Raw genomic sequence first — 138,009 nt, 5'->3', positions numbered from 1 at the left:
TGCAGCATGAGATACACTATTAGCTATTAAAATAGAGCAATTCATAATAAGGTTTTTTTTTTTTTAGGAATTAAAAATAAATAAATGCTGTTGGCATTGCAGTACAAATGATTAGCTTATTTTTACTGTGTACAGAAAAAGATAAAACTATAAACAGACAGTAAGAATGAAATCAACAAATACAGCAATAGCTATGATAAAATACAAATTCCTTATTGATATGTGTGCATAAGCAATTTCTAAGTACACCTTCTATATAAACAATGAAATGCAAACTCAAGAAACCATTTATATTATAGATAAAACCTTTGTCATTTCTTATTTATTCTCTCAAAAATACAACAATATTTCCTTCACACTTACATTTAAAAAAAAAAAAGATTTTACTACTGTTAAATTACTGGCTAGGTCTGAGTCACAGTTGTGTATTGATCACTATGTGCAGAATACAGTCCAGAAACTTTATCCTGTTAAAAAGACAGAGAGGTACAGTATCAGTTACTCTGCTATATAAATAACTCAAATGTACAATAGGCATGGCAGAGGAATCAATTGACCCCCAGTCTCTTATCCCCTTTGCCATGTGAATGTGTCTCTGGTGTTGCGTGATCAAACAAGCTGCTCGAAAGACACTTTAGTCGGGTGCAGAGTCCAGGCACATGGGGTACTGTAAGGCAAGGAACCTGGCTGGTATGTGCAGAACAAGCAGATCTTTAGAGAGGTTGAAATCTGTGGTTATAAGTCACCTTGTTTCATTGCTTTAGCAGTTTTAAAGTGCGAGGCAGAACACCACAAAAACTTAGGAACACACTGCTCCTTCAGGACACTTTTTTAAAATGGCCACAATGATTCCACATACACCCTTTTGCTGAAACCTGTTCGCTTCCTTCATTTCTCATCTTTAATGCATGCCTCTACTCTAGTCCTGCCCTTGGTTTATGTGATATAGTGAAATAAACCTGAAATACAGTAGGTAAGTAACCCTGCAGCCCTCTCTTCTCTCTGTTTTCACTTAGTGAATGAGTATCTGTTCATGATGCAAGCACAGAGCATCCAGTTCCGGAAGAACGTGCGGACGATTGGAGCCCAGGTTTACGAGCAGGTGGTACGAGGAGCCTACAGCAATGGCACAGGTGGGTCAGCTACAGACACAGTGCAGTAGAACTGTACGGGGAAGGAAATAAGATTCCCACTGCATAGCAGTTTGATCCACTCCTGTTTTTTTTTTTTTTTTACAATTTAGTAAGTTTAATAAGACCCATCTGAGCTTGGCATTGCACATACACACTGGCTAATCAAGCTTGTATTAAAACCTGGAATGGGTGAAACTGCTATACAATAGGAGTCTTATATCCATCCCTACTGTATATCTGCACAGAGCATTCCCCTTTCTTATGTATACTCACAAACTTACTTAAGAAGCTCCCATAAATGCTTTCCCTATTAACAATAACACTGACATTTTAAAATGAAAACTGGAAACTCAATTTGAACAGAACGCCATTTTCTTTTGTTTGCTTCTCCTTACAAATCATACAGTCAAAACATTATTTACTGTGTGCTTGTAACATTGATATCACCAGGCAACTACAGATTTTAATATCTAGTATGTCATATCTAAAAATAAATCGGGATTGCTGTGTCATTATAATGATTGCAAAGGAACAAGAAGTTAACAAACATGCTGAAAAGAGCTGACTAAATTAATAGTAAAAAACAGATGTCCCTGCTAGTCTGTTAAATATTTTTTGTATGCACCAAACAAGGAAGTTATCAATGTTATAGTATAAAGTGTTTCAGGGTGTGACCCAAAAAAAAAACTTTTAACTTCCCATTGTTGTATGGAGCCACAATAAACAAAGATAAGAGAGCAGAGGCAATACTACTAAAACTAATGATCTGTCAGAAAGTAAGCAAGGTTAGCAAGGCTTAGAAGGACACACCCCTCCAAAATGGTCTTCTTTTCTGAGAAAACTGCCCTTCTTAGCAAATATGTAATGCAATATAACAACATGTAACAGTGGATATTCATCTGAATGTTGTCTAAACCTCTAGTTTCTTTTAAGTACTGTGCTGAAAGTGAATGGACTTTGGAGGAGTGTTCTGTGGGTTTATAGTATCTTTAAGGTGATATGAATGCAGGGGTGAATTCCGGTGTGTGCCTTGGCTGGTGCATAAGTACAAGAATGCAGTTGCCCGAGATCACAAGTACAGCAAGCACACGTGACCAGAGGACAGGTCCAGAGGAGCTTAGACAGTTAAACACTCTGACATGGTTGATATTGGATCTCAAGGTCATTCGGTGACCAAGCCCTACAGGTACCACCTCTAGTTTACAGAAAACGCAGTGCTTAATGGTTCAACCTGAAGTGCAAGCAAAGCCAGTGTGGTCGATGAGAGACCTCTCCCCCCTCAGGGAGTATGTCATGGTGACAGATTACAAACACCTTCAATGTATGCCTCTAGGGGAAAGTGTTATTTTTTGAGTTTCACTGCAAGGCAAGTTATTTGTTAGCGTAAGGGGTTACTTCACTTGTTTATATTCCTAATGTGTGGAGTCCACATGATATTTCCAGTGAAATAGCTTCCCAATCCTGTCCAAACTGCTGTTCGGTCTTTAGCATTCCTGGTGGGTGCTGTGGATGTGTCTTAGTTTATTGAAGAGCAGTATAACTGCTTGTAAGAATACTGTTGAGCGCAGCTTTTATATATGTCTACCACAGTATTTTTTTGTAAGTTAAGCATGCTGTACAATTACCTTAGTTTACTGTGCTTTGCCATGTTTTTTTTTTTTAAATATGCTGCACCATACCTCGCTGGGCTTCACAATGCTTACGTATGCTTTACCATGCTTTCACAATGCATTAGTTGCACTTTGCTATATTTTATTATGGGAAACTTTTATAAGGGAGAATGGATTTTCTTGAGTACCTGCTGTGCACATACTGTATTAAACACTATTGCGGAATGTATCACAGATTAAGAACTGGGTCGTTGTCATACATTATTCTGTTTTGTTTCAGTTAATTTGTGATTTACAGTGCCTATAGAAAATCTACACCCCTTTTCACCATTTTCACCTTTTGTTGCCTTATAGCCTGGAATTAAAATGCATTAAAATAGTTTTTTCATTTATCTACACATCCTACCCCACAACTTCCAAGTGAAAAAAATGTTCTAGAAATTTGTAGAAAGGGAATTAAAAATAAAAACTGAAATAGCTTAGTAAGGATAGGCCCCCCCCCCCCACCCCCATCTTGTAATAGCAATCCTAAATGAGCTCAGGTGTAACCAATCGCCTTCAAAATCACACACCAAGTTAAGTGGCCTCCACCTGTGTTAAATTGTAGTGATTCACATGATTTCAGGATAAATTGAGCCGTTCCTGTAGGTTCCCTCTGCTGGGTAGTGCATTTCAAAGCAAAGACTCAACCATGAGCACCAGGGCGCTTTCAAAAGAACTCCGGGACAAAGTTGTTGAAAGGCACAGATCGGGATGGGTATAAAAAAAATGTCACAGGCCTTGATTATCCCCTGGAGCATGGTCAAGATGATTATTAAGAAGTGGAAGGTGTATGGCACCACCAAGACCCTGCCTAGATCAGGCCATCCCTCCAAATTGGATGACCAAACAAGGAGACTGATCAGAGAGGCTACCAAGAGGCCAATGGCAACTTTGCAAGAGCTACAGGTCAAAGTGTGCATGTGACAACAGTATCTCAAGCACTCCACAAATCTGGCCTGTATGGTAAGGTGGCAAGAAGGAAGCCATTACTCAAGAAAGCCCACCTTGAATCCCGTTTGAAGTATTCAAAAAAAGAGATTCTGTAGACATGTGGCAAAAAGTTTTTTGGCCTTACGAAACTAAAATGGAACTTTTTGGCATAAATGCAAAGCGTTATGTTTGGCGTAAACCCAACACAGCGCATCACCATAAGAACACCATCCCTATTGTGAAGCATGGTGGTGGCAGCATCATGTTATGGGGATGTTTCTCATTGGCAGGGACTGGGGCACTTGTCAGGATAGCAGGAAAAATGAATGGAGCAAAGTACAGAGAGGTCCTTGTGGAAAACCTGCTGCCCTCTGCAAGAAAGCTGAAACTGGAACGGGAGTTCACCTTTCAGCATGACAACGACCCAACGCACACAGCCAAAGCTGCACTGGAGTGGCTAAGGAACAAAAAGGTAAATGTCCTTGAGTGGCCCAGTCAGAGCACCTACCTAAATCCAGTCGAACATTTGTGGCATGACTTGAAGATTGCTGTCCATCAACGCTCCCCAAGGAACTTGACAGAGCTTAAACAATTTTGTAAAGAAGAATGGTCAAATATTGCCAAATCTAGTTGTGCAGTTGGTAGAGACCTATCCCAACAGACTCACAGCTGTAATTGCTGCCAAAGGTGCTTCCAGCAAGTATTAACTCAGTGGTGGTAGAGACTTATCCAGTTATGATCTTTCAGTTTTGTATTTTTAATATATAATTTTTTTCTCAATAAAAACTTTTTTCCCCTTAACAAAGTGCAGTATGGTGTGTAGATAAGTGGGAAAAAAAATCCTAATTTAAATGCATGAAACACTGAGGCACAGACGCAACAAAATGTGAATAAAGTTCAAGGGGGTGTAGACTTTCTATAGGTACTGTACGTGTACCATTTTTTGTTAGTTTGATATATTATTAACCCGGATGACTTTTTCTTTCTGTCACAGATTATCCTTTTGAGTTTAACCTCAGCGAGCCCTATGTCCAAACCACCACATTCCTACCTGAAGGCTTTACTTACCTGCCCAATGAAACCTGTCCTGAGAGACTTCCCTCAATGAGTGAGTATGACCAGGAGCCCCTCCCATCCACTTCACTGGCCACTGGCTTGTAATCAGTCCAGTAGTTTATTGGACTGAGAGTAAGAGTAAGAGTTAGAGGCAGTCCTCAAGCTGATAACTTAAGACCAGCACACTGTACTTCCAGTTTCTGTACAAACAGGTGGTGTGGGGAGCCTACAGCAATGGCACAGGTGGGTTATCTACAGACACAGCACATTTGTACTGTACAAATAAGACCGATTGCATAGCGGTTTGATCCATTCCTGGTTTTACTTTGAGTTTAATAGAACACAGCTGAGCTTGCTACATACGCACTGTGGCAAATCAGGCTTGCATTAAAACCTGCTATGCAATAGGAGTCTTGTATCCACCGCTGCTGTACTGTATGTCTGCACAGGGTATTCCCTATAAGGAAAAATAAAGTACTCACAAAAACACTTGGAATGCTCCAATTGGATCTCCCTGATTGGTTCAGCAACAAAAAAAGGTTTTAACGTTGCACAACTATTTGTTTGAGCTGAACCTTGTACTGTTTTCACACATGCTAGACAGTTGCTACCCAAGTGTTACCAGGGTATTTAGTGTTAATGCACTGGCTCTTCCTGTTGCTTTCTCGAGTCATGCTGTCCTAGTCATTTTGACGGTGGTACACTTCATATATAAACACAGTGAAATACCCACAGGTCATTTGTTTATACAGTGTGTTTATATACACTAACTATAAACAGTTTCTAAACTGATAGGTAGCTCACAAAACTCTTGCACTGTCTAATCCCCAACTGGTTTTCAATGCGAGTTTATTTTACACGCCATGCCTAGTACTTACACCCCTTCTGCCTTTGTCTGCCCCCCTTCTCTGTCTTTCCTAGAGGGGCCAGTGGACATCAATATGAGTGAGATTTCGATGGGGGAAGTCGAGCAGTCATTGATGGGGGACTCTGGTATCATGCTGGGGGGGCATTGGAAACCCCAGGACTGTGTTCCCCGTTGGAAGGTAAGCTAGTCAATGCTAATGTCTGGAGGAATGGACACACAAACACGCACACACACACACACACACACACACACACACACACACACATGTTTGCATTCTATATTTGTGGGGATTTCTCATTGACTCTCACTATAATTTTATTTACTATTTCTCACTCCAATCAGACAAAACTCCACACAGGGTGAAAGTTGAAAACAAACTAAATATTTTGGCAATTTAAAAAAAAAACACATTTTTAAAAAAAAAAAATTTTAAGGCATATTTAATTCTTAAAAAGGTGTTTTACAAAGTGGGGACCATTATTTATGACTGCATTCCATAATGATTTAACTGAATGTCTAGTTTGAATTCTACAGGCTGTTAAAAATAGACAGTGGTCAGTGATTATGCATTACATTACACCTCTGAGATGTGCATCAAAAGTGTATGTATTGGGACTAAAACTAGTTTCTGTTTACTGTAGATTTTCAGTCAATATATATATGAATATATATTCAGTTTAACTACATTGTGTATTACCTGTATTTTATTGTCTTTTGTGCATCATTCTTGATGTTGCTTGTCTACATATGTAAAAGGTAGCATTAGTTTTATCGGTAAGGACACCGGCATTCTTCCTGTCTGCAAATGTTTTCACCAAGTCACTCAATGAATTAGACAGACATGCTGTTGCTGCAGAAAGGCTAAAAAAAAAACAGAAAGGGGAAACATACCTGATATCTGAGTGGTATTAATGAGGTACTGTAAAAAAAGAAAATCATGTGATACCTTTATTGTAAAGTGAAGGTCAATATGAATAGCTTGCACTTGTCAAAGAACTCCAGTTTCATTGTTATCTGCAAGAGATAATTGTGCAGTTACAGCATGTGCTCAGCAAGGGGCTGTATAATCTATTATAGGCTGTTGCAGAAACAGCATTATAGGCATTTCTAAACAGCAGGGGATCTTAGCACCTCTTTATATAATATAAACAGTCCCCTGGGGTTTATAAATTTGAGGACTGTGTTATTTTTCTGCTATCTAAATATTTTAAGTAGACCCCCATGTCTTAAGAGCTGAGAGCATGTGTACTGTATCATCAAAGAATTACCTCCCACATTTACCAACTTTGTTTTCTTGTTAAAATGAAATTCAGTACTATATAGATTAACTGTGTCACTGTATTATACTTTATCATCCCTGTAGTAATAATGACACTTTTGAGGCCACTGTAGGACTTGAGACAAGCCCAGTTGCAATGAGTTATGACACAGTATGTATAATTACATACAAAGTGTGTATAATTACAGGCACCTGTGAACGCTGATGAAGCCTAACGGGTGAAATATGTTTGTGACTGAGAACTGCAAACTGTTTTTAATTTAAAATAACAAAAATAATTTCTAATTTTTGAGTGCAGACCTTTTTTGGGTTTCTTTATAGTTTATATTATAGCAGATGATCTTCACAAGACACACAAGCCCACTCTGATAGTGTGTTCTGTGTCAAAGTGCGGAGTTTACTCGATTTGCAAGTTCATCTCTGAGGACACAGTGTCCATTGAGTCATGCTGCATGTGATTTCCTAGACTGGTATAAGTGGATTAAACTTCAGTTGCATTCAGAGGAGTTACATCAGGCAGCAGATCCCTCATCTTAAACAGTGGATCTAATGAAGGCAGTCAAATAGGCTGTCACTCATTTGAAATCTGAATCGAGAGGTTTAGCATGTTTGGAGAGAAAGACAGCTTGCCTAGACTCGGCCAGGCTGGAAATAATATAATAATATTAACTACTTTACTCAGCTGCTATAAATAAACTAAAGCAACTATCATGATCTAATTGATAGCTATAAATGTGTCAGGGCAGAATTTAAGACTCCTGTTGTGTAGTAGTTTTAGCCATTCCAGCTTGTAATGCAATTTTAATAAGGAAATGTTGAGCTTTATTAGAAACACCATGCATCTTTTGTACATGCGTCTTGAAGTTCGGGCTCTGGAAAAGACTGGAATGGTTGTACGGTGCCCTGCCAGTGAGGTTTTACTAGAGCAGACTGACCCCAGCTGCGTTGTTGACACCACCTCCCCTGTCATTCCCTGATGCAGGTGGCAATCCTGGTGCCATTCCGGAATCGACACGAACACCTTCCTGTGCTCTTCCGACATCTCATCCCAGCGCTCCAGAGACAGCGGCTGCACTTTGCCTTCTACGTCATCGAGCAGGTGGGAACTGGGTTTGAAACAGGGAGGGATTCCAGAGCAATAGGGACCCCAGTCGTTTAGTAAACCATGGTATCATTGCTGACTATCATTGTTTCATAGGCATGGTATACCAGTGACTGGAGTAGAAAATGGTTTGTCTTCTGTTTCGTATACCAAGCAACGATTAACCATTGACCAGAGCAGGGTTGTTAAGAGCTCGTGCTTGAACTGTTGGAAAAACATGCAACACGTGTTAAACCTTGTATAGAAGTGTAGGTCTCAGGTCTGGCCAGAATGGCCTAGTTGAAGGCTCCCCCTGCAGGCTCAGAGTGGTAGTGAGGCTGGCTGTGTGTTTTCAGGCTGGGACTCATACCTTTAACCGAGCCATGCTGTTCAACGTGGGCTTTCTGGAAGCCATGAAGGATCTGGACTGGGACTGTGTCATCTTCCACGACGTGGATCACATCCTGGAGAACGACCGGAACTACTACGGCTGCGGGGACATGCCACGACACTTCGCAGTCAAGCTCAACAAGTACTCCTACCTGTGAGTCCATGTGCTACAATTCGGGTCAAGAGTCCTTGCTCAAGAGCTGACAGAAAACCAGTTTTAAAACATTACACAGAATAAGAATGAAGTATACATTTTGCTTTGGAATAATATGCATTTCCATGTCAACATTAAAAGTAAATAATACTAATGTGGATAACATAGGAATGTGTTGACTGTATTTAATAATAATAATAATAATAATAATAATAATAATAATAATAATAATAATGTATTTCTCTCCTTGTTAGGCTGCCGTATGAAGAGTTTTTTGGGGGAGTCAGTGGGTTGACGGTGGAGCAGTATCGGAAGGTCAATGGCTTTCCCAATGCATTCTGGGGTTGGGGTGGAGAGGATGATGACCTCTGGAACAGGTTAGCAAGTGTTTGCACATCACACCCCTCATTCTTTGGAAGAGCACTCAGAGAGGGTGGTCTGGCTCAGGCGCATATCTGATTTTGGAGCGGCTGATATTTCCAGAACTTTATTAACCTTTCCAAATGCTTTAGATTGAGCCATGTGTGTTTAGTTCAGAAGTGCCACTGAGGCCCTTTTACAGGTGAACCTAGTTCAGAAAAGTTTCCATGAATCCCATCAGTTGAAAACGGCTGTTGTGTGTCAGTGTGTTTATCCTGTACTATTGTATCTTAATTACATATAAAAACAGATGGCATCAGTAATGGTGCTGTGTTGTCCTGCAGGGTGCAGAACGCCGGGTACAACGTGAGCCGACCGCAAGAGGATATCGGCAGATACATGTCCATCCCTCACCATCACAGAGGGGAGGTGCAGTTCCTGGGCAGGTGAGGTTCGCTCACATTGCCACCCTCAAACACTACTAAACACACCAGGGTGGGCTGTAAGAGAAAACGGCCTGTGCTTTGTGCTGGTTTTAACTACTATTCTCTTTTAATTTATATTTTATTCTAGTAGTTTTGCCATTCTTGAGTCAACCAGAGGGTCTGTAAAAGTGATCAGTGCTATCCAGTGCATTGTCTAATAGATCCAGGGGAGGCTCAGGAAGACGCATAGATCGCTTAAACTTCTAATCAAGAATAATCACACAGACTCTGCTTATTTATAGTTTAACGATTCAGAGTATATATAGTTACTCCTTCGGTTTATTAGAGCTTAAGTGGATCTAGTGATCACAGATCGAGTTTGAATCCTAGGCCCTAGACAGTCCAGACAGTCAGATGCCTGCACAAACTTTATCATTAATACTGTGAAGCAATATGGTTACAACACATACTGAAACACTCAAAACTAACCTAAAGTATACAATATAACAGCCTCTCTAACGCTAAATATAACAATCCTATCCTTTATAGCCCTATTCTTCAATGTAGGCAAGATATAAGTTTAAGGTTATGCTTACTCTCTTTTTCAGAGAAGTATGTCTTGAAATATAAAACAGGACAAAGAAAGGACAGTCGTCCAAACCAGAGGCTCTGAATACAGCACCAGCAGCCAGCTTCGCAGCAGGGTCTTGAAAGAGATGGACCAGCTAAGTCTGTGTTACCAAACTCGACTGATTAATAAACTGCAATTTTGCCCCCGAGATTTGTCGGACTGTTTCCCTGCTTCGTGCGTCAGAAGGTTTAATTAAACCTAAACCATCTGTTTTTTTAGTCAGCCCTTATTTCTAAAATGCATATACTCTCTAATGCTACACTACTCCTTAAAACTGATTAATATGTAGTACCAAGATTTTCTTTATTTTTCTAACCCCAGGATATAGGAGGTCATTTCCAAAAGCATTTAGTGCACACTGTTTTTCATATCAGTGGGTTCCCACGCCTCATTATCATTTCCATCATCAGTGGGGAACCCCCCAAAAATTCAGTTGGATTTATTGAAGGGCCATATACTTCTGCAGCATAGGCCTTCCATTGGAAAGGAGCTAGCACCTAGTACAAGAGAAGGGGTTTTAGGATCACTTGTGACGCTTACTATCAAGGGATTTCTCTTAAGTACCTTCTGTTCAATGCATACCAGCTGTGCACTTGGTGGCACATTCAACACAACAGACAGACACATTTGGGGAATATCACTATGGTGTGGTTTTGATGTATGTGGTGGCCATGAGGGTTAGTATAGGGAGACGGGTTTCTGTAGCAGGTGTGTGCGTGGGTGTCTAGGAAGCTGTGTATATCTGTCAGCTCTGAGCACTGTGTCTTCCCTGCAGGTACACACTGCTGCGACGTTCCAAGGAGAGGCAGAGCCTGGACGGACTCAACAACCTGAAGTATCTCCCTCAGGTGACGAGGAAGCCCTTGTACACCAACATTACCATCAACTTGACACCAGAGCTGGCTCCTGTCAGCGACTACTGAGCAAGACGCGCAATGAACAATGTGTCCACTAGCACAAACACAAACGCACAGACACAGGCACCCCGGCAACAAAGAACATTCAAATCACATAGACACACAGGACAGCTTACGCTGTTCCCCAACTGTTCCAAACTCCACGTACTTGCATGCAGTCCAAGCACACACACTCCACACGAAAACGCACACAGAGTTTCCGTATTCATTTCAGCTCATACACGCTGTTTACATTCACATGGATGGTGGCAGCAGGTTTGCACAGTTGTAGTTCCATCTCTTGTGGGACTGATAAGCTTACTAGACCACCGTCTTCAAGACGTTTCACTGTACTGTGTAGGAGAGGAAGCATTTAATAAGATCAAAAAATCACGTCCACAGATTGGCCTAGGCAGCTGGTTCTGCTCTAGATCTGTAGATTTAAAATAATAAAAAGAAAAGTCTTGCTTACATTAAATAGAAACAGTCCATTTTGAAGGGGGAATTCAATGGCCTGTTAAACATCTTCAAGTAGGAATGCGTGTAGAGAGAGATCTGGAATGGCAACAGATTTAAAGAGTCCCTCTTTTATAAGATGTTAGTTCTCTATCAAAAAGAGCTACAGTGAAAGTAAACAACATCCTACATAAGCCCCTTTCACAAGCGATAACTGAGCTCCAGTTTTGCGAGGCACCCTGTGTCTGTATTTGGTGTAATTGGTCTGCCAGTCTCCCTTACTCTGCACAGAACAACCCTGCTGAGAATTAGAACACGCCGTGGAGTAGAGATACAAGTCTACCTCCAAATTGTGACAAGCCCAGCTTTGACGCACTCTAAGATTGACTGAATGGCCTATCTGTTAGCCAGCTGGATATCTCTCAGTATCCATTAACAGAGCTATTGCCACGCTTATCATTCAAGTGTGATGTAACTCACTCCTGCAGTTGTGACTAACTCTGTAACAGAGTTGCTATACGCTATATGACTACTTGAATTTAGCTGTTTAACAAAACGATTACACTATGTAACACAATTTTTGTTCCTGGGTAGTAAGTGTTATTTCCTAATTGCTTATGCCTCAGAAGTATAGAAAATGGCTATTATTCCCCACAAACTTTGCTTTTGTGACCAGGACAGTGATATTTCAAAATATCACTATTTCCAATGGGAAAATGGGCAAATGTGTGTCTTTTCAGTATTTACAGTATAATCGTAAATCTCAAAAAACTGCTCACTTCTAAATCTTTTGCAGTCATTTTTGTATTACTTTAGTACAAATACATGTTAATTTGGATTCATATTTTGTTTTTTTCTGACTTTATGTGAACGAAAAGACACACATTTGCCCGTTTTACCATTGGAAATAGTGATATTTTGAAATATCACTGCCCTAGTCACAAAAGCAAAGTTTGTGGGGAATACTAGCCATTTTCTATACTTTTGAGGCATAAGCAATTAGGAAATAACACTTACTACCCAGGAACAAAAAAAAAAAAAATTGTTACACTGTGTTATTTGAACTGACAAGAACAAGGTCAGATATTCTTTGAAATGATGTTGGTCTTTAAATGAACGTGATATTTAACACAGCCCCAACCTCAGAGCTGTGAATCTCGTTCAGCTTCTCACCTCGATATATTTGCATATCAGTTAAAGGCTGGCCTGGAAAGTACATATCAACGCCACCTCAGAAGAGAGTGATATTCGCATCATGTTGTTTGGAGCTGGGAGCAGGGGCATCTCGGTGCCATCATCTGGAGGGAGATTGATTCCACTCGGACGCAGTGAAATATCACCAGGAAGATCTCTCTCCAGTGTGCCAAACCTGAGCCTCCCCCTTTCCTCACCCTCTTCATCCAGATTATAGTACTTACGCTATTAGGAATAACTTAAAGTTTAAGTAACTACATGTCAGATATAATGCCCTCTATGGCTGCTGTGGTGTTATAGTTTGTTCCTTGATGATGTACTTATATCAGATTGGCCACTGACAATCTCATATAAAAGCAATCTGATAGTGACTCTTCTTGCATTTTTAAACACTAAGGAAGAAAACTCTGGTTCACATCTGTGTTTATTGAGCGTTTTTTTGGTTCCCTGACAAGGCTCAAAACACTTCAAGCTTTATTTTGTCTCGTATCAATGACCCTACATTTCAGATGTGGGCATGTGTGGGGCAGTTCCTGTCCAGCTTGCATGTAATTTGAAGGGAGAGAGGAGAGACTAAAGAAAGCAGGGCGTTCTGTCAGCTTCAGGCACACGGAAAGGATTAAATGGTTCTCCACAGACAACCACTGGGAGTCAATGAACACTTTCAATGTGTAGCTAAGACTCTTTGAACGTTTATGGCCCCCATGACTTGATTAACTACTGTGTTATCGTATTGCCAATGGCTTGTCATCAGAATAAATCACTGGAAAAGGCAGCCCCCAAAGAGGACTTCTGCAGTGCTAATAGGCAGCTATTGCTTCTTAAGGGGTAACATTGATTTGCTTCAAATGTAATGCAATGGGGGGGACAGGTGACTAAAATTGCAATGGAACTTGGTAATAGTGCGCCAGTGTTTAAAGGTTTTAGAATGATACTGTGAATTTTTTTAACTAGCTACAATGGGGAGAAAAAAAAAAGTGAGTTTGGGTACTGTGGACCTGGAACTGCACATTTATAACTTGGTGCTATATAGAGCCCAATATACAGCAGTTACGTCCCATATACAATGCACAAAAAAGTGACTTATCATTCTAATACCTTTTGATTTTGACAATTGGCTCAAATAATGGCATTGAATCTTTAAAAAATAAAAACATACAAAAAAAAGTGTTATCTTTTAAAAACCTTGATTTTGGGATGTTTACAGTTAAAAAGAATCAGCTGTTTTATTTTTTGTGGCTTTTTTGTTTGTGTACATTTGTTTTTTGATGACACTGTACGGATGAGGCTGGCCTCTGTATGTGTTGTGATAGATATTATTTAGCCATCCTTGTAAAGCTACAATGGGTTTGTGAGCTGAGATGGGCATGTTGCCTCCAGCGCTCAGTCCTGGGCACTGGGCAGAGGTACTGGTCTGGTGCTAGTCCTGTAAGGTCATTCCAGTTCAATTCTGTCCCAGGACTGGAGACTATTTTGTATGACGGCACTTTATTGCCTGACTAAAATGAGTTTTGTTGGGTCTCAGCACTGATCTTAGGACAGGGACCATGGAGTAGAAGTGCCCATCCCAGAATGGTACCAGTTTTGGTAATTTAAGCCTATAAGGGCCATGGGGAATAATCATACTAATCTGGATGAGGGGACAATATCTACCTTGTTGTCCCTGAAAGATTGGACGCTTTCCATATTAATTATATTTTTATTCAAAAGTTTTATGTATTGTTTTTTTTTTTTTTTAATTTTTTAATAAAAAATTAATAAATAAATTATTATATACGGTACATAATGTGTTGTGCACTGAATGTCTGGAGCCAGGTGCATTTTCATTCTTATGAAGCACTACATTTTGGGGAAACTATTTTTTTCTTAAACAATAACTGTGTCCTTCCTGGAGTCGCATTATTTTATTAGACACAGTGATTACTTAACGTGTGCAAAGTCTGCTGTGAGAATTCTTTCCATTTGCTGTAAACTTTTCCTCATCAAATTCTAAGACACGGTTTATGGTTCCTTAGATGTGTTGTAGTTGAGGTCTGGAATGGCAACATATTTGAAGTGTCTTTTCTATAAGACCTGTGCCTGTTAGTTACCTGTCCAAAAGAGACACAGCGAAAGTGGTTAAACCACATCCAGCAGAGTTAGGTTATAATTATATGTATATAAGAAATTAAGGTTACATGTTTTGTTTTTTAAAGTGAAGAAAAGATTCTTGCACAATAAAACAAGAGAATCAGACTGATCCACACACTGCACTTCACCTGCTCAGTGATCAGGATGTTCGTGCCTGATGTTAAGCTTCATTCATATTCATTGAAAGCTCCACAGAGCTTCTCTAAATATTTGTACTGTTGGTCAAGCACAGGGATTGTTACAAAAATAAAGGCACTGATCAGAACACACATGACTAATGTGTGTAGATGTGTGTGTAATGTATGCAGAAGGTGAAACCTTCCAACCTAATGAGCTTCTGCAAAACTTGAAGATCACAAATCTCGTGTTCTCATTGTACAAGACACTTCTGTTATCAGTGCTCGCCTGTTATCTTTATTGCTCCCTCCTTCACTTCTACTTCATATATACAGGAAGACATGGCTTTCGTCACAAAGTGCGTCTCCTCCCAGGCACTTCCATTACCAAAAATTGGAGAACAAGCAGTGGATAGGACAGCAACAGTACAACTTGAAACCACCCTGCTTAGTATAAGAGTTTGCAAGTATGATCCTCAAGCAACAGGGCCTTTTGAATCTTGGGACTGTGCTGTTTAAGATGGTATGCCAGCATTATAAACCGGAGCTGCTTTGCCAGTGTGATTAGCTTTGTGCCATTACCTGATAATAGTTTGACGTACGTAATGTGGTTGTGAAAAGAGCCTGAAATCATGGGATGAATGCTGCCCAACTTGTTCTCGTGCACACATGTTGAAACACGGAAATTACTTTTACAGTAAATGGTAACTTTAAGGAAATTGAAATGTAAAACATGACACCAAAAACCCCCAGTTTAAATAATCCCTCTGTGTCATGTTATCATTAACAGCTAGGAGGTGCAGCTCATTTCTTATTCTCTGATCAAAGGAGTCCGAGAATTTCAAATTCTTAATTCCGTCACACAGTAAAAAAACAAACGTGTTGCCATCCACTCCTGCCGGTATTTCGTCATATCTTACGCCATTCCAAATCACTCATCTCCTCACGAGGCATCATGCAGGACTCTTAGCCAAGTCTTTTCCTCTCCCACTCACATTTCCTGTCTCCTTTTGGATCCCTCTTTGTTGCTTGAGATATCTTGCAATCTCTCCCTTCCTCTTTCCTCATCCCTCATCATGTGTTTTCACAAAGCTTTGGATTCTCAGGTGCTGCAGTTCATTATTAATATAGAATATGTAAATAAATGGTAATTCTGTTGGCATGATGCCCCAATGTTGCCTTTGAACACCATTAATCTTTTCATGTAATCCTACCCGTTAAGTCAGCTATCATCCAGCAAAACCTAAATTCATTGAAATGTTACTCTAGAAACAGCAGGTGTTATTTAAAGTATGGATGTCTCCTACAACAACCTCTGCTTTGCCCACTGTACGTATACAGTACCGTGACCCAGTCATTTCACATACTGTTACTTAGACATCTTGACATTTTCCTGCGTGACAGCTGTCTATAATTGCTCCTGCTAATTAGAAACACTCGTAATCCCTCTGACGAAGCAGGAGCCTGCTCGCGGGGCCTGGGGTGGCATCTCCTAACCCTCACTGGGTTTGAAACGTGCTTTATTAATTGCAACAGATCGCTGCACCTGGTTTACCGTACTGCGCTCGCAGCTGCAGTGCAGCCTAATTAAAAAGTGTCAGAGTATCTCTTTCAAGTAAAGCCCTACAGGCGGATTCGCTGAGATCCCTCTCACGACAACCCCCTGTGTGTTCTCTCTGCTTTTCAATAATGCATGCTTACTTGCTCGCTTTGTCATTCCTCTCTCCTTACACAACTCGTAAACGACGGTTACTTGCAAACATACATTTTAACGCTTTGCTAATGCCCTAAGGATGTGCTTGCGCCTCAGTCGACTGTTACTAAATAACTTAGGTGAACTATTATTAAATAAATAGCAACGACACTAATTAACATTGCAAACCTGCGTCTGCTTCTCTCTGTGACCTTTGCTGGCTGAGGAAGCTAATCATTATGCAGGTTCTGTAGTGACTCATTTTCTCTGTGTACCTGGCTGACCTCTTGTGGCCATACATTGAAACTACATCATCGTGTTTTTATTTTCTTTAAGCCCATTTATAAAAGTAGGTATTTATGAAATCCATCTTGCTCAAAGTCATTTTCGAAAGAAAGCATGCTTCAGACTTTAATAGAATCATGAACGTGGTATAAAGAATTTATTATTACTTTGTGCCATACGTACCGTTTGGAAATCACTCTTATTTACCAGCAATAACAGTATTTGGTACTGGGGCCAGACTCTCTGAGCTATGTACTCCTTAGCATGCTTTAGCGAAGATGCACCCAACAAAGTTATCAAATCACAAGTAAACAACGCAGACATTTAACTGGGGGCCTTGTTAGTAGGCTGATGCTGTTTCATATTCATTTTAGAAATGTAAACAGTGTTTTTGTCATTTCAGACATAAATCGTGCTAATGGCAATTTGGCTGTTGGTAAATAGCTTTGAGGATCCAGCCCATAATTTCTAGTTACCCTTGGTAACCTCTACATTGCTGCATTAAAACGAATAATGACAAACTGTTTGCAATAGGATTATCTAATCAAGCACACCATAGAGAAAAGAACGAAGTTCAACTGTTTTTAAAAATATATATATATTTTTTTTGGTTTATCTCTGAAGGAACGTAAGAGCAGGGTTGGTGATATAGTTTTCTACCTCCAAGCCTTCAAAGTGAAACAAATGTATTGGAAACTACACAATGTTAAAGAGGATAATTTTAGCAAGGCTTCTACTTCCCAAGTTTTTGTCTAAAGCTAGGAAAGAAAGAGACGAGAAGAGAGAGAGAAAATGTTTTTTTTTTTTTTTTTTTTTACAAACTCATGTTATTCACATGAAACAGAAACAAGTACAAAAACTTTAGCACCATTTGAAACAGTAAAATCGATCAGAAATGACTTGCCAGAATAAACCCGTAGCAGCTTATTAGTTTCTGTTATCTTTGTTCTTTTTAAAAAATATTACTAATATATCACATTGCAGTCTTTTTTTCATATAAGTTAAGAATGGCAGTTAATAAAAAAAAAAAAAAATGCCCCTTTGATATAAAACGTTGCTGAACCCCCTACCCCCTAATTCCGAACCTAAGGGTCACCCCTTTTTTCTGCGTCCCCCGTTTTGTCCAGACAGTCTTTAAGACCACCCTTCAGCTCAGCTATCTGTTGAGAGTGGGTGGAAAGTGTTCCATTCACCTGGGCCAGGTAATCATTGGAATGACTCTCCAGCTCTCCTCGGATTCTCTCCAGGTCTCCTGCCAGGTCTCCCAGGCTGCCACACAGCCCTTCCACCTGTGAGATCCTCCCATCTACCTGGGTGATCTCTTGCTGGGCTCCCAGAGCAGCGCTTTTGCACCCCTTCAGCTCCCCAGTCAGCCTGTGTTTCAGGCTCTGCAGCTCACCCTTCAGCTGCTGGAGCCGGCGCTCGCTGAAGCCAAGTTGAGACCCCTGCCGCCCCACCAGCTGCTGGATTCCCTGGACCTGGTCTGCCATCTTCAGCTCGTGCTGTTGCCAGGTGGAGTTGGCATGGCTCACCTCCTGGGCGTAGACACTGATGGATTCTTGCAGTCCTTTGAGGGAGCGGTTGACTGTGCTGACGTTGATCTTCAGCAGAGTGATCTCTCCCTGGACTGAACCTTCCTCCTCCTGGGCCAGCCTTGCCAGGATCTCCTGCAGCGTGCCGTTCAGCCTCCTCAGGAGGTCCGCGTGGGAATCCAGCTGACCCGATACTTTCTTGTCTGTCTCACAGCACTCCTCCATCTCCCTGTGGAGCTTCTGAACCTCTCCAGCAGCATGCGGGCAGGCTGAGGAGCACAGGGTCTCCAGGTCGGTCAACCTGCTTTGCACCCCCTCAAGACCTCCCTCAGCCTGCTTCTTTAGGGCCTCCAGCTCTGTCTCCAGAGCAGGAACAGCCTGACCTTCCAGGCCAGCTGGAGCGGTGGTGTTGCCGAGTTCCTCCACTGCTACAAAAAGCCGTTCCTCCAACATCCTCAGCTTCTCGTCCAGAAGAGTCTTAAAGCCATCCACCTCAGAGGCCACATATCCCTTCATCTTCTCTGTGTCCGCCTTCTCTGTGGCATTCAGTCTGGCTTCTATCTCATCCAGCCGCCCATCGAAGAAGGTCTCCACTTGGGCCGCCTGTCCGACTATGCTGGATTGCTGAACTCTCTGGGATTCATCCAAGCTCTTCAGGCCTTCCTCCAGCAGCAAGACTCTTTGGGAAAGACTGGACACTTGGGTGCAGCAGCTCTCTGTCAGCGTCAGGCCCTGGATCTGAGCCTGCAAGTTACCCAGTTCTTTTCTGAGACCCGTCTCCCGGCCGTCTAGGGACTGCTCCATGTGGTGCTGTCCGTTCAGGTGCTCCTGCTGGCACTGGCGCTGGACCTCCCCAATGCGGGCCTCACACTGACTCTCCAGCCCAGACAGGCGTGCCTCAAAGCCGTCCAGGATCTCTGAGCGCACCCCTGCCAGCTTGGTGTCCACGAGTTCCTCCAGAAGTGTCTGGGAGGTTATGGGAGAAGGTCTTCCGGCTGCAGCCTCTATCAGGTGCTTGAGCTGCCCGTCGTGGCTGACCACCATCCCCTGAAGCTCATCAAGCATCTGGCTCTTGGTTTTCAGCTCATCTTTCACCTCTGTCACCTTCCCTGCCAGCTCCCCGAAGCCTAGGAAGCCTTCCCCTCCCTCCAGCCCCTCAGGGGTGCCGTCAGGGATCACTCCAAAGCCCACGCTGGAGTCGGAGCCCCGGGGCGGGGTGCCGAGCAGAGAGCCCAGCATCTTGTTGGTGTCCTCGCGCAGGGAGAGGCGCAGGCTGTCCTCCAGGCCGGTCACCATCCCATTGAGAGATTCGTAAGATTGGGACAGGCGGCGCAACTCCTCCTCCACATGGTCCAGACGCTCACCCAACACCTCCTGAAACTTTCGAGCTGTGACGGGACAGAGAGGAGACAAAAGAAACATAGTCAGCAAGTATTAACGCAGTCAGTGGACTTGAAACGGGCTAGGTTCAGTGGAAGAGGCAATATACACTGCATGGCAGTAGAAGTTTTATTTTACAATATGTATGTCTATAATTATTTAAAGGCTGGGTAACTGTGGTAAAGAACTCCCCCCCCCCCCCCCCCCCCCCCATTTGTTGTGGTTTGACCCATTTCAAAGAAATCAGTGTTCCTGGGAATATAAGACCTTAGCTTGCATTCTTCAGTTTTTAGTATTGACACACACACTGACAGACTCACATGTGCACAAGCAGATAAATGTTTTTTAAAATTTTTCATTTTAACATAGAGCTTAATTAATTACAAATCTGCACATTTTCTTGAGTTTTACGACTGATTTCAACTCACCATAATATGACTTCTTTTGCCCAGGAGACATGTGTCCACCGGGGATGGATTTCTGCTCCGGGTGGCCAATAGGAAACGGTTTGTGCTGCTCAGGCTGTCCAATAGGAAAGGGTCTGTGTTGTTCCGGGTGGCCAATAGGAAATGGTTTACGTTGCTCAGGATGTCCAATAGGAAAGGGTCTGTGTTGTTCTGGGTGTCCCTGTGGATGTCCTCTAGGGTACCCCTTGAAGCCTGGGGGTGTCATTGAGCCCTTAAACTGGGGCATCAGATCAGGGAGGGAGGTGGGCCCATCACTGCAGCCCTCCCCAGAGAAACCTGGGCAGCAGCGCCACTCCAGTTCAGTCACCGTCTTGTAACCCACTTTGTATTTGGGCTTGTAGAAGGTGCGATACCTATGGGAAGAGATTATTTCCATTATTATTATTATTATTATTATTTATTATTATTTTTATTATTATTATTATTGAACTAACCACACATATAAGATTGATAAATCTTTGACAATCATATCTTGTATGTAGTAATTCCAGTTTGATTCACAACGGGGCAGTGTTAGTTTGACTATAAATCGTGACTGCAGTTGCTCAAAACCAGATAACTATAAATGCAAACTGTAGTTCTTTGTCTTTAACTGGACAATGTATATAAATGTATAGTTATAGTTTACTATTCACCAACGTATAAAGACATGGTTGTTCCACACTGGAGGAGAGAGAGAGAGAGAGAGAGAGAGAGAGAGAGAGAGAGAGAGAGAGAGAGAGAGAGAGAGAGAGAGAGAGAGAGAGAGAGTACTCACATGACAGTTGGGCACTTCTGCCCCCAGGTGCACTTGTTGTACTCTGCCTTGACGTAGGTGGACGTGCCGTCCTGCATTGTGCACGAGACGTTCTTCTGAACGACATAGGCACAGAAGTTTCTATGGAAACAAGTAAGACAGAATGTCAAGCTCTTTGCCAATCAGAATCCAAAAAGCTGGAGCAATCAATAATAGAGACACAACAAACAGGGTGCTTTTTGATAGAAAGTTACAAGTAAATAGGGAGGAAATATGCAATGGAAAGTGCCAACATTATGGAGTACATATCTCATATTCCACAAATTAGCACACTTAGTGTTAGCAAAGACATTTAATAATAATAATAATAATAATAATAATAATAATAATAATAATAATAATAATAATAATAATAATTCAGAATTCATTCTTCTAAGCTACAGACACTGCAGCTCAGAACATGTTCTTTGTTTGTTTGGTTCAACTGGCTGGATAGGCGAACCAAACAAACACTGGGAACTCAAGAGCCACAGGAGGAGGCTGGAACCAACCACCTTGTACAGCAGCTGCAACCTCACCCATGAACCTGTAAAGCATGCCACACTGCCCCCTAGTGGGAAAAGGAGGTCTTAAAGTGTGAGCTCCAGTCTGCTGCTGGAGCGTCTTGGAGGGGTCAGTAGATTGAAGTAAGCTATTGGATCATCAGGTGCACATCTGGGGAAATGTACCGTAGCTAAATATATACATATATCATTCACATATTTCCAGAGCTTCCAGCTAAGGGCTCCAGATGTTATTAAAATAATTCAGCTTCCTTTGTCTGCCAATTTATTTTTTCGATGCCGCTCGCGTGACTTTCCTTCACTCTGAAGGATGAGACTGGCTCTGTTGAAGCGTTTATTTCTTGGCCACCGGGGAGCAGTGTGTGGTTACTAAAACATAAAAATCCTGAATCCTGAATTAAAGTCCCTAGTTTCATGTGTAGGGCACGCAGAGGTCACAACCCTCGGATAATTCATGAATGTTGTTTATTTATCAACCATAACTTCAAATAATTCAGTAATAAATGACGATGAGATGCACCTTTAAGTCCAATTTTGGTTTATACATTTACCACACACCAAGATCCTCAAAGCTGTTTTGCCCACAATGGCAACTGGCATAATAAGAAACACTTCAGTAATGATGTACAGTAGCAATAGGGGAACTAGAGCCATTCAAATCTTATTTTATTTGACTTTTTAAACTAAGTAGTTTGTTTCCATGCCTTTATAACAAATACACATATGCTCCCATGGCTAAATAAATGTTTGAGGACCATTGACATATACCATTCAGAATTTGGTAGTTAAAATACACTACTGGCCAGCAAATATGGGGCAGTATTGAAGGACAAGGTGTCCCAATACTTGTTGGAGGATAGTGTATGTAAAATATCAAGATATTGTATGTAAAACATCACACTATTCTGACTTCAAAACAGCACATTGCTTAAATATTTAAAAACAAATCACCATTACAAGCAAACAAAAAAGAAAGAAAAAAAGACATTGAATTATAATTAAACAGTAATGCAACCTGTCTGTTAAGAACAACTCCATGGAAATCTATAGACAGAAAGGACAGAATCCCTCCATTTATAAAAGGGAGTTTTGAAAACTAATATGAGACACTTGGACTGTGTGCTCTCAGAAGGTTTCATTCCAGCGAAGGATTTCTGAAAACATTCTGAATGAATGAACTTGCAGGCTTTCAAAATATTTGTATATCTTTTTGGCAAGTGTGGTCTCACTGTAAATATTTTCGGGATAGCGTTGCAGTTGATGAATCCCTTCCTGGCATCCCTGGTGTAAAAGAGAATTCCTGTTGAGATTCACAAGTGCCGCTTTGTTTGACAAATATTATTGTACCGGTAACTTTATTAAATTCAAAATGTGAACACTTGAACAATTCAAAAGTGGGATTCTTTCCCTGGTAGTTGCGAGAGACCAGATGACCTTCCTTTGAAGTCCCGCTGGGAGGGTTATGAAAGTTCAATAAGGGACATGTGTCATTCAAACGGGCTTTTCTTAAACAGCTCTACTTTCAACATCTGGAACAGTTAAAAGAGTCGTAACCAAGCCTTTAAAAAAACATTTATTTGACCTCTTTATCGTTATCACTTCATTTTCTGTTTCAATTGAGTCGACCCCATTTATTCTGCCATAACCCTATAGATTCACTCCATGTGCAGCAGGAATTAGCATCCCACCTGACATGTAGCACAGAGAGTTTCATGTTTCAAGTGGGGTCCTAATACCTGTTGCGCAGTGAGTGTATGTACAATGAGGTGACAAGTTGAAAAACTGACAGTCAAGTGAACATAAAAACTAAACAGACCAATGATAAGGTATTTGGGAGAAAGGAATTATGACAGTGAAAGGTAAGACTGTTTTTAAAGCATGTTGTTACTGTTAGTGGAGCTGATGAAATGATCGCAGAAGCCCCCTGTCTCTCTGTCTATCTGTCTGTCTGTCTGTTTGTCTATACTCCACAGGGCAGGGGAGTGCGAGAGAGTGTCTGCGAGAGGTTATGGACTGAGTACTGGAGACTGAAGAATTCTGTCTGTCTGTCTGTCTGTCTGTTTGTCTATACTCCACAGGGCAGGGGAGTGCGAGAGAGTGTCTGCGAGAGGTTATGGACTGAGTACTGGAGACTGAAGAATTCTGTCTGACTGTCAGTCTGTCCACAGGGCAGGTACAGCACAGGATGCAGAGGCCAGTGCCTTTGAGAGATTAATGACTGAGAGTCTACTCTACCCATAGGTGTAAAACTTCTTTACAAAGTTCCCTGTCTCACTAAAGTCTATGTATTAGGCTATTAGTCATTTCAATGACAATGGGCTAACCAGTACCTCACCATATAGTGTAGTATCTTTTTATCTGAACAATTGTACCATTAGTATTTTACATACTTTACAGTGCATAATGCTTTACCAGGCTGTTACCAGACTCTGCATTGCACTACGCTTTATTTTCTGTATGGCTTTACCATTGCATTGAATTGAATGGAAAGGCAAGGGACAGACCTGAACCACAGACCTGTTCAAAGACAAACGACTTAATGAATTAAAGATGAGAGGTAAGTACACGTCTTATTCTGATGTCAGTGCTATTAACTCATCAGCCGCTAGGAGGAGATTCATTACATCATGCAATGCTGCTACAGTACAGCGCTTCAACATAAACCGTAAGGATTTTCACTGCCCCTGTATTAACCTTGAAGTGATTTCCATTTAGTAATGCGTTGTGCGTTCTTCCTTCACAAGACACTTGTGAAAACAAGCCATCGTGAAAGCAACTGCATCAGCAGCTGTTTTGATATTTGCTGTCTTCACACTAGTTTGACTGGGTTTTGCTTGCTGCTGTTTGCAATGCCTGGAGGATCAGCGTCGGCAGATGCAGAAAAGCCTCCCTGAAATGTGCAGTCACATCTGGAGGTGTTAACATCACCACTAATCCTCAGCAGTTTCAATCAGCTGCTAATGAGGACCCAAGGAAATTATATGAGGACCACTGGCAGACCAGAGCAATGGTGCAGAACATTGCAGTGTAAATACAGCAGTCAAAAATGTAGCTGCCTAGGAACCACAGTGATCCTGGTCCATTTTTGAAAATTATGACAGGGAGCTGGAGAACAGGGAAGTGCATGAATTGTCAGCAATGGTTTCAATAAAGAAGGTTCATATAAGCACAAAGCACGTCATTATCTGTAGACTTACATTTTGTAGCATGAAGTTTACCATGGTGTATTAAATTGAAGCGCAGTGCCATGTACCATACACAGAAAATGTTTTCATTATATTTGACTTGCTTACCCAGATCAGCTGAGCGCAGCTGAGCTCAAAGCTTCAGATTGCATGCTTGGTATAAAATATACCAGAACAGGTTTGGTATTCATTTTCAAGTAGGATGATGATGAGAAAAAGAGTGGGTTCTGCATTGGTAATTCAAAAATCAATCAATTAGTGAGGAAAAGCATAACCAACTTAAGGACTTGTGGACAGTGATGTCTTCTGTGCCTTCATTGATTGTTTTTGCAAGATGCATCATCTATATATTTACCAGTTTCCCAAGGTCTTACCTTCTCTGTTATTTACTATGCTCCCCTTCTCTATAATATAGCCATGACTTAGGCACTCTGAGTAAAACTGAACAAACTAGTAGTGGAACATTTAAACTAGGGACTTGCTCAAGGTCTCAATCCTTTACTACTGCAATAAACTGTACACTGACTCTCATTGAAGTTGATTTTCTTAGGGGAAACCATTTTTAAAATAATTCAACACATTCTCCCGCTCGCTCCCTTACCTTAGCCGAGACTGAACTCGAGTCTCCAGAGACGAATACAAAGTTTCAAACCCCTGCACAACTCAGCCCAGACCTGGTGATCAAACTCAGACTGTAGGGCAGCCCCAGAATCAGCACAGGAACTGAAGCAGTGGCAGAGGAAAGGAAAGCCTTGCTCTCGGCGCTGTGCTGTTTTAGGTGCCTCTAATGCTTTTTCCGCGATAGAAAATATGCTGTTCGTTTCTAAACTATTGCTACAACTCTAAATTTTCTTATGTCTTAAAATACTTCACTAAATACAGTTCCCTAAAAGGGAATTTTGCAGTTTCTCTTGCTAATACAATGCATTTATCATGTATTACCATGCTTAATTATTTTGTTTTGCAATACTTTGCCATACTTACATGTGGCTGACAGAAGTTCCCTGTGCTTTACTACAGTATGCTTTGTTGTATCTTGCTATGCTTTTTCTATGGTATGTCACAGCTCATCTTTATAACTCATTCATATCTGTCCAGAGGTGTTGGGACCCTGTGCACCCAAATCATTTATCAGCACTTTCAGATTTCCATGTAAATCCATGCTTTCAATCGGTGACAACTGTATTCAATACAGAAGGGTTTTCTGTGAACGAGCAGTTCTCAGCGGATTCTCTTGTGGTTAAATAAATGAATTGACAGAAAAAGAACCTGCAGCAGTGCTAGAAATAAACAGCCCAGGGGGAAAGACTGCTTCACTGAAAATGTTCTTCATATCCCTTTTAATAGTTTACTCACATACAGCGTGCTTAATGATAGGAGAAGCTCAGTGCCTGATCAATTGCAAATACTCCTGTGGTAAGTAACATCAGGCCCTATTCTATATATATATATTAACTTGATATGACTAAACTAAAGTTTGATATTCAATTACCTAGTTGTTTAAAAGCCAACTAAAAATTACAGCTTTGTGAACATCACTCACAGCTTTGTGAATATCAATTTGTATTCTATTTATATTTAAAAAACAACAGAGGCTGAAGTGTTAAAGCTTTTTGAACTTTCTGATGAAAAATGTATACAGTTAAAAGTTAAAAATGCTTTCAATTACTCTCCTATCCCATCGTATAATACATCTGCCTCATCTCTCATTTAAGTTAGACTGTGCATCATCTCTAATTAACTTGATTGTGAGGGACCAGGCTCTGCCTCACACAGATCTAAGCTGTCCCTGATGAAAACAGTTCTGTTCAAACTGAACCTGACCTCAGCAGTAACCCCAGGAACAGGCTGCACTCACAGTAGCTGTAGAAGCTGTAGGGGAGCCTGCAGCTGCATCATACCCACCTCTCCAAGGAGCACATTGGCAGGGTAGAGGGTGAGCCGCATTGAGGAGTAGGATGCATGTGTGGGTGCGTGTCCACAGACCACTGAACAAAACACGAAAGGTAGAAGGGGGTACTCACTTATGTCGGCTCATGGGTTTGCCTGGGTTGTAATGTGGGCTGGATCCTGAAGTGTACAGGTTGTACCTGTAAGGGCTGCCATAGAAGGTTCCCTTGGCATCAGCAAGAGCAAAGAAAACCCCAAGCAGAAGGGGATGGAGAACCATCTGAGGATGTTTCAGTTTCATCTCTGCACTACAGGTTTGGTCCAAAAAGCCAAAATAAAACAGAAGAAAGGAAACAGCTCACAGTTCAAGGTCCTTCCTTTGCTGTGCGCTGGGCAACCAAAATCCAAAGTTATTTTTATTTTCAAAGTTTTGAAGCCCCGCTGCTTGAGATCTCAAAGGACTGTGAGGGAAAGTTGAGGCTGGAGCATCCGTGTGACCTCTTTCTTCCAAGCTCCTGAGCTCATTGATGGGTGTGAGCGAAGGAGAGTGAAGGAGAAGATAAAGAGGCAGAGGGAGGAAAAGAGAGACAGAGAGAGATATCCAGTGAGAGAGCTATAACTAGGTTTTGCCAATTCCAACCTGCTAACATGGCTTTCTAACCCAACTCTGAGTCTCTCTGAGTACAAGCACACTGGTGTCTCTTGAAGGGGCTGGCAGTATCGAAGCCGCACATTTGCATGCCCCGCCCACACACACACACACACACACACACACACACACACACACACACACACACACACACACACACACACACACAAGAAAAAACACTCCAGCCAGTCAGATGCAAGGAAAATATTCCAAATAGCCAACCCCCGGCCAGCTAGCTTTCAGTCTCCACTCCCCTCTCTCTTTCTAGCAATCTAACATCAAAGAAATAAACCCTGCATGGTGAATCAAAGTGGGCCACTGAAGCAAAGACAATGCAGGGCTACAAGTCTCATTTCAGCTTGTCCCTTCCCCCATACAGTAGCTGTGTATCTCTGTACACTAGCCTTTAGACCGTTATCTCTAACAGCTGAGTTGGATTGGAAGGTGGCTTAATTTTAATATAATCTTTAAATATGTATGTCATTCAAGAGAAGATACAAATTTCAATGTGACATCACAATACTGCCATGCTCACACGAGTTCAATTATTACGTCATAGCAGAATTCCAAATCTTCGTACTTCTCCATGCCCATGCAAACTTTGGTACAAAGCGTCTGCTATCACTTGAGCGGGTTGAAGTTATCAACCTCCATTCACCCCAATGCTAATCCACTGTAGCTGTGAATTTAACTGCAACCCCATGGCCTGAACATCTGTAGATAAAGGCATTCACCTGCTTATCTCCTATGTTCTGTGTTTTATACCATGGTGCAAAAATTTGACACTTCAATAATCCCCACTGTTCTCTCTAGCAAGCCATTCTCATTCTGCGAGATTGCTAACAGGTGCTCAGTTCTGTGCAAACAGTTTGAAGAGTGAAGCATCTTTATATTGCGTCTCCTTTTAGATATTTACTGCCCTTTTTTCCCCTCATCTAATTCAGATCAGTTCTTGCTGCATTTATTAAACAGTTCACCTGATTTGTCAGAAGTCATTAGTAATGTGCTGGTAGCTTTCTGAATGATTTTTATTGTAGATTTTTGTAATACCTTTTTGACATATGTTTTTCTCTAAAACAGTCATGCATTAATGATGGGTCAATTCACCAGAACTGTGAATAGACTCAGTTCTCTGATGCTGTCAAGCAACTCAGATATAGTGCAATCCACAACACTAGCCATAGCAAACAGCCAAAGGGATTCACTATGATGTACATAACAACTGAAGTATGGGGAAATACTTAGAGTATGTACTATATGTATTAGTAAGTAGAAGTATCTAGTTTTTTTTTTTTTTTTACATGCAGCCTGTGACATGTATAAAGGCATGTATGCATGAAATGCACTGCATGTAAAAGTGACGGTTCATGCAAAAAGAGTCTTTCCTCACAATCGATAGCACACGCCTTCTTTCTCCAGCGCTATGCATGCAGTCTTGCAGGAGCTTCACACCAAGTGTTTCCTATTCACATATTCCTGCTTTGCAAGTCACATTCAGCTTTTGTAGTGAACCTGCTGGGAGGTGCATTCCTCATAATAGCTTTCCTTGTTCAGTCATTGCTATTTAAACACTGCCGCTCTTCACTGTGAGATTGTTGTCTTTGAATCCATTCACAAGAGCACTTGCTTTACTCATTCACTGATTAATCGCATTTCCTATAAGAAGTGTTTATTCTGGATTGTGTGACTTTAAATATTGCCACAATATCAGGTCCAAGTCAACAATTCTGTGGTTTCTTTTATTCACTCACCTTGCATTTTTTATTGAAACATGGTACAGATGTAAAACCTGTGGTAATTGATGAATCTCACCAAAATCCCACAAGGGAGGGAAACTTGTTTTAAATGGTCAAAGAGTGTGGGTAATAGTGTATGAAATGAAACACTGTAAGGCACTAGAACTGTAATACACTATCAAACAGAAATATGAGGCACCATAGGTGTCATCCTAAGTACCTACCTACTAGGTCTACATACTGCATAGTAGAAGCCCATAAATAGTCTTTACCAGCTGCTAACCACAGTCTTTAATTGAGAACCGCTCGCCTTGCACACATGTGTTTGGTGCCCTTATTGTAGCCACACTTTACAATTAACACACTTCACTCAATAAACTTTCACAGCTTGCAGTGAGAGCACCGCGGTACACAATATGTGTCTTCGTCTTGGCTGAATCCAAAGTTAAACAACAGGAGAGCTGTCCCTATGTACAGTGAGGGAGCAGCACTGCAGCTGTCCCCCTGCTTGTTGGCAGTTTATCCTCAACACAAAAGGCTAAACCTTAGCCACTGACCTTTAACGGTGCCTCTGACGCTGAATCTTCATTCTCAGCAACGCTAAACGATTTGCAGTAAAGAACCACTGTTTTATCGACATATTAAGTTACTGAAACCCTTGGGATCCGATCCCAGTTAAAAAAACTAAAAACAGCTAAGCTTAACTGTCATACTGCACTGCGACTGTGGGTAGCAGAAATAGCCATGTGTGTTGTTTTAGTACTTAAAATTTCACTTCACATCAATAAGAAAACAGACATAAAACTCCATGAACTTGGAATACGTATAAAAGCTCTAGAGGGGATAACACCCTAACAGCTTAGGTATAGCACCAGGGAATATGTCGTGAATGGTGCTTTATATTATAACATTCTTATAACAGGCTATAGCAAGTGTTCATATCATATGTGTGTTGCCAATGAGGCTTTCTAATATCTAATCAGAATACATGATTATAGCTTGCATATCACCACTCATGACAGTTCCCTAAACTAAGTGTTAAATATGTTTTTGATTGAATTCTTCATGAATTAACAAGTTGATGTTTGTTATTGAGGGATGTCACTCTGCACTGTTCTTCTATAGTATTAACACTCGACTTTCAATAAGACACCAGGTTATTTCAATCAGACCATTAGGCTGCTCAAGCAGACATACCACTAAGGACCAAGGCGGGGTGAGAGAGATGCACTGAAAGGAGAGGCCAGCCACCTCCCCTGCCCTCTCCGTGGTGCAGAACAAACAGCAGGCTGATCAAAGGCTCTGTCTTTGTCACCACACTGTGACTAGCTGTGCAGCCCCATCCAGCACAGACACCCCTGCTGTCCGTCTAACTCCGCACACACTGAGCGTGCCTGGCAGAGACCACAGGGAAGTATTCATGGCAGAATGTGATCTGTAGGACCAAAGCATGTAAATAACATGAGTTGGATTAAGGAGCAACACTAATGCATCACATGACTATGACAGGCCCGTGAGGCGCCATCAGACAGAACCCAAGATGCATTGGCAGCACGCCCTGCACTCATGTGTGTCAACTTTCTAGCTTTGCTCTGATGGTGTCAAGGTGCTGCCTACCAGATTTCTGCACAGCAGGTGTTGAGAGGTTTGTAAAGTTTTGATTTGATTAGTAGTTAGAGTGTTGGGCTAAGGTATGAAAACTAGTAGTGTGCTGTAATCTCATTTGCGCCATGAAAAGAAACCCCTGCCGACACAAGCTCAAAAAACAATAGCATTTACCAAGGTTAAGGTTATTGCAGCGGTGAAATGTTTTACATTTCATGACTATAGAAGGTACAGCTCTCATCTTAAATTCTGCAGCTGGTGACACTTTTACTAGTCTGTCCCCAACTCAGTTGCTGTACATTAAGGCCCTTCCCGGACGCTTGATTGATGTGGTATTTTGCAGCTAAGGATGCTGTTCAGAGAATTCCTGGCACTTTGAGAGAGAGACAGATCTAAAGCATTCACCTTGCTTTAATGTGAGATTTGAAAGTGCTAAATGCATCCTGTTATATACATGTGTTGCCCTATCTTCTGTGTTGTATCTACCATGTGGACAAAAAGACAAGTAGGCAAACAGATATGTACAGTAGGTAGGTGTTGAAAGGACCTCAGTGTTACTGTAAGTCCTGTAGGGGGCAGCACTGAAGACTGAGGCCCTAATTCATTATGATTATATGTTCCTGGATCCAACTCAAGTTACAGTTTATTTAATTTCAGGTTTTTTTTTTCCCCAAAGCTATTTAGTAAAGGGCTCTGACATAATCCATCCAGCTCATTAGTGAACCAGAGAGCAGATCTATTCAGGACTGCCAGCCAGGTTTTATTTTTTTTCGAGGGAAAGTCAGACAGAACGAGCTTTGTTAATTCAGCAATTGGCCTGTATTGGAAAACATGGCATGCACCACTTTAGAAAAAAAAAAAAAAATCACACCGAGGCCAGTCTAACTCTCCCGGGGAACTGCTAAAAAGAAAAGTACATACACGTCACCCTCCCTTCGCTTTCCCCTGTGAGGGTCCCCAGACCTGAACAGAGCCAGTGTAAGCTGGCATGACCTGGGACTTCCACAAAAAAAACATGAAGTCCCTCTCAACCGACCGAAACTCTGTAAGAACAGCTCTGATAACCCTTTATTTTGCATGGCATAAATGAGTATTTATCTGATATGCAAAGTCTTTTGAAAGTCAAAAGATTTGCAATTTGGAAATGTAACACAATGAAAAAGACAGGATTACAGTATTATTCCAAACTGCCTGTGTTGCATTTCTGCAGATTCTACCGATTATCTGTTAACATACTTGTTCATAAAGAGACATGCTGATAACAAAAGGGCTTGGGATCAACACAGGAATAGCTTTTGCTCTATTTATATTTGAGAGTAGTGATTCCCCTTCTATCGGATCAGTACTTTCTGTCTACAGTGCATCTGGTTTTCATTACCCCCTCCCTCGGTGAGTGCCAGAGAGCCCTCAGTACAATATCCCTCTTCATTGAACACAAGCTCCTAACTTACGGTTTACATCATTTCCGAAATACTGTTGGTCTAACAGGCAGCTGCAAGCTATCGGGCATTGCTTTCATTTTCATTGCACACAATCTCTTTTCTATTCTCCCCTTTTTAAAGGTTTTACACAATGCAGCTTGGCACACAGCAAGTGGGTATGTTACACTGTGAGTGTGTTTATGTGTGAGTGCGTGTGTTTGTTAAAGGGTTATGGTTTGGGGGGGGCGGTTGTGGTTTTAAAAGGGCCTCTTTGAGAAAATTAAAGCCGTTCTGTGCAGGAAAAAAAGAAAAATTTGTAAGCCTTTTTAAAATATATTTTAGCTTACATTACCTACACTAAAATAAGCTTGGATATTTTTTTTAAAGCAAATTGGGCCAGACAATTACACCTAAGTGATTACATTTTGTAGGAAAATAAGTATAAAATACAGTTTTGATACTCCATATTTTCTTTATGAAATACACAAATATACCAAATGAATGCTAACACGAATGATGTCCCCCTTTATTGTTCATATATCCAGAGACATCTGTACAGTAGCTACAGGCATTTATACAGGTAAAGTTTGCAGTTGTATTTCTTATACAATACTTTTACCTTACAGACTACGAAATTTCCATATTAGCATAAAAGCAACATGCTATTTGTCCATGCAGAAGTTTGGCCATTGATGAGTGCACACGTTCTGAATGCTGAACTAATTTTGGGATGTGCACGAACCCAAAGCCTGAATGCCAAACCCCAACCAGATGATTGCTGTCCTTTTTTAAATCAGACAGTTCTACCTGAGCAATACAGTAAAGTATTTGAATGGCATATTTTACATAAACTATATGTCATATCATTGACATATAATATTACCCTAAAATATATCTTATGGCTAGACATATGGGATTTGGATTATATAACAAAAGGTGATATTATACTTTACTTACTTGTTAGAAACGGCAATGTCATCCTAGGCATCCTCTGGTGGCAGTTACATCTGCATTAATGGTGCACTTGTAATACCTTTGACAATGTGTAGTAAGACCCAGCCTTGTTATCTAATACCTGGCTTGTTATTACAGAAGGTAACAACCGCTGTGTCAAATTAAACCAGTTACTGGTTTGAGACCAGTAGGCCTTGAGACCTTCTCAAGATGATCTTCTCGTTTTTATACTTTAATTAAGGCTTCATACTAGTGGGAGCACAAGTATTCTTCCCACGGGCCAAAATATGTTAATTAGGTTGTCAATGAAGACTGCAAGTCTCACGTTTTAAGAAACTGAAAACATGATTTAGCCTTCAAAGATATGATATGTGTTTCTGGATTCAGCAACATTAGCTGAAGACACAAGTGACGAAAGTGGAATGAGAGTCTATACAACACCCCCAGTGCATCCCGCTCTTTGACCCAACAGAAGGGTGCAGAACGGAGCTAGTAGGGAGAGGTTCTGTTTTTTCAGGGAGAGCATGTTTTCCTCAGGTCTGGTGGAGTGGCATTTGCTCTGGGTTTAAGGTGTCAGGGTGAAGTGTGAACAATTTGAATGAGACCAGAATACAGGGCATTGAATTAGAGCTTCACCATTCTATGTAATAATGGAAACTTCCACTGGCAGCAGCCTGGTCAGCCCCCACACCCCCTATGGGGAAATCAATGATGTCAGCTTCTAAGTTTAGCTGCAGTACTGTGCATGATGTCAAATGCTCCAGCAAACATGCGCCCCTGAGTATACAGATCATCCATTTCCAATACAAACATCGACACACAAATCAGGGCTTATGTTTGAATCTCCTGCCAGACTCTTTCACAAAGACCTTTTGAAAAGTTACTTCTTTACTCTGCTATGGTGGTTAGCACAGGAAAGCTATAGTACGAAACAGATACAATAACACTACTGCTCTCTGTAAGGTACTCATGTTGGTGGGGCGCATGTTTGTCACCTCTGTCCAGCAAGCTAGTTTTGGGGAAGGCAGTACTGAGAGAGGCTGTACATTTTTCAGGAGATGTACGGAGCAGAAACTGCCCATAGGAAAAAGCATCAACTACCCTTATAATATTGCTGAAAGTGTAGCTCTTGCACTGAGAATGTCAATGACAAAGCATGTTAAAATCAGCTTTTCGACTGATTTTTAAATTTAGATTTCATGTCTTATAATAAGTTTATAAGTGCACTTTCTCTTGCACCCTTTGTATGACAGGCCTGGCTCACAGGCCTTACGCAGAAAAGTGTGCAAGAAATACACTCTGAACTTGATTAGAGGTAGCCAGTGAACACTACGGATTGTTATGATGATTATATTCAGTATGACAGAGACACTTCTAGCACAACCCAAGTGCATGTTAAGATCATAGTTAGCACTAGGTTGTTCCAGTGCCAGATGGTTAGAACCCCCAGCACATTAGAATTATATCTGCATTATCTATGGTTCAGAAGTAGGTAATTTACTGTAAAAGCACAGTAGGTGATCTAAATATAGTTGACCTGTGTATTATCAATCCATTTATTTTATATAGCGTCTTTCATGGCAAGCCATCCCATTGAATTAACCATTGTTACAAAATGGAATCAAAATGAATTGTATGCTGCACTACATTTATATAACAGTCTGAGTTTTAACTTTTTGATGCTCAGTATTCATATTTGTTATGTACTGACTATGAAACTGCTTCAAAGTGGAACTGTTTATTTAAGTGGTTAACAGGTAATAATAATTCTTTCTTCAATCCATCGACATCCTCATACTGATCTAATGCAATTTCAACGTGCACCTCTCAGCTGTCATTTGAAGGGATGTTTTCACACTGGTGTTGCTTCCCAGGTCTTTCTCTTTCTCTGTGGACCAGCTTTGGTCCTCACATCCTCTCTGAAATTCTGTCCAGGGGACTTCTTTACAGCTCCAGCCCTGCCACAATGTGGGTCTTTGTTTCTCAACCAAGTCCCCTTTCCTTAACCAGCTCACATCCCTTTACCTCTTTCATTCTCTTCTTCTCTCCCCCAGCCTCTTCTCTTTCCAAATGCTCTCTCGCTCCTCTCTGCTCCTCTCTTCAATTCCCCCCTTCTGATTCTCTATCTTCTTTTTCATTCACTGCAAGTAAGCAGATCTCAAGCAGTGGTAATGTGAGGTGAAGTTAGGTGGAAGAAAGTAATGATTACATATCATTACTGGAGCCACATAATGATTGCAAATATCATAAAAGGTGCATAAAGCTGCATGTGCTCAACTAGGCAGCCAGCCCCACTGTTCACACTAAGGGCCACCGCAGCTCTGCAGCCCTGCAGTGTGGCTGATTTTCTTTGATGCCACCCTAAAGCCAGAATAAAGCAGTCATAACCACTAACCTTTGGCAGCTCTCTGTGCTGGCCTGTCTTCACAGAGTAGTCTATATAAAGAGTTCTCAGTCCAAAGCACTAGGCCACAGTCCCAGCGCTAATCAAACACAAACAGTCAGCCACTCACTCCATCCACAGCAACCAGCAAGGTCTTGGAGCGAACTACTTGGGTATCTGGAATTTTGCAGTCACGCCAAGCCAGGCCCTTCCCACCTTTACTCTTATACTAAGAAAAGCAGGCTCTTCTATATAATGCAAACAAACAAACAAAAAAACAATATTAAAGGATGGGCTAGAATGTTCTGAAAAAACTAAATTTTAGGAAAATTTTTAGGAAGCATAGTAAATGTATAGTGAATCATGGTAAAACATGGGAACTGCATAATGTATAGTGAATCATGGTAAAACATGGGAACTGCATACTGAAGCATAGTAAAGAGTTGGTAAGCATGGTATGGCCTAGTAAAGCAACACAAAGGCGGTAATCATTCAAAATGAGCATTAAACCACTTCAAGGTTTGACGGACAGGGCACTAACCAGTTTTGCAAAAATGTGTAATTAAAACTATTTATTGAAACTATTTATAATGTTATATATATTAAAAAAAAAAAAAAAAAAAAAAACATTTTTTTTTTTCCTAAAGCTGAAATCTATGATTATTTGCAGATGTTGAACCTTAAATCAGCATTCATTTTGTATTTTCAAGCGAGTGAAATATTGCTCCACCAATGCCAGTTTTTCATTTTGTTTGCTTCTTGGTTTTGCTTGTTAAAGATGTTTTGTGACTGTGTAGTGGACTGTGAAGAGAATTGTCTTGTTAGAATCAGTCTGCTATTATTATCATTATTATTTGTTTTAATTCTTTTAATTACTTGTTTTGTGCTTGGTTTTCAACCTAGAGATTAAAGACCAGCCTCAAAGCCTTCAGACAACAACCTGTAAAGCCTGGTCCTCCACAACAGGGAAAACATCACGGCTTGTTTCTCTGAAAATCAATAACTCACATTAACTGTAACCAGTATGGTGAGCATGCAGCTCTTTTATAGGCCCTGGGGCCATCGCTCATAAATGCCCCATTCCAAACAGTAAGCATGTTTTATTCAGGGTAACAAATCCTCACACTGGATTTGTTCGGATGTCAGGTAATTTGTCTTATTTCTGGTGTACACTATGTCCCTACTGTCCCAGAAGCATGAGGTGCTGAAAGCAAAGTGTGCTTGTGACGCGACCATATTGGATAAACTACCAGGCACACTATACAGTCTGTTCAGTCTGACTGGAGCAACCTGTGAAGCAAACTTTGTTTTTGGTCATTTCCATCCTTCAGATAGCTGTGTAATCAGTGAAGAAATTTAGGATAACTAAGTAGACAAAGTCTGAAGTACAGTGCACTTATAATGTGTCTTAAAGTGTTGATAATAATATATGGCTCATATGAGGAAAACAATTTATTGTCTAAAATCCAGGCTAAATCATAATAAATATAGTATAATACCATAGCTAATACTGACATTTTTCCTGGACTCTTTGAAGTGGTCATGAAACAGAATATTATGAAATGTTTCCTACCATTCACGAATGACCAATGCTGGAATGCCAATATTATAACACTATTATAAATCCTTCTCAGACAATTCTAATACATCATATTTTGGTAAAGAAAATATGGCCTAAAATCTGCTAGTATGGGAAAGGAAAATATAATGGTAAGACAATGGTAAGATAATACTGTTAGCTTTAATGTTTTTTTCAGTGCAGCTTGGTACATTTCCAGAGTGGTCCTTCAGTTAAAACTCCCTTTAACCAGCTAAACTGGGCAGCACCTGATAGGGTTATTGCCATATTAATCCATCTTGAACGAAGCAAGGAGAATGAGGCACAAGCATTCTTAAAGGACAGTCAAAGGATCAGCACTGAACAGATTGATAGTCTAGTGAAGCGGAACACTATTTATAAGATAGCGACAATGGAAACAATGAGGCTGTGACCCAACGAATGCATAAGGAGCAAAAGGCACATTGTTGGTTCAGAGTGGTATGCAGATGGAGGTAGGTGGGTGGCGTGGGCACTTTAAGAACTGTCTCCCTGCCTCCCGTACTGACCCCAAAATGAACCACCACGCTTTGTAATCTCATGCTGATAATAGAAAAAGCTGCACTATGAACAGCATCAAATTTTAGCCAATTAAACTTTTTTTGTGTTAAAACTTAATTTAGTTTTATGATTTTTTTTTTGTATTAATTAATACATTTAAACAGACACTGGGGTGCACTTGTACCCCCATTGAAATGTTATACCAGGTGTGGAAGCTCTATTGAGCAGATAATGGAGTGACAGAGATTAGCACAGACCACCATACTGATAACATGGAAAGCTGCACTTCTGCTAATGCAGGCACGCATTGTGGACTCAAGAGCTGCACTGTACAAAATGGGAAAATCAATCAAATAAACTTTCCCATTGTGGAACTTTGTTTTTTATTTTAAACCTCTCAGATCATCTCAGTCAGATTCTGAATCGAATGCCTGTAATCTCTCAAACTGGGGCTAATTGAACTCCAGCAGTGTCTTCATTTAAAATGCAGCTTGGGTCTCTAATAAAAATTTAACCTTTCCTGGGCTCTGATCATTCTTGTAGTTATTTAAGAAAGAATGTTGCACCTACCAAAAAAAAAAAAACAAGAAAAAAAAAACTAGTCCACAGCACCAGCTAACCTTAACCCTAATCTAAATCCCTCACATTGTTGAAATTATTAACAGATGTCTAACACACAAATATTGTGAACAACTTGACATCTAATCCCATCCTGACTTGATGCTCTTAACATGCTTAGTAGACTTTTCACTGCCTGGCTAAATATAACGCCATCTCTCTAGCTCTGCTGCTGTAAAAATATTTGTTTAAGAATTTTACAGCCATATAATATAAATGATTCATATAATCTTTGAGAAAAAAAAAATTGGTGGTGCTAAAGGCCAATAAAATACACACGATTCAGCTAAAATTCACTTCATAATATATCTTGTCTAAGGCTATGCTGAGGTTAGAGGATTGAGGCTTGTCTTTGCAATGACATGAATAAGGAAAGGAGGTACTGGATTAACGGAGATATCTGCCATATTCGCAATTTCACTGAACTTGTTAAGAGCATGAAGTATGCATTAAGCTATGAAAGGGCCATGAAATGAATCTGTGCTCATGTGAAATGTTTTGTGGACTGGTGAGCTGGTCATATTATATAAAAAAGATATGCCATCCCGCACACGCCGCCCCCATCATTTTTTTTTTTTATTTTTTATTTATTTTTTTTTTATATTTTTTCCCCCCCCGGGCCTACCTCGCCTTCTAACCAATCCCCTAAAGCAAAAAAAAATAGAGTCTAAAAATATATTAAATAAAAAAACATGAAATAAAATAAAAAAATATATAAAATAAAAACAAAAGATAAAAAATACTCATCCCCCCCCCCACGCCCTATACATAATCATAATATAGTCAAGTAAATAACATATATATTTTTTTTTTTTTTCTTTTATTTATTTTTTTTTTTTTTTTTTTTCTTTTTTTTATATATATATATATATATATACACAACAAAACTTAGTCAAGTAGACAACTGTCCCAGGTCAGTGAGTTATGGATGAAATATATTCTATACTATATTATAAATGCAGTATAGAATATTTTCTTCTTTTGAGATAAACAGGCTGTATACAATAGAAATGTCAACGTGATCATATTTTGCATGCCATGGTGTAGCAGCCCTATCATTTGGGTTTAATTTGGACTTTGAATCGATTGCTTATACCATGTGCATATTTTTATTCTGGTCTTACTACAGTATGCACTTTTACTCCCAAAAGCCCTGGAGAGCATCACAGTGCAGTGGGGTCTTATTCAGCACTGAATAGCAAAGGATTCCTTCATATTTTTGCTAGCGGGAAGCACTCAGCACAGCACAAGTCAAGATTAAGCCTCACACTGTACACAGAGACTGCATGTGGTCTGCTAGCATATTTTACAGCACTGTATATATTTTATGTGATTTTGTGATGACTCTTATCCCTCATGCTTCTGTGTTGATACTGTGTTTATTTAAGATGCTAAATTTGTCAGGTCCTCACTACAGGGGTTTTCTATGAATGGAAAATGCCACACAGGCTATAAAACAGATCTCATTAGTAAACAGGGATGATGAAGGGATGCCTATGTTTGCTGTTCCCCAGCATTCTCTAAATATTTACCATTAGCGTTGAGGGTCTACATTCGGACCCCATACGTTAAGCTTTTGATGCTTCCCTTAACAAAGGTTCCTAGCAGCAGTGTCTTTACCGGCTGTGTGTCTGTTTGTTCTGTAAACTGGGGAAGGTGATAACCTGCTTCCGCTCAGCTGTTCCATCCCAGAGACCATGTTTGTTTGGCTAGGAAGAGAAGAGCCCTTAAGTGGAAGTCACATAAAAGTCTTTGGGTTCTTTGACACGTATTTGAAGACATGTCACATTATGGTCTTCTTTGATTGAATGCTGCCTTTTATAGACTAGCAGTCTTCCGCCGAGATCACAATTACTACAATATAATATAAAGGTTGAAGAGCATTTGAACACTATGCAATTATTTGGAAAGCATAACATGATAAAAACTACAGTAAAGCACAGTGAAGACCCGATAAAGTATAGGCAAGCATGGTAGAGAATCGAAAACTTTGTGAAATGTATGAAGCTGCAAAATGACCTTACAAATTTACCATTTGACATGGTCGACTTTTATATGGGTGTGGGTGCAGCATATGAAAACAAGGTGAGGGAATGACATAAAGAGTGGCAGAGAGACTGTGGAGAGAGACGTGTGGGGTAAAGGGGGGGAGAGAGCGAGAGAGAGAGAGAGAGAGAGAGAGAGAGAGAGAGAGAGAGAGAGAGAAAATAAAGAGGAGTATGATGGATTTTGTGCAAGCCATCCACTAGAAGAAGAGCCATTGCACACTGCTCAATTACATGGTGCAATAAGTTTGTAATATAGTTGGTGTTTAAAGGGTTAATTAATAGCCAGGCTGCAGCAGCAAGCAGAGAGCACAGGAGTAGGAGAGTGATGGGTTGTTGTACTATAGTTTGGAATAAACAGTTGGTGAAAATAATCTTGGTCTCCTGCAACTTGCATTACAATGTTTAACAAAAGCAGTTAATAATCAGATCTGAATGAGAACATCTCATTTCCTTAATATCTGTAAATGCCGGCACACCCATTTAGCAATCAGGCAAGCACTGCTCTATAGTGACATAGAGAGACAGGTCAATATTCAATGTAATGTGAGATAGCATTACTCTCTTGTGGATCACTGCAGACGATTAAACAGCTAGTGGTGCAGTAGAATATGCGTGTGTGATTGACTGTCTAGCCTCCTTTTGTTTTGTTTAAAAGAAAACGTAATCAAAACATGTTTAGTTGAATGAATGAAAAGAGCTCAAGAGTCACAGACCTCTGGCATGATGGAGAGAAGAGTTTCAGAAGAATTTAAAAAGAGAACGAGTTTCTGTAATGTCACGGTTTGAACTCAAGCAAAGTCAGTCTGGGTGGCACACACAGTCCCCTTGGCAGCAACTGCACACATGGGCACTTTTTCTCATTGTGGTGCACTTCAGACTCTCAGTTCTGTCAGGGAGCAAGGGTTCTCACTCATTTCAAAGGCATTACAACAGGTTTTTTTTTTTTAATGAAGACTGGATTTCAAGCAGAAACTGACAGGAGCAAATTGCATTTCAGTTATTCAAATCCTGTTTATTCTTTTTTCCAAGACAATTGAGGATGTAGACATCACTTACAATGGGATCTTGGAAAAATATCAGCTAGACATTTTTTATTTTTATTTATTTTGCATAGAATACAATTTGTTAGTGACTCTGCTCACAGAGAAAAGATACTGCATAATTGCTTCACTAAAACTATTTATTAATTTGAGATAGCTAAAGATTTGTTATACACCATCATTGATGCCCTGTGGAAAATGCAGAAGAGAGAATGTGCCAATATTATCCTGTGGCTTGGAACGACCCTCCTGTCATCATTAAAGACACCTGGAATGAGTCGAAGTTTCCAGGTTAGAAGACGTTCGTACTGTTTCTTTCAAATATCACAAGGCATCTAATTAGAACCCGTGCCAGCATGCTACAACAACACAAAACAGAGACTGTCATCTCAGGTCCACTGGGTTGCTTTCAACATGTAGGCAAGCAGTGGTTGGAACAGACTAGGAGGTAGCAGTGTGAAGTTGTTTGAGCTGAGAAGCTAAGAAGCAGTATAGTCTACTGGTTAGCAGAGAGGCTGGAGGCATTGAGTAAATGGGTGCTCCACTCAACTTCGTAATGACCACTAAAACACTACATTCTCCACTCTCCAGCACTAGCATCTGTGAATTACTGAACATTAGTTACTCCATTCGCAGCTCTCCAGCCCTGTCACAATGAACCTTCATTTAAAATAATAATAAAACACTCTGATCTCAGCTCCATTCTCAATTTCCCTGTGATGTTGCATTGCATCTTAATACACATGTAAACACTCCATTCCCAGCTGTGGGGCCCAATCGAACATCAAAACAAAGGCAGAATTGTGCAAAAGCAAAGAAAAACATCAGAATGTTATACCATTTACAGAGGATAAAATGGGCATGTGTGTGTGTCTTTATTTCCTAAGTCTGCTGTGGCTGAGAAAGGGAAGGGAGCCTAAACTATAAACTATAGAATAAAAGCATTACTGTCCCTGGATTATCAGAGATTTTAAATCCAAGGTGGAATTTACATGGCCTTTAAAAGACAAACATGACCCCACTTGTTTTCCATGTCATACAAGGGAATGGACCGTGCATCAACAGAAGTGTTTGTGCTGTGCTCTTGGCTCGTAACTCTCTCCAATGGCTGGCCTCTGTTTTGTGTTCCAGTGGGGTGTGGGAGTGCTAATGTTCTTTGATCGCCTTTGGCACCCTGACCCTGGACTGTCAGCCTGCCAACGCCATCAAGCCCTCTGCACTTGCACAACCCAAACCCTGGAGGGCGGTAAACAGTATCTGGAACAAACGGAAACAGCAAGCATAAGAACAAAAACGGCTTCTCACAGCGCAAGCCTCTGGACTGATGCATTCTCTTATTAAAATCGGTTTCATGAACAGTTGTTATCTATTCTCTTGCCTAAACAGAAAAGGTGGAGATGCAAGGTTTTGAGACATGTGAGAGTGTGTGATTTAATGTGAGACTGTGTGGTCTAATGGTTAAGGAAAAGGGCTTGTAACCAGAAGGTATCTGGTTCAAATCCTGACTCACTCACTGACTTGCTGTGTGACCATGAGCAAGTTGTTGTAAGGGACTGCAGCTGATGCATAGCTCACATGCCCTAGTCTCTCATTTAATATGCTCTTCACTGTGGTTCAGGTCATCTTTGAAAGGGCCTGGATCCTCACAGATACTCTGCACTATTTTTTCTTTTTTGCAGGGCAGTCTGGCAGAATGCTTGCCCCCTAATTTACAATAGTTAAGCAGGGTTTTTACAGTGCTTTTAATACACCACATTTTGCTATACTTCTACCGTGGTATACCACTGCAAACCTTTGGAAACCTCTAAAAGAGGGTTGTCGAAATGGTCAACCCTGTATTTAACACCTGTACTGAAGGATGGCCTTTCTGTGGTGACCACTGATGAGTTCCTGTGTATTATCCCCCCTATATGAATTAAAAACTGTAAGTACCACTTTTAGATGAGCCCTTGAATAGCGTTATATGCAGATTTGATTATCCTTGCAACATATGTTAAATATATATGTATCTCACTGGAACGTGTGTCTGTTCCATATTAGCGTGGAGGTGCCAGGACTGGAAGACTGGCAGGCAGCCCCGGGTGCGAGTCTGGAGTATCGTGCCTGGAATCCTGATCTGTCACTGGCAGGCAAGCAGAGAATGAGAAGGAGGGACAATAGACTTCCCTGACACACTCACACTGTAAAAACAGCAGAATATACACTCAACACCAGAATGGCAGGAATAAGGAAATTGTATTCAGAAAGAAGATTTAGCATGAAATCACTGCTAACTTCCAGAGTTCTGGAACCCAGTGAAGACCTAATCAGACAAATACACTATGTAGAACTCAGAGCCAGCAAATTAATAGAATTACAATAACTAAAATAAAAAAAAGAAATATATATTTTTAAAGGTAGTAAATACACACTACATCATACAACGTACCCATTTTATTTTATACTTTGCTACCTGAGTAATAAACGGGAGTGGACCACAATTATATAGACAGCCTGTTACTGAGCGCCTGAGGGACTCACAGTTCTTAAATAGTGCTACAGAAATTGAATAATAAGAAATCACTGAGACATGGGTAACTCTTGTGAGACCATTAAGTAAGTCCCTTTTTAAGCCTCTCGCTTATTCTCAATGTAATCAAGTCTGGGTAACAGTAAATTAGAAAAGTCAGACTTTCACTCACTGTAGTCTCTGTTCTGTGAAGGAAAGAACTGTATAGGCATTCAGACAGAAAGTAGGCCAGTGTTTAAACTGCTGCCCAGTGAGGCCTAGATAATATAATACAGCCTGGGGACAGATTTAACAGTTTAAGCCTGCCCCACTGTCCTGAAAGCAGATTAACCTTACAGATGTATCTCCCCCCGACCCCTACAACTGAATGGTAACCGGAAAATAAAGATGTTATGGCTTAACTCCTTGTGTCACTGGCTCCACTATTATTATTTTTTTTTTTATCTGATGCTACACCAAGTTCTTTTCTTGTGTCCTTCAATGACATCAAAGCATTGGTGCTTTGGATGGTCAATCTGCTTATTCTGCTGGCTGCACCCATCACTTTCTACAAGACAACTGTCAAAAAGAGTGTCTAACTTGGATCTGGGGCTTACTTCTGTCTAGCAGTTAACAGGGAATTATTTATTGCATGCACATACCTGTAATGGACATAATATAAATTCTTTAAAAGAAATATGGTTGTATTTTGGCATGGGACAAGAGGCATCTGTTTGATAACTTCTCAGGTTTGTAATGATTGAGCATCATTGTTTTGGCCCCATCAAAATTAGCAGTGCCCTTTTTGGGGAGTTTATCTTCTAGTGGAGGCTTCCTTGTCATTTCCCAAGTGGAATTTGAAAGTGTAAGCTTAACATGCATTGCTGTTTCCTTGTGTTGAACCTGCTCTGTGGATAAAAGACCCTAAGCCAACCCCATGCTCGAAATCCAGCACCAACCAAACAGGACAAAACAGAAATGCGGATGTGTGGGGGTTTTTTGGTAGTGTGTGAATAACAATTTCTGATCAGTAGACTTTCAAAGCAGCCCATAATCCATTTGATTAGCTGAACTCAGGAAGCCAAGAGAAACAAAAGGCTCATTGAAAAAACAGCCCCCTGCTTAAAGTGCCATGTGATTGCAAGGAATCTTTTAAAGGGCCAGCAGACACCAAGACTGTTGAAGAAAGTTGCAGAGCTTGTACGTCCCATTGTCAACAAAGGGGATAAAGAAGAGGTGAAGACAGCCAGACTGCAATGTCTCATTGAGACAGACAAACAGACCTGTTCTGGGGTAAACCCTTGTATATCCAGCTAGCATCATGCAGCCACTCTCCTAGACGATCCTTTTTCAAATCAAAAGATTTGTTCCAGGTAAATCATTCCATGTCACAAGAATTGTATGGTCACTTACTGCTCTAGAGAGGTGCAGCCCCTTCTCAACTTTCACTCGAAGAGCCAACTACAGGATGTGGAGCTCAGCCTTCCATATAAATTAAAATTGCAAAAGGAAGAAATGACAGCCCCTTGAAAGAAAAACAATGTAGGCTCAGCCCTTATAAAAGTTGACACAGTGAAAGCCTAGCAAAGTGTAATAAGGTATAGTAAAAGCATGCTAAAGCACAGGCAAGCATGGTAAAAAAAATAGTTAGGTATTGTAAAGCAGATTATAAAACATGGCAAACCAGGGTAAACTATGGTAAATGCATAGTATAACCATGGGAAAAGTATGGTAAAACTGCAACAAGATGCTGTGCAACAATACAGCGGTAAACTTTTATAAGGGACCCTATAAAGTACAGTCCAGGGTTTTTTTTTTTTTTTGGTGTGTGGCTCTGGAGGTCCAAAGACCTCCCAGTACATTTAGGAAACCCAAAGGTTAAATGACACAAAACAATATTATATTTCAATGATTTATTGAACGCTGTTCTTAAAGCTTTTAGAATGCTGTGCAGTCTAAGGAAGTTTCATTCAACGTTACTGGCCAGCTTGCTTTTATAATCCATAAACAGGGTTCTCAATACATTTGGAAGTGATTGAAATATAAAGGAAAGTTTTCTCTTTCTTCTTTTCTTGGCTAAACAAAGTTCTGTATGTTAGGAGTTTGTCAGGGTCAGAGGTGTGTGTGTTTATTGACGGCAACAAACAGCACCATCAGATGGTGTTTACAGGCAGTGGTGTCAGACCCCTATTTCAAAATCTTTTCACTTTTTATCACCTCATGATATCTTAAAGAGTATCTTAAAACATGATTTGCTTCTTTTTTTATTTACCTTTTTAGGGTATTTGCAATCATTTTGATTGAATGTAATTGAATGTACTTGAATGTTTACTTGTTTCCAGACCAGTTGTTCAGAGTTGTGGGATGTTTGATGATGAAAGGCACTGTGTTAATCGATGCTGTATTACACTGTGATGCCACTCTGTCTCTCACAAGCTCTCACAGTCTTTCAGACTCACTGTATTACACTGTGATGCCACTCTCTGCCTTTCACAAGCTCTCAAAGCACAGTCTTGCAGACTCACTGTATTACATAGTGATGCCACCCTCTCTGTCTCTCACAAGCTCTCAGTCTTGCAGACTAGCTATATTACACTGTGATGCCACTCTCTGTCTCTCTGTACCTGGCTGTCTATTGTTGTCTGCAGAGACTGGTCTGCTTACTTTCTCAGGTTTCTGACTGGGCTCCTGTGGTGTGGAATTCACTGAGCTATAATTTGTGTTGCAGGAGCATTTCACATCTTTGAATTTAGGTTAAAGGCCTTTCCTCTGATGTAAGTCCTGTTGGAGATTTCTGTAAAATGTATTGTATTTAAAGTTGTTTGTGGTAAATCTCACTCACAAGGAACTGGATTTATTCCTAAAGCATGGGCAAGCAGGTACGTTGAGAAATTAATACTGCAGCTAATGCTGTAATTCATAAATTAAACATACAATTCTGAAATATTTGTGCATATGCCCCTATGTTTAGATTTAATTTCAAACATGATCTTTCAGTTATGTTTCGACCGATCAATCGTAAGCCAAAGGTTGCTGGGCACGATGTGAGATTGAACTTCAAACTGCAATTGATAATTGGTCCCAGATATAACATGGCATAATACCTCTGTTCTGAGGAATGCAAGACTTGTGGGAAGCAGGGCTGCATCTCAAGAGCCAAATAATTTACCCACAAACCATTGTCGATTCTTAACAGATAAGGAGCCGTTTTATAAATTGTTTCAGGTCCTTACAGTATATTATAATTAAGAACAGCTGCATAATTAGCTAAAAAGTCTTTCAAAAAGTTCAACAGAGGCCCAAACTATGGAAAAGCATCAACAGCACTCAAACAATGTACAGCGAGGTCTTCTGTAGCTGATCACTCATATGCTTTTGCCAGTCAGCGTAGAAACGTTAATTAGACACATCTTCATAACCTTCTCCCTCTCCATTTTCACAGAGCATTAATCATATCACATCCTGGGAAAACACTGTGATCGGATGCACCGTACTGATCCATGCTACAAAATGCTAGTCTTCAGGAAATGACCCATTAAAACACAGACCCTCCCCAAGAGAGATACCGATTAATTTAGTCTCTGGGACTATCAATCTTTCCAGTTTTACCTCCAATGAAAAAGCACTTGCATGCTCTTGTATTGAATACCTTAGTCACAGTTGAAAATTGATTATTCTGGTTCTTTGGCATGATATCAATATAATTGATATAGTTGACTATCCAGGCATCCATTTCCGTGGAAGAGCAGAGAATATGTTTCATTTTGATAACGGCTAGGGCACCAGTTGTATGTGTGGTTTAAATTGTCCTTCACTAGGCAAGCAATGTTGAATCACTGAATTTATTATGAATAGACAAGCAACCTATGTCGGGAGTCCACATCTGGCTGCATAGGTGTGTTACAGACTCAAGCTGAAATTGGCTCGGCTTTCTCTGTTTTTTTTTTTGTTTCTTTTCTGAAATAACTGTATAATTATTTAATCGATTAACCCTTGTGTACAGTGGACTTGTCTTAGTGATGGATCCAGCTGTGTGCTGAAAATCTCATTTTCATGATAGACACCAGATGAGAATTATTTTCATGTGGTGAGTGCCTCAAATAACTGTAAAGAAATATAATATACATTTTAAAATAGCAGCGGTTATAATAGAAAATTTGAACATTATAAAAATGCTAGAAATTATTTGCAGGTGCAGAGCATATTCATGTTCACAGCACGCACGAAATAGTTACAATGTATTTCAACACGTGTAAGGCCGCGTGTTAGCTGCACTATAAAAAGAAAGGCTAGTGTGCGCTTCGAGGGTTTTCTTGAGGTGTGTTCTGTGTGTAACTGCCTTAATAAATGACGTTTGATATTGTACGGTTCTTGTCTGGGATCCCTTATTTCCGGACCCAAAATACATACAACCAGATACAGTAAAATGTATTCATAATGAGTTCATAATTAATTGTGGAGCAGTAGCAATAGCACAATTTCCAAAATGATTATATGAATATTTTTAAACTGCAATAATACAGTGCAAATTTAATATTAGGGTGGGTGAAGGACAATTCAGACACACTCTTTCTCTGTCAGACACCATGCTCCATGCTTAATTTATTAACAAACATTTTATTTGGCTAATCAGCAAGCCTGGGTCTCTCTCCTTTTCCTCTCTCCCTGCCTTCCCTCTCTCGGTTTCATTTTATTCTACCATTTCTTTCTTCAGTACAGCCTACAGCTTATCTCTCTTTCTTTCCCTCTTGGTTTCCTCTCGTCTCTCAGTAAGTCTCTATCGCTGTGGGTCTTGTAAGGAGTTCAGAGGGTCAGTTATATGGAGCATTTCAAATTACTTGCGGTAATCAGGCTCAATGTTTGTTCAGAACGTCAATTTAAAAATTCCCATCTGGTCTGGGTGAATATACATAAACCACGCTGTGCACTATACTGCATACATTCATTCCTAAATAGGGGTACATTTTCATCTGTGAGGTACACATATATATTATACACAAAACATTATAGCATATTACCCTTATTACTTATTATTTTAATATGTATAATTATATACATAGTTAAGCCAGGGATATTTGCCAAATATGATAATGGGCGACAAGCAACTAACAGAGACAGGTGTTTAAGTTTTCAAAAGTAAAAAAATCTATCAGAAAACTACCACTACTACTTTTCATTATTATTAAGTTTTGTAAAGGCCTCCTCCGTGGGGGTTCTAAAGCTAGGAAAGTCCATTGTTTATGTGGTCATCCGTAGGCCTTAAGTTCTTCTGACTGGCAAGTGGATTGCGGTGGTGAAGCAGCATTCAAATTCGTCATTTCAGATGTTGCAGAAAACAAACGTGTGTCAAAATCTGATTTTAAAAACATTTTTGAGAAAGTAGGAACATGTGTTGAAAAACTTTGGTCATTATTTGATGAAGTTTTTTAATAGATCGTTGACTTCCCTAAGAAAGTTGAATACATACTCCGGAGTTCAGAATGTTTACATAATAATCTATAGCAATGCATAGCTGATATTTGAGAGATATGGATTATACAGCAATGCATAGCTGATATTTGAGAGATATGGATTATACAGCAATGCATAGCTGATATTTGAGAGATATGGATTGCCGTATTTTATGAGATTTTTTGTTGTATCTACTGTTTATTTCAGTGCCTTAAAAAGTTCAAAAAGAGCTTTCTTTGAGACAGATACTGTCTCTCTCTCCATCCCCATCTCTCCCTCCCCATCTCTCTCTGTCCGACTGACACGCTTACACAACATCTTCACTGGGGATTCACTTGCAAATCACACTGACCTCCTGACCCCAACAGCCAGCTTTGAAACCAATAGAATTCTATCATCATGACCGTGACAATCAACCTTTCTGTTGACACTTGATTTAGTCAAGTACTTCCACACAATGGGGACAGATTCAGTACGTGTTGACATCCAGTGCAAGACATACACAGTTATTTGGAAAAGGAAAAACCAAACAAGTCATAAAATAATCCATGGGGCTACTGATGTGTTGTAATATTAACTTCATTCTCCTCCTATGACTTGTTGTCTTAAATTTAAGAGGCAAGGTCTATACCGGTGTGGAAGATATTACTACTTTACTGGTTTAACAAACTATGACATATCCAAACAAAGCTGAACCGTTCCTCTTGTGAGCCAACTGCCTTTCTCAGAGCTATTTATGTTACAGCTACTAAAAAATATTCTGAAATCTTTTTGCATGCAGTGGCAAAAATGTACGAAAGTTGCTTGGAAACGAGGCTTAAGAAAAAGGTCCAAATTGCTAAATAGATGAACCATTGAAATCCAGATAATCTTTATATAGTTTTGTTGTAGTTTTACAACATTCATGATATGTCTTTTTCTACTAAATGTAATTTTGCTTGACAACGGATGCCATAAAAATCCTCAGATTAAGGATCTGTTACAAACAATCAATAATGCATCATAAATATGTTATATTAGACAGTTATTATGAATAATAGCAAGCTATAGAAGTACAGCCAATAAAAACATGTAACTATGGCATTTATAAGAAATACAGTAATTAATTTATACAAAGAGACAAAGCTGGCCATGTAGATAACTTTGGACAGCTAGAATACTGCTTATTTTAATCTTGGATCAGGATTTGTAGGTCTGTGCAAGTAGCTGTGATAAGACAAGCTGTTTTAAAAATACAGTTTTCAGCTAAGCACTGTTTGTGCTTGGCATTACAATCTTATGTTTAATGTTTCAAGCGCTTGTCAGGTGAGAAGAATTATTGAAAGTGGAACAAGAATGACGTCTGTAATAATAAATGCACACATATGTGCAGTAAATCTTTGCCTGGAATATATACCTTTCATCGCAAAAGCATTAAGTCAGATGGCTGTTGTATACAATTCAAGAGTGACTATAACTTTTCTTTTTGACAGTATCATTAAACACACATAGAGTCACACACTTTGTGATAGCAGATATGATTTATTGAACATTGCACCCATATGCCCCCTCTTTCTCTATCTGTGATAAGATCTCAGATCTACAGCTTCCTCTTCTTCAAACACATTACCTCATCAGACCAACCATTCCTCACTCCACCATTCTGGAGCTCTAGTTTCATTCCACATTCCACATTCCACACATTCATCCACATGTTTCACAGTCTGTATGTCTATCTAGCTATCTATATACAAAGCAATACAATTTGTTTTTATATAGCATGCTTCATGCAAAGCATCCCAGGGCACTTTACAATAACAACTATAAAAAGCCATTGGTCTATCTATCTCTCTAGTACCTACTCCTGCTCTATTTGTCACTTTTGGTCTGTCAATAAGTCTGTTTCTATGTCTACAGTTGTTTTATCTATCAATGTTCTTTTTGAACAGATCTATCTATTTATGTCATTTGCCGTTCTTCTAGCCTCTGTCTATAACAGCTGGCCCCCTTTAACCTCACAGACCTGCCCCAGGGCATCTTAGCTTCATTACCCTGAATCCACACACTGTTTGTTTTCCAGGACCGATCCCCTACACATCTTCCCCCCATGTGGATTCAGGGGCCAGCTGTGCAAACACTTGGAGCTGAGCGGGCTGACACTCCCCTGGGGGAGAGAGGGGGTCAGAAAGGGAGCGCATGAGGGAGAGCAAGAGAGGGAGTGTGAGGGACAGAAGAGATGGCAGGGGGAATAAGAGATGGAAAAGGGGGAAAGATAGACAGAGAAAGAGAAAGAGGAAAAGTGAGGTAGAGAGTGGGAAGAGAGAGAGGGAGAATAAAGGGGGCATAGAGCAAGTGAAGCTCTGAGAGTTAGTGAAGGAACAAGGGAAATATAAAGGAGAGGAAATGGAGCTAAAAAGAAATGCAAGATTTTTTTTTAATCACTTTTATCAAAAGGGCAGGTAAAAACCACGGCAACAAGGCATTATGACAGAACAGATCAAAGGCATCAGAACAGCGACAAGCAAAGTGAGGTGTGCAATGAATCATTTCTTTTAGCGTATCAATGGGATATACAGTCTTTTTTGTGAACACTTTGGTTGGGCAAGAAAAAGCCTTGTTTATCCCTAGTGGAAATAGTACAACACAAAAGACTGACAAAGTGTCTCTTTTAACTTGAGCATCTTAGTGCTGGGTTTTTAATGCACTGTATGGTCTACCTTTCTTTCTTTCTTTCTCTCTGTAATTCATGCAGTATAGCAGACAGTTTGGTTTAGTAGATCAAGCAGTGCCACAGATTAAAGGCTGTGAAGATGGAGCTCTGCTGGCATCAGTACAAAGGTGTGCAGAGGCAGCCTGGAGCTCAGTCTGGGTTTTCCATTACCCCTCAGACCCCCCCCCCCAGGCCAGTCCATGCCAGCCTCTGAGCTTTTTCCAGATAGGGTCTTGTTTCTTGTTTATTTCATTTAACTCTCCTTGAAGGCCCGGAAAGAGACTGGCAACCCTGCACACTGCAAGTGAGTATAATAACCACTGTACAGCAAAGACTTTCTATAACACTGGCCATTTCATTTGTTGTAATGAAAACTCTGACCTAAAAAAACACTGTGGGCCATATCAAAGACAAGGGCTGTTATTGGGAAAGGAACATATTTAGAATCTACAAAGATAATAAACTCATTGGACAGATAAAACGTCATCCCAATCATTCTTCTCCTGTAAATATGAAACATCGGAAGATATGAAATCCATGAAATTACATAAATATGTCACTAAGGAGAATGTAATGTGCTCAACATTTAAAGCAAACCTTCCCACTTGGCTCCAGGAGTTCTCCCTTCGCAGATCTGTAATGGCTTGAATAATACTTTGTTTTAACTATGACTGACGTCTCTTGTAGTAGTTCGAATAAGAAGCCAAACTGAGTGGAGAGCAAACAAGACAGGATCGAGCATCTCTCTTGAATCCAAAAAATCTAAAAGGAACCTGACTAAGCCGCAGCTTAACTCTACTGCCTTACCAGATGTATGAACCCACTCAATCAGGTCACTCAGTCACATCCAATTCATACAATACATCTCATTTAACATCTTGCTGTAATATAATATATATATATATATATATATATATATATATATATATATATATATATATATATATATATATATATAGATAGATAGATAGATAGATAGATAGATAGATAGATAGATAGATAGATAGATAGATACACACACATGATCATTTCTGATGACTTGATTAAAGGTGTCCTACAAACAAAGGAAACCAAATTGAAAAGGATTTTTGTGATTTGATGTGTTCACATATTCAATTACTGGTGTGCATGCAAAACTAGTGACTCATTCTTTACAGAGCAATTGAACTGAGCTTATAGGCTTATTTATAATGTTAGACTTTGCAAGTCCATTGCCGAGGGTACCCCCTGCTCTTTTCATGGTCGTACTCGCATGGCAGTGCTGATTGTACGATTTGTCTTTCTCTCATTGCTCTGTTGCTCTTAATGCTAAGAGGTCACCCTTAAAGTAACTCTCACACAGGCCTCCAATGCAGCCTCCCTTCTAGATGGTTCACATGCTAAAGCATGTAGAGCATGGCAAGGAAGAGAGAAGTGTGGTAAAGCATAGAAAACACAGTGGTAATTAACATTAAACCATGGGAAATCCAAATCATTTGTTTGGGAAAAAAAAGCCTAGGAAAAAAACAGCAAAATTACCATTCAAATTGATTAAACTGACTTCAGGTTGGCATCGTAATATCAGTTAAATCATCCAAACTGCTATAGTCAAAAAGAAATCATAGACCACTATCAACAATAAATCCTGGCGTCAAGTCACTTGAGAAATACCATGTGTACAAAGAATTATGCACACCTGGCTTTTCTCCACTGATTTTCAGGATTTCTTGATGTGTTTTGAACTGGAGCCAAGAAACACTTTAGCAGTGTATCAATAAAGTAGGGCATGTCATTGTGCATAGGCTTGTGGGGTTGTCATGGATTTGATTAGTTTTTTGATTTGCATGCACCAAGATGGTATTTTTATAAAGAATCCAGGCGTTCTTTGATCATTCTAAAGTTGCTGTCAGTCATTAGATATGTAAATTGATCCATCCTGCGGACAACATATACCCCTCCTTGTTAGAAAAAACTCCTATTAGAATGAAACGTATCCAATAACACCTCAAAGAGGAGGACTGTATTTTTTTTTTTTTTTTTTTGATGTACAACTTCATGATCCTCTTTGCAAACCGCCTTCTATTTGAAGTTTGTGCACTATGTTGAGAAATGCCCCTCTTTAATTGCACCATTGTGTAACACAGTAGCTCCGCTGGGGAACATTCAGTGTCACTCTGGTTGAGGTTTCAAGCTCATTTTATCTGTCCAGGTGTCTGAATAGGCAGACTCAAAGACCTTCTGTTTCAATTACATTATGAGCTTGAGGGCTCATTTAGATAATTGTATCTTAGTAGTAGCTGCTGAATTACTGAGCTTCAAACAGAATGTTGAGAACATTCAGCTTTGAAGGTCAGTCTCATGTAACAGTCAATAATGTCCCTGTTATCTTTCACCTATTTATTTGTCACTTGTATGTTTTATTTTTATAATTTTATAAGTTGATTTGATTAGTGCACATTTTATATATTATTGACTAACACTTTGGAATTGATTTATGACTTTATAATAGCTTCTCCACTCGGTTCACTGTTATGCCTTATTGAGTACCAACTAATTGAATTATTGATAGTTTTAAGCATCTGTTAATGGAAAATCTGTAATTGATCACTTGAACAGTTGTGGTCATATATAAAGATATTGAACAACGTGGTGCTGCTTCAAATGCAAACATTCTCATTGATTTCATATGTATTTTTCTTGGTGGCACTGTTTGCTGTATTTTAGTATCTGACTAAAAAGAACCTGATCAATTATGATCTAATGTTATTCCGTGTTTTATCGCACTGATCTGGTGTAGTCAGGCTACATATTAAAAATAACCCCTTTGTTTGTACACTCTCTGAGCGAGTGGGTGTTGCTCTCATTTGCATTAGTAGGGCATGATTTAACCAACATATACCCTGCCTGGAAAAGCCAAAGCTCACATTTTTTAGAACATTTTACAGTACTGGAGAATTGCTCTGGATAAACCAGCTATTCATGCTTATCCCAGGAATAGGTCATGCAATTCGGGGGGTTTCCTTGGTGCTTCTAAAAAAAAACACGACATGGGCTGAAGTCGAATGGGAAGTAAAATATAAGTATAAGCTATATTTTTAGAACCCAGTCAACTGGAGTTTTGGTTTAGATAATTACAGTATGAACAGCTTGTTGGCATGTATAAAGAATCCAGGCCAAATTACTAGCAAACCCTCCCCAGAAATGCCTTAGGGACACTACTGTAGCAATGGATCCAGGCCACTGCATATAATTTGCTCCTATTCTGTCTTCATCTGTAATATTTTCTTCTACGCTCAGTTTCCAATTGATAGGCTGGCACATTAATAATAATTATATTGGAAGGCATTTCTTTGCAACTTTAAGTAGAAACTAATAAAACCTACTCGAGGTTTGCATTTTCTTTTTTCCATTGTTTTTCTAACAACCAACAGATGGACTTAATCAATGTATGTAATTGGAGTAATGGTTATAATTTTTCTCCAGCCACTCAAAGTAGCAGTTTATGATGTATGGTCCCCTAGAGAATAGTCCTGTTCAAAACACACCATTCATTAGGGCTCAATAAGAACAGACCTCTTACCATGGGATGTGTCACTTGGGCCAAGACTGCTCATAGTGGTTGCACTATCACCTTGAATCTTGATGCGAGATTAATAGGTTCACAATGAATGGCCATATGTTTCTGCTCTCCAACCAATAGCCTGTAAATCTGCACTCCTCTACAACAGAGCACACAGGCAGCCTGCAAACAAGCAATAGGATGGCATGCTCTTCAAGAATTCTGTTATCCACAAAGAATTAAAAAATAAAAATAAAACATTGCTGGGAGGACTTGAAGACGAAAGAAGGATGGCATAACATTTGATCTTCAAAGAGAAACAAAAATCTGATTATTTCAATTTCCCTTTCATCTTTTGTAGTAATTATCTTATTTCTTTCCATTCCCCAATTTGTTGCATTATCTCAATTTTAGCTGTGCTCAGTTTTCTTTGATTTAGCTCTTGTGAATGATCCAATGTAAATATCACACATGTGTTACTCTTTTACTGAGAGATGTTTCGTGGCTGTACTGTAATTTCAACGCTGTTTTGTGTGTTTGTGTGTGGCTTATTTCTTGTGTCATGAGTGACTACAACTGACTTGCTGAACACTTGTGTCAGGCCTATGCTACCATGTCACATATTGCCAAGCCTCAGGAAATGGACCACAAAGCAACAGCAGCAGGGAGTGACAAAAAAACTATAAGTCTGCACTATTGCTTCTTAATATTCTGCATTATCCTTAATTTCCTTTTATTTACTTAAACCTTCACATTTTCTTCTCCAAGTTATTTCTTCATTTAGAGTGTAAGAAATTAAAAGTATTTTCTACCAGCTATTTTTTTTTTCTTGACAGAAGTTGAGGTAACTTAATTGTAAGATTTGTTTTGCTGTTATATATATATATATATCATTAAACCACCATACCTCCTCCCTAGCAAATTGAATTGGCTGTCATGTGAATGGGTTAGTGTGTTTGTAAAAGTTTGAAACTTGGTTGGCATGGTGACATGTTTGCACAGGTTGGAACACTTGCTCACTCTTTGCTTGTCATTTAAGGCATACATAGTAGCTATGGTTCTCCATTCCATTTAGAAGTGTAATGATCATAGAATTACTGTGAGTGAAGCACACTTTTCTGCGATGTGGCCTGTTAGCATCATATACCAATACAGAGAACAATAGAGGTCCTTCAGGTACATAACACAGTGGAATAGTTTGGTCTCTTGGTGTTTTTCTGCTACTGTTGACAGCATGCCCTTATATATGGACGCCTTACAGATCCTGTGTAAACAGTTTTAACACCAAAGCTAACAAGAATTCTCTACAACTGCAAGCTTGGGTCTACAGGTTTCGCTGGCTTGGCCAGGCTTAGATTATTTGATTATGAATGAGTTGTTTAGTAAAACTGTACTGTGGGCTAATAATACATGTGGAATAATAAAACAGTATGTGCTTGATGGTTTAGTTTGTGTTGTTTCGTCTTTCTTCACCTCTCAGCTTTCTCTTCGAAGGGTTGCTTTTCCCATAAGATCCCTGCTTGTCTCATCAGTGGTCATGTATAGACTGTGAGAGATTTAGTGGAATTTACATTCTGGAGCATTGTTCGTAAGCAGCTTTGGAAACTTTGGATCCCTTTTTGTTTCCAGTCTGAAATCCTATATAAAAGGTACATACTGCATGCCTTTTCCAATATATATATATATATATATATATATATATATATATATATATATATATATATATATATATATATATATATATGACTGTAATAAAAAAAAACTTCAATAAAACAGCAAAGTATGTGTAAGTGAAAAAGCAGAAAAGAGAGAGCGAGCAACTGGTAAACAGGTGTGCAAGAGAGTCAGAGAACAGGAATGAACAAATAACTAGAAAACTTCAAAATGTGTTGTGCAATGAGAAGCGAAATTCTCAAATGAGGAATAAAAACAATTCCAGCCCATGCTATGAGACACAGAGAACACAGTCGTTTTGGAGTCATGTCAACATTCTGTACAGCCATTTCGAGTCCAGGTGCAAGTCCAGATCATTTGCTTGGCAACGCATTGCTGGCTACACTGAGGTTCATGATGCTGACAAGAAAATAGTTAGTTAGTAGTGTTTAGCACAGTGACAATGCAGTGAATTCTGCCATTATGTAATTAAAAGAGAGAACAGAAAACAGCCTGTTTTGTATCATACTTTGGGAACTGTTTTCCTCTATCACAAAAAAAAGTACTTGGAAAGATTATTATACTTTATTTTTGTGAGCCCAAATGAATGCTGAATTTAAAAAAAAATTCTATTTTTCTGAACATTTTCAACATTTTTATGATGTAGTCTTTCAAATCACCATGTAATTGCTATCGAAATAAAGTTAACAAAGAGGAATTGTAAACAAAACCACAGCAAACAATACCACAGCAGCCCACTCCAGATACATTTTATAGCTGAAACGTCAGTAAATCACACGGCTGTAAACCTGCTTTTATTTTCTCTTGAGAAAAAACAATGATGTTTAGTTATATTAGCAATTCTTTATTCTAAGTGGAAACTTTACTTTGGAGGGGAAAGAAAATGCATGTTATGATTCACAGCTTAATTGATAAACTACAGCGATAAATAATTGTATATGATTGAACCAATTATCAAACAGGAATTCAGCCATCTATTTTGAATGCCAAAACATTGCGTTTCAAATCCAAAAGAAAACCTTGATTAAATGCTTTTTGAATCTAAAGATTTTTCTTTTTTTTACTGGAGCAGCTGACCCAGTGTAGAATGAAACCTGCCTCAAGGCTGTCCAGGACCCTTCTCTGGCTGCTTCTATGTACACAGTGTCTGGTTCTGTTTAGCTGTTGTGAAGAATGCGTTGATTTTTCAAAGATTTCCATTTGTAATCCTACACTGTTTAATTACAGGCAGTGAGTGAAGGTCAGGGTAGCCAGAGGCTGCTGAACTTGAGAGTAATTGTCACACTCCATTTACTGGCTTTCAAAAACAGTGAGGTCCTCTTGAACGATTGCCTCTACAATTCAATTAAGACTTCAGCTCGGTTTAGGCTCTGAATTGAAAAACCAGCTACAGTATTGCTCTGAAATCATTTCTCTGTTGACTTGAGCCCTAGAACGCTCCATTCTCATCCCTCCAGCACTATGTCTCCAGAGGTTGGTTTCACAGACCCTGGTTAGCGCTAATACAGTACAGCTAAGGTTAGGACTTATCAGGGTCTGTGAAACGAGCCACTAGGCCCTTTCTACTTTTAACTGATCTCCTGGGACACAAAATATATTGCAGAAAATTAAGAAATGAAACCAGTGATCACTATTTATACCTTCTAATTTATATCATCTTTCTCTGACCTGCAATATTTATCTGCTTGATAGGACACAACCTTAACATACACCCACATTAGTCTGAAACATTTGACTTATTTAGCTATATAGTCACCTGTGTGCTAAATGTGATTGGATATCATTGTAGAGGGCAGGCACTCACCCACCAGACTGCTTCATATTTCCAATCACAATTGTCTTGAAGGCACACACAACATTCTTAAAGGAATACAATATCCCCCCAGGACAGATTTAAAACCCCAGTTGTCCTGACAGATCATGGTGGCCCTGCACTATATTGACAGCACTACAGTTCCTATTTGTTGGCCCAACCCTATATAAATAACTCAGAATCATGGGTTTTAACGACTACAATTTGTATGTGACGTACCCTAACTAAAATACATTTAGTAATATATATATATATATATATATATATATATATATATATATATATATATATATATATATAAACAAAGGCAAGCAGACATGTGCACAGATGTATCTGATTAAATACATGTAATTGTGTCTTCCCCCCGGAGCGAGGAAAGTGCTCCCCATGAATCACAGGAGGAAACTCAGAGACCTGCAGTAAAGTTCCTCCACTGGCTTCATAAAACATGAGCCGCTCGGAAAAGGCCTCAATTCCAATAGCTTTTCATAGGCAACAGCAAGCCAATACCAGGACTTAACGAGTACCCTTGGGATCCATTCCTTGGAAAAGAGAATTCGTTTTCTCATTATATTTTAGATTGCTTTTATATCACTTAATCTTGTTTTACCTTATTAAAGAACGCAGCAGAGTCGTGTTTTTAGGAGGCCACAGGACTCACAGCATAAAGAAGGGGATAAAATATAAAATATGGTCGAACTGTAACAGTTATTGTACTGTCTAACATATAATGAAATGCAACGATTTCAGTTCAGTAAAATGTCAGTGCTTTATTATTATTTATTTATCATTTGTTTTATGGTGTGCTGAATTTCACAGCTAAGCAAATTGCATTGAATGGGTAACAATTACACGTTATCACACAAGGGTTCTAAATATGAATATGAAGCCCGCTACAGAATTCCTTTAGCGTGTGCTCACTTGTTAGCAGGTGGATGCTTTCCAGTAGCCAGTCAGAAACCGGGAAGCAGGGATTTGAGAACGCAGTTGGGCATGTCATTGAGTCTGACCCCTGGATCCTGGATTTTATTGTGTTGCTTCAGTTGGCAGGAAAATAAAACCTTCAGGAAATTCTTGAGCTGAATGATTTAATTGTCATATGCTCAGCCGAGCACATAACCGGACCAGCCAGTGGGACGTAACCTGAAAGTAACTGGACAACCGATTGAAGTGTACTCTACCGTGCGTTCTACCATGAAAACAGTGTACAAAATAAACAAACTCTGATATGCAAAAACTTTATGTGAGAGTTTTTCTGTAACTTTTAAAATCTTCCAATATTACTCTTAGTATGAGGAATTTAAAGCAGGCACATATATCTTTAGTTGTATGGATGCTTCTCTCAATTTCATTTCTAGACTGGAAGGAAGTTATCATGCATTCCAGATAGTGCTAACCCTAGTAGTGAGAGGGAGTTATAAGATACAAGCACTGAATGCTAGTCATGAATAGGAACTAGATCCATTTTTTCAATGGTTTAGATGCTCACTTTGGGACAGTGAAGGCTCCAGTGTGCGGCTACTCCCTGCCAGTAGACTTGGACGCTCATAACTTGGATCAACTAGTGGATAGTAAAAATGATTTACTTTTTATGGATCAGCCTGCTATCTATTTATCTCTGCCTTGTTGGTGGGTGTGCACGGCACATGCAGCCAGTAGGTGGTGTATTCCTATTTGAGATCATGAATCCTTCCACTCTCCAGTACAGAGCTAGCTCTCCTTTTGGTTGTGACTTGCCTCTGGCCTCCATAACCCTAGCTGTAAACTGTTATTGACGCTGGGATTTATTGGGCTGTCGTTGAGCAGACACTGTTTGTTGGGCTGATTTATATTTGGCAGGTACACACTGTAATAAATTTGGTAAGGCTGAAAATCAAGTAGGGATGAATCCTCTCGTAAACCTTGCTTGGCAGCTATTGAATATCTGTGACCGAATTTATGACAGGCAAAACATTAGAGCAGGTGGACCCCTAGATAAAGGGCTTCAGTCTCCTGTCTTGTAAATCTTTGATCTGTAACCGAGTCTAAACTCTTCTGTGCTACTGTACCTTTTGGAGGCTCCAAACCCATTTCTAGGTTACATGTACAACCCTGATTTCTCGCGTATCTCATTTCACTGTATTGCCATTGTATGTAATAATGCTGTAAGTAGTTCAAGAAGTCGCCCTTCAGAGAAAACTTCAGCTGGCTTAATATAGAGTCAAAGAGCATCAGGATTTGCATTAAACTGTTTAAACTGTTCAAACAGACCAGAGAATAGTGTATGTGAATAGCAAAGTTTATTAAGCTGCTAACACACAAAAAATGTTAAACTGGTGAAATGTGCCGCCTCGGTTTTATCTCAAAGTATTGAAGTGATAACCTCAGCGTGTACAGTATACATGGAAATAGCCTTCTCCTGGGTGGATAAACTACATAGACACAAGAAGCTGGTGGCTGAGCTCTTCATACTAGACAGAAGGAGAGACATCCTGTGAGGTCCTCTCTGTTATGTCTTCGGTTTAAATTAAGTCAATGTGTTTTTATTTCTTTTCAACCCTGACATGTATAGAAGAACAATTTGCCACCGTGTGTTTTCCAAATCTCACATTCCCACAGTTCAGTACATTGAATCCTCCATGTTTAAGTCATGGAACAATTCAGAAGCTGTATGAATATATTATACCCCTTCAGGAAAAATAAATCCAGCAGAAATGTGTGTGTGATTTTGTCTTGGCTACCCTTCTTGTAAGCCTGACAGACCTGTTCTTGATCAGCACCAGGAGACACAGACCTCTGTGGCAGGGGCCAGCAGCACATCTGGACCTGTATAAGCACAACAACCAGCCTCTGAGACCTGCAAACTAAATGCTTCTACTGTACTGAATGAGGTCTAGTGCTAAGGTGGATGACTGAATTACACTCTCCTCACTCTTGTGGACCAGAGCTACTTGATGGAATTATAGCCTTTTTATGTAAAGTTGGGTTTATTATTATTATTATTATTATTATTATTATTATTATTATTATTATTATTATTATTATTATTATTATTATCCAGTGTATGTGTGAACACATATGATGAAAAACATTGAGCAATAACTGGAACAGAAGTATGCAATAATATCGGCCCCAGGCGTGTTTTCGCTGCCAAAATAGATGTCCTCAAATGAGATCACCATGCTTTCACGGATAATCAGAATTATACAGCACACATCAGATAAAACATTTGCAATTCATTTCTCACACTGTCATCTAACCTCCTAACATCAAAACAAAAAGAACAAAGCAGCTTGCGGGAAGCAGGGAGAGTTTTCATCAGGACAGCTTTCAGTTGTGGTTGTGCTGGTACAAAAACCTCACTGGGAGAAAACGTGACCCCACAAAATATATAAACTAATTTTAGAGCGTCTGTAAATGCTCTTACTACTGTGTAATGCTCGCTCTACGAGATACTATTACAATCTGTAAGTACCAGTTAAGTCTTCCCCTTTTTTTTGGTTATAACAGGTCATCACCCTTAGTCCCATGAAGCCCCTTTAATGGGTTTGAAAGTTTTTGGGAAAAGGTTCATCTTTTTGAAAGGACAGGGATAAAGGAATAAATCAATACTGTTTAAAAGAAACCACACCTCTTTAGTTTAAAGTTGATGGTACGCTTTGACTGGAGCTCAAGAAGAGGGGGGGGGGGGGGTTTCCATACATATCATGCTCTACCATCCTTAAACCTGCATTGATATTCACCATGCTTCATATCATGCTCACATGAAGCTTGCCACCAATTCTCAGGTGCTGCTTGGGCGGCTGCTGGTTTTCTAACAGCGCACCAACCTCAATAAATGAGGATGACGACAGTGCGGCTACAGGGAAACCCAGCCAGGAGCATTCCAACTTCCAGCCTTTGAGCTACGAGGCAGCCAAGATTATTAGCAGGAAGAGATATAACTCACAGCCCGATCAAATGGGATTTGGACTATGCTTTTAAGAATAATTTACAGTTTTAAAACTATATTTATTTAAGCATAATACCACCTATAAATCTTGTTTTTTAGATGTGAGCAGATGTTGCAGGACTGGTGTGCAGCAATAGTCTGGTAAAAATCACCAGCTCTTGCAAATTACAGTCAAAAAAGTTTGAGGCACAATAGACTACTTGTATTCATTGTATATTACAGTGCTCGCCATTCTCTGTAAATTCTAAAAATAATTCTAGTTACACTTTATCTTAAACACCGAAATAAATACCAGTACTGTAAGCTGTCAAGTAACTGGAATAATGGGACTTGGATGATTATCTGGGTAAATTACTTCCTGAAAGCAACTATGATGCATTGTAAGAATGAACAACTACTGCTAACTTTGATTGCTTTAAAAACTTTTGTAGCCTGCAAAATCAAATTAAAGTCTATCTTAAATAGAAACGATAGTGGTCCAGTTAATGGACAACCTGGTTGACAGACTTGACACGCCTGAACTGTCATCACAACCGATATTAGATATAACCAAGTATTATTTATTTTCATTGCCTCAACCCTTACCTCAACCCTACCCTGTGTGACGGTGTACTGAATGCATTTAAAACACGAAAAGATTCATCAACACTGGGCTTACTGAAAAATAATGCAAAAAGAAACTACTTTAAATCTAAAACATTCTGGGAAAAGGATTAGGTTTAAATCTGAAATGAATTCAGACTCAAAATTCAACAGTATTCTTCTAATTTGATGGAGACTGTGCCCTGCCCCACTGGACTTGATGGACCTAGTTCAGGGGACAGAGGCTCCCTCACTGTAGACACTGAGCACGGTCTTGGAGGTCTGCCATCAATAAGTGATTCTACATTCATCAGGAGGAAGGAAACGTGTTCAGCCAGGCTGCCATCATGAAGGAATCCACTTCCAGTTGTCAAGGAAGCCCCTCCCCATAAAATTACACACTATTAGTGTGCTGAAATTTGCTCTTAAAGCCTGTGGCTATGATAAGTCAGAGCTGTCCTGAACTGGGACACAGGGCGATTAATGACGGGACAGTAACACACCTGCCATGGAATCAGCTGCCGGCGATCGTTTCCTTGACAACAACACAAGCCCTCTTCACACTTCATGAACACATACAGTGTATTGCGTGTTAAGAGGTTTAATGGGGAATGTCAGTAAACCTGTGTGAAATAAACTGGAAGAAACAGATGAGAACAGTTTTACAAATCTGACCCAGAGAGTGACATAAATACAGGATCAGTTATCTAGTAGGTAATGCCCGTTTTGAAGGCTATCAATGTTATTATGAAACAGCATGCTTTTTGTTTAAAGTACATATTTAGTATCTAGCTTGCAAACATGCTGATTGTATTTTTGCAAATATGTATAGTAAAACTATTAAAATATATTTCCATCAGTTTTTCAACCTCCCAAGGGAACTAACCAAATGCAAGGATTAACAGCCACTTGCAAGTACTGAGTTTTAAATGCACGTATCATTTTGAATTGCAATTGTGCGATTGTGTTGGAGTACACACAGTAAGAGAAAACAAGGTGAGGGAACTCGTGGATCTTCCGTTAGTTCTGCTCTGATACAGCTGTGAGTTGCAGGTATGCGGGCTGATCTCTCTCCAGGCAGGATAGCTGTGCTGACCACTACACACCTCCGAACTCCTCCTGTGAAGAACGTGGCAGTTACCTGCTTCTGGACCTACCGCTCTGGCCAAAAGTTTTGCATCACCCTTTAGAATTAACTCATTTTGATTTATAAGGCTGAATGAAACCTGCTAAATAATGTTACGCTAACATATTGAATTACCTTCCACTTTGTAGTTTTCCCTGTACTTAGCGAAAAGCTGACATAAATGTGACATTTTGAAATCCAACATGCAGCACTACTACTATTATGGCTTCCGGTACACTTTTGCGATTTATCATTTTGTAGTTTCTTTGATTACATGATATTAAATACAATTATTTTCTTATAGTTTCTTTTTTTATTATTTTATCTCAATCCTAAAATTCTAGATGATGCAAAACTTTTGGCCACAGCTGTACATGCCTGAAAAACGTTGTTTTTCTTACTTTCTGTCCTTCCACTTCCAACAGGCATCACTATGCACTGAGGCAAGGATTTCCCAGAGATTATTCAGGGCTGGGAAGATTTAATTTAATGTAAATCTAATAAAAAAAAAGTACCTGGATCCATCTCACACTCAAACACGGGAAGCGCTTTGTGGTTTTAGAAGACGAATAAATTCTTGCTCTCCACCGCTCAGATCTTTAACACATGACAGGGTCTGCCAGAGTTTACTACGCTGTGCCAAGGAAAACAGCAGCAGGCATGGCAAACACATGGGCCTTACCTATTTGAGAGGGAGATAAAGAGGGCGAGAGAAGAAAGAGCACGAGGAAGGGAGAGAATGAAATGGAAACTAGGTGCCATTGAAGCCTGCCTCTGTAACCAATGAAACAGTGGAGAGAAGAAAATATAAATCTCCTTTTAAAATAAAAAAAAAGATTAGTCTCAGAATTGGTTTCGTATACTTGTCAACTTGCAGAAGCACTTCATTTGATTACATTATCTAAAATACTTACCTGAGTTTATTCTGTTCTGTACTTAATATCTACATTTAATTAAACATACCTGACCTTATGCACACCAGCTTTGACCGAAATGAATACAAAATAGCAGATATACATGAAACAAAGGTTAGCACCATTCTCAGCAAATTCACTGGATGAGTAAATGCTCCAATCCCATTTCGTTCTGCAACACAGTATTAGCCCCACACAGGACTGCGTGTTGAAAAAGGTTTAATGTATCAGCCATGATGCAATAAAGGGTTTCGGCCAGGAGTCACATACAGTTACCAGTTGGTGGTCAGGCAGAATTGTGGGTTAAAGGTTAATCAGACTAGATTCTGCCCGTCATTAAATGTGCCTGAGTCGATTTTCATAATAAATTAGAAAATGACTTGGCTTTACAGTAGCCCTCTGTATAGCACGGATTTGCTTATTGCAGGAGAGTAGGGGTGAGTAAATGTTTTATTCCCTAAATGGGAAGTGGGTAAACTCACTATTGGCACCCATCCTACAGCTGCATCAGGGCTGTGGTGCACCAGGACAACGTACAGTACAGCCTCACACTTCCTGACACGCACCCACACACCACACCACTGCTTCCAGCTAAACAACACTAGTGTCCTGCTATTAGCAGCTGAGCGAGGGAGACACACTCAGGACTGCCACTCTGAGGAATGCACTGCAGATGTGGTGGAATTCCATTTCTCTTTGTGAAACCTGCATGGTTTGCATTAATGCAGATGCAGCTCTTGGCTTCAAAATTGTTCTCTGCACAGCCATGAACGCTGTCAATTAGTCAATGAAAGTTGTGGATTCAATAAAGTAGCTGTTTCTCCTCTCTGGAGCCTGCCACGTCTCTACCCCGCCCTGTTTCCAAGAAGTGGAAACTTTTGCTCATACTGTATCTCTAGCTATTCAAAAAAAAAAAAAATCATTTTTTAAAGTGCAAGTCCCAGGTGGAATTATCAAACCCAAACAAACCCCCTGCACTGCCTCTCGCACGCTCAGGCACACAATGCAACACTCCTGGTTGAGTCCACAGCAAAGAGGACAATGTTTATCAGGCTCAGCCCTCAGTAAAGCCAGAAGCCTACCATGTGGAGTCAGACTCCATGTCAGAGGCTTTTAAACCTGCCAGCTGTTTTATATACTGTACTTCCCTTTTCAAATGCTAATTACTACAAAACCATAGGAGTCGTGTCCCTGTTTTTAATTTTCATTCCGATTAAGCAGGTTTCTTTCTAAAGTTGTAGTGGTCTTTATTATGATGGCAATGACAGTGCTCGTGAGCTGAGAATGGAGTGCCTTATCTGTTATACCTTGAAAGCTTCCACCTTACCATTCCTTTATCTTTTTCCATGCAAAGATCAGCACCTAGCAATAATAGAAACAATAGGTTTGTAGAACCCAACTGAGATCTCTGATATGAACCAGAAGCTTGTGATCTTGTAGCCCAGCAGTGTGTCTGCTGCCTTAGACCAGAGATTTAATCATCCTTCATGTTGAGTCCTGTAATGGGTACCTAGAGACTTGATATTGAAGGAGTCTGTTGTTAGCAGAGCACAGGGTCAGACCAGACCCTCCAGAGATGCGGCAGCGCTGGGAAGGCGGTCGATGAGCGAAGGGTAGCGCTCGCTGAAACCTGAGCTGACTCGGCAGCTGTGAATGGAAAGACAAAGCTTTGTGTGTTTTGACATATTCTGCACTCCCCTGGGTCTCGTTGCTTCAGTAAACAGGACAGGCTCATACTCACAGCTGTAAGAGGCAGCACACATGCACTCAAGGCCTTCAGCAATCTGACTGAAATATGTAACTCAATATGAACCAGATCTGATGTTCTGTCATATACTGACCTATACTTATATTTGTTTAGGTCATATACACCAATGCCACCTGCTGGCCATTACAAACAGCACATTCTGTGAAATACATTTTCCTAATCCGTACCTTAGAAGCAGACAAGGCAAGTGACTAGCAGAAAACTGTGTAAGTGGCTGGCATTTATCCACAACCCAAATTAAAATGGACAGGTTGACACATCAAACACATGCCATTGTGAGAACACTTTTGCACATAGATGCATATTCAAGTCCCTTCCTGATGCGCTTGTTCTCTTAAGTCCCTTTCCCAGCCTGACGGGACAGTTGTTTCCCAGACTTTCTTTGTATAAATCACCCCTCGAATTGCAATGCTGCTTTGCTGAGATTAAAAGGCTGTTTGTTTTGGCAGGGGGAATTGCCCTGTGGCTGCCGATTAAATCTAACTGATGAAAACAAGAACACATGATAATACAGCCATCAAACAGGATCAAGTTGCTCAAATTAAAAGAAGCAATTACAGGAAAAAATGTTAACATTCAGAACAGAACCAAAGGCAGATGATGATATTAAAAGAATGCAGATCGGGTGAGCGACAGCAGACTAGTACAGGAGTGCTGCAATATGACAAGAGATTTACAAACTAAACGTTTTAGTGCTTGTTATTAAGATGCAGGTTGGTTGTGCTGGAGAATAGAGAACAGACTGCTTCCATGCTCACTGAGATGACAGCAGTGCATAGCTGAGAAAACAGCGCTTTACCAGTTCCCATTGCTGGGCAACGACAGAGGCTATTTTCCTGTCTGGCGATGCATACCCCACTTGTTTATGAAGAGAAGACCTTTTGTATTTCATTTTGAAGGACGTGTTTATTAACTGGCAACGACTGGCCTGTCACAGCAGCAGTTCCTCACTTCAAAGCAGCCAGGGACGGAGCTCTTTACCAGAGGATTACACTCCGTGAGCAGAGAAGATACGAGTCAAGCCTGGGCAGGCCAGCCTCACAGCTGTGGAGACACATCCAACCCAACAGTGTTGAACGAACAATCTTACAGAGGCACCTCTAAATACAATGGAGGGTAAGGAGAGCGTCCTATTGGCTGACTGTATCTAATTTCAAAGACTAAATGAAAACCCCCCCCCCCCCCAGTGATAAAAGCAATACTTCAATTGCATAGCAGTTTGAGCCATGCCAGGTATTAGCTTAACTTCAGAACCACATGTACTTTTCTTTGTGGTTTTCCAAATTAAGCTCACAGTAAAAGCTGAAATTGGAGTCTTCTTGCTTCTGCACCCTAAACATATTAGTCTTCTTATCTAAACTTTTTGGGGGGTTAGGGTTAAGGGTTGGGGGGGGGGGGGATGGGACGGATATGCCACCAACCTTTGGATAAAATAAAAAAGGGTCCCAAGGAACTTGACAAGTTGCCTGTCCGGCTAAATCACACCTAAGCACTTATTATACACAACTGTTATACACAATGACAACAAAATGACAAATGTAAAACTGATTTGTGGACAGGGGAAACATGGACCTGGGGAACTCAGCAAGATGCTGTCACAGTATTTAACCCCCCCCCCCCCCCCCTTTTTTTTTATTAAAACTGTTTACTGCAATGAATGTTTTGTAAGACTGGAAAATTCAAAGGTAATGTTTACAAAATATGTATGTCATTATAGTAACCTGAGGAGTTGTTTCTCACAAGTAAGCCTAAAATGGGCTGTTTTGTTACTCTTTCATAAATCACAAACACAAGTAAAAAAAAAAAAAAAAAAAAAGGAGGGGGTGGGGTCTGATTAATTCAAACAAGTAAATCCTGGCTAAAGTCTGCCACCCAGTGGATCATTTTAAAACCAAAAAGGACTTCATTATCATGGACTTACACAAGGGCACAAACAATAGCATTATATTTACTAAATACATGAGCCACAGAGAAAATATTTGTGCCATGCATAAAACGTTACTGGTCACCTTGGTGTGGTTTAATCACATAAGACACTTCACACAGACATAATTAACACTCAAAGCAGAAAAATAATCATTATTAAAATGATGTCATACTCCTGACAGCATATTTTATTTACACAGTTTCTGGGCAAGGTAGTGCCATTACAAAATATCAGTTTGGAGTTTGCCTCTAAAACGCTCATTCTGTGATTGCTATCAGCTTTGACTGTACTCCACAGACAATGGAATATGGGAAGCTGATCCAATTATAAAACAATTCAGTGTTGTTCAGAAGGTCACTCAGTGGTGTGCATGTGTGGGGTGCAAGAGGCTGGTAAGGGGGTGAGGTTCAGGCCAGAGTCACACCCTCCAGCAGCTCCACCACTACAGGGGCACACTCTTCGGGATCTGGCTCGAAATCCCAGCGGAACTTTTTGGTCAGGTGTAACTTGAACTTCTCTGCCCGCTTCCGCAGAGTGGCGTCGACATCGGGGCCAGCAGCAAATGAGAAGAACTCCTGCAAGAGTGAGAGAAAGAATCACAGCGAGTGAAGGCAATCGTATTCAGGACATTATTCAAGCAATTCGAGGTTTCCTGCATGCACCAAACAGTCATGGATTGCCTAATTCAGACTGGAGTCAATTAAGCACACACTAACAGCTGAAATCACTCGAACCACTCTGCAATGGGAAGGCAGCAAGAAAAAAAATTAAATAATGGTAATGGTAGATATATTTTACAGATCTCTCATATAATTTCCTTATGGAGGCCTTAAATAAAAGTAGTTTTGTGATTGCACCTCGCCTTTCATGAACACTGCCTTGTACAAATGAAACCCTCAGGCCTGGGGGTATGGAGGGCTGTACCTGTAACGTGGAGGTGAGGAAGTTGTCCTTAGAGACAATGTCTACGAAGAAGTCTGGTGGGATCTCCCCAAGCTGGTGGTATAGTACAGACACGAGGTTCAGGTAGAGGCTGCGGTGTCTCTGCATGGCCTCCTCCGAGCGGCAGAGCAGGTTCACGAGTTTCTGCCAGTGCTCGAAGCTCTCATACACATTCCCAATCAGGAAAGAGACAAAGGCAAACTGCAGCTCCCCTGCACAGACACACATACAGAGAGGGAGAGGAGATCACTTCAACACAAACAGACATTTCAACTCCACCCAGCTGGAACGAACAGTTAAACTTTTGAACAATATGCACAGACTGACTACAAATGGCAGTAATTGCTGGGCTATGGCTCCCAGCTCTCCACTTACCCAGTATCTGCTGCGGATCTTCCTTGTAATAGCGGTCGATCAGGCTCTGCAAGGCGTAGCTAAGGTCCATGCTGCAATGAGTGATCTGGGCAGGGGTGGCCCCCTCAGGGTAATTCTGCTTGGGGATCTCAGAGAAGCGCATCTCTGTGCCGGGTTTCTGCTTCATCTTTGGCAGTCGCTCCAGCCCCTCCTGCATGCTGTGGCACTCGCTGTCGTAGGATGGCAGGTTCTGCTCCAGCCGGTCCTGGGTGTGCCTCAGGGCGAGCTCGGGCAGCACCTGGGCGAAGGCGCAGATCTTGCCACTCAGGGGCTGCATACTGCGTACGCCTTCTTCAGTCATGCGGTCAGTCAGCGAGACCCACTTGCGCAGCGTGCCGTAGGGATATGGCCCCAGGAAGCGATCCAGGTCTCGCAGCCCGGCTCGGACACGCTCCACTTCCTCCTCCTGGGAGTTGGAGAAGTCCAAATCTTCCTCGGCTCTGTCCCATCGAGCCAGACGGATGTCTCGGGGCTTGAGCTTGAGGAAGACACCGGTGCGAGGCCCTAACTCCCCGCCACGGTCAGGCCTGTTGGAAGCACTGTAGTGTAGGAAGTGGAGCCCTGGTGGAATCATCTTGACACCACGGAAGCATGGCCCCACTTGCCAGGTGTTGTAGTCGATGCCCAGCTCTGTCCCCTCAGGCACTCCCAGCAACACCAGCGTGGCCCCCTCCTCAAACAGCCCGAGGGCCAGCTCAGGGTCCATCTGTACCTCAGCCATGCCTCCTGCTGCAAGACACACACAACTGAAACACGGGTGGAGGGCACACACTGTGCATCCATGTTATTTACTTCAGAAATTAAACAAAACTGATATAACCCACTTGGATGTGACAACCCAGTCTCTTAAGTTAAGTCTCATCGCCTAAGACTCAAAAACAGTTCTTTCAAAATGGTATAACCGTTAATCACTTAGAAAAATAAAATGTATGAACACTGAGCAAATTTCTCATCCCCCTCCAAGTTTAGCTGCACTATGTAACTCAATTACATAATATATACCACAGACTCAAAAGTTTCCAGGAAACACTAAACATAATAAGCTTAACCGAAATAAGTAAAACCTATGAGGGAATTCAAATCATAAGGAAAGATTGGTCAGTGCTTATTCAATCTACTACGGTATGTGGGTAATAACTGTATTTACTTATTACACTTCAATTATTGTGTGTAACAGCTCATGTTGTTGTTATTGATTATTATTATTATTATTATTATTATTATTATTATTATTATTATAATAATCTCGTAAAATGTACTCAAAATAATTGAACAGGTTTGAAATCAGATTTCCAAAATGATGCAGACCTAACACCAATAAATTACTCGACTCAAGACTCGAGTTTCACGTTTACTTTCACAGCCTTCTTTCGTATTTTAAAATATATTTTATACATTTTAAACATTTGTAAAACGGCACGGTACTGTTCTGCAAGCTAGAACAAGCGTTACCTTCACTTCGCGATCTATACGCGTTGCAGTTCGAAAGCCGCCCCTACTGCTTTCCCTTCTCCATGCCGAAGTGTAACGTCTTGTGCATCATTTATTCCTGGTCATTTATTAGGGAAACAAAACTGCCGTACAAAAGTTCCCACTTGCTATATTGCTGTTCTATCATCTGGAATAATTTTGGCACCACCTACTGCCCACATTTTGTATGACATTTTTATATAACAAACAAGCAATCTTATAACGCAAACATATTCTCAAATGTATAACTTTAGCATTCATACATGTATAACTCTAAATCCCACAACCCATGCCCATACCTTCAGTGATCATTATTAAAGAATACTGTTTAAAGGTTAACTGTAAATCTGGAGTGAAGGAAGTTTAAGGTAATGTAACTATAACAACACATTGCTAAGGTACCTGGATTTTGATGTATATCTGTGTTTGTTGTTGTCTTTCTTTAAAATATCTAACCCCCAAAACAATATTCCAATGTAGTCTATGCTGTTATCTCCCGTTCTGTTTCTTAGAATTACTTAAGTGAGAATTGATTTAAGTTAATCAATAATTATTGTAATTATTCTGCATTGACAGGATTACAGTCATATTTAGAAGTAGGTTTCTAGCATTAGTAGGATTACCCACTTTCCAAAGTGAAAAACCAAGACATTTTTTTTTTCTTCAATTCACTGCAGCTGTAGCAACTCTGAAGCAGTTAAAAGAAGTATATATAACTTCCATCGTGATTCATTATTACATACTGGGTCATAAACCCCTCAATGCAATTTTAGTCCCGTCTCCATTGAGAGATTCCTTTTATTAATAGTCTCATTTCACTATATCTCCCTCCTTTATTTTTCCAAACATTGCAACAAATGCCACGAACATTGCCTAAGTGGACATTGGGGTAGACTGCCCTTGGTCTGGCAGCAACTAGGGGATTATTCTACCCATGCAATAATTTGCTGTCTATACTCTAACAACCTTCTTTGTAGCGTAGAGGTACCCTCACAATTCTTCCACTTGACGTTGTTCTTGCTTCCAGCTTTGGTGTCTCAGGTGGTGGTGGTGGTGAAGCTTTGGGAGAAGATGATTGTTTGGAGACTGTTATTGGTGGATCCTCAGGTTCAGGTATGTTATGCGGCTATGAAGAATCCTTTTTACTCTGGGCCATTGGAATAAGCTGATGATGTCTCTGGTTTCTGTGAAATGTAATACCCTCCTGTGACTCCACTATGTATGGCCTTGATGCTGCATACTTACTCCTTACAACAACTGTTCTCCATCACACTGTGTCATATAATGGAGTGAGAATTGTTTAACTTCTTTTATTCAAAGAACAACATACAGAACAGGTTTTTAGGCAGGCAGTGTATCACTTCCTTCGCGATCAATATTACATTCCGGGTTATAACCCTGTCAATGCAGTTTTAGTCCCACCTCCATAAAGACAGGTCCCTTTTGTTAATAGTCTCATTTCACTACAGAGACTAACTTAAAAGACATAGCCATGGTCCAGCAAGTTAAGCATAATCACAATTATTAAACACATATGGCTGGTTTCACACACCCAGATTAGCACTAATCTTGGTTACCCTTATAAATTAACATTGGGTAGTCCAAGACTAGTGCTAATCAGGGTCAGTGAAACCATCCAGTTATCATAATTATTAAACAATTAATCCATAAGTGTCTCTATTTTATCTTTGTATAATACATTACTGTGCTATTTTGGTTTGGATAATTTTATAATGAACCAACTGTAGACGTTCATGCTAATTATATGCAATCTTACAACATACCAGTGTTCTGGTGCCAAGGAACAGGTCCAAGGCATTTGAATACATTTTATTTTATACATAATAATAATAATAATAATAATAATAATAATAATAATAATAATAATAATAATAATAATAATAATAATAATAATAATAATACATTTTCACTCATTAATAACAGTATAAAAAAGAACCATGACACAAAGATAAGATTGTGTTAGCTTAATTACTGTAGAGGCAAGGTAAAATTGCCTTTGGGTGTGATCATCATTACTGTACAATGACCATGGTCAAGTTATGGCAACACACAAGAGACCACGAGAGATACCAGAAGATTAGTTTAGCCCTGAAAGCTTTTTCCAAACCTTATGTTATTCAACCAACTATTCCCAGGGAGGGCAAAGAAAACGTTATTGCACTCCAACAATGCACCAACGAAAAGAAACACCTTACAAATATAGCAATTACAACATTTTAAAAATGAAAACCTTACCAATCTTACCAAGATTTCTGTGCCTGTTTTTTTTTTTTGTTGTCAGATATGTATACATAAACTTCTGTAAAAAAAATAATAATTAAAAAAAACCCAGTCTGCCGCACCATTGACTCACTGAATACTGAAACTAATAGAAAACGATGTCAAGTGCTAACCAATCAGAATGATAAAACAGTTTCCAGTAGAATACTCTTCATTAGGTGGTCCAGTCTGGCACTAAGGTGCAATGTTTGTTCATGTTTTATATGGACGCACCGTTGCAATTATTTACTGTACGGTAACTTCTAACAGCACAAGGAGGTGTTACAAGCATTGATTAAAACAGCATAGCACAACATGAGGTGTAAAAGAAACAGTTTTCTTTGATAAAAACGCTGTAACTGTCAAAAAGCCCAACTATGGATCAGATTTATGAAGCTAATTTTTTTTTTTTTTTTAATATATACTGTGGAAAACAAGATAGCTAATCTCAAAAGACCCATCCTAAAAATAAAGTTAAAAAACAAAACAAACAAAAAACATAAAGAGGGAGCCTACAGCTTGCTGAAGCCTTCATCTATAAGAAAAACAGGATCCCCCCTTCTCTTGACCCCAGCAGGTTCGACAAGTAAGTAATACAGTACTCATAAAGAATTAGATATAAATATAGATGGTCGCTTTATTGGAATCTATTGGAATACTTATCAGGCTCATTAGGAAAGATTTAAAAGTGCAGTCTGACTGAAAATTTGTCAGGCGCCTTTAAAGAATGATAACTGTCCCAGTTAGGAATCACTCAACAGGAAGTCAAACCCGATCTGTAAAGGGAAAAAGAGGGCTGCAGAGGATTAAACTCAGCAGAACCCAAACACTGAACACAGGCAGTGAGCCAGCTTTATCTATAGGAATCAGAAATATTTTACATGTGTGTGTAAACTCCCCCATCCCTGTGGTACACCAAGGTGAGCATAGCAAAGTATAGTACAGCATATTAAATCACAGATATGCATTGTTAAGCTTGCTATAAACTGGGGATAACCATAATAAACGCACACAATGAGCAAGGGTAAAGCATGAAGAACAACTGGGAGTTTTGCAGTGCAAATTCATCATGGGATGTCTGCATTTTATAGGCCTAAAGAAAGCATGTGCATGGATTACAAACACAGATAAAGATGCTGTTGTACACAGTTTCTAATACCTCCCCTTCTACTTGCTGTCTGGCCAGTAATGACACCTCAGTGCCTCAAATATACCAAGTCCAATCCCAGGTCTCACTTCTTCTTAGTGTTGGGGGTGCATCGTGTCTAATTTTGCCCAACACAGCACCAGAGTCTCAATGGTTTTTGACAAGTCCTTATTAAATCTCCTTATGCTTCTTTGGCTCTTCAAGTTTCTTCGTTTACACCTGGAGTCCCTTTGTTGACTCTTTTTCTGTTTGTAAAGATTAAACAAGGTACTTTTGATTAAAAATAAGACCAGTTTTACAAAAGTGTACAGTGCTAAGGGAATAAAAAGCTACTGCAAAAGACTAGGTGTTTAATTAAGTGTGTGTAAACCACAATGCTATTTGTACCATATTTTGTAAAAACAATGTTAAAAGTAGTTTAGAAGGTTCATTTCAGCTCTCAAACTTGTTCCTTACTAGTTATGTAACATTATGGGCGATATCTTTACCATTACAATTCTAAAATGAATATGAACATAAGACTACTTGCAAAGACCTAAGTCACGGGTCTTGGTGATTTATATCTGGTTTGGGGACTTTACTGAGTGTATTTCTCCTCTCCGGAAAAAATATGCTAATGCCTATTTGGAGTAAATAGCTTTGAGAATTGAATCCTACCAGTTATATTAGTTAAAGATCTTGATAACTGACCATAGCTGTCTGTGAGAGAGTGTGATGAAATTTTCCACCTGATCTACACTATACTGAATACACAATACTATACTACACTACACTAGGCTTTACAACAGTACACTATACTATAAGATATTAGGACGGCAAACGGCTGTGCATGTGGGTTATACTGGCACATGTTGATTAGAGTAGTAAACAGGTAGGATTTTTTTTTTTTAGCAGGGCTTGTCAACCTTGCGCACACAGAGAATACGGCACTGCTGATGTCATGAATAGGGAGTCTCCGTGGTGTGGCGTGGAATACAGAAGGCATAACGTGCTCTCTGATTGGCTGAAAGCTCCTGAGCAGTCCACAATGTACAATTTACAGAATATCTAATTTCCAGCTTTCCTAATCCCAGTCATTTTGTTACTAAAGCACATACAATATGACACCGAGATCTGGCATTAAACTGCCTACTGTAACTTACCTTATTCATTTTCTTGCAGTGCTGGCTGATTGCAGATTCAATTTGCATGGTTGTTTTATGTACAGCTTCTTTGATGTCATTCATTTTGTTTACTCTGACTTGACACTTCAGTAAAAGGGTAATTTTGTATATTGATTGCAGAATCTTGTATTCCTAAAAAAATATAGGGAATTTAACTTACCGGCATCTAGGACAGATAACTCCATGCCAAACCAAACCAGTTTAGCTATGCCCATTTATAATATTTGTATGACCACCTGTGATATAATCTACCTTAGTGAATGTTCCAGCGCAGAATGTGAGGAACAAAATAGTTTTCTTGTTCTTTTGAAAATGTGACTCTGCTTTTGCACTTTCAAAATTGCAGCCTCTTATGTTTTCAAAACAAATATTAAACAACCCAGCTGTTTTATTTTTCTTGTTTTCGAAACATTAAAAACATTTTTTCCACATCGAGGAAATGTTAAGTGGCACACTTGAAATAGGCATACGCAACATTTTTCTTTTATATAAGAAAACAGAAACAGCATTACCTTATCAGACTGGCAAGAATTTCCCAGATTCCTGTTTTTGTTTGGAGATTCAAGCCCTGTGAGATTCTGAAAAGCCAGTTACACATTTAAACAGCAGTATTGTATGAACAGACTGTTCTAAAACCAATACAAGAGCTCTACACAGCTAACTATACACATGCTCACTGCAGAGAGACAGTTTGTATGCATGGTAAGGAGAACCATTGGCATTTTGCCATTAAAAAATGGATGTCACAACAACCTAGCTCTCTTTTTTTATTGTAATGAGAATTTTATTTATTTATTTTATTTTTTTTAAAGCTCCAAAACTTTTGTTTCAGTATATCATCTGGAAACAATCTATCCTACTGCATGTAACAGTAAAATGCAGTGGTGTTTGCCAGGACAGTCTTTGTCTGTCACTAGCTTTGTTTTAATGTTATGGGTTGTACCTACCAGGCTCTTGATGTCCTGGAAGATGACCACTTTGTAATCTTTGAGGATCTCTGAAATGTTGCACTTGTTCTTGCTGTCAGAGCTTTGCGGATACAACGCTGTTACCAATAAGAAGATGCAGATCGCAGGCCTGGGGACAAACTAGAAGAGGACACTGGGATAATTAACAAGGACATATCAACAGTACTTACAGCACTGTACAAGTCCGTGCTGGAACACTGCTAGGATATTACTGCCTGATGGAGTCGTTTTTCCCAACATTATCCACTAACAGCAGTTTCAAGTCTGCTAGTTTCTGCTATTGCACAGTTGGGGGTAATTTGTTTATTTAACATGTATAACGTATTATTATTATTATTATTATTATTATTATTATTATTATTATTATTATTATTATTAATAATAATAATAATAATAATAATAATAATAATAATAATAATAATAATAATAATAATAATAATAAGCAGCAATTGCAATACAACTTTATATTTTATAAACGCTTATAAAAAACTTGCATATCACAGTGGCTGCATGCAAAGCCATTTTAATTTGTTTCCAGGTTCATTCAAACACTCAGTCCTTCAAGTGTGAGAGTACATGTATTCTTCCCCTCAAGTGTGCACTGACGGCACGCGCAATACCAATTAAAGGAATAAAGCCACGTACGGTTTTACTGTGAAGGTGAACTGTGTGTCAAAATTTGTTCATTTTTAAATGTCTTGCCGTTTTAAGCTTAAATCGTGTGCGGCATGATTACGCGGCAGATACGGACATAAACTTGCGCACGGCTTTAAACCCCCCAACACTGTGTTCTTTTTTTTTCTGTCTATGGTTTGTGGTGTACAGATAAAAACAACGGTAGGTCACGGCTAGTAACTGGCACCCTGCTTTTTTCACGATTTTTTTAAACCTCCAATTTAGTCCTAAACCTCCAGGTGTCCGTGTGGGGTTAAGGCTAGTAGTTTACTTGCCGTTTTAGAACAAACTCAACATTTCTTTGAGAGATCGCACGCAGCAATTTCCAATAGTGTGCACACTGATGGGCAGAACTTATGTTGAAATAATCAATCAAACGCAAATACAGTTGCAGAATTCATCAATACATACCGCGCACTGGCATAAGAGTTGGACAGCTCGGATGGCAGAATATACAATATACAATATGGCAGAATTTTAGAATATGCTAAAATTCAAACGTTTAATGTAACGTAATGGGGGTTTAATGGTCATTACGCGGTTTGCTGTGGGCGCTGTAGCACTAAATTGCAGGTTTAAAAAAAAAAACGTTGTGAAATAGCGCCCTACAATAATTAGATGCAGACTTGAGGTGACTATATGTTTTTTTTTGTTGTTGTTGTTGTGTTTTTTTTCAATAGTAACTAAGCCACCTTGCAACTGCATGTGCTGCGTATGCACAAACCCGCTACTGGGTCTCCCAGCTTGGCAAATAACTGAAGAAACAACAGTGAGAGGACGAGCATGCCACTGTGCTGTCTAACACCATATATCGTGAACCCATTCCCAGAAACTCTGAAATCAGCTAAACTAAAACATAACGCTCTTAGCTTAATACTTTCCACCAGTAGAACAGAAATAAACTCGTGCCTGACTAAGTTAACGCTCTTTTAAGTTCCCATCTAGAAAACCTACACATGTTGCAAATGTGCACATACATGTCATGTAAAAGAGCATTCTTATTCCATGTAAGGCTTTTAGCAAATACGTCATACTATCTCATATTTGATTTCCATAAACAGCTATTTTAAGATATAGGAATACAGTGACTGAGAAGTTCTTACCTACCATTTATCATTGCCTATCGGATGATCCTCAGATTCGTGAATCCCATTTGGTACGCAGTCACAGCAGCAGTGGTCGCTCATGGTCAAACGTTTCTTTCAGACGCCTACTGTCTGCATCAAACTCCTTACACATAGGCTACATATCCCGCATTTTAAGACAGCACCGAGTTTTCTCTGAGTGAGGTGTGGAGTATTCCAACAGATTTACCGAAAGCCGGAATGTGTGTAGAAGGAACTCCAGCGCACAACTCTGTGCCATACTGTTGTAATTCAAAGCAGGGTCTCAGCTTTCTCACCTCGCCCCTTGCTGCCGGTGGTGGGCTTCTCTTCGCGCAGTTCTAGTCTGATCAAGTTCTGCAAACTTCCGCGATCAATCACCATGCTTTCGGTTTCGTTAAAACAAAAAAAACACAACAAAAAGAAGGTTCTTTGTTTTTAATAAATATGACATCTGTCAATGCAGCTAAACCTTGGCAAACTGTCTGCCTAAACATCTCCACGATGATCAGCTTTCCTGTTTAAGATTTTACATAAACTCTCTAAAGAGCTCTATGACTGTCACTTACCACATGCTTTGACAAAAGTGTATCACTTGTATTTTATGGTGTTTTTAGAAGGCATGCATATGCACACAAGAACACAGAGTTTGACACTTGATCCGGTTCAGCACATTTTATTGCAGTGTTTAGCCACTTCACGTGAACCACCAAGATATGAATGCTCCATCAAGACAAGTTTGGCAAGTTATCCCTGAAAAAATGATCCCGACCAAACTATTTTTCTTCAACTTGGAAACCAGAACAAAGTCATGTTCTATGGGATCTAATAAACATTAACTGTATCATAAAAGTTACCTTTTTAATGCTTCTTTTGCATTTGACACAAAAGCATTCATAACAACGTAATACATGCTTAACTAAAGTCTAGTAACACTTTATAACCACATGTGTAATTCTTTATAAATACCATAGTTTGCAATCCTGACATTTTATCCATTTAGGTTTGATGGGTCCAGCTATGCTTCTTTAGGGTTCTTTTTAAATACCGTAATCTACTGGAATTCTACAACACGTTTCTGGTTGAATCTTCTGGAGGAAGATTTTACCTCCACCTTGCTATTTTAAATTGCTTTGAACAGCAGAATAATCTAAATCTGGTTGGCAAACCAGCACTGCGTCATTTTTAACTGTTAAACCACCATTCGTACTCATTTTAGAAATACTGAAAGAAACGGAACAACTTCTATGACAAACATTCAACAAAGACTTCCTCGCAGTCTTCTAACAGAGAAAATGTCTCCTGACATTGAGCAAGACTTCTAGTCCAGTGGAATTTTTTTTAATTTCTCGAACGACGTATTGTACACAACACAGAGAGCTCAAGCCTTTAGGGTGTTGATAGGATTAATGGCAGATTTCACAAACCCCAATCAGCACTACTCTTGGACCATCGTAGCCTAAAGTAACATGGAACGCCAACCTCCTTTACATTACTGGTCCCAGTTTCTCTTTTTATTTAACAGGAGGTTCTTATCCCTTATCCCTCATAAAACATCTTTTCTTTTACATCCTTGTAAAACATCAAGGGATTTATATCCTTTGGCATTTGAGATCAATTTGAAGACAAACATGCGAAACACTAAGAAACTCTGCCAGAAAATAATTGAAGGCAGGCATTTTTATTTATTGTCATTGTTATTTTTATGGCAAAGTGAACCAATTCTCAGACAATAGTTTGATGAGCTGCAGTTCATAAATATTGTGTTTATGTACATATGAGAAAAAGCAAACTTCACCTGTACATTAATGATATGTATTATTTTACACTGTAAGCACTTTCTGATCTTAAAGCTGCAGTGTCCAGAAACCAAGTCCAATTTTACACTCCACTGAATTTCTTCAGACTAATACCCTTATTTCTATAGCCGCATATAAAGCAGAACGTGTTGACAGCCGAGTTTGTTAACATTTACCAAAGTTGGACACAATTGAAACTTACAGGTTAGCAATACTTAAAAAAAACAAATAAATAAATACAATGAGATAAGCAACAAGCTTGTTTATGTAAAAAGATATTTTCGTACAGGACCCAATTAAGAATTGTATACATCTTTAGTTCCAAACAGAATACTGTAGCAATGAATTTGTATATTTTCATTTTATATGAATCTTAACTATACAGAACAAAGCTAAAAATGTGTGTTCTTTTTTAATCACATTTCTGTTCATGGCCACCAGTAAATGAACTGACCTTAAATATAAAACAGAAAAGCAATGTGCTGGATTACACACAAAAAAGGCACACATTTGGGAAATAGCATTTATTTTTTATTTTTTTAATCCAAAATGAATTGCCACTTATATTTAGGGTAGGGGGGGTTGACGTGGAAACATGGTTTACACTATGAAAAACACACGAAAAACAAACCTACAACTCTCATTACCTTTAAAGCCTGAGCATGCTCTATCTTAGCTGTGCAGGGGTAAATAAGTATAAAAATAATTTATGTTTAGCGTGCTGTTCAGAATGTGTTCTTGATTTTTGCAGCCACGAGGACAAGGATCTCTCCGATCTTCTTCTGCCAGTTGAGGATGTGCTTGGACTGCTCACACCATAGCTCCCCGTGCCGCGGCTCCACATTCTCACAGCGCTTCATCACCTCCCCCTGCTGCTCCTGTGGAGACAGGACCACACACACACACACACATCACAATCAGTCCACATGTCCGTTTAGAAAGATTGAGCGCACAAGAGGAATGTACAATTAAAGCAATAACAGGCTCTGCTGACTAAAAATCTCCTGCAGTGTTTCAATACTGAAATTAAGCATCTTTTTTTTTTTTAATAATCAATCCATGTACGTATGATGGAAACGGCAATATAAATAATGTATATACATTGACTACACTCTATATATTGATATTAAACAATTGTTTTAGTTTTCATCACACATGCAGACTTCACTGCATTTTGGTTATATGCCATTAAGCATGATTTTTGTTCTGCTCCTGTTCCTGGTAAAAGACCCAATACCTCAGTTCCATGTTGCAATTCAAACTTGTAGAAGAAAGCCCAGGCATCTCCCAAATCGGGTTCAATTTTAACTGTCCTGTGAAACCACTCTCTGGCTTTGGTTATCTTTCGTTCACTCCAGAACAACCTGTAAGAGCAATCAAGATCATCTTTACCATCCTCATTATCATTTCTGGGCAGCTAATCGATTCAATATCCACACGCAAAAGAAACAGCAGATCCAATTGACTTGCACATGCATTTTCAAAATTATAACAGAAACTGGTGAAGCAGCATGTGAGTTGTCAGTATAGACAGAGGTTCATTTCAGGTTTTTGCTAAACAATGCAGCTTGTTATAGTGTGTCATTAAACTGACTTGATTTGTTGAGGACCCAATCATGCTTAAACCTGCCAATTTCAGTAAATCCTGGTGTAATCTATTTACATCGACTTACTATACAGATTTTCATAAGTACATTGCTCAACTATTCACATACTTTGCAACTGCCAGTAAGACATGTGGATCATGTTCACATTTCTTTAAAGCATCTACACTCTTGGTCTTTCTTTGTGGTCTAGCTTCAAGGAAAACTGCTTCAGCCCAAAGTATTCCTAACAAAAAAAAACAAAAAAACAGGTTAGCGATTAGTTATTTTATATCACCACAAAGATTTGATCTGTTACTGCAATTTTCAAATTATAGAGCAATTGACATTCTCCCCATTCATACAGGGTTTAACACATGCATATTTATCCTGTTATACCACAGTGAATATGTTTCTTCCTATGATCTGCAGTAATAATTCAGCATATATTTGAAAATGACAGCAGCGTTCAGATAAGAGGAGTTTGGATGACCCTATTGTAAACAGCTTTTTACTCTGCACAAAGCAAAGCTGTTGTGTTACCAGATCAATCTCCTGCAAGACTTGCCAGGACGACATGGTTAGCTTTTTATAATAGCATTAAATTAAAACTGCCAAAAATCAACCCATGCCATTGGATTAGCAATGGATTAAATATCATTACAAAGAATAGTCAAGGTCTTAAAATGCAGCTCATCCCCCAGAGGAAATATGCTCTTGTACCAATGCTGCAAGTCTTCTGTTCAGAACTGCACCATATTGGATCCTCACAAAAGGTGAAAAGTATAGAAAAGACCAAGCCTACAGAACAGCAACTAACACCCCCTCCCAGACAGGCCAGTCACCCCCTTCAATCGTAAGCATCCTTCGACAAGTTTACATATTTTTATAAATTCCAGCAAAAGCAGGCCATCCCAATGATCACGGAAGAATTTTACAAAACACTAACTCTGCCTTTCTTTAGCATCAATAATTCAAACCTTTGGGAGTTTTGCAGAAAAAAACAAGTTTTTCATTTTCTTTACTACGTGTGCAGAAAACTCCAGGATTAACGTTTGACAATTATCAGGGAGTTTGGTGGCATTCCCCAAGCATTATGATGGCATCTTTTTAAAATTTTTATCTTAAATCCTACACCACAGATTTCTATGGTCCTGAACCCCAACATGCATGAACGCAGGTCCAAGTTAAAACTCCAGCCTGAAAATCCAGTTTTGCATATGAATACATCCAACATTTAAAAACATCAATCTGAAACATGCACTTCACAGACCTGGCTAACACCTTACTCGCAAGCACGATCTTTATGGTTTGGTGAGAACGTTGGCATAAACAGCTTGGGGATTACAGGAAACACAGCCTACCAGCGATTACAAGCTCACACCTGTTGTGCTTGTCCTGTAGTTCAAGAGGAGCTCAAAAGCCTGTTCATGGCCTATGGCAAGCCAAGTTTTAATTTCTATGCCAGGCCCTCAAGTCATGAAAAGTTTGACTTCCTAGACAAAGCATTGTATTTATTCACAATCCTTTACAAAAACAAATTAACTGTTCAAAATGTTTGTATAGTTAATTTCTGTACCGAGTCAGGCAGCATATAATAGTTAAAACAAACAACATTAACATGCTAGTAGAAGACATATTATAAAATTAAGCCTGCTTCATTCGTTGGCACAAATTTGGGGAAGGCTTGTTCTCGGGATGGTTTTGACATTTAAAATCAAATGATTCACTTTGTCCTTTTCAGGAACACTGTGAAACTATGAAGGTTCTTGATGAGAACATTCCAGTTAAAATAATAACAATAAAAGCACTCTAGATTGAACCCACATGTAGAATATCTGAAAAGCACTTGGTGTTAAAACTTTTTCTTGAAGCATCTGTCACGGCAGAGTACACATGAAGCAATGATAAGCCGCAACATTTCCCAACTGTACACAAACTCAATTCTGTTAAATTGGAATAATGAACCATGTGATGCCAAGGCTGAAATTCCATTACTACTTCCCAAGGCATGAATCAGCTTGCTGTCTGTCTGGCTTTAACGGTTCCATTTCTCATAACATCTGGGCAGCAGTCTATTAAATAACTTTTTGCATGCAACTTCATTTAAAAAGACAAATACTGGTATTTACACTTACAAAACCGTAATCTATGCGAGTCAGTCATATAGTATACTAGTTATACTTAACAGTTTACAGCATTCATGTACACTTATTACACACCAACTAGATTCTGCTCATACAGAAGTTAATCTACAGGCTATGCATTTAACCAGCACGTGTTTGAGAGTTTGCTCAGAACTGAAGGGAGCTGGTATATATTCAAACTTTCTCAAGGGTTCAGCTACACATTGTCAGGGTCCGCGTTAAAGGGATGTATTCAGGTTTAGATTTTGGTTACATGGGGGTAAACCCCTGGTCATTGCTTCTTCTAGATGAGGAAGGTACAGCACAGCCACATTGCTTTAGCTTGTTTTCATCCTGCTTCCATTGAACCACAGCAGACACTCCTGCCCTGCAGTGTGACTTATTCATCTTTTCAGCCCAATTAGTTTGCAAGATATTTTACATTTATTGAAATGAAAGAGACAATGCAAAGGTCATCTTCTGTACAGACTTGGTGCCATAAAATTAATGGAGAAATTCATAGCACCCCAAATACATTTGTATGACATTTAGCTCCCCTGCCTACGCAGTTAACCTTTGCTTATTGCAAATGGTGCTTACCAGAGTTGGGACATTCTTGGAGTGCCTTGGCCATCAGTGTGTTCGCAATGTTCTTGAGACCGGCTTTGTATTCCAGCCTTACAGACTCCAGCCTGAAACAGTCATGAAAGTTAATCGTGGACAGCAGTAACATGCTAGGCAATCAAAACACATTTGTCTTGATAAAAAAAGATTAAAAAATAACTGAAATTCCCATCAACTGTGATTCATAATAGTCAGATTTAAAAGACTTGTCAATGAAACAATAGTAAAAACGCAGCCATTATCACAGCCACAAACCAGAGCTCTGGGTTCTGGGGGTTTTTCAGACGAGATTTCTCCAGGATGGCTCTGGCTCTGGTAAGCTGCCCGGCTTTCTCTTCCAGGCTGGACAGCAGCAGCCAGAGAGGCATGGACTGTGGGCACTTCTTCAGCTGGAACAGCAATAACGAACCAAAAGTTAAAGTATGATTTGGCCAATAAAAATGCATTTTACACATTCAGTGCAAGTATGAATGGTGCTAATTGTATACAGAATGGAACTATACAAGACTACAGATTAGGTATAGTCAGGATTACATAGTGCAGTTGGTGCACTAGCGATAGATTTCTTGGTTGAGAGAGACCCTTACCCCCTGGTTGTAAGCCTCTCGAGCCTTGTCCATGTTTTCAGTCTGCTCCTCGATCTGCCCCTTCATCATCCACAGCTTAGGGAAGTCTTCATAATGTTTCAAAGCCTCACAGCAAAGATCCTGGGCTGCAGCGATATTTCCCAACACCCACTCTAGCTTCACAGACTTCATAAACACCTGGAAACACACCAGCCACAGAGAGGCATCAGAGACGATACAAAGAGTGCCCTGTACATTGACCGATTTAAGAGCATTGTGTTTACAAACAACAGTCACGGATAAGGGCAAGGATTTGCAAACACACGCAAAACACAAACAGGACGGTGCACAGATTTTGGGGTACACAGGCTACAATCTGAGTTTCAAGGATGGAGACAAGCGCTTAGTCAAGTATGCAATTACACAGACACAAATCAGCGTGTGCCAATACAGCTCAAATTATTGAACACAGCATGGTAATAACAGGAATTTCCCATCTAAAACATTAACATTTGAAAAGGAATCTTGCCAACATGTAAACCAAGTGATTGTTAATTTCATACTGTAAACCTCTGGAGCGTGAAACCGAAACAGGATTTCAAGCCATTTCAATTTCACTGGGATCAGTAATCCATGCTTTCCCGTTGTATAGTTTCACTTACACTGCAGGCAACAGAGGCAGTTTTAGCCACTGACGCACAAGATACTGCTGGAACCCTGGAGATAAGCAGAGGTATGAAAGCAACAATGCAAAATGCTTTCCCTCTGTGTGAAGCATCAGGTTTCCAAGCCTTGATGCACCATTAACTTAAGTAAACACAGCTGTATACCCAGCGCTGAAGCAGAGGGGGAAAAAAAAATATATAAAAGAAACTCACACTTATGCATTTAAAAGAAATAAATAACAATACATTTAATAATGTTAACCTTAAAAATAAATACTATGCATTAGGTCTCTTCTCTAGAGCCCTGACTGCTGTACTGCTCCATTTTTGTTTATTCAAAGATTTAAAAAGTTGTCTTAACCCTACTCACAAAAATCAACTTCCTCTCAAAAGCGGGCTGTGCACTCACTGTAGTTCGCCGTGAGGTCAAACCCCTTTCACAAGAGACTTACATTTCAGCAACTTCTCCGAGAATGTGTTTCAGCTTAGATGTTCTTAGTTGCCTCAGGGCAAATTAAAGGTTGTATGACATGGAGATGAATGATTTTATAATTCAATTGCCAAGTTTATATTAAGTATTGTGCGTTCTTTTCTTAAATTAAAAGGTTATCAAAAGTGCATGTAGCAATTAATCTTCATGAAACCTAAATACACATCCGGGAGAGATGAGCTCTCTGCAGTGTGATCGACTCCCTGTCTGATTTGCTTACCCTTGCAGTGGGGGCGCTGCTTCTGGCTTTTGCCAAAAGCCTTCTTGCTCTTTCATATTCATTGTTTTCAGACTCAAGCTTCACAGCAGCCAACCAAATTTCCTCGCTGTTCGGATTTGCCTACAAGAGAGCATGCACTGTATTGTCACCGACATCAAAAGGTATGGTGCAATTACAACAAATATGCAGGAGTCATTAAAACAGGCTTTACAAAACTGTTGGCACTAAATAAATGGCTACGTCTACTTATATTTAATTATTATTTTAAAAAGGACCCCCTTGGAAGTCAATGGGTTCTCAAAGTGGGTCTTGGAGAGATCTACTTAAAAAAAGAAAACTATCTGCAGTAGATTTCTTATCCAACTATGCATGGTGCATTCATCATCCGTACCTGAAAAGCCAGTGCCAAAATACTTCTGGCTGCAGGGACATCACCTGCTTGCCACTTCGACTTTGCACCCATCAGCCACAGGACCTCAGCCTTCGGGCAGTGAGCCACAGCCCTCTGTAACAGTGCCTCTAAAGACTCCCTGCAACAAGACAGCCAGACAGTTAACCTCACAGTAAACCAGACGCTATAAAACCATTTGCCTGGTGTTATGACTATATTCACACATTATCTATGAGTGCTATATCTACAGACAACTAAAACTGTTATTGTTAACTGATAGTTTCATAACATTTCAATGAAGGTCAAAAGAAATTAGCACATGCTTTATTACTGTTGAGTAATTGTTGTGGTGAGCCAATGGCCAATGCCAACAACTGAATGTAGAAACCAAACAGCAAAACGCATTGAACATGGTGTTCACTACAAATTAATAAGATCCTGTGCAGCTACCCATTATCAACATAAGTCAACACTTCTACAAGGTGTGGTTTTTAGTCAGGCCATTGTAACTCAAGAGTACCTGGTTCCGTGGTTCTTCTCAAAGTATGCTGCTCTCAGCCACACACTCTTTTTGCTGGGGAAGACCTGCAGAGCGTGGGCATAAATGGCTCGTGCGCACTCCAGGGCACCATGGGAAATGCACTGGGGGGGGGGGGGGGGGGAGGAAGAGCAAGACAATGAACATGCTGATCAAGAAGGTTATCACCAACTACTACAAATATCCTTTAAAATGGATTTGGTAAAGTATATATTAAATAAAAAGGCAACATTTTTTATTTATTTATTTTTTCTTATGCAGGTATTTCCTGGCAATGTTTGATTGTGTGCTAAACAAGAATGCATACACTTTCTGCATCTTCCATCCATGTGTGCTTACAGTCCTCCTCTTCAATCCCGATGCCGATCACGGCTTTGATGACAGCCTGGCAAGTTACCACGCTGCCAGCCTTATCGCACTCCTCTGCATCCTGAAAATCAACAGCAGGGTGTTGTGCTTAAATACATATAAAATGTAAAATTACATACAAGAAATAGCAGAGTAAAGTCACGTCAAGCAGACCAAAATTCCCAAACCTGGTGGCTTACCTAGGCTGATTTTTGGACTCTCAAGCACAAAAAAATTGTTGTGCTAGTTTGTTCTGTTAAAACACGCCCGTCCTCTAAAAAGCTTTCTTCTCATTTTAGTGACCCTTGACACTAAACTGTAACACCCACTTTTAATACCTAAACAGGCGCCAAACCCCAAATGCAAAGTGTCACCTATATTTACAGGCGTCCTCACAGCAAGAAAAACATGCATTTAATTAAAAGGCAACTTGGCATTCTTCCACGTCTTGTTCTTAATGGTGTAACAAATGACAAGTGGCCTGTGCATTATTCTCATGGGTGCTTGGCAGTTTTAGAGGAAACATCGAGGTGAAAGAAAATATAATCTGTTTAAAAGCAGTTGCTGAGTACGATCGATTTTGTGACTTATAGTAAGCCAATATGGGTATGTATACAGCATCTCTTATTATGAGAGACATTACACTGTTTGTGCCACCAGAACCAAACTGTGAAAGGACAACTCGAGACAGACAACCTATAACTCGGATCAAATTGTTCATAAACATTTACAACAGTCTTAGTTTACTGTCTTTGTTTATTGCCACAAATATGATCTCTTGTGTGCAAGATGCTGCTTATGGTTGTAGACCTCCAAAGAGCCTTTACCTGAATCCACTGTTCCCTGTTGATTTCGACTCCGTTGGCCCGGAGAGAGGTGATCGCTCTGTCAATGATCTTCTCCACCATCTGAGTGTTACCATTGGCTTCTTCCAGCTTGGCGGCAGTGATCCAGATATGACGGTCAGTGGGAATGTTTTCACGAGCTTTGTTCAACACCCTCCTGGCGTTCTCATAGGTCTCCAGTCTGGCGAGGGCCAACCAAAGCTAAAGAGCGAACAAGGAAAAAAAAAAAAAAAAAAAACGGTTAAATGAAGCAATAAAGGAGGCTACTGTGAACACAAGTACAGAGAACTACACTTGGCATAAACAAGACAAACATGTTTCAAACTGCCCAGAAGGGCACAAGACATGGAGTTTTTTGTTTTGTAAATGCAAACAAATACACTGGGATACTTCCACTCTCCTATGATTTGGTGACTGTAAAAAAAAAAAAAAAAAAAAAAATCTCCTGTCTGGCACAGTGACAAAGTGCACTCCCGAGACTAGACCTTTAAAAGGTCATTAATTCCTTGTACAATCTATCAAGATGACAGTAAAGTAAGAGATCCGACTCTGAATTCTAATCACGCTTGTCTGAAGAGTGCTTTGTTTGCCAGACTGGAACAAAGGTTGCACTATAACAGATAACAGATCCTTTACAGATAATACAGACACCTGTCCATGAGAGACATTATTGAGTGATAATAATTCTGACTAAATGGTTACTATATATAAGTATAAAAAAAAAACATTCCTTTGAATGAATCAGTTATCGGTCTCAACGATGTTGTTTCGGAGTTGTGTTCACTGTTTGGTAAATATCCATGACTATTTGCATGTAATGTATTTCTCTATTGTATTTTTTGTATTTCAAAGAGACAGAATTGGCGACCAAGAATCACCAACAATCTAGGGTAGAGTCCTATTCTTTTCAAGGTATAATTTGTGATATTTCTGTAAAAGTCCAATACCAAGGTCTTCAAAGCAAGTCTGAGGTATGAGAGAAAGTCACTTCTCGTCAGTATAGTTACCTCAACACTGGTTGGACAGCACTCTACAGCCCTGCTGAGCATAATCCTGGCATCTTCAGGCTCCTCCAGTTCAACAGCCGCTTTCCAGAGAAGCACCGACTTAGAAACATTCTCGAGGGCTGCAGCAAGAAAACACACACACACACACACACACACTTTCAGTTTAAAAGTTCTTGTTTACATTGGCTGTAAACTATTTACAGGAGGGCAAGACAACAGATTTCACAGCTCATTCACAATAGCGTTCTGTTGGCAGCTGCATCAGGCACAGTACTAAGAGACTCCCCAGGGTGTAAAGAAAGGCACAGAATATTCAAATGTTATACTGTATGCTATCAAAGAGACAGTGCCATACACCACATTGCAGGTACAGGGTGTAGGAATAAGACACTGAAGCCCGTGTGAGTAAGTTTTAGTACCTGGTTCTCCTTTTAATCTCTTCCTATTGAGCGCATCAACTACAACTGTGTCTGTGAACAGAGTCCATTAACAAATATTGGTTCTCGCTTCCACTTGCATAAAAGGACAAGAAATGTTGAAAGAAAAGCTGTTCATAAGGCATCGATTACTTTTCTGAGGCATCACATTAAGTCTTATAGAAATGGTGCCAGGAGCTGCAAATCCACACTGGGTGCCAAGAAACGTCTGCCCTTGCCATGCAGATGGTTGTTCTTTTTACAGTCAACAGGCAGGAAAAGGCTGTTTTTCAAGAACACAACTACTGCACTCTAACATGCTCGCTCTCAAACAATATGCCGCTAGAATAAACAATGAGGAGTCTTCCAAATTATTTTTGATACAATCCACATGTGGGGTGTGCATGTGTTTGCGTGCGTGCATCTGCTCACCCATTTAAAACCTCTTAATGCAACTGCAAATAGTTTATCTATAGTAACCACTGTATCATGAATATAAAAAATAAATAATTAAATAATAATTTGCCAATGAAATGTCTGTCTGTTCTTGCAAAATGCTGTGCAAAGAAAAAAAGCAAATGTAGTAATAAAAAAAAAGCTTACAGCAAGTAGGCACAGATAGCCTGCAACAGCAGAAATGAAAGCTTTTAAAAAGAGGAAACAGGCCATTAATCTTTATGTCATCAAAGTATGCTTCTTGAAACTTATATGGAAATATACTGGGCCAAGGGAAGCAAGAAATGTGAGTAGCTCACGGACGAGTGACTAAGGATTAACTATAACTCATTTTCATCAGATTGGTAGTTTTTCAGCTTTACTTTATTCCCAGCCAAGCAATTCAGATTTTAACAGGTTTGGGGTTTTTTGCTCACGCAAAAAAAAGCCAGCGGCTTGTCAGGGAGCATCTCCCAGCTGCAATTCTGAAATATTAAAGTGCTTATTCTAAACAACTTCTCGTATAACCAGCTATGACATCAAGACTATTTAAGCTACAGTCTGGATCCCAAACTTGCCTGCAAATCAGCTGTATATTCTCTTTTGTTCTTTCATCAAAGTGACAAAACGGGTTTGACTGATTGCCAGCACTTTCACAAGCAGAAAGCTTCACTCAATTTAAGAATGAAGTCTCCCATATGGCTGTACATAACTAAATACTAGCGGTCTATTCCAAAATAATTAATATGTATAAGTCAAGTCCCAATAGAAACCGTTTTTACTGTCTTAAAAACTTTTCCGGAGCCCTTGTTTAAAACCACACACACTCATTCTTAAATACATAAAAACATGACCATGTATGCAGCATATACTTTGAAAAATGCACATATCAATTCACTAATACTTTATGAAGCATAGCAGGCAGTTTAGGAGGTTTGAAACATTTACTTGCAGTAGGGTGTATTACAGATGGCAAATCAACCCTTTGCTGCCCGGTTTCCAATATATCTGACATGAAAGAAATAGTCATTAAAGAGGTATGGGAACACACCCAGGGCAGTGAATGGTTAGCGTGCATGTAAACAAAGTGACTGGTTGGCTCTCACCTTTCCGGAGGACACGTTTCTTGGCCCGGATGTCTGTCTCGAGCTCGGCTGCTCGGATGTAAATCCGGACAGACTGAGGCAGGTGCCGGACAGCCTGAGCCACCACAGCCTTCGCAGTGTCCCCAGGCTGCAAACGGGCTGCTTCCAGCCACACGTCTTCACTCTGAAACATATTAAACACATACAGTCCACACCACCAGCTAGTAGAAATCTGTTTCTGCTGTTGTGATAAGTCTTTACATGCATTCCTGTAAAACTGGGAAGGTATATCTAATGGCTGTGCGTTTACGTTTCCCATTGTATGGGTTTATTGCACATGTCTAAAACTTGTGGAAATTAAATTTCCATCCTTCTCATCTACCCTGATAAAATACATTCATTGTAATGAAATACCACATGTTTAAGGCAATACATAGACATACCCTGAAGCCAGGAGACTGTCTCATTTATGACATAGTAATCCCAGAGCCTGCTCAGCGAATGTCCTGTAGAGTTCTGTTTGCAGCTCTCACCTTTGGGCACATCTCCGTGCCCTTCATAATGAGGTTCCTGGCGACCTGCAGCTTGCCTGTGACCTCCTCCAGTCGAGCCGAGGCGATCCAGGCAGGGGGGTGGTGCGGGTTCGTTTCACGCACAGACTTCAGCAGCAGCCTGGCCTTCTTAATATCACTGGATTAAAAGGCAAATAATAGTAATTACCACAACAATAGCCATTGCATAAGATGTCATCTTGCGCAGCTTGGTTGATTTCCAAAGTGATTTAAAATAATAATAATGATAATGGGCTGGGGTCAATTCTAATTCCCATGCGAAGTCCTTGAATTGGAATTGAAAAAAAGGAATTGATCCCGACCCTAATAATCATAATTATATTATAATTTGCAGACTTTTCAATTTTAGTTCATTTTCAAAATTTACAGAATTCATCTTAAGAAGCGAAAAACTGACTGTCAGCTTACTTAATATCCCCTCCGTGAGTTGGGATCATAGAGTTCAGATCAGTCAAGTAACCCTTAGGGTCCACAACTGTCTGTCCGCTCACAGAATCAGACACCTGTAGAAAAAAAAAAAAAACTGATCGTAACATTTAGACCAAGTGAACAAATTCTAAGCCACACAAGCAAGTCTCTTGCACTAGTTTCCTTTCTGCTGTTGAACTTTATTAATTCAATGTTCAGATGTTCATTTGTTAGACTGGACAGTTTCAAATAAGCACCCAGAAGGTAATTAAGAGGGGTCACTCACCTGACTGAGCCGCATGTCCATCAAGGTGTTCCTGGCCTGGCCGATCTTCCTCATGTCCAGCTCCCCTGTCCCTGGGGTCATCAGTCCAGGGGTCATTCCCCCCGGAAAAGGAGAACTCAAACCACCAGGGAAAGCGTTCAAACTATCAAATTGCTACGATTAAAAAGATAGACAATCATGTGTATATGGAATATTTTAATAAAAACAAACTTAAACATATACACTTTTTGGGTTTGGTAAAATCATAATGTTCTACTAGATCCTTCCAAGAAATTCTAGGATTGCCTGGGGCTGGATTCAGAACTGGAACTCTTGGGAACCAGAACTTGCAGCTTTAAAACTGAATAGCACCCAGATTTAAATGTAAATGTAAATATTTTACGACCTGTAATCTTTTTAACATTACATGCTGGAATCAGAGCTTTACAACACTTACCAAAATACTATATGAAACACTGACATCTACTGGAGGGTTTTAAACTGTCAATGCACAAATTACAGCAAAACAGGAAAATTATACTTGATGTTCTAATATATTCAAGTGGTCAATGCTGACTTTGTTCCACCAAAGGCATTGTCCCATTTTATTATGCCATCCTGGGGCGAGTAGACTTTGCTATCTATCTATCTATATATATATATATATACACACACACACACACACACACACACACACACACACACACATATATATATATATATATATATATAGAGAGAGAGAGAGAGAGAGAGAGAGAGAGAGAGAGAGAGAGAGAGAGAGAGCAAAACCAGGGATGGAAACATGCCTCCTATTGTGTAGCAGTTTCACCCATTCCAGGTTTTAAAATGTGCCTGATTAGCCACAGTGTATAGGTAATAAGTGCAGGTGTGTCTTATTAAACTCACAGCAAAACCAAGAATGGATCAAGCTGCTATTTTATGGGAGTCTTATTTCCATCCCTGCAAAAGATACAGATCCAACATCAACTGCAGCTTTTTGCTGAGAATTCATATTCGAATACTAACCGTTTGCCTCGGATCTACAGACGTGTTTTTTTCTCCAGACTGCAAGTGTTTGGCGAAGAAGCTGTCCGGTACAGGAGTCAGTTTTTCATGGCGTGGGTTCCTCTGCCGCTTGTTTCGGGCATCGCCAACTTCAGGAATACTGAGCCACTCTTCCTCGGTGACCTCGGCCAGCTTCCTCTACATTAGAAACATTACATTAACTTTTCTGAGCAATTCTCTCAGTATTAACCGAAATCTTACTGGTAACACCACCAAAAATCCTCCATCACTATTGTAATGAAAGAATGCAACACATACTTGTGTGTAAGACAATGTGTACAGCATATAAAGGCAATATTCCACATGTTTAATGTTCAAATTCGAAACTACTAACACCCCTACAGATTTCATTCCTAAAGCTGTCCTGCAAAAGACAGACGCAGCATTTACACAAAAGACAATACTTTAAGTTTTCTGCATTCGTTCAGCATTCTTTAACTACATGCCTTCAGATCGGAAAACTGCTGTTGAATTTTGGGACGCTCCATACGGTACTTCTCGATTTCCTCCTTCTCTCTCAGTTCCCTGGACAAGGTTGAAAAAACAAAATATGTATTTAAAACGGTAATCACAAAGCAGTGCTACCTGATAACCTTTTGACATAGTAGTTCCCCATTTTAAAAACCAAGTCAGGAACGCACAATTGGATCTGTTTTATTGTTTTGTATATAAAGTGCTTTCTGACAACAAAGATCCTATCAGACCCCAATTATGACACACATGAACTATATATGGACTCTTAAAAAAGTATTATTGGGGAAAGAGACCAAAAATGCAGTAGCTCACTCACTTCATTCATCCTGTATGTTCTTTTCCAATGGATGGATGAAATTGTTACAAACTGTACTACATCTTGCCATTTATTATTTTATTTTCCACATCAAGGACTTGACTGCTTATTTAAAGTCAGCACTTACCTTCTTTCCTTTCTCCTTTCATCCATTCTCTTATCAAGCGCTGAATAAATAGCATCTGCCTCTTCGTCATCTTTTTCATACGGCCCACTTGAAAACAAGCTACCAGCATAGCCATTAAACTGCAATAAAAAAAAGTTTAGAAAGCAGTGCGAACCCAAAGGCTTTCTAGATCAACTTCACACTCTGTCCACTAATTATCGTTATTGATCCCCTATAAGACATTTTGCTTGTATTTTATACTTCAATTAGGAATATGCCGATATTTCAACAATGTGAAGTGCTTCCTGCATCCTAGTTCTGTAGCCCAATGGTCCACCATTGAGCACGTGACCAGCAGCAAATGTACCAGGGTGCAGAAGGTTAATGTATTTGAAATACTGAGGCATCCAGCAGATATACGTGACAAACTGTTTCTGGTGCATGGTTGAAAAGATACAATATGTATTGAGAAACACCTGTGCCAGGTGTACTACATGCATGTTATTTTTTTTTTTTTTAATGAAGACATCGTGGATATGTACTGCCGCTGTATACTGTCCCACACCTCATCATAGTTGGTGTCATTGAGATCCTCCTCTTCATCCTCCACCTTCTTCATCTGATCCCCCACGGTCCTCTTCCCTGGAGGAGCATGGCGATCGTCCACCGGGTCATTGGCATCTCGGGCAGGACCGATATCAGAACGTGTGGTGAAACCAGTAGCACTGAAAAAAAGAGGGAAAACTGGTCACCACTATTAAATCGCTACACACATATTCCTGGTACTAAAACACTGCGCCAAGCTTAACCCTTGTCCAGTAACAACAATATTCTTTTTTTGGACTTTATACACTGCATGTACTTCCATATACTGCCCCAGATGTACTGCTAATGGTGGTTTAACGGTGTATCACACACACTATACCACTGTATTTACAGTTCTGCTACTGATAGCCCGCCCACCACGTTTCCTTTACGTACCACTGTGTTTACGGCACTCAAGTGATGTGCGTAGTACGTAGTAAGTATAGAAACAAAACAGGAACACTGTAAATCTGCCACACGAAGTTGCAAACACACGACCGGTTTGGGTTAGCTAGTAGACTCCCGCAAGCATTTTACTGACTATAAAAAGGTACAATGTAAAATACAGCCATGCCAATGGCATCACATGTGTTCTGTTCCTTTATATTTATAACTTGTTCTAGTTGCACAGGGACGGGTCTCAATGAAGTGCTCAAACAGCACGCACACCTGCACACTTCATTTTCACTGCACAGATTTCTTTATCTCTGAACCCGGGCGTCACTGTCACGTTGGTTCATCTGTTAGCACAAGACTCTAAAGCAGGCAAAGGGACTGCTGTAGCCAAGTGAATGCACTTACCCTCTGCCGAGCCCCGGTACGTATCCCAGTGGTGCTGGCATGCCCAGAAAGGGCTTCTTCTTCTTTTTGAGCGTCCCGGTCATGGCTGATGCCGCACCAGCTGCGGATAGGCTTGACGTTAAGCTTCCCCCACCACCGCTTCCACCAGTACCACCGCCTCTGCCTCCTCCGCTTCCACCAGCACCACCGCCTCTGCCTCCTCCGCTTCCACCGGCAGCAACACCGCCTCCTCCTCTACCTCTACCTCCACCCCCGCCGCCGCCACCTCTGCCAGGCGGTCCTGTTGTTTTCGATGCCATCTTTCCAGTCGTTTTTTCTGCAGCTTCCCGGAAACAATCGCCTTTGGGTCCCAGTAATGCTTCAATTTGGAGAGGTTCAGATCCGGTTTTGGTGTCTCCGTTTAGCAAAATAAAATGTAGCGCCCCCCAGCGGGTTGAAATAAAATGTGTTTCTCAACCTTAAGCCTCACTGGGAATTGTTAGCTAGCAAGCGATCTGTTTTAGTCTCACAACAAAACATTTCAGATTTCAGGACAGAACGGTTTAGTTTTGTAGAAACCACACAATCTAGTCTAAATGGCTGTAACGGTTCTTTTTATTTCTTTTCAGTTTATCTTCTTCGATTGAATTAAACTGGATTTAGCAGATTGCTAGCTAGAAACGTTTTATGAAACTGTCCTCAGGCGTCTAGTTAATTTCTGATACAGAAACAAAGTTTAGGATTAGCATATGGAAACAAATTAACCATTCTCATTTGAGAACAAATTTGATTCATCCCATAACTTTAAAAACAGAAGCCATTCCTTAACCGATTGATTACCATGAAGACAAACTTTTCGGCTTCTGCCTTTAATCTATTTTTACCCCCAACATAAAAAAAAGCGATGAAAAAAAAGAGAAAGAAAGATGGCCGCAGCTCCATCTGTGTGCTGGAGTTAACACTACTGCAGATGTCTATTAATTAAGAATGTGTTAATTGAAGAGATGTTTAAATATTTGGGGAGTTGTCAATGCCCGTACGCTAGTGCGCGTTTTCTTTAATTCTTTATAGAAATACTATTCAATTAGGTCATGCGTCACTCCATTGATTATGTCACAGTCATTCGACACCAAAAACAAACACTTAGTATATAATGTAGACTTCTCGTCTTTGAAGTTGTTCATCGAAACGCCCATTATTTTACAGTTTGAAGCATGTCGGAAAAATTGAATTAATTAGGCTAACGAGTTATCTGTAAGGTGTTGAAAAAAGATTGTTGGCAGAAATTGTTCAACATCAGTCAACACCCCTGTTCCCTTGTAAAAGTTTCCCATAGTAATAAAGCATAGTGAAAACATGGCTAAGCATAGCTAAGCAATGAAGCTCTGAGAGGTATGTCTGTCAAAGCCTATTAGAAAAAAAAAATGGGCAAGCTCTTGTAAACAGTTAAATGTTTGTAACGGTTCTAACATTAAAACGCTACCTTATCACAGTTAGAAATTAGATTATATTATTAGATGACCAAGCATCACGGATTTCTTCAATCAGGCACATACAGTATGGATCCTCTGAATGAGATCACGTGGTTAAGTGTTGTCCCTAGGCAGCTACAATTTTTAAATTCTTAGCATTTATACACTTTCTATAGTATTCCACGCCTACAGCAAAGATGATTAGGACTGTTTTTGTAACAGTTTGTGGCACTACACCTGAGGTACAGTCTGAAGCAGTCATGGGTAGAACCTTAAAATGAGTTATAACAATTTGAGGTTTTTTTGTTTTTTACTAATTTATGTGAAATGTGTTACCACCAACCTTGCTGTCTGAACAACCTGCTATTAATATACTTTGGCAGCTTCTTTGAAATGAAATGAAGGCATCACAGTGCTCTTGGGGAAAGATAGAGGATGCATAAAATAAATAAAACCCTATAAAAGAAATTAAATGCTAACCCAAAGATCTTGTGGTCCCCTTTGATGTCTTCCACAAGAATACTTAATACAATTTGCCTCAGTTTCTCCCAGGGCACAGCACCTGTCTGGTGAATGTGCCTTTTGTGTTGCAGGACATTATATAAGTGCCTTCGCACTGAGAAAAGCAGTGACTGAAATAATGCAGCTGCTCCACATTCACACTTATACATGTGATAATTACAATAATGAGGAGACTTATAGAATCAGCCCTCTGCAACAGAGATTCACTACTCGCTGTCCAGAGACCAGGTCCAGGCAACACCTACCTCTCCAGTCCATTCCATTGCAACACTTCTATCCAGGCTCTGCAGTGTTTAATTCATCTACACCAGGGTCATTTCAATTATAAAAGGAGTGGTTGGAACAAAGCTCTGCAATGCATTGAACTGGAAGAGCCCAGGTTTCCTACCTGCGTCACAGGCATTGACCCAGATGTCAAGGCAATGACGCTAACGTATATGCAGCACAGTACGAAAGCTCAAACTGGGACAAAGTGAAACAGAACGTTGTCAGTCAGGTCCATACATCTTGGTAAAAAGGAATATAACTTCCACCCTGTCAACTTCAATCTGTGATTTCATTTTATACACATTGATTCAAATGTGCCTGATATGGGCTGCAGTTGCTGGATGGGGATGAATTTAAAAAGTATTTCAGGATAAATCTACTGTAATGTTCTATTGAGCTAAAAACAAAACAAAAAAAGTATGGGTTTTCATTGATTGCACAGAAGTTTCAAGCCTCTGGGCATTTTGTTGCAGCTGGAAACACATTTGGATACAAAATACACTTTTCTTACATGCATTAGCAACAAAACCATATGATAGGAAAGAAAACTGTGTTCAATAAGTATGTGAATCTACCTTGGATAATTGTTCTCTGTTTTTAGCACCCTTTCTACTCTAGAAAAGCAAAAATACCAAATGAAATCCTTCCTCTGTAGCAAGTGGGGACTGTGAAGTGACAAACATAGTTTAGTCCTGGAATGGAGACAAAGTGACATCAAGAGTAGAGTTTGCATTGATCTCGCAAGAGAAGCTCGTTGACAGAAATACCATATAAACAGCAGTGTTTCCCATGAAATAGGTGTCCAGGTTTGAGCCAGGCAATTAATGTCAGATCTGTCAGTGCCACTGTGCAATGAATAATATTGTATGTGCTTTTCTACTAAGCACCGCCCAGCCAGCCCTTCATTATCCCAGAGGCAGTTTCTCTTTCACACTGTCAAGTTATAGAAAGAACTGCTGAAGCAGACACAAAGTAAAATGCAAAAGAAGATTTTTAAAAATCTGTTTTTTTCTTACTGTATTTGTGTTATTATACTTATCCCTTACCGCGTCTCTATATTTAAAAACTATTTCTAAAAATATATTGGCTAAAAAAAAGCTGCTTTTCAACATTATTCACAAGAGTCATGTAATATATGTATCATATCATTTTAGGTCTGTATTTATAAAAGTTTACTACAGTACATTTGAACAGTATTTCTGCAGTTTCCCCAAGCTTTTACCATGGTTATACTGTATCTTTACCATGGTTTGCAGTGTTTTTAATATGCCTTGCCATACCTCTCTGGGCTTTACAATTCTTATCTGTTATTATTACCTATTATAACATTTTGATTATGGTACACTTTTCTAAGTGCAATGCAATATGTATGTCATATTACATGTCATTTCTTTAAGATAGAATTTATTGAACATGCAAACAACATAACCAATAGCCTCCATATTGACAATAAAAACTGTCCTGTCATGTTGTTGTCACATTACTAACATTACACGAATGCATTAATATGATCCACTTATATTCCAGAAGCTTTTAACGTTTAACAAGGTTGACCCAAATAACTGTTTTTAACAGACACTTACCATAATATAAATACACACTTACCCATATTATATTTTGTATATTTGTTCATCCAAGAGGGAAATCAATTTAATTTCACACAAATGAGTCTAGTGTTTTACCAATTGACGTTGAAAAAACCTTTTTTTTAAACTCGCCAAGGACTTTCCACATCTTACTGCTGTTGCATGTCTTGCTATTCCTTTTTCAATTGGCAGGTTTGAATGAGAATGCATCTCTGCATATTGGTTGGTGCGATGAACACAACGGGTGTTCCTGTGGAACATTTAAAGCCAGCAGCTGCGATCCTGAGAGCTGCTGTGAGGGATTGCAAGGGCAGTGATTGTAAATATGAAATCCCTCTGTTAATCTGTTCCATCACATGCACAGCGCAGGCTGAGTCTTCCACTTGAAAACCACTTTTCAATCAAAGACTTCTTAAGAACGAAAGTGAGGCTGATTCTTTCTGTGAAGTGGATAACCAGCGGATTACATTTCATATGCATAGGAAACGACTCTTACAAGAGCAAGAGTCTGTTTTGAGATGCTCCTTTGTTTTCAAAGACTGAAGAGTTGAGAATAGTACAGGTTTTTTTTTTTTTTTAGGAATACTAAGGCAACTTAACAAGCAGTTTGACTGAAAGGCTTTTTCAATGTATTTAGTGTTGAAATGAGTTTCTTTTAATATCCTTTAAAAGTGGTAAAGTGTGGAGGATCTGTTAACAGTCCCGTGAGGAGAAATGTGTCAATGCTGATTTTTTACGCATTAAACATTAACCTTGCGTATGTGAAATGACAGATTTATATATATATATTATATATATATATAATATTAATATATATATATATATATATATATATATTATATTTTAAAAAAATGATGTACCAGTGCTAAATAACAGAAATATACAGTATGTGTGCACATCTCTCACTTTTAGGGTAGGATAACAAAAACACTATTACATTTTTTGCCCATAATAATAAAAAATAACAGTTCTGCAGTCCTTAGTATTAGTATTCATCAGAGTCCCCAACTCTGCATAGATAGAATGTTTCATGGCCCTGAAGTCTTTCATGTGGCACATTGACAGGAAGTGCACTTCACATGAAAAGTGTGTCAGCACGTATGCAGTCTTGTTAGCTGGTAACTGACACTGTCCTTTTTTTACAATGCATTTATTGCAATCAGTAAAAAGCCAGCACTATTTTCACATTCATTTATTTAACAATAATACATACACTACAGCTGAACTTTAAGGCTTTAGATTTGCTCTCCCCCAGTAGCCTCCACCTCAGTAATTATCAGGATAGTGATCTGTTTGGGCAGAATAGGAACTGCAGTCATTGCTAATGCTACTGTGCCACTGTGGCAGAAATGAATGCATGCTTGTTTTAAACTCTTTGGATTCACATGCAAGCTGTTAACTGTAAGTCAGAAAAAAAAAAAAGGCTAAAATGATTTGGCATCCTTCAGATCATGCACATTTTCAACCAGTCCAGAGACAGGCATTACCCTCAAAACCATGCTATGGTCTTTGAAATCAACGTGGCAGATAAGCAGCATTTGAAATGGGAGTAAATGTTGGTTCATTAAATGAATTCATTTGTACAAGACTAACTGGGTCTAATGTGTGATTGGAATAGTAAACACACTTCTTTCTATCTAACTAACACCAAGAAGGGCACGCAGGATGTAAAGAACATTTCTTTAAATCAGCTAAAGCATCAAATTAGAAGTCTGAATTGTTTATTTTGGGTTTGTTAACTTTACTGACGCCTTTCTGAAAAATAAAGTGCTAATGGAAAACTTGTCCTTGCATATTGGACATAAAACTATTTCCCACTTACTGTGCGATTTCTTTTAACAGGGTTTCACTTTCTCCTTAATTACCTGAACGATTGACAACAGCTTTTTATATTAAAGATAGGACAGCATCGGTAGAAATATGTGGTAATATCAAACACCAAAGGGAAGGGTTTGCCTTACTGGAATCTAACTGCAAGGCAAATGGATGACTCTCTTTAGATATGCTGCTGTTGATACATTTGCAGGCTGAAGGCATGTTTGCAGTTACTGAAGACATCAGAAGCTTCTCTGATGTTTTTTTTTTTTTTTTAACTCTCTTAATAGGGGTTCACTTGTGTTTATAGCCACAGAAATAAATTATCCCAGAAGAAATCCAGTGAATGGCAACTGGATTTCAAAGCCCTTAGAAATAAGTCTGATTCTACAACAAAGAAGGCACACTGTACCACAGGAAAGAATAGGGAGGTAGGGTGAATATCAGTGCCAGTTTTGCACCAGCCCTTTAACACCTACTTAACCTATACATGAATAATCCCCATTTCTATGGTAACGTTCCTCATGTCAAAAGCATTTTAGTGGGGTTTTGGATTAGACAGACTGAACCTGCCTGCAGTTATGCAGTGCCTAACCTGTGTCAACCCGGATGTAACCAAGCTTCTCCTTATACAGGTTTACCACTGCAAATTAACACAGTAATCCTCTCATGCTTATTTTTTCATGGTTATACTATACATTTGCCATAGTTTGCATGTCTTTTTAACATGCTTTACCAACACGTGTCTGTGCTTTACAATGTGTAGATGCTTTGCCATGCTTTCATTGCACTTCGCTATGATTTTACTATGGTAAACTTTTATAAGGATCTGAACAGTAAAACATATAGATGCTGTGAATGGGTAAGGTTAATCCTCGTTTAAGGGAGATATATTCTCAGTCAACTAACATAATTTTATTGAAAAACTGTTTTGGTAGACACAAAATTGCAAATGTTTTTTAATTTGATTAGCATAATGTAAAAACAAAATGAAATAGATTTTTGCTGTGAATTAAAATAACATGTTTTGCACAGTACATTATTGAATACATGCATTGAATACATGCACAGTGTTCTATGTGCTCAGCGATTTATTCCAGTGCCAATGCTGATGGCCAAATGGCCCACAGTCTAATTAGAATGGCGTTAAGAACATTAGGAGGCAACTCCATCTGAAGTCCAAACCTCGAAGGCTATGACATATAAACCACCATCCAGAACCAGACCAGATGCCGTGAGGGTATCACTTTGAATGCCTACCAGCCTATCGTCTGTCCAGTTTAGACAGCCAATGTTATTATTTATTTATTTATTTATTTATTTGTTTGTTTTTATTACTATTTAGTCATTTAGCAGATGCTTTTATCCAAAGAGAGACTATAAGGGCTGAACAACTGCTGCTGCAGTCACTTACAATAGGACCCCGGTTCACGTCTCTTCCGAGATACAGTGAACATACACATTGAAATTTTTTTTAGTGCTGTGGTCACCTTTCTTTAGCACATCAATCGAAATAGATTTAGTTTAATGCAGTAGTTGCATAGCACATCCAATTATATTTAACACTGTGAGTAGGGTCGGCAGGCTACATAAAGAATATAATATTTTTTCAAAATTCCTTCAAAATAATTTGTGCTTTAAACACACCCTTAATCCAAGATTTCCACAAAGGCTGGCCGACAGATTACCGTGAATTATTATTACAGTATTAGCTTTACATCTACATATTGATTAGGTGACTATAGCAGCGGTAGCACTTGCTGACCATGAACAAGCAGGTATTTAGGGAGGAGTTATTTCTGTATGTGCCTGAAGGCAGTTCCAAATGAAAAAGTCAGTGCTGGTTTGGCTGGAGTAATCGTTGTCAATCGTGAGGGAATATTGAATAGGATATCAGCAGCATACGTGGTCAGACAGCCGTCAGAGCGGAACAGACTCGGGAGCTGAGCTGTGCTGTGTATTAGCAGCTCTCACACTATCCCACTGGTAACAAACTATTAACAGCATGGGCGATTTCTAAACAAATAGTCGGGGACATACTGTGACCTACAATGGCTGTGGATGGTAAGCACGCTGAGAAATTCCAGCTACCGTATGTTCGATTATCGCATGTTGTTAATTGCGTGCATTGAGGAGAACGCTCTTGCCTACCAGACATTTTACTGTACCGTTGTGTTATTAAAGGAGCTATTGCAGTTTAACATAAATGCGCATTTATTTATTTATTTGTTTATTTATTTATTTTTCAGACAGCTCGGGTAATCAATACAAATGATTGTGTTTCCTGTTGATGTTAATTATTCCAGTTTATTGTGTAGTGTAGAATCGATGGTGGTTTAAGTGTGATACAGGTAATATTACAAAAGTTGCAAGACAGCAGTTTTATTAATGCCTTTAAGCCGTTTTAATAATATAAATAAGTACATTAAAAAAAAAAAAACATAAAAACGTAAAACATGACCGTTTTTTATGCTGCTCTGCGGTTTGCTATATATAATCGAACTGTTTGATGTTTATCGCAGTTGTGCACTGTGTATTATGCATTGATATAGTTGCAAAAGGACATTTTCTTAGAATTCGAAAAAAATGAATGTTGACTATTCACTACAATAATCCAGTACAAAAACTCATGGGCATCCTTTTCACCCCTCTTTAATTAATTTTCATTGGGGTACAGTTAACTCCAAATTAGGGTAGTCAGCCCATCCTAAAAAGGGACTTTTAAGCTTGTGTTGGAATTGTAATTACTGACCATGTGCTATCTGCACAAATATATTCCAATGGTCTGGATGAGCTGAGTTCTAGCCGTCCGTAACAGTTGCAATACCGGTACGATACTGTTGAGTTACAGACTTTACTAAGGGGCGCGATATGGTTTTGTCATAAACCTTGATTGATCAAGCCAAATGTTTGTTACAAACTAGTAATGAAGGTCTTAAAATACAGGCCAGCATTGTAGCCCGTCTCATGGGAATACCGCAGTTTAGCAGAAAAGAGCTGTTTAAATACATAGGTGCTGAAATAGAAAGGAATAAAGACGTTTAACTTTCACAGGCCAGAATAAATAAATACATTAATAAATACGTTTATAAAACATTTTATTAGGTTATATGCAATTAGTAGAATAATTCAAAGTACGAAATGTTTAAACTTTCAGTTTCACTGCATTAATCGTCTATCAATGTGTTGATTATGCTGCTGTCCACCCTCCTAATTCTGAAGATTTAGTTTCAATAATATGTTATTTATTTATATCAATCACTGTCCTTGTCGATGGAAATGGGTAGCATGTTTTTTAGTACACAGGTAACAATAAACAAACCAAGCATATAGCGGAAGTAATAATGACATACATTTGCAATCGAGGAAACTGAAACGTACAAACAAACTAAAGCTTAATAAACCTCGTGAATTTCTGAAAATAGGGAGTGTTTTACGTCGAGCTGATTGTAGAGGAACCATGCATGGAAAGTATACGATCCACACACAGCGGATGCTGTGTGTTGATGACACTCACTCGCTCTGGATGATTAGCGATAGATCCCGCTGTGCCGGACGCAGCCTGTGCAGATATGTGACAGCAATAGCTGCGTGCCTTCTTAACAAAATCATCTTGCAAAGCTAATTACATGCTTCTCTGATGGCTCAGTCATAATCACACATTATTCACAGGATACATATTTGATCAGGCATCTTCATAGTCTAGCTACGATGCTGAAGTTTCCCCCAGTTTTAGTCAAAATAGACAGGGGAGTAATGGTATTTTATTGCATCAATATGCCAGACTACTACGGCCAACATGGCTGTTTGTAAAATACACTGGCCTATGGACTAGCAGATGACTTTCTGTTTCAATAATATAAATTGGCATGCGTTAATGGTACAGTCCAAATGTATTTATTTGAACAGATATGAGTACGTGATCAATAATAATAGGTGGGGAATTTTTAGTTTATAGCCAAATTCAAGCTTCAAATAATTACTTAGTTCATGCACAATTGCATTTAAATATGGAAAAAGAAGCATGGCATCATTCATTTATTCATTCAAACAGAGTAACCCACATGGGCAGTTTTACATTTTTGAAGTAAGGGGAAAAAAATATAAACCTTAAAATAAGGAAGAGCGCCAATTAAACCAAAGAAAGCAATGAAGGGAGAGAGAGATCTTATCCATCCAGTCTCCATTCACTTTACACTTGTCACTTCGAGTGTCACAATATCAAGATGCAGTCGCGAATGCATTTGGTTGTGAGTCACTGTTTTAAAAATCAACCATAATATACCTGTGCAAGTTTTCTGCAAAAACTGTTTTACCATAGACAGCAAGTAATGTGCTTGCAATTCAATGCTGCCCAGCCTTTTTGCTTTGCTTGTCTATAATTTAGGCTTCTAAGGGCTGTGCCAGTTAACAGCTGCAGCATGCAGTTGTGTAACGCCGCCTTCTTTTAAACCACAAAGACTGAGTTGGGCTTTAAACTTCACACTGACAGCAGGCTGTGTCCAGACACACTGATGTATTTGGCTTTGAAATCTGAGACACCCCTTGCAGGATTGCTGTCAAAAAGCCTTGCTTTAGCCTGTTCCCTTTCAGTTCCCAGCATTACCATATCCTACTGAATCTTCTTTTTCAAGTTTTCTTTCAAAGAATACAGCTATGGCCAAAAGTTTTGCAACCCTTAGAATTTTAGGCTTGAAACATATTTAAAGGCAAAAGTATTTTGAAATGTCACATTTTTTTCATTAAGTATATGGAAAACTGCAAGGCGGTATGTAATTCAATATGTTTACATAAAATTATTCAGCAGGTTTCATTCGACTTTTGAAGCAAAATTTGTCAATTCTATAAGGTGATGCAAAACCTTTGGCTATAGCTGTACAGTATATCAACCTCTTAACCAATGCATGAAGAACATATAGATTATATGTTTTGTACATGGTGGCACTGTGTGATTGGTCCAAGAAGTTACAGTTACAACAGTGAAGCAGGTGGTGGCACTGTCTGCTTAGTAAAATACCAGTTAAATGAACTGCAATTAATACACTCTTTAGCTGCCAGTTAAACTGATTGCAATGCAAAACACTAATGACTAACTGTTAAAAGGGACTAGATAGCAATCAAAATATTCAAATATTTATTCCTACTCATAACTGTGCTAACCAAGATTTTAAAATCCTTTTTCTTACTTCTTAATTCCTTCCTACTGGGTTTCCTTTTGTCTTCTGTTGTTACTTTTTCTGCATTTTCTAAATTGAAGTATAAAATACAAATGGATATTTGAGTCAGTGATACAGATGAAAAATGTGCTGAAAGATTTGGACAAGCCAAATTAAATAACAAAAAGAGGTAGCCAAAACAAAGTGCCCAAATTTTATTAGAGATAGGCAGAGATAATGTTAGTAAAACTGATGCAAGGTCATATAGATTTTAAAGCATTGGTTTCTGATTTGGATTATACATTCCTAATATATCCATATTCTTTTGTTTACACAAAGACGGCTGTGCAGAATATAGTACACTGATTTCTATACCATGTGGTTTCCAATAAGCATTCTCCTATTAGTCTAAGGGGATTAAACACATTGATTGAGGAGAAAACCAATACCCCATAAATCTGCTGGAGCCTCCAGACACTGTTTTCAGCTCCTATTAAGGAATTAAGGTAGTCTGAAAGGAGTAGCGTGATCATGGGTTTAAGCAGTGTAGACGGTCTGTAGTTCAGGTATTAAAAACGATTGATTGTTGAATGTCGTTTTAAAAAAGAAATTGTGGTGACTAAGCTGCTGATTTCTGAGGGACCGCTGTGTTTATTCCAGTTCGCTAATCCTGTTGAAGATTTTAGCTGCTCGTCCTTACCTTGCCATCCCCACATTGTGAAACTCACAAGGCCGTGTCCAATGTCTCCACTTTAATTAGCTTTGCTCGGTGTCAAAAAAGTGCTGAGAGGGTGAAGCTAATTAGTTATAATTTTATATGTAGGGTTTCTGGCTCCTGACCTAACACAAGCTGTTGGTCTACAGTTGTACCTCTTCATTTCTCCACCCATTTTATGTGAGCAATAAACTTACATTTTAATTAAAAGGATTGGGACAAGGGCTCTGTCAGTCAAATGCTTGTTTTATGTGGCATAAAATGGAGACCAGCATGCATTGTCTGATTAGTGCTGCACGAGAACGGCATTCTTAATAAGACTGAGCATTTGTAGATAAATCTGAAACCAGCACTGGCTTACTCAAACTCCCGTCCCAGAATCTAAGAAGAACACGCCTGCTAAAATGCATCTCTACACCTGTTTCATTTTTTTCTGTGTCATCAGTTTTCGTGACACAATGGTTATGGACTCAAACCTTTATGAATGGTATTGTGCTGCCTTATCAGGCAACATATTGAAAGGGCTGCCACAAAGTCTTTTTCTTCCTAGAGCATAATAATGTGGAGATCAACATGGTGGGTCTTGTCCTCCAATGAGAAACTGTAAACACAGCTGACATGGAAAACATGAAGCAGTTCTAATTTTAACCCAGTTAACTCTGCCCACAATCTCTAGGTGTACAAATCCGAGGATTATAACATACAGTATGGCCATCTGGAGATTCCATGATATTTTTTTGTATCTGCCTCCCTTTTACCAACATGATTAATTGATATTCCCACCATGTACAGCTAATGGTGGCTGTCTGTCGGGGAACAGGTTTAATTCACATAGTGTTTCATTCTCATTAGACATTCCCTTATACCTATTCTGTCAGACGTTTATCAGTATTGTGAATGATGGGGACACTGGGAGGAAAAATTGTCAGATTAATTGATGAATACGCCTTAAGAGTAGCTCAATACTGATTACAATTGAGACATTTTTAATGATGGTGATATAACAGTTAGGACTGCAGCAGGATGATGCTCAAAACTTCTCTTTGAGACTTCAGTGGAGAGATGTGCAGGACTGTACATCTCCTTCACAGACCCCCCAGGACTGTGCTTCAGATCCTGCTCCGCACCAGGGAGTCCTCCACTAGATGCTCTTGATCCAGGTCTCATCAAGCAGTCCGGCTTAATCTTTATAAGCATTCTGCATCTTGTCCACAACTGATTGTTAATATGTACCATGGCATGTGGTTTAGTTGTCTGTTAGAAGTCAAGGTAAAAACAGTCGCCACTTTAAATAAATAAATAAATAAATACATTGCATACTTGATAATGTCTGGGGCTGTATCTGTGTACATGCATTTTGTTATATTGTTTTACTATTCCATCATCAGCCACCTCAAAGCCGAAATATTTCTATACTTTACTGCACACAGACTCCAGGGTTGTTCATTTTCTAGCCAACCCGGAAGTAAATGAATCTTCATCTGCTGTACGGTGTCATGCTGAATTTTGCATTCTTTCGAGATGTATTTTAAAAGTGCATCTCATTTATAATACCGAAAGCTCACATTTTAAAAATGCATTTACAATAGCGTAAGTAGTGAATCGCTGACGCGTGCCCCTATCTCAAAACAATGCAAAACGGATGGCCAGTGGTGCTTAATGCAGCATGCAAATTGCACTTGGTACCTAAACGTCAATCAATTGAATAAAATGGTTAAATAATACCTCAGTGTATGGTGTTTGCCCACGAGACTGACAACGATTGGTATGTATAGGGTTTGTTGTATCTTAATATAAAATGAACTTGATTGTACTGCGTTTGTAGCAGTATTAGTAATTTTCTTTTGGTTTGTTTGTTTTAATCCCAGGATATCGGGATATGGAAATTATTATCAATATCGAACGGTATCGACATATCAAAATATCGACATATTAAAAAACACTGACATTGCTAGTTCACAGCTGGAATAAAGTTTAAAAACACAAAAACATTACTATGCTGGAGCTTTTATCAAGCCCTGCTGGTATTGTGTAAGAAAATTCCAGGCTCTCTCTAGAGTCTACAGAGTTACTTAGGTTAGAGTGAGATATATTTGTGGAGAAAGCTGGAATATGGAGCCCAATGGGAAAGATTTTTATTGCCATATTCTGTTCCTCTGTCCTAGTAAAAGGATTTAAAACTCAAGTTTACCAAGGGCTGTATCGCATCATTTTTTTTTAATTTAAAAAAAATCCTTGTATTGTTACTTTTCTGTTTAACTTTACATATTTCACTGACCGGTAAACCAAAAGCATCCACTATCAGTGTTCACTCTAAACCAAGAGCGAGATCTGGTTGAGTATCACATGTGTTGTCGACCTGTCACTCTGCAATCTCCTGGGCTTCCTGTTACTTTCTAAGGGCTGGTGGAGTTTGAGGTTCTCTGATGTGATATGCAGGAAGCAAATAGGGGCCAGCAAAATGGCATGGAGCAGAAAAAATGCCACAGGGGTCTGATTCTGCCGTCCATATCTAACACCTCTTTTTATCATATAACAAGAGGGGAGTGTGTAGAGGGGCAGACTGACACTGTAGGGCAGGGGGTGGGGAAATGTTCAGTCATATAGAGTTTCAGAGTGGGCGAATTGAGCTTTAACTCTCCTTTTTAATCGCTGGCTGTTACCTGGGAGCTAAATGCCTTGTTACAAATTTGACGTTAATTTGACGAAGGAGTCCAGAAGTAACTGATTCAAATAAATAGGAGCTGGGAAATTAGCAGGGCTGACTGGACAGACACGACAGAGACGAATCTACATCACAGAAAAAAACAGAAAACAGAAAAAAACAAATCCTGTGTAATTTCCGTAGCCACCTGCCTGAGCATCTGGGGTGTAGACGGCTTTGAAAGAAGGTCGTTCGCTGCTATTGGATGGCAGCTCAATATAAATCAAACCGGTTTTAATTTTTGTATATTCAGATACTGGATAGGCCCCAGTGCTCTGCACGGCTGAAGCTCCTCATTCTGTTTCTCTTTGTGCTCATGAAGGTGAATGGCAGTCTGACACATATGATAAGGTAACTGTATTCGCCAGGTGGCAAACAAGTCATTGGTTTTCTCCAGTAGCTGGGAAAATCACACTGCATACCTTTTTAATTTTCCCTGCTGCAAGAGAAATTAAATCTCAAGAATCTGTTATTTCCCCAGGAGTTGTTTAAAGGAAGCCGTGTTACATCCAGAGGGTCTGCAAAAAAGAATTTTATTATCGCTTTTTTTTACCTGCCTGAAGGTTCAAAATAATGACAATATTGAAGGTATTCTTTTGCAGCTACAGAGACATTATTAAATCAAGCTATCCTAGGTATGATTCTGAGTATTTCCAGTCTATGCAGATGTACAAAGTGGCTGCCGCCTTCTAATTATTTCCTATCTTGTGCTGTGGCTCCTCAGATAAGGGAGACAGGAACACCGGGATAAGACAGGTTCTTCTCTAATTACTTTGCTTTCCTCAGTTCAGAAAATGATCATGCTGAAAATCGTGTGTTTTATCAGTGCCCTTTAACTAAAGTAGAAGCACTAATAGATGCTGCCACATTGTAGGGTTATATATTGTAAAGAGATTCTGCTTCTTGTAGGAGATTCTGCTTTCTTTGTCGGATGAATGACAGTCTGACAGCAGACACTGACAGTAATTTCAGGTATTACTAAAAAGAAAGGCTGACTTATTTTTGGAACAGTAATTAAAGATGTACAATTAAACAGTATGTAATGGGTTGAATTGGCCCAGAGGGTACATTTTAGGATTACTAGACATCCCTTACTTGTTTTTCAAAAAAAGGGAATATCATGACCTGTGGAAGAGCACATGTATGTAACTTGTCTCAGCAAGAAGTCCAAATAAATATAAACAATATCATAAGTGGACAGTACAAGTGCCAGCAAATCCCCAGTCAGTAGTAGCAGCAGTAGTTGTAGTAGTTGTTGTTGTAATATTAGTAGTATTGTTTATTTATTATTATTTAACCAGTAAGAGAAATAGAACAACATACATTGATATAGTCTTTAAGAATTAAGAAGTAAATATACTTCTGTGAAACCATTATAATTGAATGTAATGGACTGAAAGATTAAGATTGATTTGTGTGATAGGAGGATGAATGCCATTAGCTCCCATTTTATTTATTTATTTATTTATTTTTGTTATTATTATTTAGACTGGCAAGAGCAGAAAGGATTCTCTCTGGCCACTCTGTGGTTTTTATGGCCGTTTGACAGAAAATCGTTTGATAGATTGCCAACCATGACGATAACCTTTTTGGTTAAGCACAAAGAAATGTCTAATCTATAGAGGAGCCATGTCTGGGTCTCTGCAAATAAAAAGGAAATGCTTCTTTTCAATGCCTGCTAAGGCTTTGTATAACTAACGTTTTGAACCTTAAAACTGTCTGCCTGTCAGAAATATTGGTTCGAGGTTTGAGGTGCTTGATTTGCCACCGTTTTAAATATTATATTTAGAATAGTTTAGATTCTTCGCTCCTGAAGTCACACGCTCGTAATATTTATCTCTCTGGATAAAGAGATGAGTGGCTGTGCATCAGTAGAAATGCAGTACTTAGTTGCACCACATCCATCTTGCTGACACGTTTCAGCATCGTTAGAACAGGATCCCTCATACATCTCCACCCCAGCAGCACCAGGGGGATCACCTCACAGGATCCCTCATACATCTCCACCCCAGTAGCACCAGGGGGATCACCTCACAAGATCCCTCAAACATCTCCACTCCAGCAGCACCAGGGGGATCACCTCACAGGATCCCTCATACATCTCCACCCCAGCAGCACCAGGGGGATCACCTCACAGGATCCCTCAAACATCTCCACCCCAGCAGCACCAGGGGGATCACCTCACAGGATCCCTCATACATCTCCACCCCAGCAGCACCAGGGGGATCACCTCACAGGATCCCTCATACATCTCCACCCCAGCAGCACCAGGGGGATCACCTCACAGATGCGAGATTGTTTTGCATGATGGAACAATGGGATATTTTTAAAATACACTCTGGTAATAATTCCGTTGTATTAAATATTGTTGGAGCATAGTAAGTCCTGTCATGTTACAAGTAACAGGTGCAGTACCTGTATTTATGGTACATTTGGTCAAACATGAAACAAAAAAGGTTCCAGTAGTTTCTCCATGATATTTACTCCTGTATGTTTGTAAAGAAATAAAAAAAAGAGAGTTCTAAATAGCCCTTGAAAGATGATTGTATTGGTTGGTTCTAGTTTTCTAAAAAAAAAAAAAAAATGAATAGGATGCATTAGCTATACATGTCACTTCTTCTGTGTGTGGTCTTACCTTTCAGCACTCCCCCAGACAGGATGAGACCTGACATTGTCTTTGCTCTCTGCACAGAAACAATATACACAAACCTGTTTTTTACCATTTTAACCATTGAGATACTTCATTGTACCTTTTCTGGTATGAATACACGTTCCCCCATATCTCAATAACACTTGCCTAATTATTTGCTATTATACATGTCAAGTCCATTTGAACCATCACACGTATCACTATAGGAATTGTAAGGTATGGAATTGTGGCTTCAGTGTGTTTTTAATGGTAACAATCTCTTTATCCACTGCCTCAGCACTTTACCCTCTGGTCAGACTGGGAATACTGGGACTGGTCCTTCATTGGTGTTAAGAGTTAGAGCAGATGTGGAGAGGGAACAGAAGTACACCTGCACATACCAACTTGCTTGCTTCCCTCTCTAGAGACCTATGATCAGTGTTGCTGTTAAGTCTCTTCTGGCATTATAAATAATGCAGACAGGTCCATTTGTTGAGGCTGTGCCTTCACCATTTGGCAGCAGTATAGGAACAAATGAGGCAGCACAAACGTTGCAACAAATGGAAGCACTGTGACAGTCCTCTTCATACCAGATTGCCCATTATCAAATCTACTCCAAAAATCAATAGGCTCCATAGCAGTGACACTGCAGCTTCCGCAGTTAGCAACACTTGGCAGCATTTAGCTGAATTTAAAATAATCAAGTTGATGTTTGTTTAGGGTATGTTTGTTTGGTTGGTTGGTTTTGGCTGAGGAGTTGCCATGCATTTTAACATTCTGTGTTTTCTTACTAATCTTAACCTACTTTCCATCCGAAGCACCTGTGGATTTGCAATGATCACTGCAAAGCCATTCTAGGTTTTGCGCATTTTAATTTCTCAGTAAATCCTGGAATTGATCAATTTGCTATGCAGTGGCAAATCTTAATTCCATCACCTATATCAAAGGTATTATTTTGTTGCTGATGGAACTGGTGTATAGGAAAGTCTGCACAACTGGATCTTCAAGATAAAATATAATTTTATGCTCCATCCCTGCTGTTACAAATAAGACTTTTCATTCTCCACACTAATTGGCTGTAAACATGCAGCTCAGACTGGTGATTTAGAGTCAATACACTATGCGGGAGAGGTGATGGAAAGAAAATTAATTGTTCAGAATGTTCCAATCTGTGCTACAGAATGAAAACCACAATTAGCTATAGAATGACTTGCATTTGATTTGATTTGATTTTTTCTTTTAAATGTTATATTATAAATATCTTTTGTCAAGGGGATCTATAATCTTTAGTGCAATCCCTGGAGCAAAGAGGCAATGAACCCAACCCCATCAGAGTAAAATTTAATTCATAGTACAAAAAATGTATATAAATACCAGAGGATATTCATATTTAAAAAAACAGTTATTTAGGTAATATTGTCCTAACATGTACCTACGCAGGCAAGTAAATTTATTTTAACTCTTAATCTCCTTTGGTTTTTTATTTTAATTAACATTTTTGACTGGTTTCACTGATCCTGATTAACACTGACCCTGGACTATCCAATGTTACCTTAGGTCAAGTAGTCTGAGATTCGACGGTCCCAGACAGTTGGTTCCAGGTGACTAGGCATTGTTTAGTGATCTGGAAAAATCCACGTGTTATCTTTGGACAGTGTTCACTCAGTCAGTCAGTCAACCAAGGAGCTTCCCAGGCAGACCATTCCTAATGAAAGAAAAGTCTAAGCAAGCTGAAGAAGGACAGTAATGAGGTGCAGATTTTGGTTTGGCACTTAACAGTCAGTATGTTAATATATATTTTTTAAAACAATTACATTGAATAAAACAGAATAGCACTCAGTCCTTTTTGTCAGGATACCTTGAACTCTATCAGACCTAAATATTTATATTCATTTCAATACCCATGCCAACGTCAGTATGTCTAAAATTAGAATGGCACTCTGTTGACAGTCGTGCTTTTTCCATTGACTACTTTGATTCCAGTTACATACACTTTGATTCCTCCAAGGTTATACAGTACAGAGCTGATTATCTGGAAGTCTTGTCAATTAACCAGACCTCTACCAGGTCCCAATAAACATTATTATAGGTTTTGCAGACTATAAAGGTTAATGACTGGCAGCCTAGTGCTTTTAAAGTCTATAAAGGGCTTGCAGTTGTTTCCAGTCAGTGCAATCGTTGCTAGTCTCAGGGCTTGGGTCAATATTGCCCAGAGAGCGAAGCATTTTATTAACTTATAGTTTGTTTTTGTTATGCGGATGTGATTTAATTTATGTACTTGTAGCAACTGTCTTTAATATATACAAACTAATTATGCTTAATTAAGAATACTTATTGAACCAACAGAATCATGTAACTATTTAAAGTCCTTAAAGAAAAGCAGCAAGCACGCATTGATGAGGAGAGAGGAGTTAGAAAGGCATCTGACCGCTCTTCATCAGTAATGGTTATATTCAGCGGGGGAGCCCATTAGCCCACCCTCATACACCAGGAGTTACACTCAGATACTTTAACATTTTAGTTCCACTGAGATGCAACGTTTTCATGAATGTTCTGTTCCCATTTACAGGGGTTGCAGAATTGCAGGCTTGCTTGAGAATTAGAAAGGGGATAAAGATTTAACCAGGAGAGATTAAAATTTCACCTGGGCTCTGCTCCCCTGTAATGTTTACAAAACAAGATCACGTATCATCAAAGATGGTGTCTCCAACAAGTCAGTGACTCAGGGCAGACAGAATGCTCGTGCATCTGTTGAGTCAAGTACCAGGAGGAAGAGAAAGAGAGAGAGAGAGAGAGGGAGAGAGAGGGAGAGGGGGAGAGAGCAGGAGAGAGAGAGGGAGAGAGAGAGATTTACTGAGCTGCCAATGTCCTTTCAGACATTGCAGTTTACTGGCTCAATTCTGTTTCATTTGAAGATGTTACAAGATCAGAATTCAATTTGTTATGGCTCCAGGCTAAATATCGGAGTGTGGGGAACTTTAACACTCTCTCCAAAGTGCTTTCTTACTTGATGGACTGAGAACAGAATCTTTCTGCCAGCATTAACAGGGCAGTCTCTTTTATTTGATATGAGTTATATACTTATTTAACTGATGTTCTAGTTGTGGGACAAGTTAACTACAGATTTTCTTACAGCAATACGTTTTCCTATTGTCGGTGATGCTGCGTTAACACATAATTCTATACTCAGTATTTCTCTGCTCTTGTGTCCCCAGCGGCTGCCAGTTTCAGTTTCTGCAGGAATGTTCTGGAGCACACTGTCTCGGCGGAGGAGCTCAACTACCAGTTGCCCCAGCAGCCAGGGGGCAGCCTTACCTGGCATGATGGGAGAGGGCAAAGGATGGCAGGGGGCAGGACCGTCAAACTGCTGCAGCAGCCAGGGACAGAAACAACACAGGTAGATGTTGTTTACAGTCCAGTACTGAAAGACGCAGTGACCCATAATCCTTTTCAGCTTTACACTGATTTTATAGTTTTTCTTTTGTCTGCTTAGCATTCTGTGCACTCCAGTTTTTAGAAAGCAGGCTCAGTTGGCAGTCCAGTTAGTTTACGACTTCCAAGGTACAGGAGCTGTAGCCCACTACCCTTTACAATGCTATTTACAGATACAGCCATGGTTTTTTATCAAGCCAGATTTAATCGGAACCTGGCAGGTCTGATAAGCCTTACGTTCCTTTGTCATGTGCACACTTTGCAATGCAAAACCAAGACCTAGACATAAGCCATCAAAGTCACAATTTAAAATGAATGCCTGTTAATGAGGAATTCAAGTAATAAAGTTCAATAAGTAGTAATATTCAATATTGATTCTGAGTTTAAAAAGTATTTGTTGAATCTGCACAGCATAAGAAGCAACAGACCAAATCCTCAGCATTCATAAAAATGAATAAACTGCAGCAAACTCTGACACTACTTTGCATGCAGCTGTCGCTAGTCAAACTGCATACCCCTATTTGAATTGCAAAGGCCCTGGCCTAGAAAGAGTAGTCTTTGATTTATTTTAGTTTCCTCATTACCTCGGCAGGTTGCTGCTGACCCCTGCGGGGAAAGTGGGTTTGTTAAAGAAGGAATTGGAAGCCATCCAGCTTGTTTTAATGAAGCCCTGACTGAGCCCTCAAAAATAAAATAAAATAAAGAATTCTCAAGTCTATACAGGCGTCCTGCGGTTTTGGTTTTAAATTACACCAGACCTTACTGGAACGGTCAATGTTTTTGCATTTCGGAAGGGGCCAGCAGTGCCCCAGTTTGAGGTCAGAATGACCAATTACCCTGACAATTGCACTTTCAAAGAGGTCTTGTGATTGGGAGCATTCAGACTCCAAAACAGGGCTCAGCCATGATGATTTAGTCCACTTTCACATGTTTTTACAGTGCATTTCATACCATGTTAGCAGTGGTGTGCAGAAACTCGGTACTCAAAACTCATTATTCTGTTTGAGAAGTACTTACTGGTGGGTATTAAATAAATCCATTCATTGACGAGCTGGTATCAAAATGCGTTTTCAATCGAGTACCAATCAATGGCAATTTACTTCTGCATTGAGTGTTTTAAAAGTCGACTGGAAGAATATTCTCCCCTGCTGTATCTCCACTACAAATAACTGTCACAGGTATATAATGTGTGGTGTTTTATAATGGTGTCTGGTAGAGACATCATTCAAAACTCATTTTCCTCTTCTTGTCTCTCTCAATGAGTCCAGTAGACACAGGCTTGTGCCAGTTGAGTAAGAGTACCTTTGCTGAAACAATGCGCTTCGTGTACATCATAGAGTTTCAAATTGTGTGTGAATTGCCAATCAGCCCTCAAATGAGAGGCTGACTGGTTACTTGGAGTGTAAAGCTGGGAAATACAGAGGCAGAAAGGCTTGTTGACACCATTTGTGCTTCAAACCCAGAGCTACATATTATAATTTGCTTTCTTTTGAGGTTTAAAATGTTTTCTTTCATTTTACAGACACCTTATGAAAGTTGGGTAGTTAAAAGATAAAGTACGCTGTAAAAATTGGATCCAAAGGTGCTAAAGGCACACGATGTCAATGAAGACGTCTAAAAAATGCCATTCTCTCATCACACACGAGTAATCATGCTTTCATGTTTTATTTACAGAGCTTAATTTTGCTTGAAGATTCAAAACAAGAGCTGAATACAAAGAAGGGAAAATTTGTGGTCAAAACAAATGCGTTGAGGCCACAGGCCTTCATCAACATTAAATACAATTAACACACATTATTAAATTAATAACACCGTGTAACAAATTTTTAATTTTTTTTGGTTCCTGGGTAGTAAGTGTTATTTCCTAATTGCTTATGCCTCAAAAGTATAGAAAATGGCTATTATTCCCCACAAACTTTGCTTTTGTGACCAGGACAGTGATATTTTGAAATTTACCTTTTTTCCAGAACATTCCAGATAGATTCAGTGCTGAGTAAACTTGGAGTAATTTCTAGTACTTTCTAGAACTTTCCAGTAATATAAATAGTAGTATAAATACAGGGGCCTTAAGCCCACCAGTTCAGTTTAGTTCCAGTTGCCTAAGTGGATACATATCTGCATTTTTCTGAGATGGCATCAAGAGGCTGCAATGTTGGCATTCCTGATGGGTCGCCAAGGCAGTTTTACCAAGTTTCCCTGCTATCTTTGCCTTTGGGACAGCAGGGACACCAAGGCGCACTACCACAGGCAGGACTGGCCACAGCAGACCGAGTTCTCTGTGGGGAGGAACAACGTCAAGTAGGAGCCACTGGTGGACCCCCGGAAGGTGCTGATGCCACCACTGCACATCAAATTGGGCCTTATGAAACAATTTGTCAGAGCTCTAGATAAGGAGTCGGCAGCCTTCAAGTACCTTCAAGACTTCTTCTCTAAGCTGTCTGAGGCAAAGGTCAAAGCCGGTGTCTTCGTCGGACCACAGATAAAGAAGATCCTGGAGTGCAATGAATTCCCCAAGAAGCTCACTAGTAAGGAAAAAGCGGCTTGGTTCGGGGCTTCCTGGACAATCACAAGGCCGAAAACTATGTGGAGCTGGTTGAGAATCTACGGCACAATGGGCTGTAGGATGTCCCTCAAAGTCCATATCCTTGATGCTCATCTTGATAAATTCAAGGAGAACGTGGGAGCATACTCGGAGGAGCAAAGCGAGCGCTTCCACCAGGATATACTGGACTTTGAACGCCGCTACCAAGGACAGTATAACGAGAATATGATGGGAGACTACATTTGGGGACTGATTCATGAAAGTGGTTTACAGTATAATCGTAAATCTCGAAAAACTACTCACTTCTAAATCTTTTGTAGTCATTTTTGTATTACTTTAGTATAAATACATGTTAATTTGGATTCATATGTTGTTTTTTTCTGACTTTATGTGAACGAAAAGACACAAATTCACCCGTTTTCTCATTGGAAATAAGTACATTTCAAAATATTACTGTCCTGGTCACAAAAGCAAAGTTTGTGGGGAATAATAGCCATTTGCTATACTTTTGAGGCATAAGCAATTAGGAAATAACACTTACTACCCAGGAACAAAAATTGTGTTACATAGTGTAATCGTGTAACTTGATCTAACAGTAACATCAATAAAATCACCGCATTAAGTAAAGTAATTACAGGCCTTCGGATAAGATATTACCACAAATAAAATTATGCATTCATAATGTGTTTTTCATTATAATGTGTTTTTCATGACATTATTAAATATATCCGTGTGAAAAATTAATTTCTAATTGCACATTTAAAAAAAAAAAAAAAAAAAAAAAAAAAACATGCTGTTTGCTTTCACCTGGTATTATATTTTTTTGTATTCTTCTAGCGAAATGAATTTTGGTCAGTAAAACATGAAAGCACAATTGCTAGTGTTTGGTGACTGCTTGCCATTCTTCTCCTCCCTTAAACAAGTTGGCCATTTCAAATGTGCATGCCATTTTGCTTCTACCGTCTCTATTCTTTACCATGGTGGACCCTGCCTTGCTTACATGCTGCTCTTAGATATCTGGATTAGCAACTGGGAAAATACAGTAATACATAAGTAATAACAGAAATAAACATTAACTTGCTAGTTAGGTCATTAATTACTTCTGCTGTTTCCTTTAAAAGCTAATTGACCAGCCTGGTGTACCCACCAACAATACCTTCAGATAGCTGGAGGGACTAAAAAAAAAAAAAAAAGGATGCGGACTGGCTAATCTTGAATCAGCTCCTCTGGGATCCTGAGCAAAGAGCCAGACTCGCGTATCGAGCCCTGCAGGCTTTTCATCAAGGTCATTGCTGAGAGCTGTTCAAGCCCTGCTTTGCATTCGGCTCTTGCTGCCGCAAACAGAACAAAAACTAGAGGAGGCTGGGACCTGAGCAGCAGGGCTTTTTAAATAGGTGTTAAACAACACTGCAGGCAACGCTCCCGGCATGACTGCTCTTAAGTGTTAAAGACTGGACTTTGGAATCATGCAGTGCCTAGGTGGTCGTGATTACCCTGACCAATATGAAAAAGCAGTGGCCTACATTATTAGTTAAACTAGTTTAAACTAATTTATTATCGTTATTAGCTGTGTGCTGATACTTGCACTCTTACTTCTAATTGCCTGTAAAAAGTATTTATTTGTAGGTATTAAATAAACCCATTCATTAACGAGTTGATTTCAAAATAAGAAAATATGTCTTTCCCTCACCTTTACAATTGAGTACCCATCAATGGCAATTAAGTTTTGAGTGTTTTAAAAGCCGATTGGAAGAATATTTTCCTCTCATCCAGGCCGTTGACATTTTTATTGTCCTATTATTTATTGGGTCTGTAAATGGATTCTAGGTCCCATCAACAAACAAAAAAACTATTGTGTACTGTATGATTTATTATTGAAAATCACAACATCTTTTATTATTGATACAAGGACTGTGAAGGTCTTTTTTTGTTTGTTTGTTTGTTGGTTGGTTTATAAGGGGCTACCAAACTGCCCCAAATATTGCTTAATACAAAAACTACTCAAGATGTTTAAAATGTGTTATCATCCATAACTTAAAAACTGTCAGAATTCTAAGGGAAGACAATACAAAATTGGGTGAAGTAGACAAAAGTCAATGTACTAACTGAAAAGTTAAGAGTCATTATATGCACTTTCTGAGGCTGTCTAGCCCTACCGTTAGTCCTGTGTGCAGTAACTCTCCTGCAGTTTTAAAACACTGCTATTGATGGATTATTAATGCTGAAACTGGGACTTGCTACAGAATCTCTTCAAAATGTCTAAGAAAGATGCCAAAGAAGACTTATTAACTGACTCTCTGCTCAGTATATCTACCTACAGCTTATTATATATGATTGTGCACACAACACACACACACACACACACACAAATGTATTTTCTATAATAATGCATACACACACACACACACACACACACACACGCACACATATGGAAATAAGGTCACATACAATTATAAAAACGATGGATGTACAATCCTGCTGCATGCACGAACCCTTGTAACTGGACACACTGGCTGTGTTACCTGAAATAGCAGAAATAAGCCTGTGATAGAAATTAGAGCACTCTAGAGGTGAAGGTTATAGTTATGGCTGTTCTTCAAAATCGTATTTGCATATTATGAACGATACAAAGAATTTATCTAATCCAATTAGATAAATGACACTTGGCTGTTACTGCAGTTTTAATCATCCTCTCCTACCGCTATTTCACTATACAATGTACAGCACAGCCCATGAAGCCCTGGGAACAGAATTATTGCAGGAGAACAAAATGGAAACCGATTATATAACAATGTCCCTTGACCCTAAACCAGTTAAGTAAAAAAACTTCTCTGTTACTTCAAACACTAAATAATGGCATATGAATAAAACCAAAAGAAACATTGATGCCAACAGAAAAAAAAGCAGATGGTCTATTAATGTGCAATGTAGCTTCCTTACAAAGAACATATGAGCACTCCGTTCACTGCTTTCCAGCTTTAGTTTGTCACTCTCAAGAAACAGATTTGCTAAATGCCTGTTCCAGAGGAGTTTATTTCAGAGTAGGCTTCTTATTTTTATTTAGTACCATAATTACAGCATGAAGAGGCCTGGGAATCACAAAATCTCAGTGTCTGTTGTTTAATCCACCTACTTTTAAAACTTCCCTAACGCGACATACACTGACAGCTTAAATGCATCTTGAGTTTATAAAAGAAATCCTTCTGGAAAAACAAATTCATTATAGGGGCTCCCAAGTGGCGCATCCAGTAAAGGCGCTCTGCTTGAGCGCAGGATGCGCCCTATAGCCTGGACATCGCCGGTTTGAGTCTGGGCTATTCTACAGCCGACCGTGGATGGGAGGGGTGTCCTTGGCTGCCCTGTAGTCTAGCCAGGTGCCTACGGGCTTGCCTGTTAGCTGCCGGGAGCTGTGTTGTCCTCCCACGCTGTAGCTCTAGCTCGGTGGCTGAATGGTGAATCTGCAGTGTGTAAAGAAGTGATTGGCTGACGGCACACATTTTGGTAGCGGTGAGCTGAGCCTAAATAATAACTGGCCATTTCAAATTTGGGAGAAAATAAAAAAAATAAATAATTGGCAACGATTAAATTAAAAAAAATTCATTATGAGTTCAGAAAGACACTGCATACGTATTCCAGGCACCGTAGTTATTATGGAATCGCATTGGAACTGTCAGTAATAGACAGTGTTACCCAAACTGCTTGACCAGTTTTCCAGAGGCAGATCTGTGTAAACAGTTGTGAACTTTATTGACCTTCCAGCCCTGTCACAATTGTTTGGAATGGTTTTATTGTTCTGTTGTTAGTAAATAAAGTAAATAATTAAGTAAATAAATAAACTGCCAGCCCTATCATTTTGTGAAGCAGTGGTATAAACTCACTCTATTCAGAGCAGCACAGGCCTATCGCTGTATCATACCCCCCCCAATCTAACCCTGTTGTTGTTAATTGCTAATTAAATCTCACTGAGGAAGCTGACAAGCTCCATTACTCAGGAACCCATTAGAGTTGAGAAACCCCCTTTCTTTGGCATTTTCTTCCTTTCCAGGCGATAGTGTTGAAGTCAGGTGATTTGTTATTATCAGTGTCAACATTTAATCATAATCCTGTCACGTTATAAAATGAAGGTACTCACGCTTGGTAAATTAATGCTAGCATTGAGGCTTTCATATTTAGTGAGCGCAGAAAGAATCAGGTGAGTGTGCTATGCTTCATGAGATGAGATACCCTTCAAAACTAGTTCTGTGTTCTCATGATCTCAGAATCTAGACATAATAAATGTAAATTTAATTGTATTCCATGTTCTCAATAAACACATGTAATCATTCAAACAGAATGCCTGCTCTATAGCTGAAAAGTTGCCTCACTGTATAAAAAGCTACTTATGTGCTTTTGGTGTTACTTTCACAACCTTACTGATGGCAAAGTCCCTGTGTGAGTCAATCCTGTTTTAATACAAAGACAAGTCAAAATCCTTAGTGGATTAATCTGTTGATGAATGAATGGTCTGATTCATTCCACAGGAGATTTCCTGAATATATAACCGATTGTTACATTAGAGCCCTCAATCATCTAAGCATTTGTAAAATGAAGTAAAATAAGCTAAAAGAAAAAGGCACAAACATTCAGGCTGCCAGCCGCCTCTGTACACTTAGGAAGGCGGATAGCCAACATGTCAGTTTGTTTCCAGCTTGATTTGCTTAGTTTACGAATGTTTGATGAATGGAAGAAGATGGATAAATGTGACAGAGAGCGAATGAATCCAAGTCAACAATCTCCCTCCCGACCCGTGAGGACGCTGTGTAACAGGAACAGTGTGCCCCGGGCTGGATGGTTTGACAGTTCATTCCAGGGTCAGTTGGAGCCATAATACCAGAAGTCATCGTCCTAATACGGTGGGAGATGTGTCAGTCATGGATTGGAGGAGACGTGATTGCACTTGCTACTGAAGGGGGCGGGACTAAAGACATATCAGGGGATGTAGTTATGGTTACGGACTGACCGAGAGGAGTATAAAGAAACCGTGAGTGTTTAATATCTGTCTATTAACTGTAGATGGCTAAATATCTAGGAGCTGTCACTGATAAGCCAGCATCACACCCAGGCTGCACTGAACCACTGTTAACTGATTGTATCATTCACAACACCACTTGCACCTGGAGCACTCACTGTTGGACTGGTGATCGTGTAGGTGTTTTAAAGTGTGTGTTTGTTATTATTATTTTGGGACTGAAGCCTGTGGTTTTGACTAGCTGTACACATCATTGTGTATAGTCAGTATTATTATTTAAAAAGCAATTAATAAAGTTTTGTTTTCACCATTGAACCGTTGTTGGACTGCTATTACTAAGCACTGCCTCACCTCTATACCTGTGCACTACAAACCAATTTGCCACAATAAGCGACCTTGGCCACACATTAAAACAGGAATATTTTATAATCGTTTCTTGCATTTGGGTTTGATAAAATGCTACAGGAAAACAAAATCTATAGAGCTGATGTTTTCCATATATGGGACACTTCACCTCTGTAACACAACTCTCGTTTCATCTTGTTTCAGATCAGATCAGGTCAGACGTTCAGTGTTTACCACTCGAGCCCCACGCTGACCAGTCTGTCCAAACCAGTCGTCCTCTGGACACAGCAGGATGTCTGCAAATGGCTGAAGAAGCACTGTCCACACAACTACTTGACCTACGTAGAGGCCTTCTCACACCACGCTATTACAGGTAGGCAACGAACACATCACAGCACAGTCTAAGAACATGTCACTGAGAGTATCAGACTGAGAGTCTGTCTGTCCATCTGAGTTTACACGCCTACATACTGTATATCACAGTTACACTTTAATCACACCACGAGAAGCGCTTTTACGATTGTGTTAAAACCTCGTTGCAGCATTCTTTAGTCACAGAGCGTTGCAGAATCTTGAGATTGATGGAGGAAGCTGTCCTGCTGTCCATCCATACTATATACAGTGGGCAAGGTCTCTTACTAACCTTTTAAACCGAAAATACAGTTTTTCATAACGATGATAACTCTAATACCTATATGAATAATGAGTCTGAATGTAGCCTTGACTTATACTGTTAGCTGTTTAAAGAAAACCCTGGAAATAATCCTACTGGTTTTATTATTTCATGCACCTTCTACACATTGCTGCATTGTTCTGCAGCCTGTGGAAAGAACTTGCTGTCAGGCGATGCTTGTTACCATTAATATGCAGGGCGCTGTAATGTCAAGTGAAGGGACAGGTTGGCAAACAAAAAGTGTCTATAAACTGAAAGAATGGCTGTCATAAGTGCAAATTCTCTACATTGACTGAAAGCATTTTAAAAAACAAGTCTTGAAGATACTATTACTCAGCTGTCAAAACAGACCAGTTCTATTCATACCAATGTCATATTAAATATTTGAATTAAGAGGAGAGAAAAAGGTTTCTGTCCTGATAAATTGTGTACAGATAACAGATTTGGGTTCATTGCATAAGCTTCTTTTTTTTTTAAAACGTGTTTACTGTGTTAAGAATTAGAATAGTAAGAAGATAGCTAGATGCATTCAGATTATAAATAGGCAGCACATTGAGTTTTTAGCCAGCTTTTAGGCTTCTGTCTGTTTCCAGTGCTCTGGTGGATATAAAATTAGATATCTCCACTTAGGATACTGGCCTGAATTACAGGTGAATTTAAGCAAAGCGTTCATAATTCTCTTTCAAATGTGCTGTTTTTGGTATATAATGCCATACTAGTATTCTGACATGAAAAGTGGTATTTTTTTCAGCGAAAATGCAGTAAACGTGTATTCCAGATGTTAAAAGGTCCATGGAACTCAGTTTTCTTCAGTAGTGCAAGAAAACCAGCCTTGGGAGCTTTAGAAGGTACCCCTCATGTCTTGCCTTCACTACTAATGCTGGGACCCATGTATAGTGACTGGCTGACCCTTTTGGAGTGATGGAGGTGTGCAGTGAGTCCGGGGAGTTGTTCTGTTAAGTACAGAGACTTTGAATTCTGAGCAGCAAACTCCACTCAAGTCTTTTTGAAGCTTTGATTTAAAAGTGGTGCAAACCTAAAGCAGCTAGAGCCAGATCATCACCACTCAATGTCAACTGCTGGCAACGTTTATGCAGAAAGAATGCCTCTCAGGCTGTCTTCAAGCACCTCTATTAAACAGCAGAGTAAAAGAAATACGAACCAATGCTTTGCAATGTTCTTGTTAGCGTTCTTACCATGTATTGCCACCCCCCTCCCCCCTTTATTGTGCTGAGAATCTTTTAGTTCTACACTTAAATAAAATTCAGGAGCTGCAGATATTTTAAATATAAGACTAGCTAACTGGATCCCAAGATCTGATTGCAGCTGCAACATTGGAGTCCTTTTGAACTGCAACACTTTACAGTGAAATAACGACATGTTCCCATGTGAAGTACAATATACAAACAAATTGAAAGGAGTTTCCAGGGACAATATTACTGGTGGTAATAATAGGAATATGGATTTTAAAACCTCCAAGTTTCATGCATATTAATACAGTGTTATTGTTGGCAGTTCTGCTGTCTGTGGGCGTACTAACTGCTGCTTGAAAAGAATTGAATTGAGCTGAATGCATCTCCCCTGCATTTTTGTTCACAGAAGGATCATGGACAACAACAAAGTGTTTCCACAGGCTAAGTAGATACTGGCACAGCGAACAACAAGTTAGCAGGTATAGTGTTCAAACTGGCTCCATCAGTGGAGAATGCATTATGAAGAGGTATAAAAAGCCTGTACACTACCGCTGGGAGTTGATGTTGGAGCAAAGTGCCAGTGTTTGCAAAGCAAAACATGTTTGAAAATCTGTTGATGTGAAATAAAAAAGCATCACAGGAGGTAGGTAAGTGAGAAACAATAAAGGAGAGAATCTGGAGTAAACAAAAGTCCGACTCGTCACGGGAAACACAGGAGTTCAGAGGTTCGATTTTCAAAGCTTTGTTTCTGAAAAAAAGAAATCAGCACATCTGGAGACAGCATCCTCTGTATTTCTTTTCTGTAGGCGTGTAGACCTCATGGTCTGAGAATAGACTGAAAGGTTTATTGTAAGCATGCACTTTCATCTTATAGGTGGTCACATTCATAATTTTTTTATCCCAAGTTAAGTTAAAAAATATTTAAATAAAAATATGTCTAAATGGTTGCAATATATATATATATATATATATATATATATATATATATATATATATATATATATATATATATATATAAAAAACTCCAGCCTTGTTCCGTGACCCTGCAGCAGTTCTGTGGTTGTGTGGGTTCTAAGATCAGCCCCAACAAGCCACATAAAAAGCTGTCAGCAGTGGTCTTCGCCCTGTAAATCCTTTCCGACAGTGGACACGGCAATGTGTTTGTGCTGGTGGACTGGGAGTAGCAGCTTTACTCAAGGGCTGAGAGCAGTGTAGCATTGAACTGTAGAAGAGCTGACTTTGACAATAGGGAGACGTTTTCTTCTTCAAACTGTTGCATTAGAGCCAACGCATTTATAAAATTGTCATTTCCATGAGTTTCACCTGCTTTTATTTGACTTATTTTGCAGTTGTGTTTTAATATATGTACTGTAGTATGCTATTACATCAGTATTATTTTATGTTGCAGTTCCTGCAGTTTGTGCTTTCTTTGCCAGGTCACCATTGTAAATGAGAAATTTTAAATAAAGGAAGTGATTGACTAACTGATTGGTTGGTTGGTTGGTTGACTGAAGAGAAGCAGGTTGGCTGGGAACTGTCAAAATGGGGTTTTAAAATCTTTCTTACAGGGGAATTTTAGCCTGACTGTGGGCTTTTAAATATTGAATATGACAATGACATTTTTTTTTTTCAGACAAAAATATAAAAACAAATCATGAAAGGATGATTCATCCAATGACTTTGAAGGATCAATACGTTTGCATGAACTTCTCCCCAAGAGGTTTCAGTACTGTGGGAAAGATCTGAGCCTCGGCACTTTTCATTGAGGTGTTTTAAGTTGTGCCATTAAGACAGAACTTCTTGTCACCAGAAACAGCGAACAAAACCTATTGGTTGATTCTTTACATTGAGTTTTCCCAGTAGGAATGGTTATTGGCCAGATTTGAATCAAATACTTTGAGACTAGCTGGGTCAAGTTCTATTAGCCTCTGACTGAGAAAGAAGGAAGTCTGAACAAATTATTGTAATAGCTAGTACAATGGAAATCGTGGCTGCATTTCACAGGGTGCATTGAACAGCTGTAAAGTGGAGAACCTTAATGACTTAAAGGTCACTAAATATTTAGATATGTAATCACTTTATTTAATTAGCCTTACTTTTTAAGACAGCATTTGGATGCTAAGTGTACTCCTGCAGAATAAGTAAATCGTAAAATTCTAGGTATGCACAACTTTTGGCCACAGCTGTAAGACAGTCAGTGGAAATGATTGGCTTCTCCTGGAGGCAGCCTGTGTATTTAGCTATAAGGAGAGGTAAGATACAGGAATGAATGGAAGACAAGTGCTGTGATTGATCTCTGTAATTACAATATAGACCTCAGAGTGCTCATGCATCCTAAAGATAAATCTTTCTGTTCCCCCTGTGTTTCAAGGGCAAAGGTCTGCATGAGCAGTTAAAACAAAGCACCGTCAAGAGTCAAATGATGATTCGTTTTTTCTTCCTGTTCAATGTTTTACACTTCAGCAGCAGTGATTTAATTTGATTTCATTATCATGCTGCTTAAGTTGCCTGGTAAGGGAATGGTAATATTCCTAGCTTTTCAGATTGAATTCTAATTGCCTTTAGTTATAAATTGCAGCTACAGTAAACCGCTTGTGCACAGTCTTTTTGCAATTGCTTTCCCATGCTTATGTTATGTCTTTATAGCTCTATTGGACTTTTACTATATTGCTTTGCATCGTGACTCCTGGCACTGTATGTTTGTAATGGTACCGTCCTACCAGCCCCTCATAGCACTGTACTGTAGCTACCCTTTGTAGAAGGGAGTGGGCAGCTCCCCTGCTGTGGAGCCCTAACCCTCACCCTGCGTTTGGTGCCGTTTCCAGGGCGAGCCCTCCTGAGATTGAACGGGGAGAAGCTGGAGCGCATGGGCATTGTTCAAGAGACTCTGCGGCAAGAGGTCCTACAGCAAGTGCTGCAGCTCCAGGTGCGAGAGGAGGTGCGCAACCTGCAGCTCCTCAGTCAAGGTGAGAGGAGTGGGGGGTTTCCCTAACAACAAGCGTCCCACACTGACAGTATACATGAAAGCATAGCATCCACGCCAAACCCAAGCAGCCTTGTTTATTTCTCAGGGCAAACGCAGCACAACTCTAAACAACTTATAATACAATGGATTTTTTAAAAATTTTTACATTCACTTATAATAGGGATATCCATCTCCCCTGACCAAATACTGTAACCATTAAATGATCTGATCTGGAAAGTACATTTTTAGGTATTACTTTTGTCGCTCCCCAATACAGTATGTACTATGCTAAGGACCAGTGTATCTATGCTGCACTGTAACAGATCAAACAGTTACTGTACTGTAAACTAGGATAATAGTATGCATGATAAGTGGAGATCACATGCTACTTCCAGACAAAATCTGTAATTATAATTCCTATTATTGCAAAGCATTTCTGACAAGTCCAACATGGTTTAGAACATAGTTATACCAGAGGGAATGCAGAGCTACGTAGAGACAGAAAGGCAAGGTCAGGGCCCATACAACTAGAGCAGTGTGTGTAGAGCAATGCAATAGAGGATATTTAACCACAGGTTATGATTCAAATAAATGCTCCCAGTAAAACACATGACTGCTGTTAACACTGTACCCTTGATAACAATTGCAATATGCCTGTCAGCAAGAATAATCTCTTTAATTACAATAGAAGATGCTTAGCGCCACTCTACCCACTGTAATGTAATTGAATGTACCTTTATTACTGGAATAATTGTAGCACTCAATTTACTTCTGACCTAAAAAACATATCTAATAAAAGAGAACGAGAACCAGGGCGTCAACTTTCCAATATCTAACTCCGTAGGGAATTCCAGAGATTGGGAGTGAAGGGACAGAAATTGTAATGTCATTCTGTCAGCCCTCTGGCTTGATTTGTCTTTGTTTTTTTATTTTAAAAAGAGTAACTAAGCAAATCCCACTCAGGCCAACTCGAAGAGCGATTTCCACGTGGAAATGGTATTGCACCATTCCTGTTTTCACTTACGGCAAGGCAAAGAGAAGATAGCTTACAAGCCAAGCAGAGTCAACAGCACAGTGGAAGCTACAGTACAGCTGGTCTGACAGCTACAATGAAGCCACTTGCATTTTAACTGGCACATAAAGCAACACAATTCAGGACGCATGGTTACACTTTTGTCTTTTTCCACAACTTTAAATGTAGAAAGAAGAATAGTGGCTGGCAGAGGAATAATGAAGGGTTTGAACGAGACAGATGGAAGCTCTATTGAGAGCGGAGACCTGCTCAGTTTTCAAATAAGAAGGCGAGCATTAGCCAGGAACATAAACTCCAAAAAGGCATTTATGAACTTTCCCTTTGTATTATTAATAGTCTGTGCTGGGGTGTATAACCTGCTTGCTTATTTGATCTAGTAGCCTGGTGTGTGTAAGATGGGATCATTTATTTTACAGCGTATGTGTAGCACTGTTCAATATACATGGCCCTCAAATTCCTTTCTGGCTTATCAACACAAGTGTTGCTCCAAGGTAGAAAGACAATTTAGTTGCTTGGAACCTTGTAAATATTTAAAATGTTATAATCTTCAAAACAAATGCACAGCATTTCCATAGAAAAAGATGTTGCTATGTGCTTTACTAAAGACATCGGGAAAGACAGACAGATGTGTATAAATACAAAAAACAGATATGCACTGAACCTATCATGCACATAGAATGATGATTTTTATTATCTTGGTACACAAAGCGCCCTTTTTAATAATCAAACCGGTGACATTGAGTTGCAATAACATTTTCACGTGTGACTCTTTACATTTCTTCACAATACAATTTTGATTCAAAGTGTCGTGCACACAACCTTTCCCTTCCACACAATGAGATTATAAAAGGCATGCAATACATTATGCACAGTACTCAGTCAAATTGGGCACATTGCATTTCAGGAATGGGGGTTGTGGAACATGGGGATGTTGTGATATGTTTAATTCATGTTTTAGTGTATGTTTTCAGGGGCATAATCCAAACATCTGTTGTGGTCTCAGGAACATTGAGATTCCATGTATGACATTTCTGTAGACACACTATTCCTCTGTCTGAACTCAGTGAACAAAACATACAGTGGGCATTGCTGACAACAGCTGACAACAGCTGCCTGTCCACTGGAGCAGTAGAGTCTCCAATGAGGTTCGCTGCCTTATTTTTTTAGCGGAATTAGATAATACATCATTCAAATTAATGTAGGCGTTTCATAAGGGAAGATAGAATTAGTAATAGTATTGATAGGGAAATGAAAATAAATGACTGCATTAAACACTGTATAGCTGATAACAATTGCAATATGATGACCACCAAGAAACAGCTTATTAGAAAAATAGGAGAGAACTAGGCTAGTTGTTTGTGAAGGAGCCAGAACAGGGGGAATTGCAGGCGGGACAGTATTTTTGACCATTGCAGGTCTCTGGTCAACACCTCTGCTCTTCACTAAATGGGTTTCATGGGATGTCCACAAAGAAGATGAGATCTCATTTTAACATCTAATCCAGAGGGTAGTGCCTCCTGGAGATCCAGGCTTCTTAACTGTGCCAGGAAGATTGCAGAGACAAGTAACAGGCTTGGTACCGATTATAGCAAAGGAAAGAACAAGTTTTCACAGCGTGCTTTGATAGTATAGTGAAAATATAACAGCAGTGAGCTATATTTAGTCTTTAAGAATGAAAAAACAGAACTGTGCATGTTGTCAAGGAAACTGTGTTTTTAAATCATCATACTTGCCATCAATGCCATATTATCCCTTCCTGTACTTATGGAAAAATACAATATATCTTTATTCCAGTTTGAATCAGCTGCAGGTACATAAGCATTCATGCTTAGACTGCACCCTGATTAATTATTTTGCTGCATATACACAATATTACACACAAATATCGCACAAACCGTTCCTTCACTTCCAGTTATTCTGGTTTATCGAACAGTGAAGCTACAACTTTGCAATTTGCAGATACATTTTTTAACGCAGACATGATTGTGCTGATTTTTCTTATTTATTCACACTCATCAACTGAGCAAAGCTGCTGGGTTTATTCCATGAGGAGCAGCTTGCAGTAACGAGGGCTGGTTTGCAGCTATATGATACTTCCCTGGTTCCTCTTTCCAACCCAGTTGCCCCATGGTTACCAAACACATTACACGCTCATGGTCTTTGGAACAGGGAGCTGTTTTTTAGAAACAATGTTGCAGAAGTGGCATTCTGATGAAAATCTGTGCCAGATTCAATTTAGAAAGATTTTCTGCCGTTTCTTTTAGTGTTTTTTTATTTTTTTTGGTAAAATGTTGTCAAACTTGAAACCTACTGGTTTTGAGAGTTACATTGTTCTGCAAAAAAAGCCTGCATGTACTTTTCTGCACCCTTGATAATTATAATGTGAGATTCCTTGAAGGCTGCACAATATGTTAAGGCTCCAATGAACTTCCTGCAGGGCATCTGACAACAGACTGAGGAGAAACAAGGGACCTATTCATACTTAATGTTACATGTACTTTTGCGAGTTTTACTTCTTTCATAGAATTATATATAGTCATACAGCTATGAGCCTGGTTAAAAATTTTTAATAACTGTTACACTTAAAATGTAACTTTGATTAGTATGTGTGTGTGTGTGTGTGTGTGTGTGTGTGTGTGTGTGTGTGTGTGTGTGTGTGTGTGTGTGTATTATGAAAACCAACATCATTTCAACAACGTTCAGTTCACCAGCAATTTAAACCATTTAAACACAGCCCATTGAGTGAACACTTGAAAGACAAATAAATGCTCCATTTCCAGTAGATTAAAACCTTTCTCGTTTCGTTTCACACAGACTTGGTTTCAAACAGCTGTAAATGATGTGTGGATGTGCATGGGTAGATGGAGGGACCCCAGAGAAGCCGTCTAAAGTTGTGTTACCCCATCTTTGCTTTCTTACTTTATTTATTCCCTTCCTTCTCTCCTAACAGCTTCTTTTGGAAATCTCTAGATGGTTATCCGCCCGCTTGGCCGCTCTCTTCTGACACAATGCATCTGGGATTCCTTTGGGAGGGATTGCTGCAGACTCCAGATAGAAAGATGGAAAATCAAGCTTTTAATTGGAAAGGATTTGGCCTCCGAGCGACTGATTCAAACCGCACTCTGCGAGAACGGACACTGAAAGCGTGTCACTGGGGATTCGTACAGTGGTCTGCAATGTAGCTGAACATTGTTAGCGAAACCCAATAGGACCTCTATATGGATTTTTTTTTTCAGGCTGAAAACTGAAACTGTTAAGCACCTCGGATAATCAGATTTTAAAATGCATTCCCCGTATTTGAAATATGGTGTATCCTTTAGACTTCAGATCACTTGCATTAACAGCTCCTGTGGTTTTGTTTTACACTGATGGATTGACCTTGCAGTCAGTCCATGGTGGTCGATGCTAACTGTTCGCCATCTTAAAACGGAATGCTAAAAGTTTTCACGCTGCAATACGTAATAATAATAGTTATAATAATAATAATAATAATAATAATAATAATAATAATAATAATAAATTAAAAAAATACTGTATATTTCTAATGTATTTTGCATCTCAGGTTATTATATATAATGTTTGTCATGTTGACATTGCTTCTTTTTGTTTTTAAATTATTCTCATTTAAAATTGTAACACATTTCGATTAGCCAACAACCTCTTAAACAAGACTATTCGTTTTAGTGTCACAAAAGGAAGTTACAAACAGTCAAGACAACTGGATATATAACAGAGGATCGTTATAATTTCAATGATTTTAAAAGCCCTTGAATGTGTACATCTAATGCATTGTAATATATATATATATATATATATATATATATATATATATATATATATATATATATATATATAGACACACACACACACACACACACACACACAGAGTCTTCCATTATCTAGTAGCTGTGTCGTTTAGTTCTAGACTTGGAAAAGGTGTCAGTGTTTGGTATTACCTTAGTACAGGACATGGCTGTGTAATAACATGCTAATAACTGGATAACTACCAATGATTCTTACATGGTAACTCCTGGTGGAATAAGTATGTAATTACATGGAAATGACCTGTATCCTGGTGTTACAATCTAATTCCATCAGATAACAAACTCTTGTTCCCAAAGCCATTCATATAATTACACAATAGCCACTGTGTGAACGAAGAAGCATTTCTAATTACCTAGAAATCTGTTGTGTAATATCACTTGGTACCTAATATTATGTCTATGAGACCGGTAACAATAAAAGGACTAATTTCTTATACCAATACTCACTGTGTATTCATCCTGTAGAAAAACACTGCTACTTACATGCCAGCTTCATCAAGCTTCCCTTCATTTTTAAAAACATGTTCATTGTCTGTAAGGTCTAGGCACATCCCTGTGTGTTTCAGCCTGGAAACACAAAATGTTTGAAATGTGGATGTACTTATTACCGGTATCTAAATTATCAGAACACTCACATGAATCACATTGATTTCCACAGGGTTGCTCTTCCCTAAGAGAAAGTGAAAGTGTGGGTTTAGTACAGTATTTATGCACAATATATTCAATGTTCAAGGACAGCTGTCAATCCAGGAAAGACACAATGAAGGATCTGTTGAACTGAAACCCTCTCTTCCCAAGTCTCCCTTTCTGTCAGTCTTTACTATACATCTGGTTTCACAGACCCCCCTGAGTACTGTAGTGCAACATTAGTGCTCATCGGGGACTGTTAATCCAGTCACATTGCTTTGTGTCCCGCAATCATGTCACATTTTACAATCATCTATTATTTCTTTGGTCACAGTTTAATACATTCTTCCAAAAAAGCAGATGTTGGCTGTCCCGTTTAACTAAAGGTTGTTTTAGCTGCTGGCACAAATTTCCTTTTATCGCTGAAGCCTTCTTATCACTTGATCTAAACAGACCTTCACCTGCAGCAGCAAAAAATTGAACAAAGGAAAGAAATGGATCTCATTTTTAACAAATAGTATATTGATACTAATCTACAGAAAACACCTGCAGGGATTGAATTTGCATCATAGGGTAACAACCTTCTTGTGAATTGATCTAGCGTGTACAGTAGTGTGTGACATTATTAGTCACTCGACACAATTTAAAAGGGCTTCCAATAGAATTTTATGAGTGACCAATGCACCATCTATATATTTATGTTCATATCCACCTTTGCTTGCATTTCACATATTTTCACAGTTTTTTTTTTTATCTTGCTAGCCCCGATTCACACTTTTGACAAATGCATTACGAATGGATTTCCATTAATGCAAACATAGCAATTGCCTTATGTAAAGTACCTTGCTTCCATCAACTTATTTTCCATATTTTTTCTGAAAACTGAGCTCTTCTACCCTTGATTGTAGGTAAATATACAGGAATGTGAATACGGCAGAATCAGAGCTTGTTCTTGTAATATATTTGTATTAAAATGATAAACAATGTGGTATGTGTTGTATTTTTTATCGTTTGTACTGTACATGTAACCAACAGTGGTGTGTGAGGGTCTGCTGGACTGGGTACTGCTGTATGTTGTGTGGAAGATGAAGTAATAGGTTATCAAACATCCCAGGGGATTTCTGTGTGGAGGTTAAGTGCAGCATCTGTCTGTTGCATATAAACTTTCCTATAGAGATGAAAAGGCTGGTACTATTCATCCCTCAATAAAACACTAATGTTGACATAATGGCCGATTTCTTACCAAACCAGCCCATGCCGCTTCAAATTCCATTTCAGTTGGGTCTTTATGACTTTTCACCCAACAAAAATATATATATAATGATCAAAAATGTAGCACAGGTTTTCCCATACATGCCCACAGTAAAACGTTTAGCCTAATTAATGTCCATAGTAATTTGGTGGTTTGCCATGCTTTCACCAGGCTTCACTGCACTGCTCTGTGCTTTTGCTATGGTATTCCGCAGTTAACTCTGATCAATATAAAAACCCATGCCGCTATACTGTATGTGATAAGAGTGAGGATGAACATCAGGTACTGGATTGGATGTAATGCAGTAACTCTTCCTGCGTGTGAAACTACTGAACTGGAAGAATGCTCAGCAAGGACATAATACCAGCGACACCGTTGAGACAGATCAATTTGCACTGCTTTTTGAGAAAGCCATTGCTGAAGGCGCTAGTGTTGCAAGCAGGGCTGCATGTTGAAGGGTTACAAACCAGCAAGGGGTTTTAAAAGTCCATTATTCTCCCCTATGCAGGTCCCAACTAAAACCATGTAAATCAACATGAAGGAGAAAAACTTGTATCTGTGTTATATGCAGTCAAATTGAAAGTTAAATGGTGATAAGAAAATGCATGATGAGAAGCAATGCAAATGGTCCTGAAGCGAATAAAAAAGGGTAAAGTAGGAGCAACACTTTTCATTTCAATTAAACACATTTGGGCTTGGAGCACAAGCTTTGAGCACATCTGGGTAATTCAGTCTGAGTGGCACATTTGGGGAATTTTTGGAGAGACATGTTCGAGAAGGACTTGCAGCAAATTAGTAAAACTGTCACAGTGTGCTGCAGCGTATCAAGCCTCAAAACAGCTAGCAGGCATCAGAGAGATGAGGATGAAAGACTCTGTCAGGCCCCTAGCCTTTGCTTCCACTGTAGCCCAGTAAGAAACATGCCATTCCTGCACAGCCAGGCTGATTCCACAGAATAGAGAGAGCTGGGGTTCAGGAGGGAGTGTGAGTGGGGATGCCAGTCATCTTCAAGCAGCAAAACTAAAAAGACCCCACCTGGTGGTCCTGGGGCAAGTTCTTTCTGCACTGTGCATCCTGTCACCAATTTCCATCTTCACTCAGGCAGTCATTATCCCTGGGAGCCTGCAGTCCAGCTGTGGTCCTCCTCATCCTCTACACAGTGCATTACAGACAGTGAAAAGGGGAAATACATTTAACACAGATTGTATAGTGCCAGTGTGTGTTGAGTATCTTTCATGTAACTCTCCAAAATGTTCTGTGGAAATGGAATCAACAGCCGTCAGCATTAACCCTTCAAGCCCATGCACGCCAGTCTGTCTGCAATGCAACACTGTAGACAAGCTTCACTATGGGCTTGAGATTCTCGAAGTGCTCTCAAAGAAACAAATGCCCTTGTGCTTCTCACCACCCTCCCTGTCACTTTGTATTGTATGCTTGTCAAAA

At 39.5% G+C, this 138,009-nt stretch overlaps 5 protein-coding genes across 7 annotated transcripts; 2 read left to right on the top strand and 3 right to left on the bottom strand.

Annotated features, from left to right (window-relative positions):
• The first annotated feature begins 117 nt into the window (after positions 1-117).
• On the top strand, positions 118-11,940 carry LOC121298219 (beta-1,4-galactosyltransferase 5-like). Of its 2 annotated transcripts, none has more exons than XM_041225202.1 (8): positions 118-1,133; positions 4,710-4,823; positions 5,693-5,817; positions 7,901-8,017; positions 8,356-8,543; positions 8,798-8,920; positions 9,248-9,349; positions 9,937-10,827. In XM_041225202.1, the coding sequence occupies exons 1-8, from the start codon at positions 1,034-1,036 to the stop codon at positions 9,956-9,958; spliced, it is 891 nt and encodes a 296-aa protein (XP_041081136.1). In that variant the 5' UTR covers positions 118-1,033; the 3' UTR covers positions 9,959-10,827. The 2 variants fall into 2 exon arrangements, with proteins under 2 accessions (XP_041081136.1, XP_041081135.1); XM_041225201.1 differs by having other exon boundaries at positions 360-1,133; positions 10,735-11,940.
• Positions 11,941-17,513: 5,573 nt separating this feature from the next.
• Positions 17,514-27,146, bottom strand: LOC121297704 (EMILIN-3-like). Its single transcript, XM_041224147.1, has 4 exons — positions 26,617-27,146; positions 20,866-20,985; positions 20,070-20,461; positions 17,514-19,649 (listed from the first exon to the last, which is right to left on the bottom strand). Exons 1-4 carry the CDS (start codon positions 26,781-26,783, stop codon positions 17,815-17,817), a joined length of 2,514 nt encoding a protein of 837 aa, XP_041080081.1. The 5' UTR covers positions 26,784-27,146; the 3' UTR covers positions 17,514-17,814.
• Positions 27,147-68,816: 41,670 nt separating this feature from the next.
• Positions 68,817-71,830, bottom strand: LOC121297690 (protein AAR2 homolog). 2 transcript variants are annotated; one of them, XM_041224134.1, is made up of 4 exons: positions 71,744-71,830; positions 70,253-71,037; positions 69,860-70,089; positions 68,817-69,510 (listed from the first exon to the last, which is right to left on the bottom strand). In XM_041224134.1, exons 2-4 carry the CDS (start codon positions 71,010-71,012, stop codon positions 69,343-69,345), a joined length of 1,158 nt encoding a protein of 385 aa, XP_041080068.1. In that variant the 5' UTR covers positions 71,013-71,037; positions 71,744-71,830; the 3' UTR covers positions 68,817-69,342. The 2 variants fall into 2 exon arrangements, with proteins under 2 accessions (XP_041080068.1, XP_041080067.1); XM_041224133.1 differs by having other exon boundaries at positions 70,253-71,020.
• A 4,500-nt stretch (positions 71,831-76,330) lies between these two features.
• Positions 76,331-97,160, bottom strand: LOC121298078 (pre-mRNA-processing factor 6-like). The gene is made up of 25 exons (XM_041224880.1): positions 96,828-97,160; positions 96,007-96,166; positions 95,463-95,581; positions 94,992-95,070; positions 94,507-94,683; positions 93,502-93,654; positions 93,216-93,310; positions 92,769-92,925; positions 92,257-92,419; positions 90,300-90,418; positions 89,275-89,493; positions 88,407-88,529; positions 88,082-88,203; positions 87,562-87,700; positions 87,171-87,290; positions 85,817-85,993; positions 85,485-85,618; positions 85,206-85,297; positions 82,612-82,726; positions 82,134-82,260; positions 80,067-81,774; positions 79,102-79,482; positions 77,299-77,439; positions 76,864-76,929; positions 76,331-76,483 (listed from the first exon to the last, which is right to left on the bottom strand). The coding sequence occupies exons 1-21, from the start codon at positions 97,124-97,126 to the stop codon at positions 81,622-81,624; spliced, it is 3,042 nt and encodes a 1,013-aa protein (XP_041080814.1). The 5' UTR covers positions 97,127-97,160; the 3' UTR covers positions 76,331-76,483; positions 76,864-76,929; positions 77,299-77,439; positions 79,102-79,482; positions 80,067-81,621.
• Positions 97,161-104,328: 7,168 nt separating this feature from the next.
• Positions 104,329-134,376, top strand: LOC121298282 (sterile alpha motif domain-containing protein 10-like). Its single transcript, XM_041225322.1, has 5 exons — positions 104,329-104,532; positions 116,888-117,069; positions 125,204-125,372; positions 129,691-129,831; positions 133,814-134,376. The coding sequence occupies exons 1-5, from the start codon at positions 104,520-104,522 to the stop codon at positions 133,831-133,833; spliced, it is 525 nt and encodes a 174-aa protein (XP_041081256.1). The 5' UTR covers positions 104,329-104,519; the 3' UTR covers positions 133,834-134,376.
• Positions 134,377-138,009: the final 3,633 nt, after the last annotated feature.

The sequence above is a fragment of the Polyodon spathula genome, chromosome 23 (genome assembly GCF_017654505.1).
Source record: "Polyodon spathula isolate WHYD16114869_AA chromosome 23, ASM1765450v1, whole genome shotgun sequence".
NCBI lineage: Eukaryota > Metazoa > Chordata > Actinopteri > Acipenseriformes > Polyodontidae > Polyodon > Polyodon spathula.
The sequence above is the reverse complement of the archived record's forward strand: the minus strand, read 5'-3'. Positions and strand labels throughout refer to the sequence as shown.

What these genes read in the sequence shown, in the direction of transcription:
- LOC121298219 (XM_041225201.1), top strand. Translation starts at nt 1,034, where the DNA reads ATGATGCAAGCACAGAGCATCCAGTTCCGGAAGAACGTGCGGACGATT. An exon ending in CTCAACAAGTACTCCTACCT is followed by an intron (nt 8,544 to 8,797) that starts GTGAGTCCATGT and finishes TCTCCTTGTTAG; the next exon opens with GCTGCCGTATGAAGAGTTTT. An exon ending in GAGGTGCAGTTCCTGGGCAG is followed by an intron (nt 9,350 to 10,734) that starts GTGAGGTTCGCT and finishes TCTTCCCTGCAG; the next exon opens with GTACACACTGCTGCGACGTT.
- LOC121297704 (XM_041224147.1), bottom strand. Translation starts at nt 26,783, where the DNA reads ATGAAACTGAAACATCCTCAGATGGTTCTCCATCCCCTTCTGCTTGGG. An exon ending in AAACCCATGAGCCGACATAA is followed by an intron (nt 20,986 to 26,616) that starts GTGAGTACCCCC and finishes TTGTTTCCATAG; the next exon opens with AAACTTCTGTGCCTATGTCG. An exon ending in GCAAAAGAAGTCATATTATG is followed by an intron (nt 19,650 to 20,069) that starts GTGAGTTGAAAT and finishes GTCCCGTCACAG; the next exon opens with CTCGAAAGTTTCAGGAGGTG.
- LOC121297690 (XM_041224134.1), bottom strand. Translation starts at nt 71,012, where the DNA reads ATGGCTGAGGTACAGATGGACCCTGAGCTGGCCCTCGGGCTGTTTGAG. An exon ending in AGATCCGCAGCAGATACTGG is followed by an intron (nt 70,090 to 70,252) that starts GTAAGTGGAGAG and finishes GTGTCTGTGCAG; the next exon opens with GGGAGCTGCAGTTTGCCTTT. An exon ending in TCCTCACCTCCACGTTACAG is followed by an intron (nt 69,511 to 69,859) that starts GTACAGCCCTCC and finishes TCACTCTTGCAG; the next exon opens with GAGTTCTTCTCATTTGCTGC.
- LOC121298078 (XM_041224880.1), bottom strand. Translation starts at nt 97,126, where the DNA reads ATGGCATCGAAAACAACAGGACCGCCTGGCAGAGGTGGCGGCGGCGGG. An exon ending in GAAACGTGTCCTCCGGAAAG is followed by an intron (nt 90,419 to 92,256) that starts GTGAGAGCCAAC and finishes TTCTTGCTGCAG; the next exon opens with CCCTCGAGAATGTTTCTAAG. An exon ending in CCCCAGAACCCAGAGCTCTG is followed by an intron (nt 85,298 to 85,484) that starts GTTTGTGGCTGT and finishes TGACTGTTTCAG; the next exon opens with GCTGGAGTCTGTAAGGCTGG.
- LOC121298282 (XM_041225322.1), top strand. An exon ending in CTCACACCACGCTATTACAG is followed by an intron (nt 125,373 to 129,690) that starts GTAGGCAACGAA and finishes TGCCGTTTCCAG; the next exon opens with GGCGAGCCCTCCTGAGATTG. An exon ending in CCTGCAGCTCCTCAGTCAAG is followed by an intron (nt 129,832 to 133,813) that starts GTGAGAGGAGTG and finishes CTCTCCTAACAG; the next exon opens with CTTCTTTTGGAAATCTCTAG.